General features: G+C 44.4%; 1 protein-coding gene across 1 annotated transcript; it reads right to left on the reverse strand.

The window, feature by feature from the left end:
* Nucleotides 1–48,475: 48,475 nt before the first annotated feature.
* Nucleotides 48,476–110,521, reverse strand: galnt5 (polypeptide N-acetylgalactosaminyltransferase 5). Its single transcript, XM_078228329.1, has 11 exons — nt 110,498–110,521; nt 109,012–110,465; nt 98,663–98,829; nt 88,560–88,679; nt 83,647–83,782; nt 69,667–69,786; nt 68,813–68,930; nt 57,278–57,613; nt 56,029–56,109; nt 52,397–52,555; nt 48,476–50,497 (listed from the first exon to the last, which is right to left on the reverse strand). Exons 2-11 carry the CDS (start codon nt 110,421–110,423, stop codon nt 50,357–50,359), a joined length of 2,790 nt encoding a protein of 929 aa, XP_078084455.1. The 5' UTR covers nt 110,424–110,465; nt 110,498–110,521; the 3' UTR covers nt 48,476–50,356.
* Between the last annotated feature and the right edge of the window lie 33,658 nt (nt 110,522–144,179).

A 144,179-nucleotide genomic window follows, 5' to 3' on the forward strand; every position in this document is an offset into this window, starting at 1 on the left:
AGCTTGGCTAATCATGCCTAGCACAGATTACACTGGAATTCCAAAATTGAGCCTCTTTTATCAGGACTTAGAACAGAAATTTCCAGTCCCCCACGCGATGGGTTTAACGGCAGATGACAATGCAGCAGGATCTGAAAAGTCTGTTTCCCACCGATGTAAAATGATGGAGGGACTGTGTACTATGGCGGGTGGCCATTTGCACCAGATGCAGCAAAAGGCCCACTGAAATCACCCCCCCCCCCCCCCGCCCCTCTCCCCACTCCTGGGCCGATTGTCCATGCCCCCAGCAGGATGTCACACCGGATATCAGGATATCAGAATATGTCTAGGCCAACGTGGTGTGTAGATGCTGGGGCTTACCTTAAAAAGGCTTGGGGCAGCTTGCAGAGTAAAAAGTTTAACAACACCAGGTTAAAGTTAACTTGGTGTTGTTAAACTTTTTACTGTGTTTACCCCAGTCCAACGCCGGCATCTCCACATCGCAGCTTGCAGAGACCATCTTAACGAATCCTGAATATTTCTAAACATCCAGGGTCTACATGGACTTCAGTAAGGCCTTTGACAAGGTCCCTCATGGCAGAAGGTGAAGTCACGTGGGATCAGAGGTGAGCTGGCAAGGTGGGTACAGAACTGGCTTGGTCATAGAAAGAAGTCTCACAACACCAGGTTAAAGTCCAACAGGTTTATTTGACAGCATAAGCCACTAGCTTTCGGAGCGCTGCCCCTTCATCAGGTGAGTGGGATTTCAGTTCACAAACAGGGCATATAAAGACACAAACTCAATTTACAAAATAATGTTTGGAATGCGAGTCTTTACAGGTAAAGACTTGCATTATTTTGTTAATTGAGTTTGAGCATTGAGTACAAGAGCTGGCAAATCATGTTGCAGCTATATAAAACCTTGATTAGGCCGCATTTGGAGTACTGCGTGCAGTTCAGGTCCCAACACTACCAGAAAGACGTGGAAGCTTTGGCGAAAGTGCAAAGAAGGTTCACCAGGATGCTGCCTGGTCCCGAAGGCATTGGCTATGAGAAGAAGTTGAATAAACTAGGATTGTTTTCATTGGAAAGACAGAGGCTGAGGGGAGACCCAATAGAGGACTACAAAATTATGAGAGGCTTAGACAGGGTGGATAGTCAGAGGCTTTTTCCCAGGGTGGAAGTCATGATTGGAACAAATCAACAAGGTTCTTTTCAGTGGAGGGGCCGTGAATGTCAGAAATTTTAGAGGTGGCTCGAGTTTGGTCCCAGGAGTCGTTGTATCAAAAACAGGACCTTTGTAAGCAGGGGCTGCTGTTCCAGAACCTTCTCAGGAGTTGGCTGCAGTCATAGGCTGTAAACCTCTATTATAGTTACATGTAAATAAATGTTGCAGTTGCCAATTACAAGGGGGCACAGGTTCAAGGTGAGCGGGGAAAGTTTAAGGGAGATGTGCGGGAAAAGATTTTCAAGCAGAGAGTGGTGGGTGCCTGGAACACGCTGCCAGAGGAGGTAGTGGAAGCAGGCACATTAGCAACATTTAAGAGGCATCTGGATGGGTACATGAATAGGGAGGGAATCGAGCGATACAGACCGAGTAAGGGCAGAAGGTTTTTTTAGCTTATTTAGGGCATGGGCTTGGAGGGCCAAAGGGCCTGTGCTGTACTTCTCTTTGTTCTTTGTTCTTTGTATACCCAGTTCTTCCAATCTCTTCAATTTCACGTCCAACTTTTCTCGCAAGGCATATAGTACTGGTCTTGCTCTAAACAAAAATGAGGGGTCGCCTCTGGATCTACATAGATCTTCACCTGGAGGTCCTTTACTTTGCTTAACTTATTGCAAAAAACATTCTCATACTTCTTCACTAACTCAGGCAGTCCCACCCGTACTTGGAAGATCTTCATCCAGTTTAACTTGATTACTTTGAGCCAATCACAGCACAAGAGATTTGGCCTGACACTATTATTACTGGGAACTGAGCAGACTTCTGCCAATAGCTTACAGGTACTGTGGTTGTACTCATTGTCCCGATGGCTTCTCCTGTGTACGTTGTTAGTTTTGCTGCAGTATCCCTCAATCTCAACGGTTAGACTCCTTCTTGTAGATTTTGAAATGCATGTTTTCCTATTACCAAGGCAGAGGCTCTCGTATCAACTTCCATCTTTTAGAGCCTACTGTTTACTAAACACATCACAGTGATGGGGGCTACCTTGCCTGCTTTCATGTTGAACAATAAGTTTTTAAAAAATTCATTTGTGGAACATGGGCATCGCTGGCTGGCCAGCATTTATTGCCCATTCCTAGTTGCCCTTGAGAAGGTGCTAGTGAGCTGCCTTCTTCAATCGCTGCAGTCCATGTTCTGTGGGTTGACCCACAATTCCCTTTGAGAGGGAATTCTAGGATTTTGACCCAGTGACAGCGAAGGAACGGCGATATATTTCCAAGTCAGGATGGTGAGTGGCTTGGAGGGGAACTTGCAGGTGATGGTGTTTCCATTTGTCTGCTGCCCTTGTCCTTGGAGATGGAAGTGGTCATAGGTTTGGAAAGTGCTGTCTAAGGATCTTTGGTGAATTGCTGCAGTGCATCTTGTAGTTAGTATACACTGCTGCTACTGAGTGTCGGTGGTGGAGGGATTGAATGTTTGTAGATGTGGTGCCAATCAAGCGGGCTGCTTTGTCCTGGATGGTGTCAAGCTTCTTGAGTGTTGCTGGAGCTGCACCCATCCAGGCAAATAGGGAATATTCCATCACACTCCTGACTTGTGCCTTGTAGATGGTGAATAGGCTTTGGGGTGTCAGGAGATGAGTTATCCGCCGCAGTATTCCTAGCCTCTGACCTGCTCTTGTAGCCACTGTGTTTATGTGGTGAGTCCAGTTGAGTTTCTGGTCAATGGTAACCCCAAGGATGCTGACAGTGTGGGATTCAGTGATGGTTACACCATTGAATGTCAAAGGGCAGTGGTTAGAATGTCTTTTATTGGTGATGGTCATTGCCTGGCATTTGTGTGGCATGAATGTTACTTGCCACTTGTCAGCCCAAGCCTGGATATTGTCCAGATCTTGTCGCATTTGGACATGGACTGCTTCAGCATCTGAGGAGTTGCGAATGGTGCTGAACGTTGTGCAATTATCGGCGATCAACACTTCTGACCTTATGACAGAGGGAAGGTCATTGACAAAGCAGCTGAAGATTGTTGGGCCTAGGACACTATCTGAGGGACTCCTGCAGAGATGTCCTGGAGCTGAGATGACTGACCCTCCACAACCACAACCGTCTTCCTATGTATCAAGAATGACTCCGACCAGCGGAGAGTTTGCCCCCGATACCATTGATTCCAGTTTCGCTAGGGCTCCTTGACGCCACACTCGGTCGAAAGCGGCCTTGATGTCAAGGGCTGTCACTCTTGCCTCACCTCTAGAATTCAGCTCTTTTGTCCATGTTTGAACCAAGACTCTAATGAGCTCAGGAGCTGAGTGACCCTGACGAAACCCAAACTGGGTGTCACTGAGCAGGTTATTGGTGAGCAGGTGCTGCTTGATAGCACTGTTGAAGACCCCTTCCATCACTTTACTGATGATCGAGAGTAGACTGATTGGGCGGTAATTGGCCGGGTTGGATTTGTCCTGCTTTTTGTGTTCAGGACATATCTTGGCAATTTTCCACATTATTGGGTAGATGCCAGTGTTGTAACTACTGGAAGAGCTTGGCTAGGGGAGCGGCAAATTCTGGAGCACAAGTCGTCAGTACTATTGCCGGAATGTCATCAGGGCCCATTGCCTTTGCAGTATCCAGTGTCTCCAATCGTTTCTTGATATCACATGGAGTGAATCGAATTGGCTGGAGACTGGCATCTGAGATGCTGGGGACAACTGGAGGAGACCGAGGTGGATCATCCACTCGGCACTTCTGGCTGAAGATTGCTGCGAATACCTCAGCCTTATCTTTTGCACTGATGTTCTGGGCTCCTCCATCATTGAGGATGGGGATGTTTGTGGAGCCTCCTCCTCCAGTGAGTTGTTTAATTGTCCACCACCATTCACGACTGGATGTGGAAGGACTGCAGAGCTTAGATCTGATTTGTTGGTTGTTGGATCGCTTAGCTCTGTCTATCACTTGCTGTTTTTGCCATTTGGCATGCAAGTAGTCCTGTTAGGTAGCTTCAACAGGTTGACACCTCATTTTTAGGTATGCCTGGTGCTGCTCCTGGCATGTCTTCCTGCACTCTCCATTAAAGCAGGGTTAACCCCCTGGTTTGATGGCAATGGTTAAGTGGGGGATATGCCGGGCCATGAGATTGCAGATTGTGCTGGAGCACAATTCCGCTGCTGTTGATGGCCCACAGCTCCTCATGGATGCCCAGTCTTGCGTTGCTAGATTGGTTCGAAGTCTGTCCCATTTAGTATGGTGATAGTGCCACACAACATGATGGAGGTTATTCTCAATGTGAAGGCGGGACTTCGTCTCCACAAGGACTGTGCGGTGGTCACTCTTACCAATACTATCATGGACAGATGCATCTGCAGCCGGCAGATTGGTGAGAATGAGGTCAAGTATGTTATTTCCTCTTGTTGGTTCCTTTACCACCTGCTGCAGACCCAGTCTAGCAGTTATATTCTTTAGGACCTGACCAGCTCAATCAGTGCTGCTGCCGAGCCACTCTTGATGGTGGACATTGAAATCCCTCACCCAGAGTACATTTTGCACCCTTGCCACCCTTAGTGCTTTCTCCTAGTGTTGTTCAACATGGAGGAATACTGATTCATCAGCCGAAGGAGGACAGTACGTGGTAACCAGTAAGAGGTTTCCTTGCCCATGTTTAACCTGAAGCCATGCTATTTCATGGGATCCAGAGTCAATGTTAAGGACTCCCAGGGCAACTCCCTCCTGACTGTATACCACTGTGCTGCCATCTCTGCTGGGTCTGTCCTGCTGGTGGAACAGGACATATCCAGGGATGGTAATGGTGGTGTCTGGGGTGTTATCTGTAAGGTATGATTCCGTGAGAATCGCTGTCAGGCTGTTGCTTGACTAGTCTGTGAGACAGCTCTCCCAATTTTGGCACTAGACTCCAGATGTTAGTAAGGAGGACTTTGCAGGGTCGACAAAGAGACATAGATAGGATGCAAAGCTGGGCTGAAAAATGGCAAATGGAGTTTAACCCTGATAAATGTGAGGTGATTCATTTTGGTAGGACTAATTTAAATGTGGATTACAGGGTCAAAGGTAGGGTTCTGAAGACTGTGGAGGAACAGAGAGATCTTGGGGTCCATATCCACAGATCTCTAAAGGTTGCCACTCAAGTGGATAGAGCTGTGAAGAAGGCCTATAGTGTGTTAGCTTTAATTAACAGGGGGTTGGAGTTTAAGAGCCGTGGGGTTATGCTGCAACTGTACAGGACCTTGGTGAGACCACATTTGGAATATTGTGTGCAGTTCTGGTCACCTCACTATAAGAAGGATGTGGAAGCGCTGGAAAGAGTGCAGAGGAGATTTACCAGGATGCTGCCTGGTTTGGAGGGTAGGTCTTATGAGGAAAGGTTGAGGGAGCTGGGGCTGTTCTCTCTGGAGCGGAGGAGGCTGAGGGGAGACTTAATAGAGGTTTATAAAATGATGAAGGGGATAGATAGAGTGAACGTTCAAAGACTATTTCCTCGGGTGGATGGAGCTATTACAAGGGGGCATAACTATAGGGTTCATGGTGGAAGATATAGGAAGGATATCAGAGGTAGGTTCTTTACGCAGAGAGTGGTTGGGGTGTGGAATGGACTGCCTGCAGTGATAGTGGAGTCAGACACTTTAGGAACATTTAAGCGGTTATTGGATAGGCACATGGAGCACACCAGGATGATAGGGAGTGGGATAGCTTGATCTTGGTTTCAGATAAAGCTCGGCACAACATCGTGGGCCGAAGGGCCTGTTCTGTGCTGTACTGTTCTATGTTCTATGTTCTGTGACAGGGCTGTTTGTTTTGCCGTTGTCTTTTCCGATGCCTAGGTCGATGCCAGTTGGTCCGTCCGGTTTCATTTCTTTGTTGTGACTTTGTAGCGATTGTTACAACTGAGTGGCTTGCTAGGCCATTTCAGAGGGCAGTTGCGAGTCAACCACATTGCTGTGGGTCTGGAGTCACATGTAGGTCAGACCAGGTAAGGATGGCAGAGTTCCTTCCCTAAAGGACATTAGTGAACCAGATGGGTTTTTCCGACAATCGACAATGGTTTCATGGTCATCAGTAGACTCTTAATTCCAGATATTTTTTATTGAATTCAAATTCCACCACCTGCTGTGGTGGGATTTGAACCCAGGTCCCCAGAACATTACCTGAGTTTCTGGATTAATAGTCGAGCATTAATACCACTGGGTCATTGCCTTTATGAACATATAAATCCCGGATTCTTCCATATTATGCACTTGCATGTATTACTAACTCTGTTATTGGGTTGACTTGACTTACTTTTACATTGTTGCCTTAAGTGAGCTTTGCCATGGCAGCAAAAACATTCAGCCTCTTTATGCCAGCAGGCTCCAGGGGATTGATTATCCCCACACTGGTAACACTGTACTTCAATCCTAGGCAATTGATTGGCTCTTTTAAATATCCTTGTTCTATTCGTGACTGCATTTGCTTCCCATTTTAAAATTACATCTTCATTTTTGGCACCACTGCTGACTCCAGCTTCCCGTTCCAACCGGTGATCCATGCCGTTTTGCAAAGCTTCTGTGTGACTTTCTCCAGCGTCATCTTAAAATTTATATCTGCCTCTGCTAAAAGCTTCCTTGGCCTTATTATTTACACAGACTAACCGGTCCTGCAGCAGATCTTGAAAGTGGTTCCAAAGTTGCAGTGTTTTGAGATCTGTCTTAACTTGATAATATAAGTTGCAATAGTTTCCCCAGGAGCAACTTTCAGCTGAGTTAAACTTAAATCGCTGCAATAATACTGATGGTTTTGGGTGTTAGTGCGTTTTCAGCAACTTACCTACCTCAGTGAATGACTTGGAGTGGGGTGTGCTTAGGGATTTGAGGCTGCATATGAAATTGTAGGCCTGCGTCCCACAAGTGATCAGAAGGATTTCCTTTCTCTTCCTCTCCTCCTTTATTCTGTTGGCCTGAAAATAGTAGCCCAAATGTTCAATGTCTTTGGTCACCTTCCTTTATGCATCAATGTGTTGCTGATGGTGAAATGCTGCACAGGTCCCCAGTTGCTTCCTGAAAGAATCCAGAGATAAAGAAATTGAGTGTTGCTGTCACTTTTAGAACCACTGGCAAGGAGAAGCCTCCAAACCCACGTGGTGTCAGGTCTTCTCAGAGCAAGTGGTATATGTGGTGGACCAGATCCCTGGACAATTGCAGCCTTGCCCCGCATTGTCTCTCACTCATTTGTAGAAAGGAGAGTCATGGACAATAGACCCTTGGCGTTGCCAGTCATCTCCGCAGTCTGGGGGTCTCTGCTCCTCAGCCTCCTGTTGATGCTCACACTCCCCCTGGCCTTGTCCCACATGTAGTGCTCCCAGTTGGAGCTGAGCGCACAGACACGTCTCCCCCCATCACCTCCTGCTTCGAATGAGGATTCATAGAAAAGCTCCTTGGACCACTGGATCCATTCTCATTTTTGCCTCCTCTCTGAAAAGAGATATTGAAGACCTGAATGGTTAAAGGGTGCCGAGTACAAAGGTGTGAATGAGAGAGCTATGGGAGAAGTGGGGCAGCTAAACTTTGGCATCTGAGATCACATTGTTCCTCATTCTCCCTTACCCCTGAGACTCCAGCACACACAAAGAGGTGAGCAACATTCCATTCCACAGGTCCTGTGGGGGCAAGAACTTGCGCATTATCTCACTGAGCCAATATGACTGCACTCCACTCATTGGCTTGGCATAACTTTGAGCATTCATTTGCTCATGGGAATGAATGGAACCTGTTTGGCCACTGACGAATAGCATTAATTGTCAACCCATGACTTCCCTTCACTGATGGGATGGTAGAATCGATGCAGCTGTTTCCCCTTCACTGTAGCCCTCTGTCCCCAGGATTGCATTCCTGAGTCCTACAATGTATCTTTTCCAAATTTGATTTGAGCCGACTGAGTTGTGGGGGTCCCTTTCAAAATTTAATATTAGAAATCTGTCTTGCTCTTGTTTCCTGGGCAATGGGCTGAACCCTGTGTAACTGACCTGGAGCCTGTCCACTGTAGCAGCAACAAATAAGTATGCGATGCAAGAAGGAGCCCCAAAAGCCAATTTTGTCATCCTCCCACACTTCATCATACCCCTCCGAGTTGGAACTGATCTTAATTTTGATTTTGTAAGAAGACATTTTACCTGAGTTTGGAGATGGCAGTTGAACATTGGCACACTCCCCCCACCCCCTTCCACCCCCCCCCCCCCCCACCCCGTCCCCCAGAGCCCTTCAACTGTGACGCACCCATGCTTACATGGACCTGTACCTACCTCATCTGGAGACTGTGTGCACCGTCACTTACAGGGCTTCCCACCTCCAAGAGACATTCACATGCACCACCTGTATTATGTGTTCCCTATCTACAGATGCAAACGTCCACTGTGACCATCAGCATATCCTATGCACAGCCCTTGATGCCCGGATACATTGACTGGAGGACAGCCCTGCTCACCAAGCTATTCATTTTTCCTTTGAAGCAAACAACTCTTCCCCCCCCACCGTCCCCTACAGCTGGGTACATGCCTCCAATGATTGTTCCTGCTGCCTGCCTGCTGCTCTTCTGCAACTGTCTCCTAGCTCTGACTACAGACTGAGGTCCACATAGCTCCTGGATTTTCTTTCCATCATCCCTGACTCCTTTCCATTTTGCAGCAGGATTATCTGCACTCTCTGACTCCAGTCTGCCAGTCTCTCAACTTAAACAGGAGCATGATGTAGTTCCCATTTTAAAAAAGAATAATGGACAACAGTGCCCTTCACAGAGCACTGCAGCTCTGACCTGTTTAGTGTTCATGTGAACCATCCCTAATGAGCCACACTAACACACATCTTGCCCATAATCTACAGTATGTTCACATCCACTTACAGTTATACGTGTGCTTGCCCTTAGACCCTCTTGTATGTTAGCATTTCATGCAGCCTTGTTGGTGCCCAGCTTCCTCTCTTTGACTTTCCTCTGCCTGCCATCGTGATCCCCTGTCCTTCCCCTACCTCCTCCTTGCAAACCTTCCTTCACATTGCCCCCTAGTGTTTGTTCTTCCCCCACCTCCCTCGTTGCACAGCTCTCCTTCCGCATTCCCCCCTTGTCTTCTCCAGTTTGACATGGAGGGTAGGAACTGGTCTTCCCCAGCAGAGTGGTGTACGGTGCATCAGGAGCAGCACAGCACCATGGCAGGCAGGCTTTGCATGTTGTACTCATCTGGAAGTCTCTGGTGAACTGATGTGCATGTTGTGCATGCGAGCCTTTAATAGTCGGGTTTAATGCTGACATGGTTTCTCTCTGGCGTGATCCAAGATTGGAAAGCCTGATGGGATTCTGGTGGACAGCTGCGCTAATAAACATTCATGAGATGCAGGTGAAAGCAAATGGCACTCACATCACCTGCCAGTGGTAAGACTGACCTGCTATTAACCTGCCATTGGGAGACGTTGCCATTGCAATGTGATTTAACACTGGCGGCTTTCTGACTTTTGGGCTCCCTCTAGTTTCTTCATTCCTGCCTACCACCAAACCCGCTGTGGGTGCGATGGGAGGATTCCACCCTTGTTCTGCTTGTTGTAACATCTTAAGGATGAGGCAGTGGACCAGCAAAGAAGGGGAAAAAAGGAAATAAATCCTGCACTCCGGATCCCACTATCTTGTGTAATGTCCGGTCTCACATGTCCACAGAGTTGGGGGTTTGAGAATCGCATGAAGATCCATGATAGAAATTTGGGATGCTGAGTAGGCGTCACCCATGGATTGAGGGATAGAGGCAAAGACAACAACAATTTCAATCGGGTTTTGACTAGGCACTGATGTCAGTACTGGAATGTCCATGTCAGGGTGGTGTGTAACTTGGAGGTAATGGTGCCAGAGTTCCCACGTAAAGTTTAAGGGGGCGATTCTCCCAGTTCACTGCGCTGCTTTTGTAGTGCAGTGGGCGGGGAGACTTTGGCGGATGCTATTTCATGGGCTTCCCGCTGGAAGCCCTGGCCTCCGCGTGTCTCCGGCAGCCGGAAATTATTTAAACCCTAATGTGAATGCCATTAGCGGGCCCAGGATTGAAGTCTCCAGGCCCACTAACCTCTCCCCCCCTGCCAGGAGTATTTCACTCCAGCAGGGTCTAGTATAACTCCCCACTTGTGGGGAGCTGGCGGCCTGACCCCACTGGAGTGAATGGGGGGGGGGGGGGGTGGGGCCATCGAGTGAGAGCCTTGAGCCACCCTCCCTGACCACAGTACCTTATTCAGTCCACCCAATCAGCACCTTTGGAGATGGCTCACCCTCTATTGAAACCAGATTGCCTGTACATTATTCACAATGAAATTTAACTAACAGGCCCATGACTGGCCCAAACTGATTCACCTGGACTCCCTTAACAAGCCAGAGCTGTATATAAGCTGCAATGATGGACACACAGGCAGTCACACCAGGAAAATGGCCCCGAAGAAAAGTGCTCCAAGATTTTCGGAGACGGAGTAGGCCCACCTGTTGGATGTAGTAGAGGAAAGGCACCAGCTACTGTACCCCACTCAGGGCCACCGCTCAAGGGGTCGCGCAGCAAGCGTCAAGTGGGAGGCAGTGGCATCTGCAGTGAATGCCAGGACTCTGACCCCTCGGTCTGGAGAGCAGTACCATAAGTGAGGACACATTACAGGAAACAACCGTGAAATTGGCTTGATGTGAAGTCTATAGACAAGATTTTTAACATATTATAGACAGTCACACATGCGTGTAAATGTAAATAACATTTACGTTACTGTTTATTGGAAAAATAATGTTTAGTTTGCACTAAAGAAAGCAAGGAAACAATGAGTTAAAAATTGGATTGTACTAAATTGGATCTTGCCTGGTCACACTGACCAGTTAATTAGATTGAGAACTATTTGGCATACTGCTGACTGCTTAGGGCTTTTGTCTGACCAGTTTGAAAAATGAAGCCTGTTTTGAAAAGCAACCTTGATTCTCGGAAGCAACCTCGTGGCCTTAGAATGATCATATTTTGTGAAAACACTGTCAAGTGTACATTCAACCAGCTGGAGATAGGAAAGATTCAACTACATAGGATTTACAGTACAGAAATAGGCCATTTAGTGTTCATGTTCATTACTAATTACACTAATTTACTATTAATTCACATTAACTTATTGATTATAGAAAAGATTTGTTTTTTTTTCCGTAAGTAGGATATTAATGTAATAGACACATTTTTTTGATTCATTCGTGGGCCATGAGCTTTGCTTGCTGGCCAGCATCTATTGCCCATCCGTTAGTTGCCCTTGGAAGGCAACTAACCATATTGGTGTGTCTGGAGTCACGTGTAGGCCAGACCAGGTAAGGACAGCAGATTTCCTTTCATGGAATCATAGAATCACTACAGTACAGAAGGAAGCCATTCGGCCCATCGAGTCTGTACTGACCACAATCCCTCCCAGGCCCTATTCCCATAACCCCACACATTTACCATGCTAATTACCCTGACACTAGGGGCAATTTAGCATGGCCAATCAACCTAACCCGCACATCTTTGGACTGTGGCAGGAAACCGGAGCACCCGGAGGAAACTCACGCAGAGACGGAGAGAAAGTGCAAACTCCACACAGACAGTGACCCAAGACCGGAATTGAACCTGGGTCCTGGCGCTGTGAGGCAGCAGTGCTAACCACTCTGCCACCATGCTGCCTAATTTTCCTAAAGGACATTAGTGAACCAGATGAGGTTTTCCAACAATCAACAATGGTTTCATGGTCATCAATAGATTCCAGATATTTTTTATTGAATTCAAATTCCACCATCAGCCATGGTTGGAATCTAACTCGTGTCCCCAGAACATTAGCTGAGTTTTTGGATTATTAACAGTCTAGCAATTATACCGTTGGGCCATTGCCTCACCATTGAGTGTTCTTCCTCTGAATGGAGTAGATTTGACAGCAGTTTTTATTCATGACTACAGTAAACCAGCCTTCAGGTGAGGTGCATCAGAAAATTTGCTTTCTGCATTGCATCCACTGTTAGTAAGGAAGCCTGAGGTTGTTGACTTACTGGTAAAAGTTGAAATACTGTGCACTGTGGTTTCAAGGCTATCATTCATAGTAGGTGGAGAAGCAGAAACTTCCACTGCAGAAACCTGACAAATATTATCCTCTTTTTCAAACAGAAACTGAGTGACATTCTGTTTTAAAGCTTCCACTGATGGAATTTCACTTAATTGCACTTCACTTATTTTGCAGATATGATACCAACATATCGGAAGCAAAATCTGTAAATATTTCAATGCTGTTTTCTGCGATTACTTTAAAATTAGTTATGTGGAAAGACTTAAAATATAAAACTACATACAATCATTCACTACAAAATTTGACAAAAAATTATGCGATCGTTCTTAAATTGGCAACAGGAATTTTACAGAGCTAAGATGAAAATTCGCATTGTGCTGTATTGTTATGCACTTTTATCCACTTGCACGTTTTTTATTATTCGTAAAAAAACACTTCAGTTGTTATTTTAATCAGTCATTGTATCACTTCAATGTACTAGGCAACAAGGGAGCAAGCACTTCTTTAAAGATTGGCACCAACTCATTTGCTAAAAAATCTATAACTAAAATGTAGTTTATTTATAGAACAGTTTACATTAAGATTCATGCTATCTTTCTGTAACTGCTAATCAACTGTGAACCTAAATCGTGATTGAATTAGAAAGTATATTAAACCAAATAAAGGTGGGAGTTTTATTTGTTTTTCCGTTTTAAAAAAACTAATTCGTTGGATGTGGATCATGCTGACAAGGCCACTATTCTGGTTATGCATCTTCCCCGCTGTCAACAGAATCCTTGCACAGATCATAGTTGTGAAAATTGCATTGCTTGCCTGGGCAGGGAGGCTGAGAGGTTAGCCCACGTGGCCAGAAGAAAATGGTGGCCCAGGTGATAAGCAGAGCTTGTCTGCAATGTTACCACTGGTACACTGCCTCTGTAGCCAAGGATACTCTCTTTGCCTGGAGACATATAGGCTGCCTGATTTTGACAACAATTCCCCTGAAAGTATATTGACTTTTGGAAATATTATTGGAACATTAATGGTGATAAGTACTTTTTTTCCAAATAGAATGTTCTCAACTGAAAAGACTTTTTAAAGATCCCTGCCGTGAAATAGATTATTTTTGGTTCACAGTAAAAAGGCATACCAAACAGTATTTGATAACATATTCTGAAATTTAACCTGCTTACATAAAGATCTTAAGAATGGTATAAAGATTATATTTGATGAGATAGCTAAAGAACAGTTGGTTTGCATATTACTTTAACAAATGTGGTCTATGGGATAGTGTGTTGACATGTTGCGAATTAAACAAAAGCAGGGTTGCAGCACAAATGTTCAACTGGCACAAACACTCCCATCAGTGGAATAGTGTAGGTTAGGTGGGCTTTATATTGGTTTCACAGGTCGGTGCAACATTGAGGGCCGAAGGGCCTGTACTGCGCTGTAATGTTCTATGTTCTATTAATGTTTTCTTGAGTTCATGGCAATTTCTTTAAGTGCACAGTCCCTTAACTTTTCGTTTGCAGCCATGCACACATTGTAATTAAAAGGGGCTAACTAGCACATGCTCTGCACATGGACTTCTGGGTTGCTGTGAGACAACACAGCTTAGCTGGAACATTGGTTGGTGCTTGCAATGCTTGGGTGGAAGTTAATTCAGTCTTGGGTCGCCTCTGTTGAAGAAGACCCACTATAATAAATATTTATCTTTCACTTAAGTGACCACCGTTGGGTTTTACTAGGATTAAAGACTCCCAGGAGCAGAAATCTGCCCAGCAAGAGCTGCCAGTCAATCTGAAACTGCGGATCTCAATTACAGGCAGTGCCACTGGGAGTGATGGCAGCTGCCGGCAATACAGCCACCAGATGCTCAGGATCAATGAGGAACCTGAGGCCATAAGTGTGAGAATGGGTTGGGGGTGGTGGGGTGGGGGGAGTGCATTCGGAGGCAACGCAATGGGATGGCTATTAATGGACCCCTCTTCCTGATACCAGGTCTTTTGATCAAGGAGTGATTGCCTTAAAATGAAGGACCCCCTGGAGCCTGCAAGCAGTGCTGCCAAGGGTTTATTTTTCAGGTGTCCCGTGTGGTGACTCTCCATTATTTCACTCCTGTTCTTATAAATCTGCATGAAAAATAAGGACATAGGAAAAAAGAAATAGAAACAGGAGTAGGCATTTCAACATTGTCACCCTACTTTGATGTGCATTGTATCACAACTGATCTCCTGCCTTGGTTTCATATTCTCCATTATCCCGTAATTCAAAAAGTCAATCTCTGATGTTCCATGTTGAATATGTTCCATGACTGAGCATCTCTCTGGGATAGATGATCGAAAGATGCATGACCCTCTGAGTAAAGAAATATTCCCACATCTGTGCGCAAGGCCCAACCGCCCCCCCCCACTCTGCAAGGCCCAATCCCCCCCACCCCCCACTCCGCAAGGCCCAATCCCCCCCACCCCCCACTCCGCAAGGTCCAATCCGATGTACATGCTCCCACAAGGCTCAAATCATACTCATGAAAGGCCTGACCCCCCCACCTACTATGCAAGGCCTGACCTGACCTCCCCCTCCACCCCCCTGAACACCCAAAATTCCCACTTACCTTGTACACTTCCCTTCTCCAAGTGGGACCAGACAGGATGGGAAAAAATTAAAGTAGTGGAGTGGCAATCTGACTTTGATCGTCACTTCCAGGAAGTTAATTATGTCTCAATGAGATCATTTCTCATTCTTCCACATTCCTGTGAATATAGTTCCAGTCTACTCAATCTCCCCCCACAGAACAAACACCTCATCCCAGGAATCAGCCTAATGAACCTTCTTGCACTCCCTCAGTGGTGAATGTCCCTTTAAGGATCAATCTACAGAGTAAGGGTCACATGACCTGGGAACCAATTGGGGAGCAGGGTGGGGAATCACCCTGGTAAGTGTGGGCTTCTGTACTCGGAGTCATCTCGGGAGCTAACTGCAGCCATGAGGTTGCCAAACCTCTGTACAGTTTTAATCTATAAATAAACAAGTTGTATGTCCCGAAACTGGTGCACAAGCATCTTTACATTTGGCGATGAAAAGAAAATCCTTGCACTGCAAGTATCCAGTTTACATTGAAGTTGAGAAAAGAAGAGTACTTCCCAAGATGCCCCTGTTTGGACAGATAGATCCATTTGATTCCTCTGCGAAAGACTGGAAACAATAAGTAGAGCATCTTGGATATTACTTCCAAGTGAATGAAATAGGGGAGGAGGCAAAGCATAAGGCAATTCTCCTGACTATGTGTGGAACCCAAACTTACAATCTGATTCGCAGTCCCAAGTAAACCTGACTCCAAATCATTCAGTGCACTCATGGAATTGGTGAAGTCACATTCCCAGCCCAAACCATCAATCATACTCCAGCAATTCAAGGGGGATACGTTATGGGACAGATTATTGTGCGGGGTGAATAATGGGGCAATTCAACGGAGATTACTTGTAGATGTTGATATAAATTTTAAATGAGCAATGAAGATAGCTCAGGCTATGGGAAGCATTGTAAAGGGTGCACAAGAGTACAGATCATGCAAAATGGCACCATTCATCAGTTAGGGCAGGAACATGCAGTCAAGCACTGATGCCAAAAATGCAGAAGTAGCTGTGAGACGGGACACGAGTTAAGCCACAAATAAGACAAGAAAATTTACAAGAGGTAATCAATTGGCAAATGTTGAAGTGTATGAAGGACCAATGCGGCGGTGACCACTCTCCTGAACAATGCAGGTATAAATAGGCTGAGTGTTTTTGTTGTCATAGGAGAGATCACTTAAGGCATTGGTGCAGAGCCGAGTCAAATCTACTGAGTAGCTGATTAAATAATGTGTCACCAGTATCCAATGTAGAAGAGCCGAGCACTAATGATTTAAATATTCACTCATTGTTTAATATAAAAGTGGGCCCTATTACAGTAATGTTCCGGGTAAATGGGAAACCTCTTCAGATGGAAGTTGATCTGGGGCATCAGCTACTATGATAGGTGAGCATACATATCGGTACTTGAGAGAAGGAGTACAACCATTGAATTTGAAGATTACTGCAACCAAGTTAACAACTTACACTGGAGAAGGGATAAAAATAACGAGCACTGCAATGGTACCTATAAGCTATGGGCAACAGTCTGTCCAACTCACACTGGTCATAGTGACAGGTGAAGGGCCAAGCCATCTAAGCTGCGATTGCCTTAAAGAAATCAAGTTAAATTGGACTGAGATTTTCCAATTGTGGAAAGAAGGACTGCGTGAACTGAAGAAATATGAGAGCATCTCCAAGGATGAATTAGGCAAAATAAAACGCCTGCAAATGAAGATCTACGTTTCCCAGAGATGACCACTCGATTCTGTAGGGCAAGACCAGTATCATGTGCTTTACGAGATAAAGTAAATACTGAATTAAATTGTTTGGAGGAACTGGCACATTCCAGCCAGTTTAGTTCTCAGCATGGGCAAGACCTATAGTTCCCATAATGAAACCGAACAAGACAACCGAACGTTTGTGATGAGCGTTTTTTAACCAAGTTTGTTGACATTATTGGTCCCATTTTATATTCTGTTAAATAAATACCAGTGTTGGTCTTGGGAGTCTCATCGTCTTCTGTCTGAAGAGATGGTGTTGTCACTCCAACGCAATGAGGCCAACACTGCGAGGGTGGTGTCCATAGTGTAGACCTTGGTGCATTGCATGTCCACTCCATGGTTCAGGGGCACGGTGTAGCTTCTGGATCTCACTCTAGCTGCAACTCTATCCCATGGAAGACCCCAGGGGCCCCTGGTACCCAAAGAGAGGTGGATCAGCTGGTGCATAACCTGGAGCCTTCCACCCAGGAGCCCCTAGGGATTCCAGCCCATTTGTCTTCCCTCTTCCTGTGACTGACAAACCTCCAGCCTCGCACACTGAGGAAGGTGACACTAAAGCATCCATGCTTCCCAAAAACAGGCCAGGGCCCTTCAGGTCCCGGCCCTCCAGAGGACAACCACCAAGGTCATCTCAGGCAACCGGCATGAAAGTCAGAAGGCCACCTCCACCTCAGTTGTGAATCCTGGGGATACATCTCGACATATTGGTAGGGTTAGGAAGGTTAAGAAATTATAGTCACAGCGTGGGCGTGGATGATGTTAGGCACAAAAAGATAGTGAGAACTGATGTAATCTATTAAATATCACTTTATGCACCATCCTAGTGCCTCCCCACTCTCATTTCAATGCTGCATGCACTCCCATCCTTCATGTCAAGGTTGGATGCCCACCAACGGTGCCTCCTCCATCTCCCTTCTCTGAGGATGCCAGCTGAATGGTTGAGCTTCCCTCACACTGTCACGATGCAGTGATACTGGTGTGATTCTGGTAACGAGGAGCCACCCCACCGCCCCCTAGTCCTGGGCATCCCCAAAGTGAGAAGCAGTCAGGGTGCCTGAACTCTGCGTCCCATTTGGGCCCTGCCCATCTCCCGAGGCCTTTCCTCTGTTTCCTCCTGGGGTTCCTTCTCAGCAGCCTTCTCAATGACTTCCTCATCTGAGGATATGTGGCAGTCTTCCATGGCCTCCTCTGCTAGTTCCTCACCCTGTTGCAGCACCAGTTTATGGAGGGTTTGGCATATATGATGATGCACGATACCCCCTGGACTATACTTCATGAAAAAGGATAGAGTTAAAGGGTTTTAATGCTGTTGATCTGGTGTTCCTGCATGTGAAGACAGGTTACAGTAGTTGTCTGGGTGTTTTTTTCAATGGAGCTTTGCTGGGGAGAACAAAGCAGAATCAATATCCTTAAGATCTCTCTCTTATCTCAGCTGCTCCAGTTTCCAAATACAGATGAGTTCTCCTGAAATGAGGATTTCATAGAGACATAGAAAATAGATGCAAGTGTAAACCATTCGGCCCTTCGAGCCTGCCTCACCTTTCAATATGACCATGGCTGATCATGCATTTTCAGTATCCAACTCCCACTTTCTCTCCATACCCCTTTATCCCTTTAGTCACGAGGGCCATGTCCAGCTCCCTCTTGAACTTTTCTAATGAATTGGCCCCAACAGCTTTCTGTGGTAGAGAATTCCACAGGTTCACAACTCTCTGAGTGAAGAAGTTCTTCCTCATCTCATAAGGCTTATTCTTAGACTGTGATCCCTAATTCTGGACTTCCCCAACATCAGGAACATTCTTCCAGCACCTTGCCTGTCCAGTCCCATCAGGATTTTATATGTTTCTATGAGATCCCCTCTCATTCTTCTAAATTCCAGTGAGTACAAGCCCAATCGATCCAAACTTTCTTCATATGTCAGTCCTGTCATTCGGGAATCAGTCTGGTGAGCCTGCATTGGACGCCCTCATGACATCAGCAAGGCAACTGAGGAGGTAAGAACTATTTGTTTATTGGAATTTTAATTGCTGAAGAAAAAAGCTACTGCTTAGAACTCGAACTTGAACTTGGTTTGGGAAGGAGAAGGTTGCCCAACCTGGATGCACTGAATTTCAGATGCGTCAGAGAGAGAGAGTAAGTTGGGCAACCTTCTCCTTCCCAAACCGAGTTCAAGTAACAAGTTCAAAACAGAAACTCCTCTCAGTCCGGTGGTTTCCAGCACCTCAACCTCTCTAAGCAGTGGCTTTTTTTTTTCAGCAATTAAAATTCAAATAAGCAAAATTGTTCTTATTTCTTCAGATGTTTTGCTGATGTCATGTGACTTCTTGAAAAAGGTAGCTTGCCCACAGACCAAAGTGAGCTTGTAACCTTTAAAAAGAAACAGATCAGTTTGCAGGAAAGTGTTCAAATTGTTCAATGTCCTTCCAATTTAAAAACGTTCTTGGAGATATGTATTCATAATACTATTGTGAGCCTGCATCCAGTTGTCTATGTTCTAGTTAATGCATTTGTCATATCTCAGTCTTTCTGGTGGTGTGTAGCCTCTGATTTCTAACAATCTATTTAACTGATGATCTTCTACAAATAATTGGAATAATAATATTAATTTGAACTCATTTTCAGGCTTGCTTTTGACTGAGCTGCAATCATAGACAGTGCCCACGTTTCATATTACAAGGGTGAATTGATGTATAAAATTATTGCCAACACATTTAATAACAGCCTGCTGCATTCCACTGATTGGGAAAATGTCACAAATGGTCATCAGGGGGAAGTAGACTTTACAAGGACATGACCTTAGCAATTGCTTCAATCTTGTTCACTGTGTGACTCATTCTAAAATGGTTAGATACACTTTTAATAGTATCTTCTTCAAAGGTTCATCTAAGTATCACTGCTTTGGAACAAATCAAACAAGAAATGTATTGAACCTCTCTCCTTGGAATGTTTGTACAATTAATTCAAGCAAATGTCAAATAAAAATTTAATTCAAATCCAGAATTGGTTTCCTTTGCACAAAGTCATTCCTAAACATATATATAGGAAAGTAATGGCTCCATTTGTAAAATCAAAGCTTTGGATATTATTGAGAGGGGGATTAAGAACCCTGAGTGGAAACAGTTTTGTGCCTGGGTTATGCCCTAATTAGCTAATATCAGCATACAAGTTCATAGGATCCCTATAGTGCAGAAGGAGGCCATTCATCCCTTCAAGCCTGTACTGACAACAATCCCAACCAGGCCCTATCCCCGTAATCCTACGCATTTACCCTGCTAGCCCCGACACTAATGGGAAATTTAGCATGGCCAGTCAACCTAACCTGCACATCTTTGGACTGTGAGAGGAAACCGGAGCACCCAGAAGAAACCCACGCAGACATGGGGAGAATGTGCAAACTCCATACAGATAGTCATCCTATATAGTTGTTTTATTTTATTTGTTCATGGGATGTGGGCGTCGCTGGCTGGGTCAGCATTTATTGCTTATCCCTGAGGGTATTTAAGAGTCAACCACATTGCAGTGGATCTAGAGTTACATGTAGTCCAGAACAGGTAAGGACGACAGATTTCCTTTTCCAATGGGTTTTTACGACAATGGTTTCACGGTCATCATTAGACTTTTAATTCCAGATTTTTATTGAATTCAAATTTCACCATCTGCCATGGTGGGATTCGAACCCAGGTCCCCTGAGCATTACCCTCTGGATTACTAGTCCAGCAACACGACCACTACACCACTGCCTCCCCTTAACTGAATAAGTTGCATGCTTACTTTTATTACCAAAGTTTTGGGACTTATATTCTGTCATGCTATCCTTTCTTTCAAAACTGCAAATTAGTTACAGGCCCCTGGGGCATCTGCCTGAAGAGGACAGGAAGCCCTAAAAGAAGCAAAGTGGGAGATTCCAAATAACCTCCTAGCACCAATGCAGAGTATCAGTGATTGTTTCTTGATTATAATAGGGTGTTTACTGAGTTTAGTGCTCAATAATCTTTCATCTCATTACGGATGAGTACACAAAAATGGCGATCATTGAATTTTTTTTGAATTGAATATAAAAATGAGGATGTTATGTTTCACTAATACAGGGCTTTGGTGAGACCACATCTTGAATACAGTGTGCAGTTTAGATCTCCTGATTTATGGAAGGATATAAATGCGTTGGAGATGGTTCAGAAGATGTTTAATCTATTGACACCTATAATGAGTGCGTTGTCTTATGAGGTGGAGATGCCGGCGTTGGACAGGGGTGAACACAGTAAGAAGTCTCACAACACCAGGTTAAAGTCCAACAGGTTTATTTGGTAGCAAATACCATAAGCTTTCGGAGCGCTGCTCCTTCGTCAGATGGAGTGGAAATGTGCTCTCAAACAGTGCACAGAGACACAAAATCAAGTTACAGAATACTGATTAGAATGCGATTCCCTACAGCCAGCCAGGTCTTAAAGATACAGACAATGTGGGTGGAGGGAGCATTAAACACAGGTTAAAGAGATGTGTATTGTCTCCAGACAGAACAGCTAGTGAGATTCTGCAAGCCCAGGAGGCAAGCTGTGGGGGTTACTGATAATGTGACATAAATCCAACATCCCGGTTTAGGCCGTCCTCATGTGTGCGGAACTTGGCTATCAGTTTCTGCTCAGCGACTCTGTGCTGTCGTGTGTCGTGAAGGCCGCCTTGGAGAACGCTTACCTGAAGATCCAAGGCTGAATGCCCGTGACTGCTGAAGTGCTCCCCCACAGGAAGAGAACAGTCTTGCCTGGTGATTGTCGAGCGGTGTTCATTCATCTGTTGTCGTAGCGTCTGCATGGTTTCCCCAATGTACCATGCCTCGGGACATCCTTTCCTGCAGCGTATCAGGTAGACAATGTTGGCCGAGTTGCAAGAGTTGCTACCGTGTACCTGGTAGATGGTGTTCTCACGTGAGATGATGGCATCCGTGTCGATGATCCGGCATGTCTTGCAGAGGTTGCTGTGGCAGGGTTGTGTGGTGTCGTGGTCACTGTTCTCCTGAAGGCTGGGTAGTTTGCTGCGGACAATGGTCTGTTTGAGGTTGCGTGGTTGTTTGAAGGCAAGAAGTGGGGGTGTGGGGATGGCCTTGGCGAGATGTTCGTCTTCATCAATGACATGTTGAAGGCTCCGGAGGAGATGCCGTAGCTTCTCCGCTCCGGGGAAGTACTGGACGACGAAGGGTACTCTGTCCACCGTGTCCCGTGTTTGTCTTCTGAGGAGGTCGGTGCGGTTTTTCGCTGTGGCGCATCGGACCTGTTGATCAATGAGTCGAGCGCCATATCCTGTTCTTATGAGGGCATCTTTCAGCGTCTGGAGGTGTCTGTTGCGAGCCTCCTCATCCGAGCAGATCCTGTGTATTCGGAGGGCTTGTGCATAGGGGATGGCTTCTTTAACGTGTTTAGGGTGGAAGCTGGAGAAGTGGAGCATCATGAGGTTATCCGTGGGCTTGCGGTACAGTGAGGTGCTGAGGTGACCGTCCTTAATGGAGATGCGTGTGTCCAAGAAAGCAACCGATTCTGGAGAGTAGTCCATGGTGGGTCTGATGGTGGGGTGGAACTTGTTGATGTCATCATATAGTTGTTTCAGTGATTGCTCACCATGACTCCAAAGGAAGAAAATATCATCGCTGTATCTAGTGTATAGCATCGGTTGAAGGTCCTGTGCGGTGAAGAAGTCTTGTTCGAACCTGTGCATGAAGATGTTGGCATATTGATGTGCGAAGTTGGTCCCCATGGCTGTTCCGTGTGTCTGGATGAAGAACTGGTTGTTGAAGGTGAAGACCTTGTGGTCCAGGATGAAGCGGATGAGTTGTAAAATTGCATCTGGAAACTGGCAGTTGACGGCATTGAGTACTGAGGCCGTTGCAGCAATGCCATCATCGTGGGGGATGCTGGTGTAGAGTGCCGAGACATCCATTGTGACGAGGAGTGCTCCTGGTTCAACTGCTCCATGTGCGCTGAGTTTCTGTAGGAAGTCCGTAGTGTCGCGACAAAAGCTGGGGGTTCTTTGTACAATGGGTTTCAAGATGCCCTCGACATTGCCGGAGAGGTTCTCGCACAGGGTTCCATTGCCTGAAACGATGGGACGGCCGGGTGTGTTTGCCTTGTGTATCTTTGGAAGACAAACACGGGACACGGTGGTCGTCCAGTACTTCCCCGGAGCGGAGAAGCTACGGCATCTCCTCCGGAGCCTTCAACATGTCATTGATGAAGACGAACATCTCACCAAGGCCATCCCCACACCCCCACTTCTTGCCTTCAAACAACCACGCAACCTCAAACAGACCATTGTCCGCAGCAAACTACCCAGCCTTCAGGAGAACAGTGACCACGACACCACACAACCCTGCCACAGCAACCTCTGCAAGACGTGCCGGATCATCGACACGGATGCCATCATCTCACGTGAGAACACCATCTACCAGGTACACGGTACCTACTCTTGCAACTCGGCCAACATTGTCTACCTGATATGCTGCAGGAAAAGATGTCCCGAGGCATGGTACATTGGGGAAACCATGCAGACGCTATGACAACGGATGAATGAACACCGCTCGACAATCACCAGGCAAGACTGTTCTCTTCCTGTGGGGGAGCACTTCAGCAGTCACGGGCATTCAGCTTTGGATCTTCAGGTAAGCGTCCTCCAAGGCGGCCTTCACGACACACGACAGTGCAGAGTCGCTGAGCAGAAACTGATAGCCAAGTTCCGCACACATGAGGACGGCCTAAACCGGGATGTTGGATTTATGTCACATTATCAGTAACCCCCACAGCTTGCCTCCTGGGCTTGCAGAATCTCACTCGCTGTTCTGTCTGGAGACAATACACATCTCTTTAAACTGTGTTTAATGCTCCCTCCACCCACATTGTCTGTATCTTTAAGACCTGGCTGGCTGTAGGGATTCGCATTCCAATCAGTATTCTGTAACTTGATTTTGTGTCTCTGTGCACTGTTTGAGAGCACATTTCCACTCCATCTGACGAAGGAGCAGCGCTCCGAAAGCTTATGGTATTTGCTACCAAATAAACCTGTTGGACTTTAACCTGGTGTTGTGAGACCTGTTACTGTTGTCTTATGAGGACAGGTTGGATAGACTGAGCTTGTTTCCACTGGAGTTTAGAAGAGTGAGGGGTGATAAGATCCTGAATATTTTGACAAGGTGGACATAGAAAGGATGTTTCCACTTGTGGGTGCGTCCAGAACTAACGTGCACTGTTTTAAGATTAGGCATTGCCCTTTTAGGACACCGATGCAAAGTTTTCTCTCTCAGAGGATTGTGCGACTTTGAAACTCTCTACCTCAGGAGGCAGTGGAAGTCACTGAATATTTTTAAGGTGGAGGTAGGTGGATTCTTGCTAGGCAAGGAAATCAAAGGTTAGTGGGGGTAGATGGGAATGTGAAACTCAAAGCTCAAAAAGATCAGCCATGATCTTATTGAATGGCAAAGCAGACTTGAAGGTCTGAATGACCTACTTCTGCTCCTAATTCGTATATTTGTATGTTCATTTCAATGTTCAGCTTGTATGTGACTCCCGGATGATTTTCATGCATGTCTGTGCAAGATACCCTGACGACTGCGCTGTTGCATTCATAATGTGCCAGTCACAACTCCCATAGGTCTTCATACCTTCAATCAGAGTCAAATAATTGCTTTTTGGAGACCAGGCTACCAACTAAGGATGTGGCCAATGACATCTTTGAGGAACCCGACCACTGGTGCAGAGGAAAGTTACAATCGAAGTCCCATGAGCACAGTACTACTAACAGAGTAAGCCACTGGGTTGTTGTGTTTCAGGTACTCGGACTGATCTGATCCAGTACGTACCAGCAAGGGTGTCCAGAATGGGGGTGGTCTGTTTTGTCTAGCACAGGATGGCATGGCATTGGGGGGGAGGGGTTATGAAGTTGACAACCACACTGTATCCTCAGAGTATGAGGAGCGAGAAGAGGAGCAGCAGGAAGACTTGCATGAGAGGCAGTCTGATGTTTCCATTGTCCCTACAGTCACTCACCTCGCTGTTAGAGAACTCTGTGACTGAAGCAAGGTTCAGATAACCAGAGTAATATGGCAAACCAATGCAGGACCCACTGCTCCTGGCCCAACAGAAATATTTCCCACAGTCAATAATCTCTGCATCTCATTTACACCCTTTGCTCATCCTTGACTCTGACTGGACAATGAAAACCTGAAATAAAGGTCATCCTTCATTAACATTTTCAAAAACATTAACACAATGATATAGTACCTGAATAATCCCTTTGTGGAATTAAAATTTCCATTGCCTATTATTTCTACGTGGTGCTCAAGGGTGCTGCCAAGTAGTACCAATCTTCTGGTACTGGTCCTCGCATTCCAAGGAGGTAGACTGGCTGTGGCTCTGCTCACAGCTTGTATTTCCACCAAGACCATCCTAGCTAAAACCTATACGAGGTGAGCCAGCTACACTGATCTCTGCAGATCCAGAGGGGTAAACCCCAAATAAAATATATGTTCTTCAAGGCCTCAATGGCAGAACAGGTGGATGAATGAGGCACATGTTCACATCAATAGCTGTGAAGGTGGATGAAGGTTGCAGTGGGATTTTACACCCTCCCATTGTCATGGCTTACCATTCCACTGGGTAAAGCTTGTCAACCCATCAGGATTGTGCGGTTGTTGACTGCACACTGATACGCTGCACACACATGTTACAAAAATGACATGCACAGTCTTAAAGAAATTTCTAAAAAATATCTTTTTGGGCCTCTTTTTGATCCCAGTACACTTCCTTACTGATGAGAGACAAGTTTGATTATTATTTTGTTGAGTTTCTGATTTTGGATCCCTGCTGTGGAGAAGCAATTGAATAGAGACAAAATGGCTTCCCATGGGGACTGAAAGGTGTGCAGGAAAGTTGTCAACTGCAGTCACACACCTCTTAGCAACTGGTTCAAGTATAACATTTGTGGAAAACTGCAAGAGGTGTATTCCTTGAGAAAATGAAAGAAAAAACAGAAGTTTAGATGATATTTTCTAAGATAATGGATTTAGAAAGAAGCTGAAGATATCTGATTTTTCTTTTGACTTTCCAAAATCATATGACATAACCAACAGCAAATGGAGCTAGGTTTTCTGGGACAGGCAGCTGGGTGATGCGCGATATAACACACGAGAGGCGTGATGTACTCGGGAAATAAAGGCTTTTATTGCCAACAATAACAGAGCTACCATATACAGTATACGATCCCAGACTAAAGGGTCACCAGGCAGAGCAGTGACCTTTATACCTCTCCCAGGAGGCGGAGCCGACTGGGGTGTACCATAACAACTATATTAACAGGTAGAACAGCCCAACCCTAACCCCAACAGTAACATATATACAGACTCATAGTACTGGCCAGACCATGGCTCAGACTACCTGGTGGGAACCAACAATGGTTCACCACACTGGGTAATGCTATTCTTCAAGTATACAGCACAGGAAATAGGATCTATGTACCCTGGCTTTCCTTGGTGAGAGGGGCAAGTGGTCTATGTATTTTTATAGTCAGCAAAGTAAAAAATGTGGAATGAAGTTTTCCAGATCTTCCTACTTCATTTTGCTCTTGGTTTGTCAGCTAGAATCCAGGAGAAGTGGGCTTTGGGATCTAAAACCAACTCCTCTCTAAACTGAGAACCTAAAGTCCCTTTTCTCAAATCAGGCAAATCAGGCCCAGCAGCCATTTGGCTGCTGCTTCTGGAACCTGCAAAAGTCATTGCTCCAGCTGGAGTAGCATCTACTCTTATCATTGCATGACTTTCTTTCTTGTACTTCATGCTACCTCACATGAGAATGTTACACAAAATAACTTGTAAAGTTTCTGTGACAGAAATGAATGAGTTTGTAAATTAGAAGTAACAAAGCTATTTTGAAATACTCCCTGGTGCAAGTCAGTGGCAGAAGATTAGTAAAAAAATAATAGTATTCTTAGTTGAACTGGTCTGACTAAAAGATTGTATGATGAATTGATAGCTCCCTTGTGGAGGAACATTGCAGTTGAATTGAGTTCCAATTCTTTAGTGGTGAGGCAAACAGCCAGTCTGAGTTTTTTCATGAAAAGGCTGATACACGACTGTGGCAAACTATTGGATAATTCTAAATAAAACCATTTGTTATTTGTAAAGAGCATTTGTATGTACTGAACCAAAGTGTGATGACTAACGTGCTTCGGGAAACATGTATTTACTTTTAGTGCGACGCCCCTCAAAGACTAAAATGGGCTAGGGAGTATTCTAGAAAAGGGTTCATTGGTTTTCAAATTACTGCATCATTTTGTTCCAAGAAAATACCATGTGACCTGGATTGCAATGGGGACAAACAGCTCAGAGGCAAAGGGTAAATAGAAAGCTAACTGCAGTGGGCTTGGGGTTTAATCTAAGTTTTCTGTTTGGTATTTCAGAATACACAGCTAATTCATATGAGAGAAAACAAGCAAGTTGCTCTTAGAATGGAACAGTTTCCTGATTGGCACTTTTCAAACAAATCCTGATTTTGAAGCAAAGTTCTGAAAATAGAGCAGAGACCGTGTGATGTACAGTTATAAAGGACAGAACATTCAAGACAGGAAGGACGAGGGATTGTGAATTGGACAATACTCATTGGTGCTGTTTCAGTGCTGCTTAAGCCTACCAAACCATTTTAAGGGGTTGCAGAAGGGGGTCGCCGGGGATTTGCACCATCAGGACTGTCATGACCCAAGTTAGTGGGTGATGTCTGCCTTGTCAGCGGTCACTGTGTCCCTGGACTGTAAATTGAATATGGCTGTTAGCGAATGAGACTCAGGGGCTGAAGTGATTGGATGCGAAGTAAAAGATCCAACAAAATTAAGGCTGAGTTGGAAAGACTGAGAGATGGCCTGTGGTACCCCATTTGTGTGGGAATTAATGCAATTGTTCATTACTATGCAATACATATTTTTGTTGTATCTATTACTTGAAGTGAAATTAAGCTTTTTATTTGAAATATCCTTCACCTGTTAATTAGTGTTTGAATTATGTTGATTTTAATTGATTGTTACAGTAAACAAATTAAAAAGTGAAATCTTGCCCATCAGTTTTCTTTCCTTTGGTTTCACAGAGATTCATTTCTTTTAAAAGTTATTGGTCTCCGCAGGATCATTTATGAAATTCGGAATACAATTATATGAGTCTTCAGAACATTCCAATGTACTTAATATGTAATTAGGGGAGGCGATGGCCTAGTGGTATTATCGTCAGACTATTAATCCAGAAACTCAGCTAATGTTCTGGGGACCTGGGTTCGAATGCTGCCATGGCAGATGGTGGAATTTTAACTCAATAAAACTGTCTGGAATTAAGAATCTACTGATGACCATTGTCAATTGTCGGAAAAACCCATCTGGTTCACTAATGCCCTTTATGGATGAAAATCTGCTGTCCTTACCTGGTCTGGCCTCTATGTGACTCCAGGGCCACAGCAATGTGGTTGACTCTCAAATGCCAACTAGCGATGGGCAATAAATGCTGGCCAGCCAGTGACGCCCATGTCCCACAAATGAACAAAAATAAAATTAACTTGTTATGCAGGGTAATATTGGAGGAAGGTCCTGCAAACAGCAAACAAACAACCAGTTGTGGTGGTCTGTAAGATAGTTTCAGAAAGAGGGTGTGTTGTTCTGCGACTTAGTATAATCCAATAATAAACCTAACCAATCTGTTGTGGTTTCTGAATCACATCTCTCAAGTACAGCCATATTCTGTGTTTTTATTTGACTTTGGATAGATTTGATCTTGTCACTTTTTTTTGGGGGTATCGCTGGCTGGGCATTTCTTGCCCATCCTTAATTGTCCTCCATTTCAGAGGGCATTCAAGAGTCTATCACATCACTGTGGATTTGGTGTCATGTGTAGGGCAGACCTGGAAGGATGGCAGATATCGTTCCCTATAGGCGCAAGTCGACAATGGTTTCATGATCATCATTTAAATCTTTTTTAAGTTTTTAATTCTAAATTTTTATTGAACTCAAAATCCACCATCTGCCATGGTGGGATTTGAACCCAGGTCTCCAGATCGTTGCCCCAAGTCTCGGGATTACTATTTCAGTGAAAATACCACTATGTCACTGCCTCCGTTGGTGGGTGCACCTGGATGATTTTGTTCAGTATCAAACTGAATCACACTTTGCATATCATCTCTACAGATGGATTTGGAAACCTGAGACATGACTGAGTTCTATTGCAAACCTATGAAAAAACACAGCTAAAAACCAATTGATGTAACCTTTGCAAACTTCCATCTATACTGCAGCTTGTCCTCCCCAGCCACACAACCTTCTGGGAGAAGCAACAAAAAGAAAATAAACTTCAAGCCAAATAGATTTATAGGGTACCTTAATGCACTGCAAACTTTACATAGAAGTTCTCAAGGTTGTTCCAGTTAACAGTGGTGTCTGACGGGGATGATTATTAGGATCTTGCTCTTCATTATCTTCACAATGTTCATTAATTTCTCAGATGTAGGCGTTGGGGAACTATCCATGTGTTTATGGATAATACAAAACCATACGAGACTTTGGATTGTAGAAGATCCTAAACTACTGCAAGCATGTGCTGAGGGAACAAAGGATGATTTCCTTCCCCCTAATTGGTTTGGGTTTTATGTGTTTCCCCTTTCCCAGGGCATTACACAACTCCAGGTCTGAGATAGTATCTATATTGAGATGTATAAGGCATCACCACTGTATGGGAAAAGCTAGACGCAACAGTTGTCTTTTCCTGTCTGCCATTTTTGTATCTCCATCTTGGTTTCAGTGCACATATTAATCACGTCAGATTCTGCTTCCTTTGCTTTTAATCTGTTTTTCTCCTCTCACACTTTTATTCCCTTTCATCGTTTTTTGAATTAGTCACCCTTCCTTGACAAAGAGGTAACCTACTTTATAATTGATCATTTGAAGGACAGGGAGAGTGGTGTCAACTAACCAATGTTTTGAACACTTCTTCAAAAGCAGAGGAATTCCATCATAAATTTAAAATTGCTATCAGAAAACTTTAAATCAATGCAGAAACGCTGGGATATTCATCCTTACCAACCTCCCCATCAAACAGGCCTGGTACATGTTTGGACTCGACCTGCATGTGACTCTAGAGGATCTGGCAGGGTCAGGGGCATGCAACACTAGCTGACACAAGGCTGCCACCATGTTTCTGAAAAATGCATTCTTAGAAAACTATTTTTAGGCTGCCTTAATAATAAGATTAGATTGAAGTAAACAGATGAATATTTTAGTTTAAAGTTGAGTTACACATACAGAGCCATCTAGAGGACTTTGAGAATAATTTCTGCAAGAGGAACGTTTGCTTATTGCACTTGTAACAAAGTATCACCACAAACGGAAGTACGTCCCTTTGATACACTTATGCGCTCAATAATAGCAGTTTTAGATGGTTAGAGGTCACAGTGATTAAACCAAGATGCTTTAAGTAACACATCATGTTATGTAAAGCTTGCAAATTTGCTCATTTAGATTTTCGAAAGTATAGCAGTTAACTTTTCCATTGTAAAGCTCCATTCACCTGAGATAAAATATCAGCTTTAATTACTTCAGATTGGGTCATAAAATAGCAAGTGGAAACTAAGGGGGGAGTTTTCCCATCATGCCGTAATGTGGGGAGGTCCTTCCACCTCAGGTGGGATTTTCCGGTTTTGCGATGAGCACGGCTAGAAAATCTGACCCTAAGAGTTATTGAAACAGCATGGAGAGGCCAGGACAGACATTAACTGAACAATATTGCTGATAAATGGAAAGCAGCAAATTGAGGAAAAACAACTCCTGAGAAGCCGCCAGTGTGCACGGTGAAGTTTTCCTAGTAGTCGCACTGTCAGAAGCAGCTCTGCTCTCTATGTTGGCTGACTACTAAAAAACTATCATTGCCAAAGTGTAATTTGCAACCGCAGAAATGGCTATTGGAACTCTCCAGCTCTTCTGGTTCAAAACTTTCATTTGGCTTAATGCATCCTGGCAACAACGGCGCTTGTCATGGTGAAAGGGGGGGTTGTTCAAACACTGAAAAGAAGTACAATTGATAAGGAAGAGGTTTTGGATAAGCTGTGTATACCTGAAGTTGATAAGGCACTAGGAGGCTCAATTGGCCTCCGTGACTCCGGCCATCACATCAGATCTCTGGTAGTGGAGACCAGTAGTGAGTCATGCCGGCATGACCTCCCTGCTGGAGAGTTGGGAACATTCTGGAAGGGGGGCCCGATTGCATGCCGAGCTCGCTAATGAGACTGAAATCCAGTCAATCTCGACCTAAACAGCCTTGCGCCCTTTCTGGGTGTGATCCGGTTTGTGCCAATTAATGGGGACCGGGATGATTTCAAGTAGTTTGGCACTGGGCACGGAACCTATTTTTAGGCCCGCATGCTATTTTCCAGGATTAGCGCGATCGGCGCCAGGCACGGCGAGGTGGAAAAATTGCCCCCTTTATCTTTTACAAATGATAGGAGGATTAGTAAATGGTTCATGAGTTACAATGGCCCTGGTAAAGCCTGTCTAGTACCCACACTTACAGGAGAAATCAATGTGATAACACATGATACACATAGCAGTAGATTTACTATGTGATGCTTCAAATGCCCAGGCAATCTCAGCCTCAGGGTGGGGAAGCTGCTGTTCAATGATTAATTTTAGTTTAATTAACACACAATCTATGTCAACACAATATGATTTTATATTGAATTCTGGGACACATGCTCATTACATGGCACGGTCTTAGCATCATAATTTAAAATTGACAAGGGAGAAAGAACATGTGGCCTTAAGGCAGTGATACAAGGCATCAAGATTGAACAATTACTGGGTACGCATTATCTACCTCCCTCACAGTTGAAATGATCAGCTCTGCTCTCTAAATTCAAAGTCTGTTTGTGCAAAGAGAAACAAGTATTAAAACATTCACCCTTGTGCATCAAATTAGTGCAATTTAACTTGTTCCGAATGAGTCACTTTATTTCACACTGCATTTTGGAAGTTTAGAATTAAGTTATGCAATTAGCTTTTGTAACCCTTTGTTTAAATTTTAATATCTGTTAGTTAAATAAGATGCCAGGACCGTGCCATGTAATGAGCATGTGTCCCAGAATTCAGTGTAAAATCATATTGTGTTGACATAGATTGTGTGTTAATTAAACTAAAATTAATCATTGAACAGCAGCTTCCCCACCCTGAGGCTGAGATTGCCTGGGTATTTGAAGCATAGTAAGAAGTCTCACAACACCAGGTTAAAGTCCAACAGGTTTATTTGGTAGCAAATACCATAAGCTTTCGGAGCAATGCTCCTTCGTCAGATGGAGTGGTCTCTGTTCTCAAACAGGGCACATTTGAAGCATCACATAGTAAATCTACTGCTATGTGTATCATGTGTTATCACATTGATTTCTCCTGTAAGTGTGGGTACTAGACTGTTACGTTTAGTAAACCAATCACTTTCAAAGAATGTTACTGTTCTAAAGGTAACTCATTCCAAGTCAGCAAACAAAGAAATAGCAGCAACCTTCGAACAGCCAGTCTGAGTCACTGATAGGGGTGTGATTTAACACCAATTAAATGAGGTTTTGAGACAATGCACACAAGTTATCAATCACGGGGACATGACAGCATATTTCTTGAACAAATGGGAAGGGAGGTATCAAAACGTTTTTCTATCTTAACAAGAAGTAACAAGTTTTAATGAGTGGAATGGTCTCACATGTAATTGACATCTTAGAAGCCAATCAGTGGGAATCCCTGAGTTTCAAAATAGGGGATAATGGGAAATGATGTCAGTAGGTGGCCATCACCCCAGGGAAACAAATTAGAAATCAATCTGGACCATTACAACTTGGTCACACACACCCAGTTAGCCAATTAGGAGTTAGTCTTGCTTCATTTAGGCCAATTAGAACACAATGACATCATTGCTGATATTGAAGTCTGTTTACAGTGTCTACTGTTCAGAGGGGAGATGATGCAGGGGAGAGGAACTTTCAGCTGCTAATTTGGCCCATTTGGGTAAAGTCAAAAGCTAACAGGGGAGCTGAAAGGGTTAAAAGCACTAAAGTCATTGAATGCAGCAGAGTTCCCCGGTGAATTGATTACAGCACCAAGTTCCCTGGGAAGCTGCTATGAATATGTTCTCACATTTACAGATGAACTGTTCAAACAAGCTGACTAAAGGATGGGGCAGGGTGGGGCAGTAAGGATTCTGATAGCCACAGGGTAATAGCCACAACAGCAGATGTCATATTTGAGTGATGTAGGCATGTTTCATTAGTGATCAATCATTACAATTAGACAAGCATATAGCAACTGTAACTGGTTAACTCTATTCATGAAGTAATCCGAACTATTAGTTGTCATTGGATATCAATACACTTTGGTAAATCAGCCCACAAGGCTGTGCTCCTGCTTCCAGCTTACAAGCAAAAACTGAAACGGGAGAATCTGTTAAAGGAAGTCATGCAATGTTGGTCTGAGGAATCGGATGATCTCCTATGGGACTGCTTCGAGTCAGCGGACTGGTCAGTATTTAAAAACTCTGCAGCCAGCCTGAACGAGTACGCCACTACAGTAACTGACTTCATTAGTAAGTGTGTAGAAGACTGTGTGCCAAAGAAGCAAATCCATGTATTTCCCAACTGGAAGTCATGGATGAACAGGGATATCCACTGCTTGCTGAAGTTCAGGTCTGAGGCGTTCAAGTCAGGCAACCCTGACCTATACAAGAAAGCCAGATATGATCTACAGAGATCCATCAAAGATGCCAAGAGACAGTACCAGACCAAGCTAAAGTCCTAGGCTAGCCACATGGACCCCCACTGACTATGGCAAGGACCACAAGATATAACAGGCTACAAGATGAAGGCATGTAAAATCACTGGCACCATTGCACCCCTCCCCGATGAGCTCAATGCATTCTACACCCGTTTTGAGCAAGAGGTCAGCGAGAGCAAGCCCTCCATCACAGATGGCTCAGCTGAATACGTATCTGAAGTTGCCATCACAGATGTTAGAGCAGCTTTCTCGAAAGTCAACCCATGGAAAGCAACTGATCCGGATGGGGTACCCAAATGGGCACTCAGATCCTGCGCAGATCAGCTGGCAGAGGTATTCACAGACATCTTTAACCTCTCTTTACACCAATCGGAGTTACCTATTTGCTTCAAGAAGATGACCATTATTCTGATACCAAGAAAAGCCAGGCAGTGTGCCATAATGACTATCATCCGGTGGCTCTGACATCCATTACTATGAAGTGTTTTAGTCATGGCACGAATCAATTCCAGCCTCCCAGATTGATTCCACTACAGTTTGCCGCCTATCGTTGTAACAGGTCCCCAGCAGACGCTATTTCCCTGGCCCTGCACTCAACCCTGGAACACGTGGATAACAAAGATACCTATGTCAGACTCCAATTTATTGATTGCAGCTCAGCCTTCAACACCATTATTCCTACAAAACTCATCTCCAATCTCCATGGCCTGGGGCTCGGCTCCTCCCTATGCGACTGGATCCTAGACTTCCTAACCCACAGACCGCAATCAATAAGGATAGGCAATAACACCACCTCCATAATCATCCTCAACACCGGTGCCCCACAAGGCTGTGTCCTCAGCCCCTTACTGTACTCCTTATACATCTATGACAATGTGGTCAAATTCCTCTCTAACTCTATTTTCAGGTTTGCTGATGACACCACCGTAGTGGGTCCGATCTCAAACAATGATGAGACGAAGTACAGGAAAGAGATAAAGAATCTGGTGAACTGGTGTGATGACAATAATCTCTCCCTCAATGTCAACAAAATGAAGGAGAGAGTCATCGACTTCAGGAAACGTAGTGGAGAACATGCCCCCGAATACATGAACTGGGATAAAGTGGGTCCTCTTCACCGCACAGGACCTTCAACCGATGCTATACACTAGATACATCGATGACATTTTCTTCCTTTGGACTCATGGCGGACAATCATTGAAACAACTATATGATGACATCAACAAGTTCCATCCCACCATCAGACTCACCATGGACTACTCTCCGGAATCGGTTGCATTCTTGGACACATGCATCTCCATCAAGGACGGTCACCTCAGCACTTCACTTTACCGCAAGCCCACGGATAACCTCACAATGCTCCACTTCCCCAGCTTCCACCCTAAACACGTTAAAGAAGCCATCCCCTACGGACAAGCCCTCCGTATACACAGGATCTGCTCAGATGAGGAGGATTGCAACAGACACCTACAGACGCTGGAAGATGCCCTCATAAGAACAGGATATGGCTTTCGACTCATCGATCAATAGTTCCGACGTGCCACAGCGAAAAATCGCACCGACTTCCTCAGAAGACAAACACGGGACACGGCGGACAGAGTACCCTTTGTCGTCCAGTACTTCCCCGGAGCGGAGAAACTACGACATCTTCTCCGGAGCCTTCAACATGTCATCAATGAAGACGAACATCTTGCCAAGGCCATCCCCACACCCCCACTTCTTGCCTTCAAACAACCGCACAACCTCAAACAGACCATTGTCCGCAGCAAACTACCCAGCTTTCAGGAGAACAGTGACCACGACATCACACAACCCTGCCACAGCAACCTCTGCAAGACGTGCCGGATCATCGACACGGATGCCATCATCTCACGTGAGAACACCATGCACCAGGTACACGGTACATACTCTTGCAACTCGGCCAACGTTGTCTACCTGATACGCTGCAGGAAAGGATGTCCCGAGGCATGGTACATTGGTGAGACCATGCAGACGCTACGACAACGAATGAATGAACACCGTTCAACAATCACCAGGCAGGAGTGTTCCCTTCCAATTGGGGAACACTTCAGCAGTCACGGGCATTCAGCCTCTGATCTTCGGGTAAGCGTTCTCCAAGGCAGCCTTCACGACACACCGGACAATGTGGAATCGCTGAGCAGAAACTGATAGCCAAGTTCCGCACATGGGGACGGCCTCAACCGGGATCCTGGGTTCATGTCACACTATCTGTAACCCCCACAACGTGCCTGGGCTTGCAAAATCTCACTAACTGTCCTGGCGGGAGACAATACACATCTCTTTAACCTGTGCTTAACCCTGTCTCCACTCACATTGTCTGTACCTTTAAGACTTGATTGCCTGTAAAGCCTCGCATTCCACCCATTATCTTGTAAATTGAGTTTGTGTCTTTATATGCCCTGTTTGTGAACACGAGTCCTCATTCACCTGAAGAAGGGGCTTGGGGCTCCGAAAGCTAGTGCTGCCAAATAAATCTGTTGGACTTTAACCTGGTGTTGTGAGACTTCTTACTGTGCTTACCCCAGTCCAACGCCGGCATCTCCACATCAGACCTTTGAACAGTCCTACCTCGTATTAAGTTGATCTTTCTCTATACCCTAGCTATGACTGTAACACTACATTCTGCACTGTCTCCTTTCCTTCTCTATGTACGGTATGCTTTGTCTGTATAGCGCGCAAGAAACAATACTTTTCACTATATACTAATACGTGACAATAATAAATCAAATCAAATCAAAATCAATAACTTCAGAACAAAAGTATACATAATAATTCTCTTATAGTGCAAATTCCTCCTACAGTCCAAAGTGAATGTCGTAATGAGAGTGACAAACAGAAAGTTTGCTGGTATCATAAATCCCACTGGTAGAGGAAAGTGATCCAGAGTTTCGATCAAGACTAATCAGTCAATGCCACAGTTCCAACTATTAAGTGGAGTTAGTAACCAAAGTTCAGGATTGACATAGTCAGAGGAAGATTAGAGTCAAGTTCATGAAATGGCAATGGTGGATTTTACTCAGACATAGAATCATAGAACCCCCACAGTACAGAAAGAGGCCATTCGGCCCATCAAGTCTGCACTGACCACAATCCCACCCAGGCCCTACCCCCACACCCCCACATATTTTACCCACGAATCCCAGGACACTAAGGGGCAATTTTTAGCATGGCCAATCAACCTAACCCACACATCTTTGGGCTGTGGGAGGAAACCGGAGCACCCAGAGGAAACCCACGCAGACACGAGGAGAATGTGCAAGCTCCACACAGACAGTGACCCAAGCCGGGAATCGAACCCAGGTCCCTGGAGCTGTGAAGCAGCAGTGCTAACCACTGTGCTACCGTGCCGCCCATAAAGAGGAAGATGTCAGATAGATTAATTGAAAGTGTTACAATCCTTGTTGAGACTGATAACTTTTAAAAAGAGATATGAATTTGTTAGTTACCAACATTAAGGAATTGCACAACAGGATATCACATGTTAAGAGTTTTACTATACCAAACAAACTAAAATCAACATTGACTAAACATTACTTAGGAAGTAACTAGTTACAAAAAAGGTATTCTGCATTAACCTATTACAACTGAAAGCCCCACGCCACTTTTATACATTACGCCACAATTACAACAGAAATGTAGGGTGAAATCTTGTTAAGGTGTCATGATCTCGAATGCCACCTGGAGAGCTGACAAGGGGTATTGCACTGCCTCTATTTGTGTTGGCTCACTGAACCATAAGCCAATCAGGCAGTGGTGAGGCTGAGGCTAATGGCAGGCCTTATCCTGGAATCAAGACCGCAGGGGTACAAGTCTCACCTACCGACTGGCTGGCATCAGAGTACCAAAATTGCACTGCCATAGATAAGTAATATTGGGAGGGGGAAAGAGGGAGAGGGGAGGGATCATGTGGTGGAGGTTGTGGAGAGAGGAGCATGGGGGAGCATGGGGTTCGGCAGAAGCTCAGTGGGTGTCTCTCAGCAATCTCCCCCTGGAGGTTACAAGCTGGCTGCATTGTTTTAGCTGCTGCGCATGTTACATGGTGACAGGCCACCGGGTTAATTTAAACATTAAATTAAATGATGTGTTTGAAATACTTGAAGTGCAGTTAAATACTGCATGTTAGAAAATGATACACAAAACATGCTGGAGGCGATTCTCCCAGCCCGCTGTGCTGTTCTAGCAGTGCAACAAGCTGGTAGACATCAGCGGAGGCCGTTTAGTGGGTTCCCCGCTGGGCTCCATAGCCACTGCCCATCTCCAGCTCCAGGTTTTCTCGAGTCATCAGCTCTGTGCTGGAAATCAGCGCGGAGCTGATTTAAATATTAAAATTTGAATTTAAATATCACTAGCATCTCCCCACCCACCAGGAGTGGTTCACTCCAGCGGGGTTACAACAGCTCCTCACAAAAGGGGATCTGGCGGCCGACCCCTCTGTAAAGAACAAAGGCCATGGAGGCTGCCCCCCCCCCCCCCCCCCAGGAGGCCAGTTGTAAAGGGGGGATCCCCGTCTGGCCATGTGGCCAGGCTGGCACTGCCCACCAGGCATGGGGCACTGCCAAGGCAGTGGGGTCAGAGGGGGGTGGGGCCTATAGGGACCAATCGGTGGGGGGGGGGGGGGGTTCCCGCTGCCACTCTGCATAGGGATTGGTGGCAGAGGGAGGTAAGGGGGTTGATCAAGGCTGGCCATCCAGGTTGGGGGTGTGGGGGGAGGGGGAGGGGCTGACCCGCAGACATCCGGGAGGCCAGCAATCAGAGGATGGGGGGAGGGAGGGGGGGGGGTCGGAAGTTCAGCGATGTGGGGTCGCAGGGTTGGCCAGCGATCGGGCCGTCCATCGATCGGGAGGCCGACAGTGCGGGGCTGCTGTGCAAGCGCCGATCTTGATGCTAACAGATCGGTGCATGCGCGATGGCCCACTCAGCGCTATGCTGCCGGGCTCTCCAGTGGGAATACATTTTCAACGTGAATCTCCCTGAGGCACTCTGCAGTGCTCAGAGTGTCGGAGATTCATTTTGAAAATCCGGCAAATAAAACCCAGTGAGGGTTACTCCAGCTTTTATATGAATTCAGCACTTAGAATTTTTTTGGGAGAATCGTCCCCAAGATGTATATAATTGCAAGCTGAAAGAATCACTTTCTTCTGAAAAGAATGAGCTGAAGTTACATTAACTCACATATTGCAGTATTTATTTCATGAATTTGTTTTTAAACACCATGTTGGTCTTAAGGAAAACAATTTTTACATGCAAATTGCTCTGGTAATATCAGTCATATGTGTATTAGTTGTGATTGCAGTAAATTAATCACGGCATGGGTGGCACGGTGGCACATAGCACTACTGTCTCACAGCGCCAGGGACCCGGGTTCAATTCCAGCCTCGGGTCACTGTCTGTGTGGAAATTGCATGTTCTCCCCGTAGCTGCATGGGTTTCCTCTGGGTGCTCTGGTTTCCTCCTACAGTCCAAAGGGTTAGGTTGATTGGCCATACTAAATTGACCCTAGTGTCAGAGAATTAGCAGGGTAAATATATGGGGTTATGGGAATAGGGCCTGGGTGCTAATGTGGTTGGTGCAGACTTGATGGGCAGAATGGCCTCCCTCTGTACTGTAGGGATTCTATACAACCCAACATGTTAGATTTCAGCTATTGCTGATGTTGGTTAGTCATAGTATAGTCTGGGAAATTATGTATATACACCACTGTATGTACCACTGTACATTTTAAAGAATAAGTATAAATATTTGTGGTATGGACCTGCCATTTTTAAAGGGCTCTCAAGTCACCCCAACTGTTGCATTATGAATATTTCATCAAGGTGCTCGATAACCCTTGGAATCGCACCTGTTTCACATAGGAGGACTGGTGCCGTTTTTCAGTTTACCATAAAACAGTGATGGATTGGATGTTGGTGGGAATAGGATAGAAAATACTGCCACCTAATTTTGATCTTGTTACCATTGCCAAAAAAGAGCAGTACGCAGACTAAAACCAGTTGGAATCACAGAAACCCTACCGTGCAGAAGAAGGCCATTCAGCCCATCGAGTCTGCACTGACAGCAATCTCACCCAGGCCCTATCCTCCAAGTCCCACATATTTACCCTGCCAATCCCTTTAACATATGCACTCCGGGACACTAATGGTCAATTTAGCATGGCCAGTCCACCTAACCTGCACATCTTTGGACTGTGGGAGGAAGCTGGAGCACCTGGAAGAAAACCACGCAGACATGGGGAGAATGTGCAAACTCCACACAGACAGTGATCTGAACCAGGAATTGAACTCAGGTCCCTGGAGCTATGAGGCAGCAGTGCTAACCACTGTGCCAACTTGCCGCCCAGTTCTGTTGATATATTTTTATAAAAGTTCATCTATTTGAAATTTATTTGAGCTCCACAAAATGCAACGTTCTTCAATCTGATGCCATATTTTCTTGCAAGTTATATGAAACAAAGATAGCTAGGATAACAATTTGTCAATATTGGTGAAAGCTCATTTGATTAGCATCATTCTTAAAAACAGACGGTGAAAAACTTCAACTTAATAAGGTGTATATGAGGTTTTAAGTCTAATTTGATCAAACATATTTCTACATTACAAATCGGTTTTAGTTCTCCATGGACTAGTGCTAATACCTCTAAATATCACTGGAATTACATCTCCTCTGGAGTAGCTAAGATGACTAGAATTTTACCAATGCCAGCATGACTGGGAATTTTAATCTGACTACATAAAATTGTTTTAGCCCAGCACTAGGATACAAGGTGGTTACTCATTAGGAATTAAAGATTTAGAACAATCACTTCATTTTACAGGGACCAAGAGACAAAGAGCCATTTATAGTTTTAGTGAAGGCTACTGTTTACCACTGGTGCAGTAAGGAAAATGAGCCACCAACAGGCAAGTACTCAACTCCTTACATTGTGTATTAATTAAACTGTAAAATGGGACTCTCTCCTCATTGTGCAATCTGATGAATAATTAGGCATGTGATTGATGATTGGTTGACTATATTCCCAATAAACTGAGAGCCATTCATTAGGTGGTTTTACCTATAAGTTTCTGCTTGCAGCTAGCTGGATACACAGCGTTTAAACAGCTTTTTATACTTTTCAGTCACTTTCTTTCTCTGATTTTGAATTTGGCTAACGCAGTCAGAAGGAGTGAGGTGACTTGTTTTCTAAGGATTTAAAATTGACTTGAACACCATTACTGAGCTGGGAGCAGAGAATGGCTGAAGAAAACTCTACCGCAGCGAGTTCAGTTGAAGCTGATGGAATTAGAACGAGTATACAATCAGAAGTGATTGATGTTATAGGAGGAACAGAAGATGCTGTTCAGTCAGCAGAAGAAAAATTCCCAACCGGTGAGTTAAACAAATTTCTTTCGTCTGAAACCATGACAACTACCGAGGGAGCTAAATCCACTACAGAAAATAGCAGCTCCATTGCAGAAGAGACGGTTACAAGCACTGGAGAAACCAATTCGCCCAGGGAAGGGAACATTTCAGCTGCAGATGCCATTTCAAATATTAAGGACACCAGCTCCTCGACAGAGAAAGCCACTGCATCTACTGAGGAAAATAGTTCACCTGCACAGGAAATCATTCCATGTACTGAGGAAACTAGTCTTCTTACAGAGACTGTTAATGGATCTGCTCAGGAAGCCAGTTCACCTGCACAGGAAACCATTCCATGTACTGAGGAAACTAGTCTTCTTACAGAGACAGTTAATGGATCTGCCCAGGAAGCCAGTTCACCTGAACAGGTGACCATTCCATGTGCTGAGGAAACTAGCCAACCTAGGGAGGAAAATATTCCAGTCACAGAGACCATTCAATATACTGAGGAAACTAGCTCCACTGCAGAGAAAGTCACTGTATCTGCTCAGGAAACCAGTTCACCTGAACAGGACATTGTTCCATGTACTGAGGAAACTAGCTCCCCGACAGAGACAGTTAATGTATCTGCTCAGGAAGCCAGTTCATCTGCACAGGGCACCATTCCATGTAGTGAGGAAACTGGTCCCCCTACGGAGACAGTCACTGTATCTGCTCAGGAAGCCAGTTCACCTGAACAGGACGCTGTCCCATCTATTGAAGAAACTAGCTCCCCTACAGAGACAGTCACTGTATCTGCTCAGGAAACCAGTTCACCTGAACAGGACGCTGTCCCATCTATTGAAGAAACTAGCCCCCCAACAGAGACAGTTAATGTATCTGCTCAGGAAGCCAGTTCATCTGCACAGAGCACCGTTCCATGTACTGAGGAAACCAGCTCCCCTACAGAGGCAGTTAATGCATCTACTCAGGAAACCAGTTCACCTGAACATGGCACCATTTCATCTACTGAGGAAACTAGCTCCCCTGCCGAGACAGTCACTGTATCTGCTCAGGAAACCAGCTCACCTGAACAGGACACTGTTCAACGTATTGAGGACACCATTTCATCCGCAGAACAGGTTATTTCGACTGCTCAGGAAATCAATTGCCCTACAGAGAAAAATACTCCATGTACTGATGAGGCCTGCTTACTTCCAGAGGTGGCAATGCAGGAAACCTCTGCAGATACAACCATGCCACTTGAAATGCAAACCAGTTTCCCCACTGAACAGACTGCCACACTTGCAGAGAATACAGCTGTATCAGCTGAGAAAATGAATCAGCCTACCGAGCCTATAGAAGATGCCATTCAGCCCACAACAGGAATTGTTATCCCTCCAGTAACAACCATTCAGGATGTAAATCCAGTATCTGAGGTAGTAACTTCACGTCAATTAATAGAACAAGAAAAGCTAGAAAACAGTCTCATGGAAATCTCTGCCGATGGTGCGAGAAGTGAAACAGGTAAAATATTACATCTCTCTTTTTCGGAACTATGGTTAATTGCTCATTTTTAAGCATTACCATATATCTTTCGATAGAAATACTTATCTACCTAAATGAAGTCCAGGGCACAGTAGTTGAACAATTAAAATGTATTAGTTCTTGCTCCCAGCAAACAGAAAAAGATGCGTCAAATTTCTTCTCATTTTTTTCAGTCTTAACTTTTAAGAGGGTTGTGTTGAAAATATGAAGGATGAAAATATTTTCAGATGATACAGACCTTCTCTGATAATGCAAAAGTATGGAAGGTCCTTTTAAAATGAAACAGAAATTCATCTTGGGCATTAGTATAGAATGGGGGGTATCACATCTATTGCCTGTTATACATTCTTCTCAATATTCAATTGCATTGACCAATTATAGGTTGGTGTTTGTAATAGATGATTGATGGGATATTACATGTTTTGTATGACTGCCCAAGATGAATTTTATCTCTAAATATATTTGTTATGTCTCTGTAATCCAGACCATTGGTTTACAACATCAAAAATTCAACACTGATAAGAGTCTTTGGCAGAATCAAAATATCAAGCGCTGGAAACACATTAATATTTAAATTTTAGTCCCTACAGGGGATGAGGTGATCCCTTTACCAACAGAAGAAGTCTATAAGGAGAATGGAGAAGCAGATACAAGTGTAAAAAATCGTAACGCTGATGATAATGGTGCTGATGCTGCTGCTGATGAGGAAATCTATTCAGAGGAGTTCCAACAGGGAAATGACTCTTCTGATTCTCCTTCAACTAGTTCCATTCTCAGTTCTCAACCAGAGTCACCAACTAATACTGATTCTGCTGAAGAGCAGCCAGGGGGTTCAAGGAGATCTGATATCACCAAGCACAGCTATTCCAGGTACAACACTGTCTCTTATCGTAAAATCAGAAAAGGAAACACTAAGCAGCGTATTGATGAATTTGAATCAATGTTACATATAAATTAAATACCACAAACAATATTAATGTAATTGTTTTCACTTCTGGAGCTAGAAAATAATTCAATATCTCATTCAAACGCAAATATTGCTCCTTGAATTCAAACTTGCAAAGTACATTGATTAGAGCTATTACCTAATAAATGAGAAAAGTAGCTTTCTTAGTATCTTCATCAAACACACACTATTTTGAAAGTGCCATAATCAGAGTAGAATGTATTGTCATTAATTAAACTTGGAAAGAAATGTACTTTAGTGAAGGGTTATGCCTCATGCTACTCGCTTCAAATCTAGCTAATAACTTTGTAGATTATCTCACTATTGTATATTAAAAGTGTCTATCAAGTAGCTCAGCAACAGCATGTTAATGAAAAAAGGCTTAATATATTCTCTGCTGAATAAATCAACTTTATTTACTGCAATATAAGCAGTGAATGGCACTTTAAGGGTCAATACGATTTGCAAGATTGCCACAAAGGAATGCATCACAATTGTTCCTTGTGCAAGTGGATAATCTGAATTAAAGCTTATTCATTTCATGTGACCATAGTTAATTAGGTCAAATGAATATTTTAGGTATGGCTCTCGCTGTTCTTAAAAGTTTATTTTCAAACAAATTACTATATTTTATGATTCTGTACTATTTTGCTGTGAACAAGATGCTTAATTAGCCATTAAAAATTGATAAGGTTGAAATAATGAATGTGACTTGAAATATTTAGTATTATTTCCTGTGATATTTACAAGTTGCTTTTCTGTTTTATTTTTGCTCATCCGATGCCTAGAAATAATAAACCCATACACCAACGATTTTGAACAATTTTCATTATTGTCTTTCACTTGCTTGTGATTTTCTGACATTCTGCTCCTAAATATAGCACACAATGAAGAACAGTTGATATTGTATTGCTTCCTTCGACAGTAGAACCGTTACAGAGAAAACAAGCTTCCTGTTGTATGGACATTCTGTTACTGAACATGTTACGCTTTTCTATCAAAATTTGGCTCTTTCAAATGCCCTTGTTATTCTGCAATTGTCAGTTTAACATCAGTACCTTCTTCAGAATAGTGTGAGCCAGCAGTATGGAGTGACAAGGCTGGCTCACACTATTCTGCATCACTTTACCGGTCAGGCAGCTACAGCTCTGTGAATGTGTGCTATGTTTCCACTCAGAATGCCACCCACTTGCTGGTTAAAACATGAGAAAAGATCTGATGGGGCAATATTAAATAAAGTTTAAAGGCACTTAGAATGTCCATCCTAACACCACTATTTTAGTTATAGAAGTTCCCTCTGTAAAGGCACAACGATACTAGTTTATCGTATTCAGACTTTTCACCAGATTTTAAGGCGCAACTATTTATACTGCAGTTTATGTGTCAATGTAACATGTAAACTGAGTTATATGTGGAGAAAATTTGCAGTGCAATAAGGTCTCCTTTTTCAGTATGGTAAATTAACATTACAATTTTAAATAATATACATTCATTGTAATAGTAAATCATTAATTCTTTCAGTTATTGTGCTTCCTTTTCTACAATATTTGTAAGCCCTTTATGTCATCCATTTATCAGATTATGAGTGAACCACATCAAGAAAGGCACAGCTTTCCATTATGCTGCTTCAGTGTGAAAGTGTTGGCTAAAAGAAAATATGAAACACAATGGGGGTGATCTGGCCAAAAGATTTCTAAGTACCGAATGAACATGAAAACAGGAAAGAATTGCACCCATTTTTCAGTGAGAGAAAAACTCAAATCGTGTCATTTAGAGAAAAAAAATTAGGAAAAGTGCGATTCGCACCAGAAGGGGGAGTGGATGGAATCTATTCTTGCTGGGAAGCCGGCTGATGACTACCATGGAGTCATCTCCCATGGCTGATCGCTGCCCCAGCGATCCCTGGTTGCAGACTGCACAGCTCCCCATGTGCAGCCTTCAGGCCCCGCCCCTTAGGCCCCACCCTTTTGCACAGTCCAGTGGGCATTGCCAGAATCCCAGGCTGGCACTGCTTAACGAGCAAAGCCTCCTGTCCCTGACCACCCTGGAGGGCTTCAATGGTTTCCGGTCCCATTGCTGGTGTACCTCACTGGCGAGGACCTCCACTGGTGAGGCTGTTAAGGCAAGTGAGCCCGGACAAGTCTGTCCTGGGTTCACTAATACTATTAAAATATAGATTTATATATTTAAATCAGCCTTGCGCCCTTCCCGGGAGTGAGGCTGATCATGCCAGCAATCCAGTGCTGACATTGCAAGAGGTGAGAAACTGGGCAGGAACCTGGTTGATTGCCTCTCAATAGAATCCCTGTAGTGCATAAAGAGACCATTTCTCCCATCGAATCTGCACCGATCACAATCCCTCCCAGGCCCTATCCCCATAACCTCACTTATTTACCCTGCTAACCCCCTGACACTAAGGAGCAATTTAGCCAATCAACCTAACTTGCACATCTTTGGACTGTGGGAGGAAACACACGCAGACACGGGGAGAATGTGCAAACTCCACACAGTCACGCAAACCAGGAATCGAACCCGAGCCCCTGGCACTGTGAGGCAGCAGTGCTAACCACCGTGCTGTCCTCTTGCGATCCTACCAATTGACGGGCGTGACGAGCCAGGAAGATCGCCCCCAACAATCCTTACAGTGAAGATAAATATCTGGAAATATTGTGAGTAATAATAAATTAGTGATTTGTTTTTCCTCTGCTTTCAACACTGCATGAGCACTATTTTGGTTAATTAAGTTCCTGCAAGATACATTTTCCTACTAGGAATGATGAAGGGTGTTTCTGTAGAATTTTTGTGCTGTGGATTTTATGAGTGGAGTGTGAATATCATACTGTAACTAATGGTTTAGAGTACCAAGCGTAAAAAAATTGCATTGGAAGAATTTATCTGTCAGTAACTTTTATCCCTTCAAGCATGTTCTTGAAAATTTATTGTTAAATTCTTTACTAACACAGGCGGCCTCAATGGCTTCCGGTCCCACCGACAAGGCCATCACGTCAGGTCCCTATTGCTGGGGACCATATGCGATCCTCGCCGTTGAGGACCTCCACCAGTGAGGCTGCTAAGGCAAGTGAGTCCAGAAGAATGTGTCTAGAACTACCAGAACTAGGGGGCATAGCCTCGCCAGAGCAGATATAGGGCTGAGTTGAGGAGGAACTTCTTCACCCAAAGAGTTCTGTATCTGGAATTCCCTGCCCAGTGAAGCAGTTGAGGCGACCTCATTGAATGGTTTTAAGGCAAAGATAGATAGATTTTTGAATAAAGGAATTAAGGGTTCTGGTGAGTGGGTAAGTAAGTGGAGCTGAGCCCACGAAAAGATCAGTCACGATCTTATTGAATGGCAGAGCAGGCTCGAGGGGCCAAATAGCTTGTGCTCCTACTTATGCTCTTCTGTCGCACTCACTCCACAGACAGACATCAGGAAACACATGTATATATTGCAGTCTTACTTGCTCCACACTCCAAACAACTGCCCTTTCAGGGCAGTTCCCGGGCAGATCACTCCACCTCCAGGGTCACCTGATCCGTTCCCTTAAAGGGGCTATGCCCCAACATACATAACATTTATAATAGCTATTTGCTTTTTTTAAAACTTGCATTCTGCCGTTGATATGGGACTGTCTTTTCATCAGATCATCCTAATTAAGTGACAGTGGTTTCAATATGGAGCATTAAATATGCTAGCGAAGCATTTCAAAAACAATTCCATGGAATATGATGTTGACGTATAGTACTTGCTTTGGATTGTGGCTTTACTTTGGTTAGGCCAGCACTGTCAATTATAAAAGGAGGAGGAATTTGGATTAAATTGTACAAAAGCAAAATACTGCGGATGCTGGAAGTCTGTAATAAAAACAGAAAATGCATGAAATACTCAGCAGGTCTGGTAGCATCTGTGGAGAGAGAAACAAAGCTAAAATTTCAGGTCTGTGACCTTTCATCTGACTGGAGATAATATTGACCGACACACCAGGAGAGCTCCCTACTCACTGAATAGTATTATGGGATATTTACCTGAAAAGGAATAATGCCTCATCCAAAAGTAGCACCTCAACATCATAGCATTTATTACATTGAATTTTCAGCATGGATTGCATTCATATCTGGAGTAGGAACTGGAGGGGAACTTTCGGACTCTGAAATAAGTATTAAGCAAAACTGACATGTCAGTGTAAATCGTTACAAATTGTTCACTGAGCTTCGAAAGCCCTATTTCAAATAAAGCATAGCCTGTTGCACATTGTTCTATTCATATCTGCTCCACAGTTCCATGTGTATAAATTGTAAAATAATTTAATTTAGCTACCAGTTCGAGGAACAACTCCTTATTTTCATTATATCTTACAAGTTTGCAATTTACGGAGAGGACTGAACACAATTAATATGCACATATGTCATACAATTCAATTAATATAGGCCAAAATCTTAATTTTAATTAACACTTCTTAAACTTACTCCTGTCAAGTAACCATTTTAGTATATTTCCTGGCAGTTAGGAGTACCATTATTAAAACCCAAATCTGTTATTATAAAATATTTAAATATAGCTTAGTCCAAAGTATGAACTTTTTATTTCCTGTTTCCATTCATCTCAACGGTACAGAGCTAAATATAGCAAAACTGCAAGTAGTTGATGGCAGTCAGATAAGTTTTTTTTGGGCTAATGCTCCAACACACAGTGCCATGGATTGCTAGAACATTTGTTCGTGGTCTCAAATCTGATATTGGCATTTCTCAATTTTGCTCATGTCAATAAGGGAAGATTCTAGATTGTTTTTTTACCTCTCAGCGGCATATCTGAGATTTGGAGCAAGGGCAATCCCCAGGTTGCGGACACCTCTCCAGAAGTTAACTCAGGAGGACTAATAGGAGCCAGAAGCAGGTTACCGGCACACTTCTTGAATGGAGGAACATTGCAATGTATTTATTTATTTTATGAAGGGAGATTTTTTAAAATGGCTAAAATGAATGACTTTGCAAAACCATTAGTGGCTTATTTAATGGCAAATGAATATTCTCTGCTAATTTTCATCAGCTTTTCAGATCAAATGACTAAAGACAAGAAACACCACACAGCTGTCTGCTAGCCTACCTAACACTCAAAAATTTCAATAAAAATGTGAGTCTGCAGCGAGCAGAAAATATTTCCTTACCAAAATATTAAATAAAGAATCACCATGAGTAAAGTATTTACAATTACTTGCCACTAAATGTTTTCCTAATTAAACAGCATTAAATAGCATTTTTTGTTTATTTTTTCTACATAGAAAGTAACACATTGTCTTTGTTATTGCCCGAATCATTTTATATCCACTACAGTGTTGACATTATGAAAACAGTTATTTATAACTCAAGCTGAAAAAAATGAATCACATTCCCATGTCTGCAGCTATTTTGACCTTCTTTCATTAACAAAATGACAGCAACAATTCTCATGCAGAATAAACACATGAATCATTACACTAGTCCAGGAAAGAAATTTATACAAAAATATTTTATTGTTTTAAAATATTTCTTACTGCTGGATTTTGCATGGTTTGTAGATCCTGTGTAACCATGGCTGTATTTGCATGTGAAATAGTGACCCCCTCTGGCAGATTAGGCACATAACCACACATTGTTACAATTTCAAGTCAGCAAAATTCCTATAATCTACATTTGAACTATCAATTGTGAATATCATCTGAAATGTTTGCTAAAGGTATCTACTATAGGATAAGAGGAAACACTTCTAGAACTTCTTTAGCACTTGCTAATGATGTACTTCTTCAGTTCTCTGGCCATGACCTCCACCACTGGCAGGGCAAGGTGGCAGGTCTTGACTGCATTCCAATTGGAATAGGGTTGGAGCCCCTGCTGTGGGTGCCAAGCTGATACACACTGGCCATCCAACCAACTGGCCACCAAGGAATCAAGATTGCTGTGGTAACACCCTCTTTCTATAGCTCCAGACTACATCATGCATGCAATGGTGATGGTAGGGGTCCAATTTTCATTCCATTACATGGCTGACCATGCATCTCCTGCTCTTGCCACCTGCCACTGGTGCATGTTGGAAGGATTTACAAATTGATACTCAGACTATTTGGCCACATCACACACGTTCTTGGTCATCAAGTCCTGAAGTGGAGCTTGAACCCAGAATTTCTGGCTCAGAGACAGGGACATCATCTGCCACAACACAAAAACTTCCAATTATATGTGCTAAACGTATTTTTAATTACTGTACTTTGTTCCTGATGTCTTACAACCTAAGCAAATTCAGCCTACTATTTCATCAATTGCTCTGCTGGTCTTTATTAAGTTTGTTCCTGCACAACAAATATGTTATGCTTCCCATCTCTGTTATCAGTCAGTTGCCTTTCTACTAGTTGCAAATTATTCCTGGTTGTGATTAACTCATTTACAAGTTTGAATTACAAGATGTACAAAGCTTACAGAATCACAGTTGATCAGCAAAGCTTTCTGGTGAAAACCTATTGTAAAACATTGTCCAAAGCACTTAAAATTAAAGCTTTTATAAGTTAAAGAAACAATTTTATCACAGAAAATAGCGTTAAAAATATCCTTTTATTTAGTTTCCAATGATTGGAAGTGTTATAATGAGTGAAATAAAACAAAAACCTGAAAGCCTAAAAGTAAAATTACCTTTAAAATTAATTTAACACCCCAATCTTGTCATTTGGATTTGAACAGTTAAAGCTCCTGTCTTTCTATGGATATGAAAGAATAGTTTAAAAACACTCAGAGGGAAAATGTCCAAATTACATTAATTCACAGAAGATTTACATTTGTTGTTGTTACAATAAATTATTTTCCACAGTTTTCTAAAAAAGATAGAAAAATACACCACATTAGCAGATGAACAAAATAAGTTTTGACTTTTCTGTAGGAGTAGAAAAATATTTGTTCATGCCTGAAGCCAAGTATTGCTTAACTCCCTGTGTTCCAGTTCTTTCAGGTTCCCACCTGGAAATATTTATTTCTAAAACTTATTTGCATGTTACTTAGGATGGCTCAATGTTCTTTGTTCAATGTTCACTGATCTGAGCGTCCATCCAATCAAATATTGTTTCAAACAATTACAGCGCTTTAAAAATACTTGTGACACTAGAACTAGCATCACCATTGTTATCTCCATCAATCTTCATAATAGTTGGTAAATTTCCATTTTTGGAGAGTGTTGGCTGGATCACAGGTGTTTAGGATCAATATTTTTCCTAATGGATTGCCTTCCAAACACAAAGGAAACTGAGAGATCTCCCAAAGAATATGATCTTTCTACAAAATAAAAATACGCAATAGTTAGCATGTCTCTAACAACTTGAAAGGGACATTCTATACCATATTTTAAACAAACAACTTTTGCACCTTTAAAAATCATAATCCTCTCCTCCTCAAGTTATGGCTCTTGGGGCTAAAGGGATGATCAGAATATTGAATTTGATGAGCAGTCATGATCAAAATGAATGCCAGAGCAGGTTTGAAGGGCCTACTCCTGCTTCTATTTTCTATGTTTCCATGTTATTTCTATGACATAGAGGAAAAAAACGATGAAGGCTATGGGGGCAAAGGAATTGATGTTCAGCAACCCTTAAACCTCTCTGAAAACTACAATGTTGGATAATTTGAAAACTACCATGTAGGACAATTAAAGGAGTCAGAGGGCCATACTGCTTGTTTTAGATTTTTGTAAAGGATCTTTCAGAATTCATAAAAAAGATGGCAACATTTTCCTAGACAAGTGGGTCAATCAATACAAACTAAGCTAGAAAACTAGCAGAATCTGATGCAACTCCAAAAAACTGATGCCTCATATCTCCATGCAAGAGGTTTTACCGAAAGTCAGCAGATAACAAGCTGTAGTCGTAGCCCACAGTTGATCATTTTTATTGTAGGGACAAAATCCAAATGTGCATAAAAGAACTTTGTAACTGTGATGAATTTAGAAGTTACTGAAGGACACACGTTCTGAAGGGGCTCTAAAAGCATGTTATCCTTGCCTCTCCTCCACATTGTTCTGCTGTTCCCCACCCTGCACTTTATAATGCAGACTCTGGAAGTTTGGAGCCTAAAGTAATTCTGACTTTCAAGTAGGATGGGTAGAATATACTGTAATGACTTCAGCCAGGCTAATGAGGTTGGCTTGCTAGAATATGAACTACCTGTTGAGTCCTAATTGATGGTTAAATCAGGGAGCCAAATGCTCCCTATTAAAGCAGGTGTGTCAGACTCCCAGCCTGCATTTAGCAGGGAGCAACTGGAGAGCTGGCTGTGTACAGATGTATGGTGTAAATAAAGTAACTTGGTGACGGGACTTTCACCTCAGTGGAGTTATTACATAGAGTCATAGAGGTTTACAGCATGGAAACAGGCCCTTTGGCCCAACTTGTCCATGCTGCCCTTTTTAAAAAATCCCTAAGATAATCCCAATTGCCCACATTTGGTCCATATCCCTCTATAGCCATCTTACCCATGTAACTGTCTAAATGCTTTTTAAAAGACAAAATTGTACCCGCCTCTACTACTACCTCTGGAAGCTTGTTCCAGACATTCACCACCCTCTGTGTGAAAGAATTGCCCCTCTGGACACTTTTGTATTCTCCCCTCTCACCTTAAACCTATGCCCTCTAGTTTTAGACTCCCCTACCTTTGGGAAAATATATTGACCATCTAGCTGATCTGTGCCTCTCATTATTTTATAGACCTCTATAAGATCACCCCTCAGCCTTCTACGCTCCAGAGAAAAAAGTTCCAGTCTATCTAGCCTCTCCTTATAACTCAAACCATCAAGTCTCGGTAGCATCCTAGTAAATCCTTTCTGCACTCTTTCTAGTTTAATAATATCCTTTCTATAATAGGGTGACCAGAACTGTACACAGTACAGTACATGTGCCCATTAATTAAAAAAGACTTTCAAAATAATTGAAACAAAAAAAATTGGGAATGGCTACAGTTAAAGGGGGAAGCTGGTGAAATAATGATAATTTTCATAGTCTGAAAATTATTTTTAATGTAACCAATAAGAATCCTTGTTCCAGTATGGAGAGTTCACACAATAAACGTGAATATATTATTTTACTTTGGTCAGGAATGAGGGGAGTTGTGGGGGGAGCGGGGGAAGTCAATTTTTACATGGAAGAGGTGGGAAAACCCACCTTTTGTTAAGTCAGTACTTACCAAAGTTGGTTCATCAATAAAGGACCGATGAAACCACCTTAGATTATTGTTTCTTTTGTCACAGGGTTTCATCCCGAGCCCCTGTTTCACATCCAATAAAGCTATGCACATGTCCATCTGTTTAATTAGCCTTAACCACGAATGGCTAAAATGTTGGTTCTGTGAAGAAAAATAAGCATTTAAAACTTTTCTGGCAAGAGGTACTTCAACCACCATTCCTGAATAATCTGAAGCATGATTAATCCTGGAGGCAACAAGACATTGTAAGTGGTACATTTTTTTTCAAATGTAAAAAAATGGTTCAACTTCAAATTATTTTGCATACTTTCTCATTGGAAAACATTCAAGGGGTATTTCTTTGTAGCTGCAAGACATAAGTTGGATGCAGTGAAATAGCACTCTCAATGAAAGAGCAACCACAAAACAAAAAGCCTACTCTTCCTTTTCCCAAAAGACAGATGCATTCATGCCATTGCAACCCCAAATACATGTAAAGAATGGCAGATACATTTTAATTCAGACCAATTAAATAGGAAACATTGACACGGTGACTAATAGGAGAGCTAAAAAAATTTTTTGTGGAATTAATAATTAGTTCAAGGGAAATACACAATCAATATGAAGCTACTGGTAACAAATTTAAGAATAAAATAATTTGGCTTTGGAATGCTGATATCATTTATTTCACTCGCATTCTTGTAGCGGAGTGGGCAAGACACATCTCGGCACTGAAAACTCAGAACAGTACCTATGATGCTGGGACTTGAGGTGGGGCAAGGTGAATAGGTTTGTGGAAGGCAGCTAACCTGGTGTGGAGATGGATGGATATTATGAAGTTTCACTTAAATCACTTTTGAGATAAGAGAATATTCATGCAAAGCCCGGAAAGCTAAATTGTATTGCAGAAGCCACTATGAGGAAGACTGGACATAAGTGGCCAAATGACCATTTCCCATTTCAAGCTTTATGTTCTTATGTTTGATCTTAACTTTGGCAATGTTTGTAATCAATGGAAAAGAAAACTGGACAGGATGCTGATCTGTGACCTTCCATTTTTTGCAATTGCCAAAAGCCCTCTTGTATCCTATTGCAATATGAAACGAAAAGCACCCCCGAAAAGAAATGTATTCTATAAACTGGAGCCTAACCTCTGGACTGAATGTGCTTTTTCCTCTAATCCACTGGTTCTCAAACTGGGGTCCACATGGTAAGGCTGAGAAGCCTCTGTGTTACCTGGTGCTGCCAGTCCTGGAGGCCCAACAGCGTCTGCTCCATGGTGTGCGAGCCCTCAGCAATGGCCATGTGAGTCTGGACCAAGCTCTGGAACCCCTCAGCAATTGCCCTCTGAAACTGGGCGAAGCTCTTGAAGCTTGCTGCCATGGCCCTCAGCGACTCGACCATGCCTTTGACCCTGCCACCCATGGCTACCATTTCCTGCCCCAATCTTTCCACCGCGGACCCCACCCTTGCAGTGTCAGCCTAGGTACCATGCAATGCTGACACCTCCTCATTCACCTGAAGGCTGTTGGGCCCTTCCAAACACTATCACAGTTGCTGGAATGTCTCCGACACTCCCTCCTGCAGTTCCTGCCTCTGATTGAGAGCTTGATGATTGATGGCTGGGGAACGTGGATGGGTGACGTAGCTCGGCACTGTGTCTCACCAGGCGGTGCCAGAGGGATTTGAGAATGGTGCTGTCTGGTGCTGGGTGGTCACGTGGTGACCGGGGATGGGTCGAGGTGGACATTTCAGGTGTGATGGAGGGGACTGATGGCAGGATGAGACAGGTGGACATTCACCCTTACAGCTTGAATGAGGTCATTCATCCTCTGGCACTGTGTGTCAGGCCTCGGGCACTGACTGCTGCAGCCACCGCATCCCAGGCTGCATTTGAGTCCCTGCTCTCGGGTCAACTTCCCTACACAGCGTCCAGCAGCCATCCGAGTTCTGCCTCGGTGAACTGTGGGGCTAGTCTGTGTGGTGCCATCTTTCTGGCGTGACTGGCTGTGAGTGCAGAGCGTTTAAATGCAGCTGCCCCTTGTTAACGGCACACAGCTTGGCCACCTTGGATAAGCCTGGAGACTCTATAACAGCGTTATTCAGGTGATGGCTCTTTCAGTGCATTAAGTGTCAGTGAATTGCAGTGTGGAGTGCACTGAAGAGACCGGCACTAGATCACTCCATTGTTCTTGCTGTAATGACACTTTGAAATTTTTTGGAAGAATTTCGCCCTATGTTTCAAGCTGTGATCTTTTGTCAAAACTATTCTGATGAAAGGTCACAACCTGAAAAGTTATCTGTTTCTCTCTCCACAGATGCTGTCAGACCTATCATGTATTTCCAACAGTATCAGTTTCTTTTCAGATATTCATTCTACATAGCAGTTTGCTTTTGGATGAAAGTAGAGGAGCCTAAATGAAAGACTGATTTCTCTAATGGTCTAACACAGAACAATGGAGTTAGTTACATGATGATGGAACTGATAAGCTATGTTGGTTGGCCAAGAACAAGAAAATCTATGCCTTGACTGTGTTAAATGAAGTATATGATTGCTTTCTATCATGAGGTAAAATGGTCCTTTTACAACTGTGATAAGCATGGAAAATAATAAAACAGAATATGGTAGATTATACTGAAACTGCATAATGGAGTTCAAGGAAACATTTCATTTGCAATATGACTTATTTTCCTTTCTTTCAATTTTGAAATAAAATCCTTAGATTAGAAACTCAGCTTCAACCTGGTTCAACTGTAGGCATTTTTATATAAATTCAACAGGTTTAGAACAAAGTCTAAAACAGGAATCTAAAATATTAATATGGTATCTAGCTGTATATCAAATGATAGTTAAAATTATACTCATTTAAACTTGAGGGAGTCTTGACTATATAAAAAAGCCTATAGACTCTAATGTTTTTTCAACTCTTAGTACTAAAGATTTATAGAAAATCACTACTAAAAGCTGCACCTTTCACCAATCAGAATGGGGATAATACAATAGATGAAATTGGAATTATTTTGAGGTACAGGAAAGATTGAACAGGCCATGTGCAGAACAATCAGGAAACCCGTCAGTTGTCACCAGTGAGAGACTAAAACTAATTTGCTCGTCGGGCATCATTTACATTTAGCAGCGTGAGCTGTCTGTGGTTTTCTGGCATTGATCAATTGCCAATAAGTAGAGTAGGAAAATTGGCAATCCATTTAGGGAGCCAAACCATTGAAGTGCTAGGCTGATTGGGATGGGGGCAGTGGAAAGTGAAGCATTATGTTCACCTAACCCCCAAAAATCCAGTATTTACATTACCACCAGCGTCCAGCGATCTCTTTGAGATGCTGGATTGATTATGTTCCACCTTTTTGCATGGAACTTGCACAGCTTGGGCACTGAAAGTTTACTCATCATCAAAATTATATTGGGATTCGATGTGTATCACAGGACCCCCAAACTGCATAATGTAATGAGGTTCTTGTCTGTCTCTGGAAGCCTCCATCCTTTACTTCAGGTTTTGGACTGAAATGAGAGCAGGTGCAAAAACAAAGGAAAATGACAAAAAGTTTTTCAATGCAATTTTGCTCTTGTTGAAAACCAGAGACCAAAGGTGGCTCCAATATAACAGTTACTGTCTTACCTTTTGATGAATATTACAAACTTCAAATGAAAATGTGCCATTTTCAACCGCAAGACATTTTCTTGTTCCAACATTAAAAAGCTAGAAATTGATAACAATCATTAATTTAATGCAGAAAAGGTTGCATATTAAATACTGTTTACCTGTGGGTAAAATATTAAACAATTAATATCCACCTACCTATATTAATTGCACTGAGAGCTACATTGAAATTGTCAATCTCCTGAAACAATAGTTGAAAGTGTGATAGTAACAGGAAAATGATGTAAATTCCTTTGTTAAATAGCGGACAGTAGAACCTAACACAAATATGTTAATACCTTTTAATACGATTATATAATATGATTTCACATGGATGAAGTTTCAAATAGTTGAAACTGATGCAGAGAATAAGATTGACAATAAAAAGATGAAAACAGCTCCTGCATTTCCTGAGCAGAAATCCATGATGTGGCAAATAGATATACTTCAAATAAACAGTAAAGTTTTAACACACTTTATATTAAATGGCAGTGTGCCATAACTAAATACATCTGAAACTATTTTCTTTTAACTGATTAGGCTTTTTCTGGTGGTATTAGAAGGCAACTGTGTATTAATTTGAAGATTGTTCTCTGTGTATGTTAATTAATAAATTTTCTTTGCAACCATGAATGGTTACTGAACTGGAGACCATTTAGTCCATCATGTCACACTGGCTCTCTGTATGAGCAACTCGCTTAGTCCCACTGCCGTTTTTTGCCTGGGACTCTGCAAATTTGCTCTCTTCAGGGGAACACCGTGGCGTAGAGGTAAAGTCACTGGACTAATAATCAAAAGATCTGGACTAATACTCTGGGGACTAGAGATCAAATCCCCCCAAAGTTCAAATCGTAAATCTGAAATATAAAGCTAGCTCAATAATGGTGACCATAACAACTATCTTCGATTGTTGCAAAACTCATCTGGTTCTCTAATGTATTTTAGGGAAGGAAATTCACCATCCTTACATGTGACTCCAGACCAGTGAGGCCCACATCCCATGAAAGAATGAGGAAAAAAAGATTATCCAAATCACTTTTGAAAGCCAGGATTAAATAAATCTGCCACCACCTCATGCTCAGGTGCATTCCAGACCCTAACTAACATGACTGATAACTTCAAGATTTTCTAAGATTATTTTTATAATTCATATGAAAGCTACCATTAAGTGCCCAGGCTCCTCTTACTAACATTTCCTCAAAAACAATGCTTCTCCAAAAGAACTTACCAAGCCATCAGTTCTCACTAAAGATGTCTGTAAATCAGGGTAGACATTTTCTAAATACCACTTAAAGCTCTTACAGTGGAGCTTTTTCCGGAGTTCCTTCTGCTTTTTTAAGTCCCCAATGTTAAATTCAATATTATTTGTGTTAAGAAGGTGGTGGTAACCATGCCCATAGAAAACATCAACATATTCATCCAGCCAAACTTCTGCCACACGGGCCAGATTCCGCTCCACAGTCTTAATTCTGTTCTTTGGAAATGTGTATGGATTGCCATCGCGAAAAATATGGCCCACTCTTGAACATGGGATAATCTCAATTTCTCCTCCGCACATCCAAACCTGTTCCATGAAAATAATGAAAATATTTGAGAACATAAGAAATAGCAGCAGGGATGGACTATACAGCCCCTTTTGCATGCTTCGTCATTCAATAGGATCATGGCTGACCTTATGCTTCAACTTCACTTGCTTGCCCACTCTTTGATTTCCTGAGCAACAAAACATACCTGAAATATACTCAATGATGAAACATCCACAATCCTCCGAGGTAAATCCAAAGAGTCAGAACACTTTCTCCAGGAAAATTTCTTCCTCATCTCAGTCCTAACTGATCGTGCACCCTCCCCACCCCTCATCCTGACATGAGTCCCTAGGTGGGATTTCCTGCTCCTCCCCACAGCGGGCATTATGTGGGCGGGAGCGAAAATATCATGTGCAGAAAAATTGGTTTTATGATGATGTAAAACCAATTTGCAATAGTGCCATACAGACTTCAATGGCAGGCTCCCTTTCCTGCCATTCAATGTCAGGAACATGTTTAGCATATTTTTGAATATCATTTTCTTACTAAAAGGGCACCTTGTAGAGGTCCTCCCCCACTATGCAATGATGCTGATGTCTTTCAAATGCTACATAAGCGTCGTGAACCAGGGGAACCATGGGCAGGTTCTGTTATATATTTAAGTGGTTGTATGATTGCTTTAAGAGCTGGTCACATGATTTGATGGTGATGTTATTGGGGTGTTTCACAGGCTTTAGTTTCATTTTTACTCTGTACAGGTAACAGCTCCTGCAATAAATCTGTTGTTGTTATTTAGAATCTATGTGTGCAAACAATGTCTTTTTCTTTAAATCCCACAATCCCTAACAATAGTTAGAACATTACAGGCACACTCTCGTCGGCCTGTGAATTTGGAGCTAATGGGGACATAGGGCGAGGGGATTTGGCGGAGATGGACACTGCTGGAGTCACCTAGGAGGATGACCTGCAGAGTTCACCTGCTGATCCTCCTCCCCATGGGTGGCTAAGGGCACCTGGCTGACTCGAGAAGCAGGGGAATGAGATTGAGCTGCTTATCACCCTCTCATGTAGTCATTGATGGATGCTACCAAGGGCGACGGAGGGAGAGCGTTGCTCCTGCACCAGTGCAGGACTGATGTCTTGGACCAAGGTCTCCATAACAACTACCAACCTGCTAGTGTCGATCTCAGTGCATTGTGATGCTGGCGCTATCATAACCATAGAGTCATACTGTACAGGAAAGTCCCTTCAGCCCATCAAGTCTGCACCAACAATAACTACCACTCAAGGTGTGCTAATTCCATTTTCCAGCATGTGTCCCATATCTTTGAATGTTGTGATATTTTAAGTGCTCATCCAAATATTTTTTAAAGGTTGTAAGGTTTCTGGCCTCCACTATCTTCCCAGGCAGTGCTTTCCAGATTCCTAACACCCTCAGTGATTTTTTTCCCCCAAATCCCTTCTGAATCTCTACCCCGTTACCCTAAAGCTATGTTCCCTCGTGACTGACTCCTCAACCAAGCAACAGCTGCTTCCAATTCACCCTGTCGATACCCCTCATCATCTTACACATCTTAATTATATCCCCCAATCACCTTGAACTGAATGTGGATGGACTTTATTGTTAGGAAAACAAAAGTGGTTCTAAGGGATTTATATTGATCTTGGTAAATATTAGAAGTCTCACAACACCAGGTTAAAGTCCAACAGGTTTATTTGGTAGCACGAGCTTTCGGAGCGCTGCCCCTTCATCAGGTGAAGGGCCTGATGAAGGGGCAGTGCTCACTTGATGAAGGGGCAGCACTCTGAAAGCTTGTGCTACCAAATAAACCTGTTGGACTTTAACCTGGTGTTGTGAAACTTCTTACTGTGTCGACCCCAGTCCAATGCTGGCATCTCCACATCATAAACATTAGAATATTAATGTAGTTCTAAGTGGGTTCAATTTCGTGTTTCTATGTAGGAAGAGTAAACCTATAGTCAGATAGGTTTGTACATGTTGGTATTTTGGTTTCAGTTCAAACTGAGCTTCCATTGTGCCCAAAGAAGTTACTACGTGAAAAGTAAAAGCATGAGATCATTGCTTGGCAACCAGGGGTCGTTTGAGGTAGGAAGGATTTTGAGTTGAGTCTTTAGCTGAGTTCATTTGCAGTTGAAGACAGGATGCCAGGGAATGAACATCTCTCAACTCTGCTAGAAGAAAGCCAGACAGGACAAAGGGGCTGCAAAGAGGCAGTCATCCCAAAGAACCAGATACAGTCCAGACAACCAGAGATTTGGGACAGAAAGAATATCTCTTTTATTTGTTCAAGTGATGTGAGCATTACTGCCTGGGTCAGGATTTATTGACTATCCCCGAGGGCATTTAAGAGTCACATTTAGGCTAGACCATGTAAGGATGCAGATTTCCTTCTCTAAAGGACATCAGTGAATGGATGGGTTTTACGACAATCGACAATGGTGACTTTTAATTCCAGATTTTTATTGAATTCAAATTTCACCATCTGCCGTGGTGGGATTTGAACCCAGGCCCCCAGAACATTACGCTGTGTCTCTGGATTACTAGTTCAATGATAATACCACTACGCCACTGCTTGAAGTTAAGTGAATCATGACAAAAAACTGAATCAGGAGTATTCAAGATAGAAGCAGATAAATTGTTCTCAATTGAAGAGACAGCTGCAATAAGCATTGGGGCGGCACGGTGGCACAGTGGTTAGCATTGCTGCCTCACAGCTCCAGGGACCTGGATTCAATTCCCGACTTGAGTCACTGTCTGTGCGGAGTTTGCACATTCTTCCTGTGTCTGTGTGGGTTTCCTCCGGGTGTTCCAGATGCCTCCTACAGTCCAAAGATGTGTGGGACAGGTTGATTGGCCATGCTAAATTGCCCTTAGTGTCCTGGGATGCGTAGGCTAGAGGGATTAGCGGAATATATATGTGGGATGACAGGGATAGAGCCTGGGTGGGCTCGAGGGGCCGAATAGCCTCCTTCTGCACTGTAGGGTTTCTATGATTCTTTCTATGAACCAGATTTAAAATGGGAAAGCAGACTTCAGAGGTAAATCAAAAGTTTGGTGCCACCTTAATACAGCCTGGGAATCGATAGTTAAAGCAATTGTGAAGATTTTGTGCAAAAGTCGAGACAAAGAAATCCTGAAGGGGGAGACATCAAATCTGGATCCTGGTTTTCCTTGTCAAAAGTGGAGCAGAAGCTTTGTTTCAATAAGTAGTTTGCAAAACTTGGATTAGATTTGTTTTCTACAAACAACTGAGAGAATGCATTCTTCAAAAGAAGATGTGTCATTTTGAAAGTGGAATTTCAAATCACAGAGTTCAGTGAAACAAGGCGGTTCATAATCCAAGAATCATCAGGAGGGATTTTGAGCAGAAACCAACACACATTAACCTAGTGTAAGCTTAACCTGTGTGTTTAAAGGGACTTTATGTTACTAAGATCATACGTAGCGAAGATATAGGCTGGAATTTTACCGCCCCGCCTGCCATAAAAATTGGAGCGGGCGAGGGGCGGAACATGGAAAGGTCTGTTGACCTCAGGTGGGATTTTACGGTTTCGGAATGAGCAAAGCCGTAAAATCCCGCCCTATGCCCCCACCCCACAGCATGTTTCTCGGCAGCAGGAAGTGTGTGGGGGGGGAGAAGCAGCTCACCGTTGGCAGTGGGACCTTCTGGTCCCGCCACTGTCAATGGCAGCTACATCTTTTAGAACCTCTGGATCACATCCAGGGGATTTGTTGGCTTTTACTTCCTCAGGTTTCTCCAATATTTTTTAACTGCTAGTAATAATTGCCTTAAGTTTCTTACCCATTTTAGCCCCTTGGTTATCTTCGATTTCTGGCACAATTTGTGTCTTCTACTGTGAAGACCGACCTAAATCATTTTTTCAGAGTCACTTACCTTTTCCTCATTCCCATGGTAATTTCTCCTGCCTCTCGGGATTATTTGAGCGACTCTCTGAATTTTTACATACTTATAAAAACTCTTAAAATCTGTTTTTATATTCCTGGCTAGTTTACTCTCATTTTCCATTTTTTCCCCTTTTAATCAACTTTTTGATCATGCTTTGCTTGCTTCTAAAATGCCTCCATCCTTAGGCTTACTATTATTCTTTGCAACATTATAAATCTCTTTTAATCTAACACCATGTTTAACTTCTGTAGTAAGACACAGATGGATCTTGCTTGCAGAACTTTTTTAATGAAATGTATCTTTGTTGAACATTTTGATTTATTTCCTTAAATCTTCATCACTGTTTATTTACTGCCAAAACTTTTAAGCTACTTGTCTATCAACCTTAGTCAGTGCTCCTCTTAGAACTATGTAATTAGTTTTAAGCTTAAGATTCTTGTTTGGTACTGGAGTATATTGCTTTCAAACTTATGAAATTCAACTGTATTATGATTTTGTTCACTAATTAAACCTACCCCTTTGTGCGATACTTAAATAGCTTTATCTCCAATTGATTCCTCAATGTATTGCTTGCAAGAGCATATTACAAACACATCTTCCAGACTACCCTTGCTAATTCGATCTGTCCGGTATACATGAACATTGTGTAGGCCAGTTAGCTCAGGTGATTTGGAATAATGCCAGAACGGTGGCTTCAATTCCCATTCTGGCACAAAGGGGATGATCAGGTGTCAGGGGGAAAGCTCAGTGGGTTGTGGATGTCCAGTGGCCACTGGATCTTAAGGGGTCTGGCACCTGTAGTCAGAAGGGGCCTTCTGATGGAGTACCCCTTCATTTACCACTCGAGATCTAGATATGTCCTTTATTGGGCTTTTTCCACGCCAGCTGGGCAGGTCACTTAAGGCCTCAGTTGGAGCATGGATGGGCTTCCTGTCCAGGGTCATGCCTGCTCCAGAATAAAATTGCTATGTGATCAGAGCAGGCGGGAACCCAGAGGGAATCCTGTGCCTTCAATTTCACATTTCTCCCTCCTAAAAAGCAGCAGGGGAGCATGAAACTCTGACCTTGGTTTCTCGATGGCAGGTTGAAATGCAGAGTTTCAGGCAGCAATGGGTTGGGCTCATGCCATCCAGTGGCAGCTTCCTATTTTCAATACATTTGTATCCCTCGAGTATGAATCTACCTAAAACTTCTTCAAATTAAATTAGCAGTGCATGGGAAAATCTTGGCATCAATTTTATAATTATTTAAAGTTGGCATGCACCAGTCGAGTTTGTCTATTTAATTGAGGTTAGTGGCGGTTTTTGTGGAGATCTGGAGGACAGAAGAGGGGAGCAGAGGACTGCCAGTTTGGATGGAAGGTTAGGAGGGGCAAAGGCCAATCAATCAAAGGTGGTAAGGTGGTGAGGGTTTGGAGGGCAGCAAGAGGTAATCCAGGCTGGGAGGGGCAGTGGTGCAGAGGGGCAGGCTGATCAGGACATAGAACCTTGCAACGAGCAAGGCCTGGCCATCTTAGATGTGGTGGGGTGGGGACGTCAAGAATTGGACAATGAAGAGCTTAAAACGCGGCTTCTGCATTGTCCAATTCCGTGTTCTTTTTGTCGATGTGAAGGCATCCACAATTACAGGGGGAGGTTGATGTCGTAGGAGTGCAGATCTAGTCAGAGGTAGGGACAATGGTAGGTCTAAGAAGGCGAGACAAAGGGTTGCAAGGACACATCAGCGATGATAGAGGTGTATCTAGAATCAGACGAGAAATGTTTATGCTGGTAGGATCAAGGAGAGATGGCATATCCATTGTCTGGTTCACAAGGTCAGGGGTGATAGTGGGAAGTTCCAGGGTGACAGGGGGAAGGTGCATTGTGTTATGAAGCGGATCCTCCCTCTGAGAACCAACACCTAACCACTCAAAGAGGAGTACCTCGCTTCATAATCTGTAAGAGTGAGTGTGAAGTGATACGATCTGCTCTTCAGCAACTTTTAGTGGTTAAGTCAAAATAACTCCCTGACACTCTCTAAAGTCAACAAGTAACAATTTCTTTATCTAACAGTGAACAAGTTAACTAAACCAGTGACAAACCAAATAAAATACTATTCTAATGGAATGCTATTCAGATAAATACAATTCCCACCTATTAACAAAAAGTAGAATTTTAGTCACTCTCTAAATTACAACTAGGTTTTGTCTCTTCCGGAATATTCTGGGCCTTCTCTGCTGATTCTTCTTTGGTACCTTCGCTATCGTGATGGTACCTTCTCTTAAGACATAAATGAAGCTAAGAGCTGTTACTCTGACAGTTGCTCTCTGCTTTTGTCCCACTGCCCTCTTCTTTTTATACCTGTGATGACATTTCAATATCCCCCACAATAGGATTGGTCCTAGGTTGCCAAAACCATTGGATTTCAATTTAATAGGTTTGTGGTATCTAAGTGCCTAATTCAAATTGATTGGTTGAATTCAAAACAATTCAAAAAGCCTGAAAGCTTGTTGCCTTGGTAACCCTGTTGCTTGGCTTTCTGATACAAATGTTTCATTTTTGGCACTCTATATGTACTTGCACTTTTAAAAAACTTTCTAAGCACAGAAAAAGCACCACCTTTTAAAGGGACCATGCAATGCTTTTTCCCTAGCATTTTACAATTTTACAAACACCAATCTACAATTACTCTACTCAACTTAGCAACAATAGTGATGTTCAGGGGTGAAGAGTGATGGGATCAAACTGGAAGGAGACAGGTTCTAAGTAGAGGGTGATTCTTGTTTTGTCACTGGCCATTGCTGCAAACTGACAGTAGAACTGGCAGGGAGTCAGGCTCAAGTGGAAGGCGGCCACAGAGCGAGGGGAAAGATTGTTGGATGTGACCCATGGGATGAGAAGACCTCATTGCTGAGCGACTTTATGGATTAAAGCCATGTACACAGAGCTGCATGGAGTTAACTTGGATTCATTATGGGTCTTATTACCCAATATTCTTGTAACTTTGGGAGCAGAAGGACAGGATGCAATAAAGGATGTCGTTCACCACCAATAGAGGCTGCTAAGCCAGGCATCTAAGGAAGGCATTGTAGAAGACAAATGTCATCGTGTCTCTCCATTTGAGGGAATAGTCGAGGTGTAATGCAAGAGACGGCCTAGACTGTCCTGGGAAACGATCACAGAGATATCTAGGATTCTGCAGCATGACCTGCAGCTACGTAGATTTGGCAGGAACCCCATGCTACTAGGCCTCAAGGTGACTGCTCAATTATTTTGCTTGCAGTGGCTTCTAGGACTCCATAGGCGATATGTATGGCATATCACAGGTTGTAAGTCACGGGTGTGTAAAGGTGCATCCATCCAATAAATTAATTCATTATTTACTCCATAAATGAAGACAGCCAGGTGGCAAAGTCATTGGGCTTTGGAGGCATTGCTCATTTTTTTGGAGTGCAGCATGGGGTGTACCCATGCATCTCTGCCCTTGTCCTTCTAGGTGATAGAGGTCACAGGTATGGTAGGTACTTTTGAAGAAGTCTTGCCGAGTTGTTGCCATGCATCTTGTAGATTGTACACACCGCTTCCACTATGTGTTGGTGGTGAAGTGAATGAATTTTTAAACTGGTGAATAGGATGCCAATCATGCTTTGTCCTTGATGGTGTCAAACATTGAGAGCTGTTTGAGCTGCACTCATTGAGACAATTAAGATTATTTCATCACACTCCTGGCTTGTGCCTTGTAGGTGTTGGATAGGTTTTGGGGAGTCAGGTGAGGTTTGTACACAGAATTCCAAGCCTCTGACTGATCCTGTAACCATGATGTGGAGATGCCGGTGTTGGATTGGGGTAAGCACAGTAAGAAGTCTCACAACACCAGGTTAAAGTCCAAATAAACCTGTTGGACTTTAACCTGGTGTTGTGAGACTTCTTACTGTTCTTGCAATCACATTATTTATATGATTGGTTCAATTGAGTTTCTGGTCAATAGTAACCCCCAGATGCTGATAGTGGAGAATTCAACAATGCTAATGCCACTGAATGTCAAGAGGACATGGTTAGATTTTCTGTTGCTAAAGATGGTCATTGCCTGGCTTTGTGTGGTGCAAATGTTACTTGCGAATTATCAGCCCAAGCCTGGATAATGTCTGGGATTTGTTGCATATGGATATGGGCTGCTTCAGTTTCTGAGGAGTCGTGAATGGCGCTGAACGTTGTGCAATCATCAATGAATAGCTCTACTTCTGTCACTGCTAAAACAGCTGAAGATGGTTTGGTCTAAGACATTCCCTGAGGAACTCCTACTGTGATGCCCTGGAACTGAGATGACTGATTCCCAACAACCACAATCATCTTCCGTTCTGCTAAGTATAATTCCAACCAATCAAGTGTTTCCCACCGGATTCCCACTGACTCCAGTTTTGCTCGGGTTCCTTGATGCTACACTTGGACAAATGGTGCCTTAATATCAAGGGCAGTCACTCTAACCTCACCTCTTGAGTTCAGCTCTTTTGTCAATATTTGGGCCAAGGCTGTATTGACGTCATGAGCTGAGTGGTTCAGTAGAGTAAACTTTCATTAGGCAGCAACAATGACAATGCTCACATAGGAAAAGTCCATGATGGGCTATCCATTCTAGGGTGAGCTAATAGTTGAACAACATTTACAGCTTTGACACTCACCTGACAAGGCAATGATGTCTCCTCTGAGGCACAGTGACTTCATTATTGATGACCTACCATTCAAATGGGTCTTTCTGCAGACCTGCCTTAAATTTGTGCCCGAGTTACCCAACCTGCGCCGGTCCTGCCTCTGAGCCCTCACTACTTTCAGATCCCCTGCCCTGACTCCTATTTTAGCCTGCTCCCACAGACCGAATATTTGAAGTTCACGCAGTCACTTTAGCGGTTGGATTCATGGCACTGGTAATTCTCCCATCTCTGTGAACTTGATCTGGAAGCAAATATCTGGGCCTTGAGGTGGGGTTTTCTGACCCTTCCCACTGTAAGAATCTTCCATTTTTGCCAAAGGCAATCCCGTGTAGGTGGATGGGCACTCAATGCAGAATGCCATAGATATCGGCGAGATCAGAAGATCCTGTCGGTGGCCAATGGCAAGCTGCCTCAGCTGCTGGAAAACATGCCACAGGGAGGTGGGGTTCGTTTGGTGGAAAATCCTACCCTTGGTCTTTCTCAAATATCACTATATAAGCTTTTTCTACTTACTTAGTCTGTCTATGTCCCTGAGTAACTTCCTCCCACCAATAAAGTAAATTACCGTGTTATCAGCAAACTTTGATATCCAACTCTCTATTACTTTACCTAAGTTATTATATGGTGAAAAACTGGGACAACAATACAGATTCCTGAACACCACCTGTCATTGCACGCCAATCAAAACATGACTCTCATTATCCCTATTTGTGTCCTTTCTCCCAATCAATTACCAACCCATGTCACAATGTTACCTATAATTCTACATAGTCTTATTTACAGCTAATATATAGTAACTGCATCATCCCATCAGCACAACAACTTAGTTTAGTGGCTTCCTGTTGCTTAAACTGCAGTACGGAGAAATTGATGATTCAACCCATTCTGCTTCTCAAATTGTTGTACATTTGGCTATTTCACTACACAATAATATAAATCAAATTATTATATAAAATATTTCATCCCAACCCTGCCTCTGACCACGCTATTTCCTCACTGTTACAATGGAGGAGTAGTCTAAAGTCTCTGGAGTCACAGCCTTCTGACTCAAAGATTTGAACCATTGAATCAAAACCAACACGGAGTGTGTATATTTTCAATTAGAAGATTCAGTGGACATTTATGAGTATGATTCAGGATAGGTTATTGTACCGTGATGCTACTGTACCTTTAAGAAATGTATTTTTTAAAATCATGTTCTCTGCAGTTTGTAAGCAGGCCTTTTGTTTTCATTATGGCATTGGCTGCCTGCTTAGAAGTCCTTTTATTGCCGCTTGAATGGTTTAAATAGGGTTTTGTTTATTGAAGTGTTGTGGGAAGATTGAGTGACAAGTCAAAGTCAGGTGGTTCCTCCACAGAGGAATCCAAGGATTCATTTTCAGTTTTAGTTCGAAGGTGTTTTACTTCAGGCTGGATGCAGTGTTCTGTCTCTCTCACTCCCTGGTATTATAGTTTCTGCTGGCTAGCTGGAAGCAGATCTTCTTGCCTTCCTGGAGTGAGAATTCTGTCTCGCAGGGGTTCGCTGGCTAAAGGCTAGAGGCCAGCAGTGGCATTTTCTCTTATCTCGAGGTCTGCTGGAAGTTACAAGGCTGGGAAGTCAGAATTCCAATTTTTCAAACAAAGGACTAAGTTCCAGCACCACGTGAGCAGTATTATTTTCTGTGTTAAACCTGTGGCAGGGGTATATTTATAAGGTGGTTTGTTTGGTTGGAACATTTCATATAGTTGTTAAGGTTTATACATTATAATGGTTGTTCTTTTTTCTTGTTTGTAATTGGTAAAAGTTATTGCTATATGTTAACTGTATTCCTAAATAAACTTTGTTTGATAAAAGCTCCCTAGTGGGCCATTTGAATCACACCTGAAGTGAAACATCTCATGCTTATCCTAGCAAACTTCAAATTGCAAAATATATGATCCAGGTAGACTTCATAATACACTTTGGAGTTTCTGACCTGGATTATAACAGTACTTATCTTTTCCCGAGCTGTTTCTTAGTACTATTTTAAATAATTAACATGATAAATGATCAACATTCATGAAATGGAACCTCACAATGGAATTTTAGCAATGTAACTTAGTAACAGCCACTGCACTTTCACGATCTACCAGGACAGAAGCATTTTTGAAAAGCTCCAATAAGTTGCTTAAAGCATAATCCTAAATTCACACTTCTGTGGGTTATCAAATCATGCTTTTCAGGTGCTCCTTCATTGGTTAAACTACTTGGGCCTTTTAATTGTTAACTGGGCCTTTTAATGAAGATGTCATTACAATTATCGATTATTTTTGGCCAGAATGAGATCATTTTAGTGGACAGACAATTATAATATTTTGGAACCTAACTGTCTAAAAGAAAATGCAGCTACTTAGAAAAAAAGCTATTGGGGATGACTCATGATGTTTTGAATCTCAAAATGCTTGAATGTTCTCAAAATTTAAATATATCCAAATTATGGTACTCTCAAGTGTGGAAATTACTGGTTAGTTCAACTCATTTCCTGTGGAATTTTCAGAAATCCTCAAATGTCAGTAAAGCACTTTTAACTCCAAATAAAATGATTTAAAGTTCAATAATACATGCATGTTTCTGACATCTGGTGAAAGGTCATTGATGGTACCTTAAAGGATAGCTCCATGTTTTCTCCACCCCAGACTTCCAAGCCTGCATCGTAAGTACCCAGTTCATAAAAATATTTCTTGTCAATTGAAAATAATCCTCCTGCCATTATTGGACACCTAAATGAAAAATAGTTAGAGTTGAAGTATATTTTATTGACTTCTTATTTTTGGACAATACAAAATTTATAGAATGCTGAGTTGACAAAGCAACCATAGCTTCACCCGTAGAATATACAAACAAACATGAAACCAGTATGAGTGCATGATTCCAACATTACTTGCTCTTTAGGAAAACGTTTGATCAAAATTTGACTAGCATAAATTAATCTGTCACAGAAAAACCATAAAATAAGAACAAAACACTGCAGATGCTGGAGATGTGAAATAAAAACAGCAAGTGCTAGAAAAAATTCAGCAGGCATGGCAGTATTGGTGAAGAGAGAAGCAAAGCAGAGATAGTGTTTTGACTCAAATATGACTTTTTTTGGAACCAGAAAAGCTTAATAAGAAACATTGCTGGAGTAGGGAACAGAAACAAGGAGCTGGTCAAAGAACAGAACAGGGAACAATGGGAGGCTGGCATAGGAAGAATAATCACAAAGTGCCAAGCTGTGACCTATATCCTAGCTCAGCAAAGCTAGACAACAACTCACATTAGATGGCTAGCAAATAGGGTTTACAGGATTCATCAAATTATAATGCACTATAATCATAAAGTAGATCTTCATTTTTTTCACTCTGGCTTTATCAATTAGCTCAAATATGGAATTTTGAAGGGGCAATTTCATAAATGCTTTATGGGGAATTGCAAGGACAGACTTGTTAACAATTATTATCTTTAATAAGTTGTTACCTTATTGGGTCCATTTCTTTTAGATTATATTTTTTAATCATTTCATCAGGTATTGCCTTCCATTCAAAATTCATGGGCCAGGTAAATACTCCTCGGAGAAAACCACTCACTCCTACATAGCTAAATTAGACATAAAAATTTAAAATAAGCATTAACAAGCAAACACAGTTGAATAAAGAAATTCCTAGAAATCAAAAGACCCTTAAGCGTAAAATAACAAACTGTCATAAATACAGAAAAACTATTTTAGAAATACAAATCAGACTTTCAGAAACATTGTGAGACTACCAATGATCCTAGCAGAACACAAAAGCAAGAGCAGAATAAATATGTGTGGCTTTCAGCAAGGATTTTGGTCTTACATGCTTACAAAAGATGCTTTAAATCATTCTATTCTACTGAAAAGGTCAGCACTTTTATGATGATGTGGTATGTGGAAGCACGGTGCATGTCCAAGAACCAAATTTCTTGACTAACAGCTGTTCTTAGTCATCCTAAAGTTGCACACAATGAGTTGTACTGGATTTGTGCCAGTGCATCTATAGTTGCTGATTTTGAGGCCAGTTCAGATCCCTCCTAAGGGAGTGCATTCCATGCACCATGCATTCGATATCTGGTGGCAGTGCTGGTTCAGATCACATCCTACATTTTATGCTCTCCTCTATACCAGAAAATTCTTTCATTTGTTTCTTCAAACATAACAGGTTCCTTTCATTCTCTTGGAAACCTCTATCCAAACAACTGAAATATTTGTTTTGAAGTAGGATGGCACTTCTCGGGGGGGGGGATTCACCCATCCCGCTGCACCGGGAGACTTGAGCGGTGGCCAATTTGCCAGATTCGCGCTGGCTGCCTGGGCCTCTGTGCGTCTCCCAGCTAAAGTTTTATGGTGCCAACAAATCCATGCTGAAAATCAGTGTAACGGACATTAGCATGTGTTTACAAACCTTAACATCTAATTAGCGACTATAATCTCTGTCCCCACTAGCGTCTCCCCCGACTCTGGTGTGACGTCACGCTGGCGGGGATTACAACTGTTGTATAAAAGTCGGGACCTGGCATTGCACTGTTGAACAGGAGTAAAACTCCCCTGGAGTGCAGTGGAGGTTGGAGGCAGGGCCTAGAAAATTTTTGCTTGTTGTGGGGAGGTCCCTGGAGAGCTGTCCCCATGCCCAGGGATGTTCCACGTAATCTCTGTGGGGTGGGGTGGGGTCCTTTCCTGACTGCTGGTCAGGCTGCTGTCTCCCTGCTGTGTTAACAATGCCAATGGCAGGCAATTTAATCAGGTGATGCATGGCACCACACCATCCACAAGTGGGGGGGTACTGGTCCCAGTGAGGGGGGGGGGGTCGTGCTGAGGTAGTTGCAAGCAATGACACGTATCTATCAATCTCTCACTCTCTAACCCCCACCATGCAGAATAGATCTTGGTCTCATTGATTTAGAGCTGGCCATCATGGTGGTGGCTGAGAAGAAGGAGGCGGCTCAGGAGGTGGAGGGCATGGGGAGGCCACTCCAGGAGCAGACAGCGGCAGGCCCTCAGGAAGAAGGGCAAGGGGATGCCGGTGATGCCCATGAGGTGGGAGAGCAGCCTCCCGAAAAGGTGGCCAGGAGAAGGAGGATGTGGAAGCTTAGGCAGTACCAGACCAGAACATCATTCGAAGGGCTGTCGGAGGTTATGTGCCGTTGCTAGCTCCGCCTATCTGAGGACACAGTCTGGCACCTGTGTGAAGTGCTCACACATCTGGCACCTCAGGGGAGGGGCAGCCACCTGCTGCCAGTAGAAGTTAAAGTGATGGTGGCACTTAATTTCTATGCAATAGGATCGTTTCAGGCACCCAGTCGAATCTCTCAGGCCTCAGTCCATGGATGTGTTCGCCAGGTGACAGATGCCTTGTTCCCCCAAAATACTTCCATTTTGATGTTGGACAGGATCAGCAGGGGCCCGGGCTGCAGGCTTCGCTGCCCCATGTGCAGGGGGCAGTGGATAGGACACACATCGCCCTGCGGTCCCCTGAGGTGAGGGGCAACCATTTATCAACAGAAAAGGGGTTCCGCTCCCTCACTGTACAAATCATATGTGACCATCGGATGAACATCATGCAGGTCTGTGCCCACCACCCAGCGAGTGTCCATGACAGCTATGTGCTGAAGTGGTCGGACATCTCTGGGCTCTTTGACGACGAGCCCAGGGTGCCAGGATGGCTTGTGGGGGACATGGGCTACCCGCTGAGGTCATTGCTGATGATGCCAGTGCAGAGGCCCGAGACCAAGGCGGAGACCTGTTGTAACGAGGTCCACGCTGCCACTCGGTCTGTAGTAGAGCATTGCACAAGCCTGCTGAAAATGCGATTCCATTGCCTGGACCGCTCTGGAGGTGCTCTCCAGTATGACTCTGTGCGGGCTTCACGCATTATAATCATCTGCTGCACCCTGCATGACATAGCGCAACAGCGAGGAGACCAGCTGGAGGAGGAGAAGAAGAAGGATCGGCACCAGGCAGAAGTGGACAACTTGCCATATGTAGAGCCAGGGGATGGATTCATCAAATCAGTGAGCTGATTTCAGCCTCTTCAGTGGGATTAGGCCCTGCCCCCAGATTTTTTGCGTGATTCATGCTACTGCCCTCTGCAGTGTACAGAGTGTGGGAGAATCATTTTGAAATTCCCGCTCAAAAAAAAACAGTGTGATTTACTCCAGTTTTCACACAAATTCAACACTTGGAATATTTCTGGGAGAATTGCCCCCATCCCCCCTTTGTTGCAACTCCAACTGTAAGGCTTCCAAATTAACACCATAGACTTGCTGTATGAATTATAGATAAGGCTATCACTAATTAAATCACTGACCATCCACATTCTCCTTCTACACCCCAACACTATCTCCTTCTGTATCAATCACTGAAAAAAATCCATCTCCAATTCCATTGCAATTGCATTTTCAATTTACAAACTATCCAGCCTTGGCACTCTTCACCCATTCACCACAACATTTCAGCTACTACTGATTGACACAACCGCATCCTCACCTCCACCTTTGATGTCCTTGTCCCCAACAAAACAATTACTCGCTTTCACCCTGGACATTCCCCAGTACAGTCTTTATCTCTGTTCCCTGAAGCCTAAGAGACAGAAACTTGAAAGAATCTGGCGTACAACTGGTATAATCATCCATCACTGGCTGCACTACTTAACACTATCGGATCCTGCATTCATCTGCTAAAACTACTCAGTATTCCAGGATCATCTTGGAATGCAAAATTAACTCCAGCCTTTTTTCTCTATTGCAAACTATCTTCCTAACCTCTCTCCCTTGTCCCCCCAGCCTCACTTGCAACAATCTGCAAAGAGCTCATGGGCTTCTTTATCACAAGATCAACACAATTTGATCAGCTGTTTGCTTGGCCATCCCTTGCACTAGTCCACCTGCCAAAACTTCCTTTAATACGCCCCACGCCTAGCCTTGAATTTTTATCTTCTTCCAGTGTCTTTCCTATCTCCCCTCATGCCCTCTTTAAGCTCATTTTGTCCTATGTTCTGCTCACATGATCCTATTCCCACTAAGTTGCTGATCACCAAACTTCCCCTTCTGGCCCTATGTTTGTCAATGTAGTAAATGGTTCTCTTTTCAGATGTTGTCCCTCTCTCTTTTAAATCTGCCCTCATTGCCCCCTCTCAAAAAAAACTCTTGACCCCACTGTCAGTGAAAACTATTATCCCATCTTCAACCCCACTTTCCTCTTCAAAACCTTGGAACGCAGTGTCATCTCTAAATCCGTGCCCATCTTTTCCAGAATTCCATAGTTGAATCCCTCCAATTAGATTTCTGCCTTTGCCAGAAGTAGTGTGACTTACTAAATTCATAATTGACATTCTATCTGACTGTCAGATAGGTCAGAAAGGTAAACTTTCCCTCTCCATCATTTGATCAGCCTCCAGTCTTTGACACAGTTAACCACACCAAACTCCTCCAATACCTGTCTATTATTGTTCAGTTGGGTGGGACTGCTCTCACTTGGTTCCATTTTTTTCTTGTTAATCTGAGCCAGAGAGTCACTTGCAATAGCTTCTCTTTCTGCTCCAGCAAATTACCCCTTGTGTCCACAGGGATCCTTACTTGGCCTCTTTCTATTTCTCATCTACATGCTGCCCCTCGGTGACATCATCCAAAGGCACTGTTGATCAGCTTTACCTCACTACCATCTCTCTTGACTCCTCTACATTAGCTAAATATCACACTGTTTATCCAACATGTAGTACTGGATGAGCAGGAATTCCATCAAATTAAATATTGGGAAGACTGAAGCCATTGTTTTTGGTCCCTCCATCAAACTCCCTTCCCTAGCTGCTGACTCCATCCCTCTCCCTGGCAATGGTCTGAGATTAGGCCAGTTTGTTTGCAACCTTGGTGTTACATTTGATCTGAAGATAAACTTCTGACTTCATATTCCTGCCATCACGAAGACTGCCTAGTTCTACATCTACATACACCACCCAACTATGTCCTTGTCTCAGCTCATGTGCTACTGAAATTCTTATTCATGACTTATTAACCTCTGGATTTGACTATTTAAATGCACTCCTTGCTGTTCTCCCACATTCTACCCTCCATAAACCAGAAGTTATCTTAAACTCTGCTGCCCACATCTCAGCTAGCACTAAGTCTAGATCCCTGATCAATGACCTATCTTGGCTCCAGGTCATTTAAAATTCTCATCCTTGTTTTCAAATTCCTTCTTGGCCTTGCCTCTATCTATCTCTGGAATCTCCTCTCACAACCCTATGAAATATCTGCAAACCTTTAACACTGGCCTCTTGTGTAGTCCCAATTTTAATTGCTCTGGCATTGATAGATGTATCTTTGGCTGCTTAGGTCCCAAGTTCTGGAATTCCCTCTGTATACCTCTCCACTTCACTTTCCTCCTTTAAAACTGTAGTAATTCAGCCAAATGCCAGTTTCCCATCACCCTTTACTGTGCACCAAAGAGAAGGGCCATGTCTGCAGCTCACAGCTAGACAGTCTACACCTCAAGACTTACAACGCCGGTCCGGGTTGAGTAGCAGGTTTAAAAGTCTCCGCTGACAGCGAGCCTCTGCTCACTTAATAAGGAAGCTCGTACTCCACGGAGCCCACGGAGAGATCTATTGACAATCCCCCGTGGTCTTTGTGGCCATCATAACATCCCTCTCCCCTTAGATCCGTATCTCTCTCAGCGCCCCCTTGTAACAAGGTCCTTTCTGTTGCTTAGCAGTCGGTCTGAGGTTTATCAAAGGCGGGGCTGGGTTAGGTGGTATAAACCGAACAGGGGACCTTCATTTGCAGAAGGAGTATTACAGGGTTACCGATGCGGGTTCTTCAGGTTTCGTTTCAGCCCAGAGGCCCACTTGTTCAGCCTCCATCTCCGAGTCCATACTTTCACTACTTGGAGGGACTGACGCAGTCAGCTTTGAGCTGAGGGCTAACACTGGTAGCGACCATCTTCATGGCTGGCAGTGACACCTGCTCGGGCATGGACTCGGAGATGGTCCTAGTGTTTCTTTACCCTGGACTTTAACCTTGTAAGATACTGATCCAGTTTTCTCCATAACGATCCCACCTTTTAACAGGACTGTGCGATGCTTTCCCCCCTAGCATTTTACAATTTTACCAACACCAAATTCTAACTTCCTATCTCCCAATCTACAATTATTCTACCCAACATCACAACACATGGAACCCATAAAGGATCCTGCAAGTTCCACATGTACGTGCGCCCATGGCCTGCCAGGTCACCCCCATAGGTGTAGGGAGGCTGAAGGAGTGAATTTTTGATTTTCCTGGCACAGGTCACATCGCTTCACCTAATCTATGTCAGAGTCAAGATTGGGCCACCAGAGTTAACTCCTAGCCTGCATTTTCACTTTTGATATGCCTGGATAGCCAATATGTAGTTCCATTAATATTGGATATCGTCCTGGGGGTGGAACAATTACTCTTGGGATCCCCAAGGAATGATCCCGTCCTCAACACGAAGTTCATCATTCTTAATAGGGTAGGGTTTCATTTCTTCGGAGGGCCATCTTTGGAATCCACCATGTAGGATCATGTACCTTATTTCAGATAAAGTTGGATCTTTTTGGGTCCAGGTCTTAATCTGCCTTGCCGACACTGGCAAAGTCTCCAAAAAGTTCAGAGTAATCACAACCTCCTCCAATGCTGGTAAAGGAGTCAGGTTTGAGGGCAACGGGAGGTGTGTCAGCATTGGATATCTGGTTTCCAGGGTGGTGTTCTCCAAGATACTCATAGGTCGCCAATAACAAGGCCCAAGCGGAGGTGATAGGGGAGACCCAATAAGGCTTTATGGTGGGTAACTAGAAAGTAAGGTGCACCATAGTTGTACTGATGGAATCTTTTCACATCCAATCCAACCGCCAACCCTTCGTTCTCAATCTGAGAAAACCTTCCCTCCATGCCCAACAGGGTTTTAGGGACATAGGCAATGGGTTCTTCTGTCTTTCCACGATGTGAAAACACTGCCCAAATCCTATATGGGGAAGTGTTACAAGTCAATGGAAGTTATTTTTCGGGTCAAAATCGGCCAGTAGGTTAGATGACAGTAGCCGACATTTAACTTTACAAAAAGCCTCTGCCTGCAGTGCTTCCCAGGACCCTCTCTAATATTTTTATAGCAGGGCATGCAGGGGGGCGGGGGGGGGGGGGGGGGGGGGGGGGGGGCGCGCGCGTGGGGACAGCATGGAAGCCAAGATTGGGCTAAATTTTCCATAAACGTTTACTAATCCCAGGAAGGGTTTCAATTCCAGGTGTTCCTTGGGGTTGGTGCTTCCTTGATGGCCTTTATCTTATCCTCTACTGGACCTACCCCATGCCATCTACTCAGTAGTCTAAATAGGTTACTTCAGCCGCTTGGAAATCGTATTTCTCTCTCTTCAAGCGAATTCCTGCTCTGGAAAATCTCTGCAAGAATTCTTCTAAGTTGGCCAGATGTTCCTTTTCCAAAGCCCCGATGGCCGAGATGTAATCTAAATATATTATGTTGGTCAGCCCATGAAGGATGTTCTCCATAATTCTTTGGAAAATGGGACACGCTGGTGAGACCCCAAAGGGCAAGTGAGTATACTTATAGAGTCCCTTATGTGTGTTGATTGTCACATATTTCCAGGACGACTCATTCAGTTTAGGCGTGGCTCATGTCCAACTTGGAGAATGTCTTGCCGTCTATTAACTTAGGGTTCAAATCTTTGATTTGGGGCATGGGGTACCTATCGAATTTGGAAACCCGATTGAGCGTTAGTTTATAGTCCCTACAAAGACGAACTGATTTGTTGGGCTCGAGAACAGGGACTACAGCTATGGCCCATTCTGCAAATTGCAACGGCATTATATCCAAGCTTTCGAGGTGCCCTAGTTCAGTTTGCACCTTCTCCAGCATGGAGTAAAGGGTCTGGTCTGGCTCTGAAATACCTAGGTGTAGCGTTGGGGTCAACCCAGATCTTAGCCTTGGCTCCTTTTATTTTCCCAAGCCCCCCTGAAAAATTCCAGGGTACCTAATAATAACTTTGTACAGTGCCCCCACACCAAGCCTGAAGATGTCCAACCAGTTCAGCCGAATCTGCTGGAGTCAATCTCTCCCCATCAGGGTTGGTCAGTGCCCCCATACAATGAGTGGGAGATGAGCTGATTGCTGCCTATAGGTTATTGGGGCCATTGTGGTGCCTTTTATTCGTAAAGGTCCTCCCGTATAGATGGCTAGTCTGGCCTTCATATTTTCCAAACTCAGGAGTTGGATGCCCAACTGGAGGTGCTTGTGGTTTGTTCTTCGATAATGGAAACTGCAGCTCCTGTGTCCACCTCCATCTTCAATGGATGGCCATTTACTAATAATTACACCATTATTGGGGCAACCTTCATTGTTACAGTACAATTCTGTTGTAATGTCCCCGTCTCTGGAAGAGGGAATACCTGCATGATAGGCTCAAATACTGGACTCGACTTTTTCACTAGGCAGCATGTGTTTTGCTTGTTTCTGAAATGTTGCCATGGCTGTGTCCTTTGACAGTGCAATGTGGTCAGAAGTGGGGATGTTCGTCGATGATTGCACAATGTTCAGCACCATTCGCGACCCCTCACTGAAGCAGCCCATGTTCAAATGCAACAAGATCTGGACAATATCCAGACTTGGGCTGATAGGTGGCAAGTAACATTTGCGCCACACAAATGCCAGGCAATGACCATCACCAATAAGAGACACTCTAACCACCATCCCGTGACATTCAATGGTGTAACCATCACTGAATCCCCCACTGTCAACATCCTTGGGGTTACCATTGACCAGAAACTCAACTGGACTCACCACATAAACACAGTGGCTACAAGAGCAGGTCAGAGGCTAGGAATGCTGCGGCGGATAACTCATCTCCTGACACCCCAAAGCCTATCCACCATCTACAAGGCACAAGTCAGGAGTGCGATGGAATACTCCCCACTTGCCTGGATGGGTGCAGCTCCAACAACACTCAAGAAGCTTGACACCATCCAGGACAAAGCAGTCCACTTGATTGGCACCACTTCCACAAACATGCAAACCCTCCACGACTGACACTCAGTAGCAGCAGTGTGTACTATCTACAAAATGCACTGCAGCAATTCACCAAGGATCTTTAGACAGCACCTTTCAAACCCACGACCACTTCCATCTAGAAGGACAAGGGCAGCAGATAAATGGGAACACCACCACCTGCAAGTTTCCCTCCAAACCACCCACCATCCTGACTTGGAAATATATCGCTATTCCTTTGCAGTCGCTGGGTCAAAATCCTGGAATTCCTTCCCTAAAGGCATTGTGGGTCAACCCACAGAACATGGACTGCAGCGATTCAAGAAGGCAACTCACCACCACCTTCTCAAGAGCAAATAGGGATGGGCAATAAATGCTGGCCAGCCAGCGATGTCCGTGTCCCATGAATGAATAAAAAATAATAACCCATCATCTAGCAAGTGCACCTTTCTGGAGTATGTTCTCTAAAACTTATAGGGTTGTCACTAACTGTCCTTTTCTTGACTGTCTGGTGGTGTCGTTAGGATTCCTATATTGAAGGGAGCTCTTTAACATCTGATTTACACGAGCCTTCTCCATGGAGGACTGATTACATGAGTTCCCTGGAGGATATTGCTATCTGATGCTCCCTGTAGTTCCTGGGTCATTTTTTCTGCATTCTCAAGTGATAAGGCTATTTCAATGACATTTTTAAATCTAAACTGGATTCTGCCAATAGCTTTTTTGGGTGGTTAAGTTATTGATGCTGCATACCAATCTGACTCAAAGAACAATACAGCACAGGAACAGGCCCTTTGGCCCTCTAAGCCCGTGCCGCTCCCTGGTCCAAACTAGACCATTCTTTTGTATCCCTCCATTCCCACTCCATTCATATGGCTGTCTAGATAAGTCTTAGACGTTCCCAGTGTGTCCGCCTCCACCACCTTGCCTGGCAGCGCATTCCAGGCCCCCACCACCCTCTGTGTAAAATATGTCCTTCTGATATCTGTGTTAAACCTCCCCCCCTTCACCTTGAACCTATGACCCCTCGTGAACGTCACCACCGACCTGGGGAAAAGCTTCCCACCGCTCACCCTATCTACGCCTTTCATAATTTTATACACCTCTATTAAGTCTCCCCATATCCTCCGTCTTTCCAGGGAGAACAACCCCAGTTTACCCAATCTCTCCTCATAACTAAGCCCCTCCATACCAGGCAACATCCTGGTAAACCTCCTCTGTACTCTCTCCAAAGCCTCCACGTCCTTCTGGTAGTGTGGCGACCTGAACTGGACGCAGTATTCCAAATGCGGCCGAACCAACGTTCTATACATCTGCAACATCAGACCCCAACTTTTATACTCTATGCCCCGTCCTATAAAGGCAAGCATGCCATATGCCTTCTTCACCACCTTCTCCACCTGTGACGTCACCTTCAAGGATCTGTGGACTGGCACACCCAGGTCCCTCTGCGTATCTACACCCTTTATGGTTCTGCCATTTATCGTATAGCTCCTCCCTACATTATTTATACCAAAATGCATCACTTCGCATTTATCAGGATTGAACTCCATCTGCCATTTCTTTGCCCAAATTTCCAGCCTATCTATATCCTTCTGTAGCTTCTGACAATGCTCCTCACTATCTGCAAGTCCTGCCAATTTTGTGTCGTCCGCAAACTTACTGATCGCCCCAGTTACACCTTCTTCCAGATCGTTTATATAAATCACAAACAGCAGAGGTCCCAATACAGAGCCCTGCGGAACACCACTAGTCACAGGCCTCCAGCCGGAAAAAGACCCTTCCACTACCACCCTCTGTCTTCTGTGACCAAGCCAGTTCTCCACCCATCTAGCCACCTCCCCCTTTATCCCATGAGATCCAACCTTTTTCACCAGCCTACCATGAGGGACTTTGTCAAACGCTTTACTAAAGTCCATATAGATGACATCCACGGCCCTTCCCTCGTCAACCATTAACTTGTCTTAACTTGTCTATATCCTTTTGCAACCTCTCTACATTTTCCTCACAGCTTACTTTCCCACTGAACTTTGTATAGTTACCAAACCTGGATATGTAACACTCTCTTCCCTCATCTAGGTCGTTAATACAGATCATAAATGGCTGAGGCCTATGCACTGATTCTTGTAGTACCCCACTAGTTAAGCCTGACCCATTTATCCTGTCTCTCTGGGCAGAATTTTACAAGATTTTTTCTAAGTGTCCAGCTGGTCTGAAAATGGGACAGTTCTAGATCCATTTTTTGGGCGAGTTTTCAGGCCCAATCTTATGCACTCTGTCTCTGAAATTTTGGACTAGTCAGTTTTTGGCCAGAGAGGCTGTGGGCTGGGCTCAACTTGCCAGACAGCCTGTAGAGGGAGGTATTGCGCATGTGCAGACCTCTGATGCTGCACATTTGCATTAACAGTGGCAGGGACCTGACAAAGAGAGAGCTGATGTGGAGATGCCGGCGTTGGACTGGGGTAAACACAGTAAGAAGTTTAACAACACCAGGTTAAAGTCCAACAGGTTTATTTGGTAGCAAAAGCCACACAAGCTTTCGGAGCTCTAAGCCCCTTCTTCAGGTGAGTGGGAATTCTGTTCACAAACAGAGCTTATGAAGACACAGACTCAATTTACATGAATAATGGTTGGAATGCGAATACTTACAGCTAATCAAGTCGTTCAGAAACAAAACAATGTGAGTGGAGAGAGCATCAAGACAGGCTAAAAAGATGTGTATTGTCTCCAGACAAGACCCAGAGTTTCACTGGCTGTCTTGTCTGGAGACAATACACATCTTTTTTGCCTGTCTTGATGCTCTCTCCACTCACATTGTTTTGTTTCTGAACGACTTGATTAGCTGTAAGTATTCGCATTCCAACCATTATTCATGTAAATTGAGTCTGTGTCTTTATAAGCTCTGTTTGTGAACAGAATTCCCACTCACCTGAAGGAGGGGCTTAGAGCTCCGAAAGCTTGTGTGGCTTTTGCTACCAAATAAACCTGTTGGACTTTAACCTGGTGTTGTTAAACTTCTTAAAGAGAGAGCTGTCAGGCACCTGCAACTACAGGCAGCTTCAAGCATCACCCCCCCGCGCAATCGCAGGGGCCCATGGCCCGAGAGGCAGCCCCTGCCGATCCCCCCACTGCCCAAACTGATTGCGGACCTCCTCCCTCCCCCACCAATCACGGACCCCCTCCTTCCCCCACCAATTGCGGACCCCTTCCCTCCCCTACCGATCTTGGCCCCGCCATCCTCTCCCACTGATCGCATGCAGAGTGGCAGCAGGCCCCTCCCCCACAGGCTCTGCCCCATTGGCCCCAATCACCCACAGCCCTCACATCCTGACACTGCCCCTCATAGGCCCTGCCCCCACTGGCCCCGTCCCTGGTTGACATTGCCCAGGTGCCCAGTGGGCATTGCCCAGGTGTCAGACTGCATTGCCAAGGTGCCAGGCTGGCACTGCCAATCTGGCACTGCGGAAGTGGCACCCCTGCCTTGTACTCTGCCTCCCCAGGGGAACTCAATGGCCTCCAGTTCCACCGGCAAGGCCAACATGACTGTTCCCTGTTCATAGGGAGCAGGTGTTATCCTCGATGGGGAGAACCTTTCCCGACGAGGCCATAAAGGCAAGCAAGCCCGGATGATTGCGCGCCGGGCTTGCTAAACACATTGAAATTAACATCTATATAAATTTCAATAAATTAACCAGCCTTGCGCCCATTTCCGGTGAGAGGCTGACTGTGCCGGAAATCCGGATGTCATAAAATCGCACCGGTCACGAAAACCATTCGTGCTAGCCGCTTTATATCCGATTTTATGGCATTTTCCCGCCGCAAAACAGGCGTAAAGCGGCGGTAAAATTCCACCCTCTGTCTTCTGTCAATTATGATGTGGAGATGCCGGCGTTGGACTGGGGTAAACACAGTAAGAAGTTTAACAACACCAGGTTAAAGTCCAACAGGTTTATTTGGTAGCAAAAGCCACACAAGCTTTCGAGGCTCTGAGCCCCTTCTTCAGGTGAGTGGGAATTCTGTTCACAAACAGAACTTATAAGACACAGACTCAATTTACATGAATAATGGTTGGAATGCGAATACTTACAACTAATCCAGTCTTTAAGAAACAAATGTTTCTTAAAGACTGGATTAGTTGTAAGTATTCGCATTCCAACCATTATTCATGTAAATTGAGTCTGTGTCTTATAAGTTCTGTTTGTGAACAGAATTCCCACTCACCTGAAGAAGGGGCTCAGAGCCTCGAAAGCTTGTGTGGCTTTTGCTACCAAATAAACCTGTTGGACTTTAACCTGGTGTTGTTAAACTTCTTATTCTGTCAATTAACCAATCTTCAATTCCATAAACCCTATTTTTTTGTAATACCACGTGCGGCACTTTGTCAAATACTGTTTGAAAATCGAAACACATTACATTTACTGGTTCCCATTATGCTACCCTGCTACCTTCTCTAAGCACTCTGTTACCATACCCATAATAGATTTTATCATTTTGCCCACTATTGAAATTGGGCTAACTGGTCTACTGTTCCTTGTTTTTTTCTCTCCCTCCCTTTTGCATAATGGCATTTTGATTGTTACCTTCCAATTCATTGGGGCTATTCTAGGATCTACGGAATTCTAAAAGGTCATAACTACTGAAACCAGTATCCACACTCATCTAATTCTGGCCACTTGTGCATCCCTAATTTTAATCCCTCCATTATTAGTAGTAATGTTTTCAGTTGCCTGGGTCCTAAACTCAGAAATTCCCTTCCTTGCCTACCACATCTCACTCTCCTCTTTCAAAATCTCTATAAAACCAACCTCTTTCCCTGGCTTATCACCTTCTCTGGCTCGGTGTTAAATTTTGTCAAGTGCCTTGGAATGTTTTACAATATTAAAGACAATTTATAATGGCAAATTGTTGCGAAAGATATTGTTTCTTATGTAATAATGTACATCTGTATTTTCCAGTTTTGGAAACAAATACTGGCAAGAAGTATATGGACCTTAGTTGAAACAAAAAGAACTCTTGTAAAATGATGAGCGTCATCGAAAATATAAACATACGCCCATTTCTACCAAACTGATACTATTTCACATCCCATCTGGCATCACAGCTATGATTAAACCATGCCCATTTTGATCAAATCAAGGTTGAAGAAAAGTTAGGAATGAGGTTCAGTCATACAAATACTTTGTTGTGCAAACTGAACGTAGAAAATTTATTTTGAACATTCCTGGTCAGCAGATGTAACTTCAGTAGCCCCATTTATGCATTTATCCAGGGTCTCAGCTGATATTCTGTCAAAGCTACAGTGGTCAATGTGAGGCCACCTGTGGAAATTCCCAGTGGAATAAGTAATAAAAGTTAGACATCCAAACCAAGCTAAAGTAACAGCGTAATGATCCAGATTTGTGCCAAACAGAATTACATAATTGTACCTCATATCCTCATCACTAATAACTTCAATCACAGGGCAAGCTACTTTTGTTCGTTTTAAATGGATCGTTTCCAAGAGTGGCTCCAGCCAGCCAACATTGCATTCAACATGGGAGTCCAAAAACGTTAGCACATCACCTAGAAATGAAAAGGAATGTATTAACTCCATTCTTGGTTAAATTACTTCAGCACTCACAATATTTTCAAGTCTTGCTAATGGATAAGTGATTCTGGAAAAATCAACTCAAAAACATTTTTTTCACGCAGTGCTGAGCACATCAGTCAGTGAACATGAGAGAAACTGGAGCTGTAAAAACATCAACCTTCAAACAGACAATGGCTGAGAAATTCTTCAGAATTTTCCTCAGTCTGCTGAAAATACAAAAAGGATCCATCAACAGCTCAAAAAATAATTGTAGTGTAATATTCAAAAAGCTTATCCACAATTTTAATATAGCTGTTAATTTTGCACAAACTGCCTGACATGCTGTATATTTCAAGCAGTTTTTGTTTCTACAATAAAGCTATATTATAATGAAATGAAACAAAACTATCAGTGTACGTTCTGCTACAATATTAGAAATATTCTATCTTTGATCATTTCAAAAATGTAGGGACGATTCTCCAAAAAAAATTCTAAATGCCGAATTCACGTAAAAACTGGAATAACTTTCACTGGCATTTGTAACGGGATTTTCAAAATGAATCTCCCACACTCTGAACACTGCAGAGTGCCCTAGCGCGATACACGTTGAAAATCTGTGGGCAGGGCCTATTCCTGCTGGAGAGGCTGGCAGCATACTGCCCATGCACTGATCTGTCAGCGCCAAGACTGGCGCATGCGTACTGGCCTCTTACTGCCGGCATCCCAAATGCTGGCCAGTCCTGTGACCCCGCATCGCTGACCACGCGATCTTCCCTACCTAGATCGCTGGCCTCCTGGATATCTACGGCCCAGCTCAGATGTCCCCCCACCCTCGGCAGTCTTGATTCCCCCCACCACCCCCTCCTCTCCCTGCATTCCTGATCCCCCACCACTCACCTCCCCCCCAGCGCAGCACACCACCCCCCCCCACCCAGATGGCCAGCCCTGATCACACCCTCCCCTCCCTTTGCCACTCATCCCAATGCAAAGTGGCAGCAGGACCCTCCACCCCCACCGATCCTCCCCAATAGGCCCTGCCCTCTTGGCACTGTCCGATGCCCGGTGGGCAAAGTGTCCCTTGGGCATTGCCACTTTTCACCTTGGGCAGTGATAGGGGCCAGGCCGGCAATGCTCAGGGGGCAAACCCCCTTACCCCCGACCTCCTGGGGGGCTTCCATGGTCTCTTCACTCCAGCGGGATCAGGCCGCCACTTCCCCGTTAGTGGGGAGCGGTTGTAAACCTTGCTGGAGTGAACCACTCCTGGCAGGGGGAGAGCCGCTTGCGGGTCCGGGACTGAAGTTTCCGGGCCCACTAATGGGAATTAAAATCAAAATTTTAATATTTAAATCAGCTCCATGCCGATTTCTGATGCAGAGCTGACGACTCCAGAAAACATGGGAGTTGGAGATGTGCGGAGGCTGTGGTACCCAACAGGGAGCCCGCTAAACGGTCTCTGCTGATGTCTCCCGGCCTGTTGTGCTGCGAGAGCAATGTAGCGGGCTGGGAGAATCGCCCCTGTATTTTTTTCTCTCATTTAGATATTCTCCCATTTCAATGTGGGAAATGTCCGCCTGGCCAGAATTATTAGACAACCTACACTCCTAAAACTACCTGGACCAGACTCAGTGGTTTAACTTCTTGATCTGATATAGTTACCAAGACTGGAGCGAATAAAGAAAGTTGTAAAGTCAGAGATATTCTGCATTTTTATTCAACCAAGGCACAAAAGAAGAAACATTTGTACATAATTCTTCAGGATATTAATGAATTGGATAAAATTCACAAAAGGACAAACAATACTGTGCCAATGACGGAAAACTGACTGATGGCCAAATAGCCTGTTAATTAGGTTGGAAAAAGTTGGTGCTTGAAATTTCAACCGCTGTTTGTTGGCATAAGCCTGAGGGATATCATTATGGCATTATTACTGCTTGACTGCTTTCATAACCTGCCATTATCACAGTAGGGGAACCGCAAGTTCACAGGTTAACTGACAGCTCCAAGAAGTTATTCAGGGATTAGTTGTCTTTGACGCAGACTATGAATACAAATGTTTGTTTTAAAATCAGGGTTCAAGTATTCGAAGGGATCTAAATGTATTAACAGACTTTTATCAATTAGAGTATAGATATTGATACAAAATCCTTTTGTTCAAAATCCCAGTGTGCTAAATTAATTTAGTGTACAGGATGTTCCATTGCTTGTTACATTTGTTCCTGCAGGACCCTCTTGGAGTTTATTGATAGACCACTAGATCAATTCATGGGTTAGTGAACAGTCAGTTTGATTGGTCAGCCAGCAAGTGCTCCAGGTAAAGGTCAAAGACAGGGGATAAAAACATGTCCCAGTTAAGAAAAAAGAAAGCAGCAAAGAAATAGGCTCCAAGTTAGAGAAGGGGCTGCAGGGAGCAGACTTTAAGTGAAGTGGGCATGAAAGAAGCCTAGAAGATCCATGAAGGCAGCCAAAGGTTGGTGACTCCATGCTGTGGAACATTGGGGCATATGTACCCCTTTGGAGCAGTAGTGTTCTGCTTGCCACGACCAAAAAGCGGAAACTGTGCTTGGGAGCTAGTATATGAATCCAGGAGATTCCAGGGAATTCAGGAGAACAAAATCTAGGAAGAAGAGATTGAAACCTGCAAGGTTAGCTAGTGTTGAAGTATTCTGAGTTGGAGCAACATTTGGAGAGAATTCCAAATAAGATCTTTGAAGGTGAAGATGAGAAAGACGGAATTTCAGTAACATTGGTTGACTCAGCATGACTAACAACTGGGTGGGTTGTTGAGAAATCCATGGTATCTATTTTGGTCATACCTGTCATTTAATGTGCAGTGTGACCTGTCACAGTTGGCTTGTTAATTCACAAGTACCTCATCCTTACCCTGAATGTTAGAATATAAGATAACTATTTGAAATTGTTTTATCTTTTTGATCTTGTACAGTTAAGTTGATTTTTGTTAATTTAAAACCCTTGGAATCTTGTGGCTTTCGTCACTTAGTGTCTTGGCTTTCAAACTTTGTCTGCTTAAACAAAATGTTATTTGTTAATAACCAGATCTCTCCAACAACTTGGGATATTGGCTAAGGATCATGATATTCAGAACTTTCATCTCAGCATGGCTCCTGAGGTTTGCCTATCATGGATACTGCCAGTAAATTGGTGTGGAGGAGGTAAGGGCATATGGTGGTGGTTTGGCATTCATGGATTGGCAGGAGTTGGCACCAAGTAGGAACAGGGACTATAATGGGCCATGGGGAAAAGTGGGGAGGGTCATAGTTGGCACGAGTTGACAGTAAGTTGGCATAGGAGCTATAAGGGACCCTGGAAGTGGATTGAGAGGCATAGGTTAGCATGAAGGGTATAAAGGTCAATGGGAGGGAACATAGATGGGACATGAAGTGTGGGTGGGGGGCTTGAGGAAGGGTGAGAACTAGAGGTCTGATCTAGCTATGTTACACTGTGATGAAATTTCAGAACACTGTGGTGGCCTTTTAAATAATGAGCCTCAGCACTTAGCAACTCTTGAAGCTGTCCCTGAACTGCTTCTGCATATGGCGGGCCTGATGCCAACATGCATCCAACCCCGAGGTGGGCACACCAAGCAGGAAATTTCTCAGCTCTAAATCCAGGCATAAGTCTCCCAAATCCCAGAAAGGTGTTATTGTTATCAACTAGTAAATAGTTGTGCTGGAACCGGTCCCTTTGTTTCTAAAATGAAAAGCAGTGGGAATTAGAGATAGCTGATTACCATTTCTACTTTGATACAAGGCAAGGGTACTTCCCATTGTCGTGAAAGGAGGAAAGAGATGGTCATTTTGAGATCTGATTACAAACCTCCCTATAAGCCCAGACATATCACAGACAGAAGGCACTTGCAGTCTTGATCTTGGAAGATTTGCAGCCAACTGAAAGAAGAGAGCAAAAGACAGATGCTGGCCAGATTGGCACCTTAAGCAGAAAATTGCTAATTCTACCATTCGCCTTGTGCAATGCGAATGGGGGCTCACGCTCAGTTTGAAAACCAAGTTTGTAAAAAGTGAAAACAAGGCTGGAGGATTCACCTAGCTAAAGCTCATTTTTAACATTTAAGAAAAACTTGGACAGGTACATGGATGAGAGGGGTGTGGAGGGATATGGTCCAGGTGCAGGTCAGTGGGACTAGGCAGAAAAATGGTTCGGCACAGCCAAGAAGGGCCAAAAGGCCTGTTTCTGTGCTGTAATGTTCTATGGTTCTATGGAGACACTCCAGGAAAATTTTGACAATGGATCATAGTATTTGGAAAGAAAAAGAATAGAAGGAAGACCTTTGAGAACTGTGAAACACTTTGGATTGGTTCCAGAAGTGAATATCTACTTAGGAAACCAAGTAACATAACAAAATTATGATCTTCAGTTGTCAGTAACAGAAGAAAAGAAATAGACTTTGATTAGGTGTTTAAAATATATGTTGACTACAAAAAGAAATTAGTGATTAATAAAGCATGTTTTGTCTTCAATCATTGATCAGTTCTTTCCAAATGTGAAATCTTGACATGGTATCCTTTCAGCCAATAACTGGAAGTTTGAATTACTCGTTAAACCACTATTTGTCTCTAACTAGAAGTTCGAGTTATTCTTTAAACCGTTATTGGTCTCTATAACGGTTATTGGTCTCTGTAACAAGTCCCCGACCAACTTATATTTGTAGAATGCAATTCACTTATTTATCTTCATGAAGCCCAAAACAAATTATAAAAATGAAGTAAATTAGAGAAAAGCATGGCACTATACCTGTAGCAATGGTTGCACCTACAAGTCTGGCTCGGATTAAACCATGACGTTCTTGTAGGTGAATAACATGAACTTTTGGGAACTGCGACATGTATTTATCTAAATTTTCTTTCAGATATTCTATATAACAAGGAGAAAAGTAGAATGTGCTGGTTAAATTGATTTCTATAAGAAATAATTAGGTACATTTTCATACTTGGACACTTCAAAGGACTTTCTTTCTTCAGAAGCAAATAAAACTTAAGTGACAAATGCATATTCTCAAGATATAAACCAGTAACCTAAGAAAATAAAAGTAATAAATTGCCACATCTCCTACATATCGATTGCCAAGACAAATGATAGAAATCTTTCATTATTATAATATTTCAAGTAAGTTATTATTGCTAAAAATATATTTTGTCGAGGATTTTCATCTTGTACTCATCAGAACAATAGCAAGAGTACCAATTCAATGGAAACAACTTTGTACTGTATGACAAGAGAATTTTGACCGGTTGGCAAGTTGACTCCAATTGATTAAGGCATTGCAATGGAGAATGCACCAGTTAATGGTGACTGACACTTAAGCCAAGCATTGTTAGATAATTTAAACCAGGTAGCTTAACTCTGATTTTTTAAGGTATTGTCCTGAGGAATGAAGCAGCATTTTTTTGTATATTCATTCATAGGATGTGAACATCACTGGCAGCATTTATTGCACATCCCTGATTGTCCTTCTGAAGGTTGTGAGCTGACTTCTTGAATCATGCAGTCCATATGGTGTAGGTAGCGTTAGGGAGTTCCAGGATTTTGACCCAGCAGCAGTGAAGGAAAGGCAATATATTTCCAAGTCAGGATGGTGAGTGGCTTGGACGACAATTCCCAGGTGGTGGGATAGAGGTTATGGGCTTGGAAGGTGATGACTTAGGAGCCTAGGTTGATTTCTGTATTGTACCTTGTACATGGTACACAGTGCTGCCACTGTGTGTCAGTGGTGGAGGGAGTGATTTTTTGTGGATGGGGTGCTAATCAAGCAGGCTATTTTGCCCTGAATGCTGTCAAGCTTCTGAAGTGTTGTTGGAACTGCACTCATCCAGGCAAATGCAGAATATTCCATCACACTCCTGACTTGTGTTTTGTAGAGGGTGGGGGAATATATAATAAGGGACAAAGCAATGGCCGAGCAATTGAATACATACTTTGGTTCTGTCTTCACAAAAGAGGACACAAATCAAATGCCAGAAATGTTGGAGAATGCAAGATTTAGAGAGAGGAAAGAACTGAGGGAGATCAGTATTAGTAGAGAAACGGTGCTGGGAAAATTGATGGGATTGAAGACGGATAAATCACCAGGGCCTGATAATCTACATCCCAGTTAAGGAAGTGGCTCTAGAAATAGTGGAAGCATTAATGGTCATCTTCCAGAATTCTATAGACTCTGGAACAATCCCTGCAGATTGGAGGATAGTGAATGTCACTCCAATATTGAAAAAGGGAGGTAGAGAGAAAACAGGGAATTATAGACCAGTAAGCTTAACATCAGAAGTGGTGAAAATTCTTGAATCCATTATCAAGGGATTTATAGCAGAGCATTTAGAAAGCAGTGGCAAGATCAGACAGTCAGCATGGATTTATGAAGAGGAAATCATGCTCGACATATCTGTTGGAATTCTTTGAAGAGGTAACTAGTAGAGTTGACATGGGGGAACCAGTCTTTGTGGTATATTTGGACTTTCAGAAAGTGTTTGAAAAAGTCCCACACAAGAGATTATCATGCAAGGTTAAAGCTCATGGGATTGGGGGGAGTGTACTGAGATGGATAGAAAACTGGTTGGCAGAGAGGAAATAAAGAGTAGGAATTAATGAGTGCTTTTCAAATTGGCAGGCGGTAACTTGTGGAGTGCTACAGGAATTGGTGCTGGGACCCCAGCTATTCACAATATATATTAATGATTTGGATGAGGGAACAAAATGTAACATCTCAAAGTTTGCAGATAATACCAAGTGGGAGGGTGAACTGTGATGAAGATGCAGAGATCCTTCAGAATGATCTGGAACGGTTGGGTGAGTGGGCTAATCAATGGCAGATGCAGTACAATTTGGATAACTGTGAGGTTATTCACTTTGGAAGCAAAAACAAGGCGGCAGATTACTACCTGAATGGCTGTGAATTGGGAGAGGGGAGTGTGCAGCGGGACCTGGTGTCCTCGTGCACCAGTCACTGAAGGTAAGCACGCAGATGCCGCAGGCGGCAGATGGCATTTTGGCCTTCATTGTTAGAGGTTTCGAGTACAGGAGCAGGGATGTGTTGTTGCGATTATACAGGGCCTTGGTGAGGCCACACCTAGAGTATTGTGTGCAGTTTTGGTCTCCTTTTCTGAGGAAGGATGTTCTTGCTCTCGAGGGAGTGCAGCGAAGGTTTACCAGGCTGATTTCAGGAATGGCAGGACTGATGTATGAGGAGAGATTGACTAGGTTAGGATTGCTTTCGCTGGAGTTCAGACGAATGAGGGGGATCTCAGAGACTTATAAAATTCTAACAGGGCTAGACAGAGTAGATGCAGGGAGGATATTCCCAATTGTGGGGGAGTCCAGAACCAGTCTGAGGATTCAGGGTGAATTTAGGATGGAGGTGAGGAGATATTTCTTCACCCAAAGCATTATTGGTCATCTTCCAGGATTCTACAGACTCTGGAACAATCCTGCAGGATTGTTCCAGAGTCTATAGAAGAGTGGTGAGCCTGTGGAATTCATTACCACAGGAGGTAGTTGATGCCAAAACATTGAATTTATTCAAGAGGCGACTGGATAAAGCACTTGGGGTGAATGGGATCAAACAATAGGGGGAAAAAGCAGGATTAGGCTATTGAGTTGGATGATCAGCCATGATCGTAATGAATGGCGGCGCAGGCTCAAAGGGCCAAATGGCCTCTTCCTGCTCCTATCTTCTATGTTTCTATGACAGGCTTTGGGGAATCAGGATATGAGTTACTCAATGTAAGATTCTTAGCCTCTTCCCTGCTCTTGTAGCCACAGTACTAATATGGCTAACCCAATTCGGTTTCTGCTCAACGATGGCCCCCAGGGTGTTGACAGTGGGGAATTCAGCGATGGTAATGCCATTGAGTGCCATAGTCATACAAAACAGAAACAAGCCCCTCGGGCCACCATGTCTATGCCAACCATCAAATACCAATCTATATGATCCCATTTATCTATATTTGGACAATAGCCTACTATGTCTTGGTGATTTGAGTGCTCATCCAGATGCTTCTTAAATGTTGTGAGAGTACCTGACTCTACCACCTTCTCAGGCAGCATGTTCTGTATTTTCACCACCCCTTGGTGAAAAAAAAACAGATCCCCTCTAAGCCACTTATTCCTCACCTCAAATCTATACCCTCTGGTCTTAGACACCTCTGCCATAAGGAAAATATTTTTACAATCCACCTTATCTATGCCTCTCATAATTTTTGTATACCTCTCTCAGATTCCCTCCTCAGCCTCCTCTGCTTTAGGGAAAACAAACCCAGCCTATCCAGCCTCTCCTCATAACTGAAACTTTCCATCCCAAGCAACATCCTGGTGAATCTCCTCTGCACCCTCTCCGGTGCAATCAAGTCCTTCCGATAGTGTGGCAACCAGAATTGCACACAATATTCCACCTGTAGCATAACTAATGTTTTATAAAGTTGCAACAAGAGCTCCCTGCTCCTATATTCTCTACATCGGCTAACAAAGGTAAGTTTTCTGTATGTGTTTTTCAACGCACTATCTACCTGTGTTGCCATCTTCAAGGATCTATGGACTTGTACACCAAGGTCCCCTTTGTTCCTCAGTATTTCATTGTTCATTGTTTATATCCTAACCTAATTAGAGCTCCCAAAATGCATCACTTTACACTTCACAGAATTACATTCCATCTGCCATTGCTCTGCCCAACTTACCAGCTGATCAAAGTCAGTCTGTAGCCTAAGACTACCCTCCTCGCTATCAACAGCACCACCAATTTTTGTGTCATCTAAAAAATTACTAATTATACCTTCTACATTCAGGCGTTAATGTATGTAACAAACAGCAAGGATCGCAGCGCCAATCTCTGCGGTATACTGCTGGTCATAGGCTTCCGATCACAAATGCAATCTTCCACCATTAACAAGCCAATGTTGGATCTAATTTGTCAACTTGTCTTGGACCATGGGCTCTAACCTTCTGGACCAGTCTTCCATGTGAAAGGCCTTACTGAAGTCCATGTAAACAACATTAACTGCGCTACCTTCATTAATATATTTCGTTACCTTTTCCAAAAACTAATTTAAATTAGTTAGATAGGATCTCCCACCAACAAATCCATACCGACTATTCCTGATCAATCCTTGCCTTTCCAAGTGTTGGTTAATTCTGTCCCTCAGAATCTTTTCCAATAATTTCCCTACCACTGATGTTAGACTAACTGGCCTGCAATTACCTGGCTTATCCCTACTGCCCTTCTTGAATAAAAGGTGCCACATTAGCTATCCTCCAGTTCACCTAGCACTTGAACTGTGGTGAGCGAAGATTGAAATATCTCCATCAGGGTACCTGCAATCTCCTTCCTTGCCTCCATTAGCAACTTGCGATACATATGGTCAGGCCCTGGGGATTTATGTATCTTTATGCCTGCGAAAACATCTAATACCTCCTCCTTATTAATCTTAAATGTGCTCTAGAACTTCACCGTCCCAGGTGAAATCTCCAGCTACAATGTCTTTCTCCTTAATGAATACAGATGAAAAATATTCATTTAAGACCTCGCCCACGTCCTCTGGCTCCATGTACAGATTGACCCTTTGTCACTAATGGGTCCCAATCTTTCCCTGGTCATCCTCTTAATATACTGATAAGATGCCTTAGGATTTTCCTTAATTTTATTTGCCAATGATACTTCATGGCCCTTCTTTGCCCTACTAATTTTTTTTTTTTAAACACCCCCCCCCCCCCCCACACTCTCGAGCTCCAATCTATCTTCAGAACTGAAGTTTCTTGTCTCTGCAATCATTCTTATAAACCTCTTTGCCCTCTCTCCAATGAGTTCACATCCTTTCTAAAGTGTGGCACCCAGAACTGTATACTTCAATTGAGGCCTAACTTGTGTTTTATACAAGTTCAGCATAATCACCTTGCTATTGTACTCTGTGTTACAATTAATAATGCCTGTGATATTAAATGCTTTATTAACTACTCTCTTCTCCTATTCTGCTACCTTTAATGACTTAGGTAGATATACACTCAGGTCCCTCTGCTCCAGCACACCCTTTAGAGTGTATCCCTTATTTTGTATTGTCTCCACGTTCTTCTTACCAAAATGAATGACCATACACTTCCCCGTATTGAACTTCACCTGCCACCTATCTGCCCATTCCACCAACTTGCCTTATGCCCTTTTGAGGTTCTACATTGAGGTGTCCACCTCACATTGTGAGGTTTTTTGTGGAGCAGGTCGCTAGCCTGTCGCCAAAGGCTAATAGTTTGAGGTGCGCCACTCTGCATCAAGCATAGCTGACTAGGAGTCTCTTCTGCTCTTACTGCCTACCAGTGGCACGTTGGAAGGATTTTACAGGTTGATTCATAACTTGTTGGATGCATTTGGCCATCAAGTCTTGGAGTGGGACTCGAACCTAAAGTTTCTGGCACAGAGGCAGGAACGCTACCAACAGTGCCACAAGACTTCCTCCATAACCGAATAAATAAGGAAAAATTGTTTCCAGTGGTAAAACGGTGAGTAACCCGAGAACACAGATTTAAAGGTGACTGTCCAAAGAACCAACGGCAACACAGGAAGCATTTTCTTCAGCGATTGGTTAAGGTCTGGGATGCATTGCCTGAGGGTATGGTGGAGGCAAGTGCATTGAAGCAACCAAAAGGCAATTAGACTGGACCTGAAAAGGAAGAATGTGCATTATTACGTGGTGAAGGCAGAACAACGGCATAAGTGAATTGTTCAGAGAGCTGGTGTAGACACAATGAACCAAGTGGCCTCCTTCTGTGCTAACAACTCTGATATTTTTAAAATCTGTGATCTGGATTGCACTACCTGAAAGCATGATGAAAGCAGACTGATAGCAACTTTCAGAAGGCAATTTGATAAATGCTTAAAGAGAAAACATTTGCAAGGCAATAGAGTGTGGAGGAGTAGGAACGTAGGATTTAGGAGTAGGATTATGCCATTCAGCCTTTCAAGCCTGCTCCACCATTCAATAAGATCATAGCTGATCTGGTTGTGGTCTGAACTCCATTTTGCCATCAGTCCCTCAAAACCCTCAATTCCCTTGCCTATCAAAAATCTGTCTAACTCAGCTTTAAATAAATTCAATGATCTAGATTCCATTGTTTTCTGGAGAAGAGAATTCTACAAATTAATAACCCTTTGAGAGAAAAAAATCCTCATCTCCATCTTAAATGGCAGATCTCTTATTCTTAAACTGTGTCCCCTGGTCCTTGTCTCTCCTACAAGTGAAAACATCCTCCTGGTATCTACTCTATCAAATTCCCTCAGGGTGTGTTGTATGTTTCAATAAGATCACTTGTCATTCTTCTAAACTTCAATGAGTATAGGCCCGACCTGTTCAACCTTTCTTCATAAAATAAGCCTGTCAACTCAGGAATGATTAGAGTGAATCTTCTCTGAGCTACTTGTTTGTCATATGGAAAATGACTTGGAAGAAAATGTAGCTGGTCTGATTAGCAAGTTTGCTGATGATACTAAGATTGCTGGAGTTGCGGATAGTGATGGAAGATTGTCAGAGAATACAGCAGGAAATAGATAAACTGGAAAATTGGGTGAAGAAATGGCAGATGGAATTTAATCTGGACAAATGCAAGATGATGCATTTTGGTAGATCCAATTCAGGTGGTAGCTATAAAATAAATGGCAGAACCATTAGGAGCATAGGCACACAGAGATCTGGGAGTAGTCCACAGATCCTTAAAAGTGGCAACACAGATGGAAAAGGTGGTGGAGAAAGCATATGGCATGCTTGCCTTTACTGGCCAGGGCATCGAGTATAAAAGTTGGCAAATTATGTTACAGTTATATAAAACGTTGGTTGGGCCACATTTGTGTTGAATTCTGGTCGCCACACTACCAGAAGGGTGTGGAGGCTTTGGAGAATACAGAAAAGGTTTGCCAGGACGCTGCTTGGTATGGAGGTATTAGCTATGAGGAGAGATTGAATAAACTGGGATTGTTCTCCTTGGAAAGACGGAGGCTGAGGGGGCGACCTGATAGAAGTTTATAAAATTATGAGGGGCATAGATAAGGTGAACAGTTGAAAGCTTTTTCCTAGGGCAGAAATGACAATTACAAGGGGGCACAAGTTCAAGGTAAAGGGGAAAAGGTTCAGTGCAGATGTGCGGGGGATTTTTTTTTTTACACAGAAGGTGGTGAGGGCCTGGAATGCACTGCCAAGTGAGGTGGTTGAAGCAGACACATTAGCGACATTTAAGACTTATCTGGATAGACACATGAACAGACGGGAAATAAAGGGATACAGGTGGTTGGCCTAGATAGGACAACGTGATTGGCACAGGCTTGGTGGGCTGAAGGGCCTGTTCCTGTGCTGTACTGTTCTTTGTTTTTTGTACTTCTAATGCAATTTTCAAATGAGGTCTAAACTGTACACAGTACTCCAGATGTGGTCTCACCAATGCCCTATACAGCAAAACTACCCTACTTTTATATTCCATTTCCCTTCCAATAAATGCCAACATTCTATTTCCCTTCCTAATTGCTTGCTACACCTGCGTAGTAATACTTTGTGATTCATGTTTCAGGGCATCCACGTCCAGAAGTGGGACTAGGTGGATAGCTCTATCAAAGAGCTGGCACAGGCATAAACGGCTGAGCAGCATCCTTTTGCACTGCTTTACAATTCTATTTTAAGCCCCTAAACCAATACTTGTAGAGTCCTGAATGGAATATGTTTGAAAGGATAGAATTATAAAACCTGAATAACATTAGAAAAACAAAACCAGTTTCACTGACTGTGGTTTGAATATTTATGAAAGCACTCAGTTATTTGCATTTGTCAGTCACTTACCCAGTATAGAGAGATTACCAGTCAAACATGAGCAGTTAACTCATTTTGGGGACAGGCACTGCAAACCACTAGCAACCTATAAGCATTGAACTGATACTTTACTCTGTTTATGCATTTTCAAATTACTAATTCACATTTTGTCTTACAGTACAGCATAGATAAAAAGCTCTCTGAGAAGGGTCATAGAAGTCCCTGATGATAGCTCCAAGTGATAAAGGCTAGACAGCCTACACAACTAAAGCAAAGAGCCAGAGTCTACAGGGAAGTTCACATCTTCAAATAAAGTTCAATATTGAATAGAATTCTATTTTATTCTTTCCCTCCCCCCCACTAGTATCTCGATATGTGCATTCACTAACATTTAAAGTGCTGTTCAGCCTTTATCTTTTCAGAGTGAAGTGAAAACTTTTATTTTCCCTGAAGGAGACTTTATTTTCTAAAACTATATTTTTCTGCTATCCCCATATGAACGAGGAAATAAAAAGCTTGCTTCACTGAATTTACTATTTTTAACAAAAAGTACAATCATAACTGGCCTTCCAGATTTTAAATTGGTTTTTCCAATACAAAATCATTCAGGGAAACATTGTTAATGAATCCATAATCTTTGTCAAAGGTAAGTTCAACTGGATCTGAATGATTTTGAAATGTTGCATCATATCAAACCACATTTGAGAAGCCAATATATATACACAACTAGTTCAAGATATTCCAAATGAAAGTATTTATTAGAGTTCACTTGTCCAGTAAATAAATGTATTGTGTGGTGAATTAATGAGACAAACAGTCCAAGAGCTCATCTCTGCTGTTGAGACACTGTCATTCAGCATCCCTAAGCTCGGGAGAGTAATAATTAGTTGGGTGTAATGCTTGTGATTTCTTTCTGTTGGATGTGAGTAATGGTAGCAATGCTCTATTGTCTAATAGCTCAATGAATGGGTCTTTATATAATGACCGAGGGGATGTGTCTGGTAATTGAAAAATATTTGCTTTGCACTTTTTTGTCAAAACTGATGCATTGGTCACTGAATCAGAACTATAAAAAATAAGATTTATGATTCTTCGTGTCTTACGTTGTCTCTTCATTTCCCAAAAAGTTAAATCCATATCATTTGGTTTGCTAGCTATGTAATAAGTTATGGTTTAAATACAGCTCTAAATGGAATTGCAACATTCATTACATATAATTATTCTTTTCTGGAGCAAAATCTGCAAATTAAAATGTTACTCCCACACAATCATAACCTGATTTCAAAGTTGCTTCCTTTTTACTTTTCCTTACATACAAACTGATTTTGTGAATTCAGTCAGATGAATCCTAACCATGAGCTTTTATCTCTTGTAAAGGAAGGCAAAATCTACTTAACTGCAAAACTCTCACATATGATCCTTCTGCATTTTTATTTTCTTTATCGTTCAAACAACATTTATAATATCTATAATAATATTGACAATGACTATAAAGATGCAAAGTAAATTATGATGAATCGGATGTTGATAACAAGCCTAATAAAACAATTAACTCAAACAGGTATAACTAAAGGCGTTTTCTGCAATGATTTTCCCCAGTCAGCCCTGGTAATTTCAAGGCAAGATTGGCGGAAAACCCAGAGAAAACCCAGACAACTGATCATACATACTCAAAACAATTCTTGGCAATAAAAATTTGGAAAGAATGGAATTTGCCAAGTTTATTTCTACTTATAATTCAGGCAGCCCAACTCATACAGAACATTGTGATTATTCTGTGGTTACATAAAAAATAGAAACAGTCCAGCTGGCTTTAGCTGCAGCAGCAAAATAAAAATTCATACAATTCTGAGACTGACAAAATATGATGATAATCATAAATAGATGTGCTTCTTTCAAGTTTAAGAACAACTGCTTCTTTGCATTTGACTCCTATTTAAAGGTAATGATTTACAGGAGTCCTTTCAGGAATATATGGTTCAGTCCTTTCTTACCTTTGGTGCTGAAGTCATCCACAAGGATAACCTCTTTAATAAGATGAGCAGGTGATCTGTTAAACAAGTCCTTTCTTACCTTTGGTGCTGAAGTCATCCACAAGGATAACCTCTTTAATAAGATGAGCAGGTGATCTGTTGAAGATGCTGTGAACAGACCTCAGAAGTGTAGACCACACTTCATCCACGAAGCACATGATGACGCTGGTTGTTGGAAGGTTGTTGTGAACTACCTGGTCGGAACACCTGGAACAAATATATCCCCAGCGATATAAAGTTTAAGCAGTGAAGTGTCATGGCATTTTGTAATGTTGTTTCAATGCAAATGTAAACCTATCGATTCTTGATTCCTCTTTACATTCATCAACCTCCTTCAAATGAGATAGAAAACGTGGTCCCAAAACTGACCATTGGAGAACACCACTGTCTACCATCCTCCAATTGAACAAAAATGACTCACGAGGGGTCACGGGCTCAAGGTGAGAGGGGCGAGGTATAACTCGGATATCAGAGGGACGTTTTTTTACACAGAGAGTGGTGGGGGCCTGGAATGCGCTGCCAAGTAGGGTGGTGGAGGCAGGCACGCTGACATCGTTTAAGACTTACCTGGATAGTCACATGAGCAGTCTGGGAATGGAGGGATACAAACAAATGGTCTAGTTGGACCAATGAGCGGCACAGGCTTGGAGGGCCGAAGAGCCTGTTTCCTGTGCTGTACTGTTTCCTGTCATTAAGCTAATTTTTTATCCAAGCTGACATTGACCCTCCTATTCTAAGAACTTCAATTTTGTTGACCAGCTTTTTATGTGATACCTCCCAACACTTGCTTGAAATCCACAAATACAACATTCATTGTATTCCCTTCAACAACCTTCTCTGTTACTCATCAAGAAAATCAATTCGATTCAACTCCAATCTCCCTTTTACAAATCAATGCTGGGACCCAAACTTCCCCGAGTCAGTATTGTCTTTTCTCCGATTGTTTCTAAAACTCAACCTACTACTGTTGTTAAACTGATCGGCCTATAGTTACTAGAAATGTTCTTACATCTTTTCTCCAATAAAGGTGTCACATCTGTTACTCTTTAATCCTCTGGCACCTTCCCTGTAACTATGGAAGATTGGAAGAATATTGCAAGCCTTTTGCTATCTCCAGTCCTACTTCCTTTAACAAACAGTGATGAAAGCCATCTGTACCAGGCAACTTATCCATTCATAAGTCTAACCAACGTTTCCACTATATCCTGCCTATCAATTTCTACCCCACTACACCCACCATCTCTGCTGCTGGATATTTAGTCAACCATCTCTACAACACTGATACAATGCATAGTGCATCCATCAAGTATACATCTCTTAGTCCTTAATAGGATCCTCCCTGCCACTATTTGCATGCCAGCAGAAGATTTTGGGGTTCCCTTTTATGTCATCTACTATTCTGTTCTCATACTCAGCCTTTGCCAATCTAATTTTCCTCTTCAGATCTCCTCTCAACGTACTGTATTCAGCCTGGTCCTTGGTTGAAGACTTCGTGCATCCTACACCCTTTTTTTGTTTCTGTCTCTTGTCATTCAAGGAACCTTGGCTTTGGTTCTCCAACCTTTGCCCTTGTTGGAACATACCTTAGCCTGTTCCTGAAACATCTTAAAAATCACTCAGTATTCCATAGGTTCTTCCTGTTTGGTCTTTGGCTCCATGTTATCCTGGCCATACCCTCTTTCATCCCATTCATTTTAGTCTTTTCTAATTTATGATCTTTGCTTTTCTCCATTCCCAGTCTAATTATGAAACAAGAAAAGAGAATACATTTATTCTTCAAGCAAGAACCAGGCCGAATACAATAAGAGATGCTCTTCAACACTCTCATTCCTTTATGCATCTTTTGCCTCTTTTTACCTCCATATGCCAGTGGCAAACCCCTGTCAATTTAATTTATACCCTCCCCAACTACACTAGGGAACCTTCTTATGAGGGCATTGGTTGAGGGGCAACCTGTCCCTTTGTATAGGTGCCTCCTGCCCCTGAAGTACCAATAGCCTTTTATCTTTTGGTTAATTGTCCCTCTGTTCGTTGTAGTCTGAAATTACATTGGTATTTAGGAGTTCTCTGTATAATTGAGTACATATTTCCCTATTACCAGAATGTAAATAAAATCTTCTCTGTTAAACAATTGCTAACAATCTATGCGCATGAAGTTTCTTAATTCAAAAAGGTTCTCCAGTGGCAATAGCCAGTTTTCGGCTGCATTTCAAGGAATAGGGACACGAGGCTGGTGGACAATAGCCAAAGAACAGATAATAATTAGCTCTCTAAAACAGCAAATGCATAAATTAAGGTTAAAAATTTACAGGTGGGACACTCATTGGAAAATTACCGTTGTACATATAAAGAGACACTTCATTTTTCCCTCATTTTGTTAATGTAGTCTATTTATTTACCCAAAAAGAGACACTATAAAGAGCCTTAAAGAATCTAGAAAGAGACATTCGCCTGGTGCAGAGAGGGGACCTCCTCGTTAACCTTGTTCTGGGTCAGGGACTATCATCTCTCTCATTTTTGTTTCATTTATTGACTATTGTTTTCTTGAAGGAGAAAAAAATAATAAAGAGACACTTAATTTTTTCCTCATTTTGTTAACTTGGTTTTTTTGTTTACCCAAAATACAAAAAAGAGACAGTTACCTGGTGTGGAGAGGGGCAAGGAGGGAGGAGGACCTCCTCAAAAGCCTGTTCCTGGGCCTGGCCATGGCACGGTACCTGGGGGATGTGGCCAGGTGACCAATGATCTCCAGGATTGTTACAGAAATATTGATTTTTTTTCCATGAGCATGGATAAAAGTTTGAAATGTGGAAGCCAAGTTTAAACTTAGGCAGACTCTGCAATTTGCCTACTGCAAAGTTTGAACAGTTTTCATGCAGCAGGCCTTGGACAATCAACTACCTATTGAAACCAGACAGGCCTGGAACTGCGTGGCCAGTGTTAATGGCCACATTGTTTCAGAATGAACCCTTGTTTTCATCTCCAGTGAACCTTCTTTGTTAAAAGAGTGCTATGCAGACTTGGTGGAACTCAGCTCAGTAGGAGGGCAGAGGCATAATGTGACAAGGACTGGACACAGACCATAGAATCTTGGAGAAGGTCATGAAGAGAAAAACCTGGAGTCCCAGCTCTCTCTCTCTCTGCCCTTTCTTCAACAGCATCTCCAGAGCCGAGCAGCACAGCATCCCCAGCTCCTTGTAGCTTGTGACAAGCATCATCAGATTGACCAGATCCAAAATACCACCCCGGTGAGACGAACCATAGATCAGAACCAGCCCTAGACGAGAGGGAATGCCCAAATCGATGACTGAAACATCAGCCAATGCTCAAAGACAGAGGAACTTATTGAACAGGTATTACCAGTCTTTTCAGACAAACAGTTCAAATATAGTGATAGGGTGTGGATAGGGTGCAGTGAATCCTCGGAAGCACGTGTTAGGAGTAGATAGCTAATGTAGATTTGAGACTTTTGACTTCGAGATTTCAGGCTTTTCTGAAGAGTCCTATGAAGAGATTGAATATTGTTTTTCCTTGATAAAGTGTTCAGTAAAGTTGTGTCCCCTTTGTCTATCTCACCATGTAAGCACGAGTTAAAAAAGGTTACTGCAAATTGGCCAAGGTTAGTCAGGGTTTAATTACCCACCATTCACTTTACAACAAGGAGGAATGTTCTAAATCCAGGGCTTGTGACTGACATGAAATGCTATAAAAGACACTATGGGATGATGGTGATGTAGTGGTAATGTCATTGAGCGAGTAACCTAAAGGCCGAGGCCAACACCCTGGTTTGAATCCCGACATAGCAGCTGGCGGAATTGGAATTCAACTAATATATATATATATATTATAATATATATATATATATAAGTTAACTGCTCTTTTAAGGGGCTGTTAATTTGTTTATTTGATCTCTTGACCCAAAGAGTGTAAAGAGACATTTTTAATTTATTCATTTGAATTTTGATTTAATTTATTGTCACATGCACAATAAAAAGTATTGTTTCTTGCACGCTATACAGGCAAAACATACCATTCATAAAATACATAGAGGAAAAAGAAAAGGATAGGGTGCAGAAATTAGTATTGCAGTTACAGGTATGCTGAAGAGAAAGATCAGCTTAATATATGTTAGGACCATTCAAAAGTCTGATGACAGTAGGGAAGAAGCTGTTCTTGAGTCTGTTGGTATGTTTGCAGACTTTTGTATCTTTTTCCTCACCCCCCTAATGTAGAGTTCACCCATTTCTTCGGTGGTGTTTGGACGGTGGGGGGCCAGATAGTTGGTGATCTGAACATCTAAAAACTTTAAGCTCTTGACCATCTCCACTTCAGCACCATTGATGTAGACAGGGACACGTTCTCCACTATTTTTCCTAAATTCGATGGCTAGCCCCTTCGTTTTAATGACATTGAGGGAAAGATTATTGTCGTCGTACCATTTCACCAAATTATCTGGCCGCGATTTTCCTGGCCTGCTGCACAGCTTGAGAAGCATAGGGGGCTGGGAAAAGTCAGCTGGTGGCCAAAAGCTGTGGCCAAATTCTTCTCCAACTCGATTTTCAAGTTTGCTGATGACACCACCGTAGTGGGTCGGACCGCAAACAGTGATGAGACAGAGTACAGGAATGAGACAGAGAATCTGATGAACTGATGCGACGACAATAATCTCTCCCTCAATGTCAACAAAGTGAAGGAGATTGTCAGGAAGCGTAGTGGAGAACATGCCCCTGTCTACATCAACCGGGATGAAGTAGAAATGGTTGAAAGCTTCAGGTTTTTAGGTGTCCAGATCACCAACAACCTGTTCTGGTCTCCCCATGCTGACACTATAATTAAGAAAGCCCACCAACGCCTCTACTTTCTCAGAAGGATAAGGAAATTTGGTATGTCAGCTCCGACTCTCACCAACTTTTACAGATGCACAGTGGCCCAATCCATTCTTTCTGGTTGTATCATAGCTTGGTATGGCTCCTGCTCTGCCCAAGACCGCAAGAAACTACAAAAGGTTGTGAATGTAGCCCAATCCATCACGCAAACCAGCCTCCCATCCATTGACTCTGTCTATGCTTCCTGCTGCCTCGGCAAAGCAGCCAGCATAATTACGGACCCCACGCACCCCAGACATTCTCTCTTCCACCTTCTTCCATCGGGTAAAAGATACAAAAGTCAGAGATCACATACCAACTGACTCAAGAACAGCTTCTTCCCTGCTGCCATCAGATTTTTGAATGGACCTACCTTGCATTAAGTTGATCTTTCTCTATACCCTAGCTATGACTATAACATTACATTCTGCACTCTCTCATTTCCTTCTCTATGAGCGGTATGCTTTGTCTGTATAGCATGCAAGAAACAATACCTTTCACTGTATACTAATACATGTGGCAATAATAAATCAAGTTTTAAAAAATGGGAATCGTGACTGGCCGGGCCATTTTTTTTAACGTAATCAGCCTTGTGCCGGAAAACAACGCAAGGCTGATTACGCTATGCAAATATTTATTTCCATCTATTTAATGAGCCTGAGATGCAATCATCCAGGCTTGCTAATGTTTTTGACTCCGCCAGTGGAGGTCCACATCAGCATGGATCACGTATGGTCCCCAGCACCAGGACCAGCTGTGATGGCCTCGCTGGAGAAACCAGAGGCCACTGAGGCCCCCTGGGGAGATTGGGCATGACCAGCCTGGCACTGTTCACCTGGCATCGGCTACTAAGCACCCTGGCACTGCCAGCCTGGCACACTGCCAGTACCCACTGGGCACCAAGCAGTGCCAAGGGGGCAGAGCTTAATGGGAGTGGGGCAAGACAGGGATGGAGCCAGACCAATGGTAGATGGGAAGTAGGAGGGGAAGGAATGGGTGAACTCTCCATTGGTGGGCGGGGAGGGGCATGGTTAGGGCTGGTGGTGGTGCCGGCGCTTGGAAACCGACCATAGTCTGGGGAGGGTTGGCTCGGGGTGCTGATGAGTCAGGTCAGTGATCGGGAGGTCGGCGGTGTCCAGGGAGGGGAGGCTCGTTGTTGTTTGAGATCCAATCCACTACAGTGGTGTCGTCAGCAAACTTGAAAATGGAATTGGGGCAGAATTTGACCACACAGTCATAAGTGTCATAAGGGGCTAAGGGACACAGCCTTGCGGGACACCAATAGAGGAGTTGTTATCTATCCTTATTGATTGCAGTCTGTGGGTTAGGTCGTCTAGGATCCAGTAGTAGTGGGAGGAGCCAAGCCCAAAGCCACAGAGTTTGGAGATGTGTTTTGTTGGGATAATGGTGTTGAAGGCTGAGCTGTAGTCAATTGTCATGAGTCAGACATAGGCGTCTTTGTCATCCAGGTGTTCCAGAGTTGCATATAGGGCCAAGGAGATGGTGTCTGCTGTGGACCTGTTGGAGCGACAGGCGAACTGTACTGGATCCAGGCAATCTGGGAGACTGGAGTTGATGCATGCCATAACTAACCTTCCAAAGCACTTCCTAATGATGGGTGTTATAGTCTCCAGGGGGTGGTCATTAAGACACGCTGCCAGGCTTTTCAGTGGTACAAGGATGATGGTTGTCTTCTTGAAGCAGGCAGGGACCTTAATCAGAGTAAGGAGAGGTTAAAAATGTCCAGGCACCTCGTCTAGGCTAGTCGCTCTCTGTGGGTTAACTTTCAAGAAGGCCGATCTAACATCTGCGATAGTGACCTCGAATATCGGTTCAACCAAGGCTTCCGGAGCAGATGATGTCTTCTCGCTGACCTCTTGCTCTAAACTAGCATAATTTGCATAGAGCTCATCGGGGATTGTTGCCAGCTTTACTACTCATCTTCACTTGTAGCCTGTTATGTAGTGTCATAATTGGTGGGTGTTTGTGTGACTAGCCTGGGACTCTAGCTTGGTCCGGTATAGCTTCTTGGCATCGTCAATGATTCTCTGTAGATCGTACCTGGATTTCTTGTATAGGTTTTAAGTTTAAGTTTATTTATCAGTATCACAAATAGGCTTACATTAACACTGCAATGAAGTTACTGTGAAAACCAGGGTCACCCGACTTAAATGCCTCAGACATGGACTTCAGTAAGCAGCGGATGTCCCTGCTCATCCATGGTTTCTGGTTGTGAAACACTCGGATTAGCTTCTTTGGCACACATCTTCTACGCACTTACTAATGAAGTCTGTACTGTAGTGGTATACTCATTTAGGTTGGTCGCTGAGTTCTTGAATATTGACCAGTCCACCGATTCGAAGCAATCCCGGAAGAGATCATCCTTTTCCTCAGACCAACATGGCATGACTTTCTTTATCGGATTCTGCAGCTTTTGCTTTTAAACTGGGAGCAGGAGGACAGCCTTCTGGTCTGATTTGCCAAAGTGTGTATGGGGGATAGAGCGGTAGACATATTTGATGTTTGTGTAACAGTGGTTAAGGATGTTTGGGCCTCTGGTGGGACAGGATATGTGTTGGTGATATCTCGGTAGGACACTCTTGAGCTTGGCCTGGTTGAAGCCACCAGCCACGACAAACAAGGCCTCGGAATGTTTCATCTCAAGGCTACTTGTGGTGATGTATATTTCATCCAGCGCAGTCTTCACATCAGCATGGGGTGGGATGCAAACTGTTGTCAGGATAACAGAGGTGAACTCCTGCAGCAGGTATTAGGGGAGGCATTTCAGAGTCATGTACTCTTAAGTATCCTTAAAAGGAGCAGAAACTCACTAGCGTTGCTACATCTGAGCACCAAGAGGTGTTGATTAGAAGATAGACTCCACCTTCCCTAGCCTTGCTTGAGGCCGCCATGTGGCTTTTGCTGCCAAATAAACCTGTTGGACTTTAACCTGGTGTTGTGAGACTTCTTACTGTGTTTACCCCAGTCCAACGCCGGCATCTCCACATCATGGTCAGAATCACTACAGTGCAGAAGGAGGCCATTCGGCTCATCATGTCTGCAGTGATTCTGATAGAACATCTTACCCAGGCCCTATCCTTTTGACTTCATCAGGATAGAAAATGTGTCCATTTTAAAGAAAATTCCGTGTTCCTACAAAAATGTGCCATCCTATTCTGGTTCAATTCGGGTCAGATTCATACAAGCAAAAGGCATTGTCTGCATTCTACCTGGAATGTAATTGTCATCATTATGTCTGTGGAACTTTGAGCTAATTCAGTGATCTATATTCCAGTCATGAAACGGACCATAACTGGGTCCCACCTGTTGAATAGAAACCATATACAATGCACACCCATGTTGCTGTTTTGATATAAATTAATGACATACCTTGGATCTAATCTGTTAAAGTTTGTACAAAAAAACTAGGAAGAGATACTAGTTTTGAGGTGCAAATCCATTAAAATAAAAACAGTCATGGTCCAGACAATATTCAAATGTGGGGAAATTCCTTTGCACTTCTAAGCAGGATATTGCAACCTATTTCTGACTTTACTATTGTTGGCTTGCTTATGGTTTATGGATCTAATTTACTTCCGCAATGATGTACGCATATGCCAAGAATGTAGATTCAATGTCAGGAACTTATGCTATAAAGTAAACCAAACTGGAGGATCTGAAATGATTATAAAGAGTGTACTATAAATTTAAATTATTGTTCTCAGTAAAATAATCGTTAGCATATATTACAGCAATTAAATTAGTTCCAGCATTTGAAAATACTTTTACAATTTGAATTCTTTACCACCACCTGTTCTAACAAACACTGTAAAAGAATCTATGCAAATCTCATAAAATGTATTTGGTTTGCAATACATCAATATAAATTTAGGATTATTTAAGAGTATGGAAAATGATAGTTACAGCAATGTAACTATCATTAAATGATAGTTACAGCAGAGGGTTTAAACTAATTTGGCAGAGGGGTGGGACCCAAAGCAGTAGGGAGATAGAAGAGAAGGTTGAGGACAGCACAGAAGTTATAGAGAGCACATTAAGTAGTAAAGGCAGTGTCAGTAATCCTAGTACCAGACAGATCAGGCAAAAGCAAGAGAGAGCAAGGGAAATCCAGATTAAACTGCATTTATTTCAATGCAAGAGGCCTGATGGGCAAGGCAGATGAACTCAGGACGTGGATGGGTACATGGGACTGGGATATTATAGCAATGACTGAAACATGGCTAAGGGAGGGACAGGACTGGCAGCTCAATGTTCCAGGGTACAGATGCTATAGGAAAGATAGAACAGGAGGTAAGAAAGGAGGGGGAGTTGCACTTTTGATTAGGGAAAACATCACGGCAGTACTGAGAGGGGATATATCCAAGGCTTCGGCCACTGAGTCTATATGGGTAGAACTGAGAAATAAGAAGGGGGAAATCACTTTGATACGGTCGTAATATAGGCCCCCAAATAGTCAGCAGAAAATTGAGGAGCAAGTATGTAAGTAGATTACAGATAGCTCCAAGAAAAATGGGGTGGTAATAGTAGGGGATTTTAACTTTCCCAACATTGACTGGGACAGCCTAGTATTAGAGGGTTGGATGGAGAGAAATTTGTTGAGTGTATTCAGGAGGAATTTCTCATTCAGTATGTGGATGGCCCGACTAGAGAGGGGGCAAAACTTGACCTCCTCTTGGGAAATAAGGAAGGGCAGGTGACTGAAGTGTTCGTGAGAGATCACTTTGGGACCAGTGACCATAATTCTATTAGTTTTAAGATAGCTATGGAGAATGATAGGTCTGGCCCAAAAGTTAAAATTCTAAATTGGGGCAAAGCCAATTTTGATGGTGTAAGGCAGGAACTTTCAAAAGTTAATTGGGGAGTCTGTGGGAAGGCAAAGGGACGTCCAGTAAATGGGAGGCTTTCAAAAGTGTGTTAACCAGGGTTCAGGGTAAGCACATTCCTCTTAGAGTGAAGGGCAAGGCTGGTAGAAGTAGGGAACCCTGGATGGCTCGGGATATTGAGGCCCTGGTCAAGAAGAAGAACGAGGCACATGACACGCACAGGCAGCTGGGATCAAGTGAATCCCTTGAAGAGTATAGGGGGTGTAGGAGTAGAGTTAAGAGAGAAATCAGGAGGGCAAAAAGGGGACACGAGATTGTTTTGGCAGATAAGGCAAAGGAGAACTCAAAGAGCTTCTACAAATACATCAAGGCCAAAAGAGTAACTAGGGAGAGAGTAGGGCCTCCCAAGGATCAACAAGGTCATCTATGTGCGCGGATCCACAAGAGATGGGTTAGATCCTAAATGAATATTTCTCATCAGTATTTACTGCTGTTATCCATGCTGTAAACAATCAGGTTCTAAAATATAAAGCAATGAGTAACCAAACTGATGCGTGCGATTTGGACCATGGGCTACACACGTACCAAAATATATTCTATAAATTGCCAGACAACTGAGATTATGTAATTAGAAAATTAAACACAAGCAAGCAACAGTACTTTACTAATGACAATCTCACCCTTCGGGTCTGGTATCCGGGATAGCTCTATCCAGTGGGATCATGTTACTGAGGTATACGTTGAAATGTCCCTCATTCCACTTGTCCTTTGCTAATTTTTCATGTTCTTTTGGCACAACTGCTCGCTGCCCAAACTGACCGATGGCTTTAGGATCACGAGGTGATATGGTCATGTCAATCGCCAAGACTTTGTGTACTCCTACAGTGGAATCTAAATGAATGACTGAATGATTTGAAATACCGCCCAATCTCTCCTGACCAATTGTTTCATTGATTTTTGGAGTCAATCTCATCCCAATATCTTTGGGAAAACTCTGTTGCTCGATGGCATGTGTCTGGTTTTTAAATTCTAAATTGTTCATCGCTGTTCTGTTCGTTCCAGGGACAATCTGTGTGGCGTTGGTTAAACCGCTTACAATTGTTTTTTCAGTTACAGATTGTTTTAATACATCTCCGGTGTCAGTGATATTATTGAGGGATTCGTTTTTCGTTCCATTCCAAACTTTGAGAGCGGGAGTTGTTTTCCCATGGGAGTGTTTGACTGTACCACTGACCACCGGAGCCGCAGGATGTGGCTGGGTGGTTTTGACAGATGAATTAACCTTGCTTCCTTCTTCCAGCGCGGCTTTTACAGAGTTCGCCGCCGCCGCTCTGTCTGGCAGGGAGACAGGGAGAGACTGGGAATCGGGAGCGGCCTTTCCCGGGCGCCGGCTCTCAGGCTTCCCCTCTGCCGCCCTCACGCTCTGCTGCCACTTTTCTCCGGGCAGCCCAGGCTGCGGCTCCGGTCCAGCGGGGGACACCGGCCGGCCCGTGATTTCCCCCCCGCCGCCGCCGAGGGACTGTGGGGCCGTGCCGGGAGCGGGCCGCCGAGCCTCGGGCACCTTCGCCGGTAGAAAGGCGGGGTGAGAAGCCGCGCCTGGCGGCCGGGAGGGCGCGGGAGCCCTGCTGCTGGTGGTGCTGCTGCTGCTGCCGCCCCGTGGCTCGGGCTGGGGAGCCGTTGGCCGCTTCCAGAACGTTCCAGCGGGGCTGCGACCGTTGGCCGGGGGGCGCGTGCCGGCCGCCGCGCGACGCTGCGCCAACTTTGCCGCCGCCGCCTCAGCCCGCTGCCTGTTGCCGCCGCCGCCATCGCCGCCACCCGCCTGCCAGCCGCCGGCAGCGGCCTCCCTGCCGCCCAAGGCGGCCAACTCTCCGGCTCTTTTCCTGATCATCTTGTGCAGCTCCTGCTCTTGCAGCACCTTCGCCCTGAGCCGCTCCAGCCGCGCCAGCTCCTCTCTGGAGACTCGACTGTTAATCTCGCTGAAGGAGAAGCGCAGCGCTGCCATGTCAAAGATCAGCCAGATGATCGAGGCGGCGAAAATGATCGCCAGGATCCTGCTGCTGCCTCGGAACAACCTCCTCACTCTGTTCATCATGCTGCTGCCTCGACCTTGCAGCGGCTGACCCCCCCCTCACTCCTCGCCCTTCCAGCGGGTGACCCCCCCCTCACTCCTCGCCCTTCCCCACGATGTGGTGGTGCCCCCCCTCTGTCTCCCTCCTTCTCTCTGCCTCTCTCACACTCCTTCCCTCTCTGCCTGCGTGGCATTTCAACAACTGGCTTCCCCAAGAGCGATCCAGCTGTGCAGCGCAGCATTGCACAATGTGCAAAAACACCCCGGAACACCTATCACCTTCAACCAGAATAAATATTAACAACCACTAAAATCTTAAACCGGATCTTCCAACTACATAACCATTGTTCCTCGTTACAAGGTGCATCACAGCAAGTCCACGTGTCCAACTTTAGATCCTTGTTGGGAGCGGCACCAACGATCTTGAATTGTTCATTATAATCCCAATTTTATGCGTGAATGGACTGACTGTATTCGTTCCCTCTAATAAATAGTTTTAAGCCTCGGTTGTATATATGGGCAACGAAATTTCGAAACATCAGACTAAAGCCGAGAAATAGCTCGAACATCGTGTTTTCTCCGGTTTGAGCTTTTGTGTAACTGCTGACTTTTCAAAGTTTCATCAAACGTTTTGTGGATTAAGAAGCAGAACATCCTGTTATGTGTTTTGAAATATGTCAACTAATGTAGCTGAATGGATGTGAGAACTAGTGAGTCCATTATTTCTTTTATCCTTAACCATTGGATTACTAAGGTTTAAATTCGTACAGTAAGTAGGGTTTAAAGTTTATTAGTGTGACAAGTAGGCTTATATTAACACTGCAATTGAGTTACTGTGAAAATCCCCTAGTTGCCACACTCCTGCACCTGTTCAGGTACACTGAAGGAGAATTTAGCATGGCCAGTGCATCTAACCAGCAAGGAAATCAAAGAACCTGGAGGAAACCCACGCAGACACAGGGAGAACGTGCAGATTCCGCACAGACAGTGACCCAAGATGGGAATTGAACCCAGGTCCCTGGCGCTGTGAGGCAGCAGTGCTAACCACTGTGCCAGTGAGGAGGCATTAATTTAATTCAAACTTAATTAAAATAACTAGTCACTAAAATTGTTTCTAAAATATGTTAGCTAATGTAGAGACATTAGCAGAAGGGAAGAACTAGTGAGTTGATTATTTTATTCTTAACCATTGGATTACTCAGGTTTAAATTCGTACAGTAAGTGGGGTGAAAGGAGGCATCAATTTCATTCAAAATTAATTCAAATAACTAATTACTTAATTAAGATACAATAAGGCTGGATGAGCAGGTGATTACTGCAGGATGTGGAGGCTCCTGGATGTTTAGTGAGATTCAGGGCAATCAGATCTGCAGTAAGGTGTCTGCAGTGTGAGGAGCTTTAGCACCGAGTCAATGAGCTGGAGGCCGATCTGTGGACAGGTTCGAGGTAGTTATAACCAGTACAGCCAAGAGTGGTGACTGCAGGGTGGATGAGCAATCTGACCATGCCATCATGGTAAAGGAAGCTATTCAAGTGGGGGGACCTAACTGGAATGTATGGTAGTTGGGGGCAGTATAGTAAAAGGGTTGGACATAGTTTGGTGCAGCTGAGAATAGAAGTCTTGTTTGCTGTGTTGCCTGCCCGACGCCAGGGTTCAGGATATCTGCTCTGAGCTGGAGAGGAACTAGCAGTAGGAGGGGGAAGGATCTAGTAGTCATCATCAACATAGGCAGGACTAGGAATGAGGTTCTGCTTAGAGTGTATTAACAGAGTAGAAACAGCTAACTGCTAAATTAAAAATCAGAATCTTTGAATTATTACCTGTACCACAAGCCCATTGTTGTAAGCTAAATATGATTAGAGAGTTAAATGGCTCAAAGATTGGTGTGTGGGAGAACTGTGTTTCGATTTCTGTAGTACTGGCATCTGTACTGGGGAAAGTGGGAGCTAACCATTGTCTTCACTTCAACCACACTGGCACCAGTGTTCTGTCAAGTGATATAACTAGAGCAGTAGAGAAGGCTTTAAACTAAACAGTGATGATGAGGAAAGATGCAATAAACCCTAAGAAAGAGAAGGTTAGAGGATAGCAGGAAGGGACAGCTTGTACAAACATAAGAGCCTGCCAGCAGCTAAGGCTCGAGATTGTGACAGCAACAAGATAGAATTAAAGACACTTTATTTGAATGCACACAACATTTGCAACAAATGGATGAATTGATGACACAAATCAAAGTAAACAGATATGACCTATTTGCTATAACAGAGACATGGCTGCAAAGTGACTAAGGTTGAAGACTGAAAGTTCCAAGGTATTCGAAGGTTAGGCAAAAAGGAAAAGAAGATGGTGTTGCACAGTGATGCGCGATTGATCCACACGGGAGACAAGGTCGTACCCGGGAATAAAGGCTTTTATTCACAACAAGAATAGAGCACACTGCTTAACAATACTATCCCAGACTAAGGGCTACTAGGAAGTAGCAGTGACCTTTATACCCCTGTAAGAAGGCGGGGCCAAACGGAGTGTACCACAGAACAATGGACCCCAACCCTAACAAGAATAACATATGTACAAGTACCCATAGTGGTAACCATCTATGGTTCACCACACACAGTTAAAGGATGGGATCAGTACATTAGTGACAGACAGTCTTGGATTGGAAGATCAAGATGTAGAATCAATTTGATGGAGCTAAGAAACAGCAAAAGGCAGCAAACTTTAGTAAAAGTTGTTTATAGGCCACCAAATAGTAGTGGTAATGTAAGACATGGTATAAATAATGAAATTAGAGTTTCCTGTAACAAGGGTGACAGGAATCATGGAGGGACTTCAATCTATATATGGACTGGGTAATGCTGAGGAGGATGAACTCTTGGAATGTATAAGCAAGGGTTATCTAGAACAGTATATTGAAGAACCAACTAGGGAATAGTCTATTTTAGATCTGGTATTGAGAAAGAACTAATTAATAATCACATTGTAAAGGAGCCTTCAGGAAAGAGTAACCCTAATATAATGGTATTTTACATTTAAATTCGAAAGTGACGTAGTTCAATACAAGAGTCTTAAATCTAAACAAAGGAAACACTGAAGGTATGAGCGGCAAGTTGGTGGCAGTAGATTGGGAAACCATATTAAAAGGTATGACAGTAGACAAGCAATGGCGAGCAATTAAGGAATTAATATATGGTTTGTGTGGTGGTTTTAAAAGATAGGCTGCTGGTCTCAAGGGTTTTACCAAATGAAGAGCTTTATTGAAAGGATATTAACACTGCAAGCTGCTAAGATAGACTGCCCGTTTGCCTGCACCCACCTGTTAGAGCGAGTTCAAATCTGCTATCTGATCAACTTAGACAAAAAAAACCTCAAAAATGGTTTCTCACCTGTAGGGGGAGGGGGCAGGGCTTGAATTGCTGAGATGTTGGGGACCACTACTGGAGGAGGCCGAGATGGGTCATCCACTTGGCACTTCTGGCTGAAGATTGTTGCAAATACTTCAGCCTTACCTTTTGCAATGATGTACTGGGCTCCTCCATCATTGAGGATGGGGATATTTGTGGAGCCTTCTCCTCCAGTGAGTTGTTTAATTGTCCAGCACCATTCACGACTGGATGTGGAACTGCAGAGCTTCGATCTGATCTGTTGGTTGTGGGATCGCTTAGCTCTATCACTTGCAGTTTATGCCATTTGGCATTCAAGTCGTCCTGTTTTGTAGCTTCACCAGGCTGATACCTCATTTTTAGGTGTGCCTGATGCTGCTCCCGGCATGCCCTCCTGCACTTTCCATTGAACCAGAGTTGATCCCCAGGCTTGATGGTAATGGTTGACTAGGGGATATGCCGGGCCATGAGGTTGCAGATTGTGCTGGAGTACAATTCCAGTGCCCACAGCGCCTCATGGGTGCCCAGTCTTGAGTTGCTAGATCAGTTCGAAGTCTGTCCCATTTAGCATGTGATAGTGCCACACAACATGATGGAGGTTATTCTCAATGTGAAGGCGGGACTTCGTCTCCACAAGGACTGTGTGGTGGTCACTCTTACCCATACTATCATGGACAGATGCATCTGCAGCTGGCAGATTGGTGAGAATGAGGTCAAGTATGTTATTTCCTCTTGTTGGTTCTTTCACCACTTGCTGCAGACCCAGTCTAGCAGTTATATCCTTTAGGGCCTGACCAGCTCGATCAGTAGTGCTGCTGCCGAGCCACTCTTGATGGTGGACATTGAAATCCCCCACCCAGAGTACATTTTGCACCCTTGCCACCCTTAGTGCTTCCTCCTAATGTTGTTCAACATGGAGGAATACTGATTCATCAGCCGAAGGAGGACGGTATGTGGTAACCAGTAAGAGGTTTCCTTGCCCATGTTTAACCTGAAGCCATGAGACTTCATGGGGTCTGGAGTCGATGTTAAGGACTCCCAGGGCAACACTCTCCCGACAGTATACCACTGTGCTGCCACCTCTGCTGGGTCTGCCGTGCCGGTGGGACAGGACATATCCAGGGATGGTAATGGTGGTGTCTGGGGTGTTATCTGTGAGGTACGATTCCATGAGAGTGACTATGTCAGGCTATTGCTTGACTAGTCTGTGAGACAGCTCTCCTAATTTTGGCACTAGCCCCCAGATGTTAGTAAGGAGGACTTTGCAGGGTCGACAGGGCTGTTTGTTTTGCCGTTGTCTTTTCCAGTGCCTTGATCAATGCCAGATGGTCCGTCCGGTTTCATTTCGTTGTTGAGACTTTGTAGTGATTGTTACAACTGAGTGGCTTGCTAGGCCATTTCAGAGGGCAGTTGAGAGTCAACCACATTGCTGTGGCTCTGGAATCACATTAGGCCAGACCAAGTAAGGATGGCAGATTTCCTTCCTTAAAGGACATTAGTTAGTATTGATGATGCAGGTATTTTTAAAAAATGAAGGGATAGCCTTTATCACTCGCGCCTCTGTCAGAAGGTGTTGGATCCAAGAACTACTCCAAAAATTTCAGCACATTGTCCAATTTGACACTTCATTGCAGAACTGAAGGAGATTTGCACTGTTGGAGGTGTAATCTTTCAGATTAAAGAATAAACTGAGACCCCACCTGCCCTCTTAAGTGGATGTAAAGAAACCTATGAAACTATCTGAAGGAGAACAAGGGTGTTTCCCCTTGGTCGATATTTATTCCTCAATCAGTATCACTAAAATATATTTTTGACCATTTCCATATTTCCATTCTTGAGACCTTAAGAACAGTGACTACACACCAAATGCGCTTAACTGGATGTAAGTCACTTTAGGATGTCCTGAGAGGTGTTATATAAATGCAACTATTTTTATTTAATTCACTGAGATGCCAGTATTTTGAAGAAATCATTACAATTGCTTCAGTGAAGCACTTGATATGATCTATATCATTGTGTTAATATATCAGGAAATCAGAACCTGTTTGGCAAACAGTTTTTCATCAAGGCATTTTCATTAACATATATATTGAAAGGAAAAATGGATAGTAGAAAAGGAATAGCAAATGCTGAAAAAAACACAGCTCAGCACATCTATTAAAACACTAAACATGCAATAAAATGCTTGAAGTTTGAATAAGCTATCTAATACAGAATTCTGGAGACTTCTGAGAAGTTCTTCCATTACATTTTCTCACCCTGCTGTGAGGCACCAGTAGCATCTTCCATTCTTCCTGTTCAGTTCATAAGCTTCTTTGACTGTGTCTTAATATCTTTCAAAAAGAAAATGTTAGAAGCCATTATTAAAGATGTCATAGCAGGGCACTTGATCAGGCAGATTCCACATGGTTTTGTGAAAGGGAAAGAATTTTTAACCAATTTATGGGAGTTTCTTTGAATGAGTCACGTGCTGGAGAAAAAGAGGAACCAGTGGATGTACTGTACTTAGGATTTCCAGAAGGCATTAGATAAGGTGCCATATCAAAGGTTATTGTGGATAATAGAAGTTCATGGTGTTGAGAGTAAGGTTTTGGCATGGATTGATTGGCCACCCCCCCAATACACCCCCCCAAACCCCCCTCCACCCCCTCTGCCCCCCCCACCCCCCTCCACCCCCCCACCCCCCCCTCCACCCCCCCATCCCCCCCTCCATCCCCATCCCCCCCACCCCCATCCCCCGCCATCCCCCCCACACCCCTCCATCCCCCCCTCCAACCCCCCTCCACCCCCTCCATCACCCCCTCCATCCCCCCCTCCATTCCCCACCAACCCCCCCACCCCCCCCAACCCACCCATCCCCCCCACCCCCCCCAACCCACCCATCCCCCCCACCCCCCCCCCCCCAACCCCCCCATCTCCCCCCCCCATCCCCATCCCCCTCCACACCCGGCACTGGACTTTCTTTATACTCAATGAAACAAAATTCAGCAAATTAAACAAAAATGAAGGGGATGACAGTCCTTGGTGGGGCAATGACTCGACTACTTTAAGTGTGACTCTCTTTATAGGTGCTCTTAGTTCTTAATCAAACAATTCCCATCGCTTGTCTATCGTTAACATAATTGACCAACAGACTCGCCTTTTCTTTAACTGAACGAAAAAGCTTTATAGCATGCATGAATAATTACAAGGGAGAAGCACAGAAATGGGTTTTCCATATTTCTTCCAGCTCATCATAACACAAGATGTTCATCTTCTCAGACCACAAATAATTTCTTGAAGAAAGCACTTTTCCTTGTAAAAGTTTGATAATTGATGACTTTTAATTTAAAATAATTTTTTCTCTCCATGTTTACTTTATACTAGCAAGGTCAATATTTAAACCTTCCTCAGTGCCAAACTGATGAACCTCTAGTTCTGAAAATACTTTGCAGCCGATCCATTTTTTGTTCGGAAGCAATCGTGCCAAGGCCATCTTTTGCTGTTCTTTGATAAGGATGTAAAGTAAAAAGTAAAGTTTATTTATTAGTCACAGGTAAGCTTACATTAGCATTGCAATGAAGTTACTGTGAAATTCCCCTAGTCGCCACACTCCGGTGCCTGTTCGGGTCAATGCACCTAACCAGCACGTCTTTCAGAATGTGGGAAGAAATCGGAGCACCCGGAGGAAACCCACGCAGACATGGGGAGAACGTGCAGACTCCACACAGACAGTGACCCGAGCTGGGATTCAAACCCGGGTCCTTGGCGCTGTGAGGCTGCAATGCTAACCACTGTGCCACCATGTCGCCCCATGTAACATATTTACTTCATTGTTTATAAATTCAGAGAACATTAATGAAAAATCATACCCTGACACTTCTACATTTGGTTTCAGCCTTTCTTCTCAATAGTAACTCCAATTGCAATCTTGCATCTAAAAAGAGAATTAGTCTTAGTTTCTAATCTTCACCTTTAAGTACCCAACCTCTGTTACTTTTTAAATGGATCCAAATCAGATAAAATACAAATAAGACAGAAAGCTTTTCCTTGTTAGTAAATTTGTTCACAATATACAGCATTATTGATCTCTGCCTCATTACAACTAATCCACTGTCTCAGTTGATTCTCTTAATTAACTAATCCATAAACAAACCAGTAAACAAATCAACAAGCTAGCAGCCCTCAAAGGGGCATTGTAACAAAAATAATCAAAACTTTAAAGGAAACTTATTTAAACTAATGTTTCAGACAGATATTATGCACATTTCAATGCCCACTGGTCATGGAAGGCCTTGAGCCTAACGGTGGACACTAATGGATGTAACCGCCTGACACTCTTTAAGGGCTCTTTTGAAACCAATAAACAAAGAACAAAGAACAGTACAGCACAGGAAACAGGCCCTTCGGCCCTCCAAGCCTGTGCCGCTCCTTGGTCCAACTAGACCAATCGTTTGTATCCCTCCATTCCCAGGCTGCTCATGTGACTATCCAGGTAAGTCTTAAACGATGTCAGCGTGCCTGCCTCCACCACCCTACTTGGCAGCGCATTCCAGGCCCCCACCATCCTCTGTGTAAAAAACATCCCTCTGATATCTGAGTTATACTTCGCCCCTCTCACCTTGAGCCCGTGACCCCTCGTGATCGTCATCTCCGACCTGGGAAAAAGCTTCCCACCGTTCACCCTATCTATCCCCTTCATAATCTTGTACACCTCTATTAGATCTCCCCTCATTCTCCGTCTTCCCAGGGAGATTAACTAATTAACTAATAATCAAGTTAACAATCCCTTCAAGGAGCACTGTGCAAAGGGACAACATTTTTAAGAAAACTTAACAAATGAAAAGAAAATGATATTTCCAGGGCTGATGATGCACTCTGGACCCTACGATGCCCACCAGTTACAGAAAGTCATTAGCATGCTGGTGGACACCACTTACTATACTCCTTATACTTATGATTGTGTGGCCAAATTCCACTCCACTCCAACTCCATTTTCAAGCTGATGACACCACAGTAGTGGGTCAGATTTCAAATAATGATGTGATGTAATACAGGAAAGAGATAAAGAATCTGGTGAAATGGTACGACAACAATAATCTCTCCCTCAATGTCAGTAAAATTAAGGAGATAGTCATCGACTTCAGGAAGCGTAGTGAAGGACATGCCCCTGTCTACATCAACGGTGATGAAATGGAAATGGTCGAGAGCTTCCAGTTTCTAGGTGTCCAGATCACCAACAACCTGTCCTGGTCCCTCCATGCGAATACTATAGTTAAGAAAGCCCACCAATACCTTCTCAAAGTCTTTTCGAAGGTCAACCCACAGAAAGCGACTGGCCCGGATGGGGTACCCGGACGAGCACTCAGATCCTGCGTGGGTCAGCTGGCGGGGGTATTCACAGACATCTTCAACCTCTCTTTACAACAATCTGAGGTCCCTATCTGCTTCAAGAAGACGACCATCATCCCGGTACCTAAGAAAAACCAAGCAGCATGCCTTAATGACTATCGGCTGGTGGTTCTGATATCCATCATTATGAAGTGCTTTGAAAGGCTAAGTCATGGCACGAATCAATTCCAGTCTCCTGGACTACCTGGATCCACTACAGTTTGCCTACCACTGCAACAGGTCCACAGCAGTTTCCAGGCACTCAACCCTGGAACATCTAGACAACAAGGACATCTATGTCAGACTCCTATTTATTGACTGTAGCTCAGCCTTTAACACTATTATTCCCACGAAACTCATCTCCAAAGTCCGTGGCCTGGGCCTCAGCATCTCCCTCTGCAATTGGATCCTGAACTTCCTAACTCACAGACCACACTCAGTGAGGATAGGCAACAACACCTCCTCCATGATCATCCTCAACACCGGTGCCCCACAGGGCTGTGTTCTCAGCCCCCTACTATACTCCTTGTACACCTATGACTGTGTGGCCAAATTCCCCTCTAATTCGATTTTCAAGTTTGCTGACAACACCACTGTAGTGGGTCTAATCTCAAACAATGATAAGACAGAGTACAGGAATGAGATAGAGTATCTGCTGAACTGGTGCGGCAACAATAATCTCTCCCTCAATGTCAACAAAATGAAAGAGATTGTCATTGACTTCAGGAAGCGTAAAGGAGAATATGCCCCTGTCTACATCAATGGGGACAAAGTAGAAAGGGTCGAGAGCTACAAGTTTTTAGGTGGCCAGATCACCAACAACTTGTCCTGGTCCCCCCATGCTGACACTATTGTTAAGAAAGCCCACCAACACCTCTACTTTCTCAGAAGACTAAGGAAATTCAACATGTCTGCTACGAATCTTACCAATTTTTACAGATGCACCATGGGAAGCATCCTTTCCGGATCTATCACAGCTTGGCATGGCTCCTGCTCTGCCCAAGACCGCAAGAAACTACAAAGGGTGGTGAATATAACCCAGTCCATCATGTAAACCAGCCTCCCATCCATTTACTCTGTCTACACTTCCTGCTGCCTCGGAAAAGCAACCAGCATAATCAAGGACCCCACACACCACGGACATACTTTCTTCTACCTTCCGGCAGGAAAAAGATACAAAATTCTGAGATCACATACCAATGACCCAAGAACAGCTTCTTACCTGCTGCCATCAGATTTTTGAATGGACCTACCATATATTAAGCTAATCTTTCTCTGCACCCTCGCTATGACTGTAACACTGAACCCTTTCCTTTCCTTCTCCTCTGTGTACTCTATGAATGGTATGTTTTGTCTGTGAAGTGTGGAAGAAACAATACTTTTTACTGTATCCCAATACAAGTGACAATAATAAATCAAATCAAATCACATGCTACCTCTCCAGGCACACCTGGAATTGGGGAAGACAGTCGGGTCTAATGGTCCCTCCACAGTCCACAGCCTGGACCTTTAATGGCCACTTGAGCCAAGCCCAGGAGCAAGCCCATGAGGAAGACATCTATTCTGGTTGCCCCCAATACCACCCGCCCCCCTCCCCTGCACTGTGTAGCCAAAGATTATGAGTGTGTGGCTGAAATGCAACCAAAATTTGAGGACTGGACCCTTCAACTAACCAAAGAGGGGTTGCAACCTCTGGCAATATATATATATATATACATGGAACATGGACTCCTCACGACAGCAGAAAATACAGGCGGCCCATGAACTAACTTGATTGCCAGTTACACAGGGACTGCTGCATGCAACACTCTTCACGCCAAAACCCCGATGGAAAAGGGGAGGAAAGAATATCCACTTGGGGTCACTGCCACCTCCATGTGGAAAGAATATCCACTTGGGGTCACTGCCACCTCCAAATGGCAGGATGGAATGCCCGGCATGTCCAGGCAGTTGACGAGGGCAAAGAAGTAAAGTGGACATATATTGTTTAGTAGTAAACCCAGGCCCTCCCAACACCCCATCCTCAATGTCCGACCCTTCCTGCCTCAGATCTGAACTGTCCTCCGCTTCAAGGCCTGACCCAACACAGCTCCTCCTGCCAAAGTCCTACCCACTCACCTTATACAGTCACCCTGTAAAAGATCTTTAAACTTACCTGGTTTACGGCAGCAGGTGCCATTGAAAAAGAGCATTGCTCACTTACCTTCAACTCTCCAGTCCACAATGCTAAGCACTGGGGGGGTGTTACACTGCCCAGATCTTGCCTGGTCTGAGTCAGGAAATTGGGCGAGAGAGGATAAACTGGATTTCAAGCTCAGAGCTTTGAGCAGACTGACAAGCTGACTCAATTGCCACTCCATTCGAAGTTAAGGCCCAGTGCCCCTTAAAGAAAAGATTAAGCAGGGTGATGAATAAAAAAATTAATGTTTCTCTCGCTACAGATGCTGTGCCTAATGTTTACAGCATTTTCTATTTTTTTCTCAGATCTCAAGCATCTGGAGTATTTTGATTTTGTTCTTGAATGTTGTTAAGTTACGAATGTCCTCTCACAGTGGCAAAAAGACAGATAATTTGTATCCCCATGTAGCCATTTAAATAAAGTTATTCTCATTGAATGGGCTTAAGAGCAAGACTTACTAAGGCTTGCTGAGTTCAACAATTAATTTCATTCACAAACCTGTGACTTGAGAACATGCTGTTTTTTTATATGGGGCAAGATCAGAATTGTTGATTTCTTCAGAGTTTTAAAATTAATTACTTTGAATAATCCAAGTGATAGATGAACCCAATAGTATGGCTCTTAGGAACACTGCAGCAACTATGAATAATTTCTGACGGCAAGCAGGATTTTCTTATAAGTAAGAAGGACTGAAAACCTTTGAGGAACTGCATGCACCAATATCACAATGCCAAGACCATTAAAGAACTAGTTGTACTTTACAACTTAATTGTTTCCTGGTCATGACCAAAACTTACCCTGTGGTGACTACACTATGGGTGAATTTTAATCTAGGAATTGGCACTGCTACTATCCCATGCATGTGTAAAATCCACCATCATAATATCAGCTCACAAACCTGTTTCAAAACACCAATCAATACTGAAGCCAGGTGGGTGCCAAAATCGGTAGCCTGCCATTTAAAAAAAAAGAATGAACAATTTCAGCTTGTTAACAAGGCTATTGGCCACAATTGTATGTTACCCATGCATAGTACAGTGGGTGCACGGGAAATATGGTCAGTGGACATTATGTTTTTACCGGGAAGTGTTGCAGAGACAAGTATACAAGCTGCAAGTGGGGCTTTGGCTGACTTCAACATAACAGGTCTGGGAGACCTTGCTAGTGCTGGTAATTTGGCTTTTCATTCATTTCAACATTGTATTAGGGCTTCTTCTGAGAAAAGGGGGGAAAACCAGGAGGTGCTGCATCCAACATTTTGCAGTACAGCATTTGTGTTGAACATTGCTGTTCCGCAACAGGAATCATCCATTCAGTGGGAGACTCCTCCTCCAGTTAGGAGGTGGTGGACAATGGCAGCTGGCCAGAGACAGGTGGGGCACTGTCGTCCAGCAAGGTCGGCAACCTACTGCAGAGGATGGGCTGGTGGGGAAGAGGCAGGCAGACGAAGGAGAAGGCAGTATCCTGTCAACAGAATCTACCAGGTAAGGATGCCATACTTACAGATGACAGAGTGCCAGTGATTCCGAAGACTTTGGCTCTTCAGGGAAACTGTCACTACAAGCTGATATGCTGGCTGCCAACATCGTATCCAATTGTGTAGGTGAGAACCCGATGTCGGTGGCCTTGAAGGTCACAGTGGCCCTGAATCTATTCACCACAGGACTGTTCAAGCCATCAGCTGGAGCCTGGGTGGGATCTCCCAACCAGCTGCAAAGTGACTGATATCCTTCCCAGGCATGCACACAAATTTATTAACAAAGAACAGTACAGCACAGGAATAGGCCCTTTGGCCCTCCAAACCTGCGCCGATTTATTTACTGATGACAACTCCAGTCAGGCTGAAAGAGCCGCAGTCTTTGTCAGTATTGTCCGTTTTCCAAAAGTGCAGGGTATAACAGATTACACGTGTGCGGCCATTAAAGTACCTTTCAGACAGTCAGGGGCATTCATAAACAGGAAAGGATATTATTTCCTTAACATGCAGCTGGTATGCAACCATAGACAACACATCATGCAGGTCTGTGCATGATTTCTGGGCAGCAGCCACAATGCTTACATACTGAGGCATTCTCCATAAACTGCAAGCTTTGGAAGGCTGGTTTCTGGGGGGACACAGGATAACGTCTGAGGAGGTGGCTGATGATATCAGTATGAAACCCACAGATGGAGTCCGAGAGCAGATCAATAAGTGCCATACATCTATCATGACCTTTGTTAAGCACAGCATTGGTGTGCTCACAATGTGATTCCATTGTCTGGACTGATCAGGTTTTGTTCTGCAATATGCAGCTGGAACAGTGTCAGCAATGGTTGCAGTATGTGACAAGCTGGCCCTGCAGAGAGGAGAAATGCTTTGCCTGAAAGGACAATTTCATGGTAAGAGCCCCATTCTCTGATGACAATTCTTGATGAAGAGGAGGAGAACCATGCCTGTGGATTCAAGGAGGACACATCCTCCCTTTTTACTGCACTAGCTGCAGTAAAGCAGGTAAGTTTAAAGGGCTCAGTGAAATTGACAGGCCAGGGAGAAGGTAAGTGGATAGGATTTGGTTGTCGGGGGTGTGGGGGGTGGGGGTTTGCGAGGGTCAGATGTCAGGGGAGGAGTTAGGGATACAAGAGGTTGGGGGTATGTGGGGTTTGATCTCAGGATGCACTGTGCTGGGGCCTGTTAGGGGTCTTTCATTCCAGGCCCCAAGTAACTCCAGCAATCAGAGGTGTCAGCCTTATAGCCAAGGGTGGATAACTATGTATTTATTTCTTGAATTTCCTGTAGGCCATCACTTTCTGATGCTATTTGGAAATTATGGCCCATCGCCAGCAGCTCTCTCAATGGAACACATGATGATGTTTTTACATTTTGTAATGGTGCCTTATGGTGCATCTGGGTTTGAAATGTGAACAGTATGATTGACACCTCAGGCTTTATGTAGTCATGTGACCATTCCAAATGTCTACCTTTAGAGGCAGACATCTTGAGATCAGTTCAATGAAAGCCTCTCACAGATACACACACGAATGAAGACTGCTGTCCTTATACTTTCAAAATGGTGTCAGAGAGTAGCAAGAATACAGATTTTTGAAACCTCCAAAAGGAGCAGAGAAGATATTAAGAACCCAGAAACACAGCAAGGTTCAAAATCTGCAAACAGTTGCTGAAAAGAACAAAGGATAAAACCTGCAAGACTCCAACTGACGAAAGAAAAGTACACACCAGCTGCAAGTGAAATTATTGACTTCAGAGAAAAGGACAAAAGAAAAGCACACACAGGCTGCAAGTCAGACTAATTCGGCCTCTCTGAATGAGTCTTCAGTCTTGTGCCACAATATGAATTTCGGGGGCTTAATTTTCAAATCACCGTGTTGAGCCATTTCACATAGATCTATGAATGATCATTATGCTGCATGACACAGCTCTGTCTATCAGACAGTTCTTATTTGCTGGAGACCGACATCGTAAGATCAGTTTAATAAAAGTTCTCACAGCAACACATACTAATGAGACTGCTGTCCTTATACTTGCAACGCAGTGGGTCCTAACTTACAAATAAACAGAGTAGATTTGAAATTTACATTTGGCGATAAGTGTTAAAATTGGTGTGTGCCTATTGCATTTGGAATCCCACAGGTGCCAAAGAACATTTACATTTTACAGAAGATTTGTGAGTAAATAGTCATTTAGAACTGATAGAAATAGCAGAGATACTCAATGAATACTTTACTTCAGTATTCACAGTGGAAAAGGATCTTGGTAGTTGCAGTGCAGACTTGCAGTGGACTGAGAACATTGAGCATGTGGACATTAGGAAAGAGGATGTGTTGGAGCTTTTGAAAAGCATCAAGTTAGATAAATCGCCGGGACCGGATGGGATGTACCCCAGGTTACTGTGGGAGGCGAGGGAAGAGATTGCTGAGCCTCTGGTGATGATCTTTGCGTCATCAATGGATTCGGGAGAGGTTCCGGAGGATTGGGGGATTGCGGATGTGGTTCCGTTATTCAAGAAAGGGAGAAGAGATAGCCCAGGAAATTATAGACTGGTGAGCCTAACCTCCGTGGTTGGTAAGTTGATGGAGAAGATCCCGAGAGGCAGGATTTATGAACATCTGGAGAGGAATAGTATGATCAGAAATAGCCAGCATGGCTTTGTCCAAGGCAGATCATGCCTTACGAGCCTAATTGAATTTTTTGAAGATGTAACTAGACACATAGACGAGGGAAGAGCGGTAGATGTAGTTTATATGGATTTCAGCAAGGCGTTTGATAAGGTGCCGCATGCAAGACTTATTGAGAAAATGAAGGGGCATGGGATACAAGGGGACATTGCTTTGTGGACTCAGAACTGGCTTGCCCAGAGAAGGCAAAGAGTGGTTGTAGATGGGTCTTTTTCAGCATGGAGGTCGGTCATCAGTGGAGTGCCCCAGGGATCTGTTTTGGGACCCTTGTTCTTTGTGATTTTTATAAATGACCTGGATGAGGAAGTGGAAGGATGGGTTGGCAAGTTTGCTGATGACACAAAGGTTGGTGGTGTTAAGGATAGTGTAGAGGGATGTCAGCAGTTGCAACGAGACATAGATAAGATGCAAGACTGGGCGGAGAAGTGGCAGATGGACTTCAACCCAGATAAGTGTGTGGTGGTTCATTTTGGCAGGTCGAATAGGATGAAAGAATATAATATTAAGGGTAAGACGCTTGGCAGTGTGGAAAATCAGAAGGATCTTGGGTTCCGGGTTCATAGGACGCTCAAAGCAGCGTCGCAGGTAGAGGCTGTGGTTAAGAAGGCGTATGGAATACTGGCCTTCATCAATAGAGGAATTGAGTTTAGAAATCGGGAGATAATGCTGCAGCTGTATAGGACCCTGGTCAGACCCCACCTGGAGTACTGTGCCCAGTTCTGGTCACCTCATTGCAGAAAGGATGTGGAAGCCATAGAAAGGGTGCAGAGGAGATTCACAAGGATGTTGCCTGGATTAGGTGGCATGCCTTATGAGGATAGGTTGAGAGAGCTAGGTCTTATCTCCTTGGAGAAGCGAAGGATGAGAGGTGACCTGATAGAGGTGGATAAGATGTTGCGAGGTATTGATAGAGTGCATTCTCAGAGGCTTTTACCCAGGGCTGAAATGGTTGCCACAAGAGGTCACAGGTTTAGGGTGCTGGGGAGTAGGTACAGAGGAGATGTTAGGGGTAAGTTTTTCACTCAGAGGGTGGTGGGTGCGTGGAATCGGTTGCCGGTAGTGGTGGTGGAGGCGGATTCGATAGGGTCTTTTAAAAGACTTTTGGATAAGTTCATGGAAGTTAGTAAGATAGAGGGTTATCGGTAAGCCTAGTAGGTAGAGACATGTTCGGCGCAACCTGTGGGCCGAAGGGCCTGTTTGTGCTGTAGCTTTTCTATGTTCTATGTTCTAATGTTTTATTTTAGCCAAATAGGAGGTAAAATAGGAACATGATAGGTTTTAAGTTTTGGGAACCTAAGTTTTCAAAGGGATATTTGAAGACAATGGACAACTATGGGTAAAGAGGTGTAAAGGATATTGATGACAATAGAGTTGTCAGCCATAGTTAGTTGCTATGGTTGGAGGTTCTGCTGAAAGTCACCATCTTTTTTGAGTTTGCTGAAAAGCTGTGAAAATTGGCAACTTTCCTTTGGAAAACCTACATCAGCATGGATTAGTTGTGGGAAGTCATGGATTGCATCTCTGTTTAAAATAAAGGTAATTTCTCGATTTGTGTAATATTTCCTGAAAATATGGTTATGAATTTAAAGGTGTTGTTGCCAAAAAGATAGTTTAGAGAGAAGCAGAATGGCGAGAGGTGGAGAAGCAAGTTAAGACAGTGGGGAGGGAAGAGCAACTTCAGAGAGAGAAACAGCACAGAGAGAGGCGAAGAAGTGAGTTAAAACAACAGAGGAAGAGAGAGCAGCTTCAGAGAGAGAGAGAAACAGTGCAGAGAGAGGCGGAGAAGAGAGTTACAAGAATGCTCATAAACTGTGACAATAAACAAAGAGCAACATCACAGGAAACCCATAAGTTCATTGGTTGCAATGAGGCAAGAAGAGCTGCAGCGAGATGTGAGGAGCAGTAGCGGGGTGAGAAGAGCAGCAGTGGGGTGAGAGGAGCAGGGGCAGTGGGGTGAGAGGAGCAGGAGCAGTGGGTGAGAGGAGCAGCAGCAGTGGGTGAGAGGAGGAGCACCGGGGGGAGGGGAGCAGCAGCGGGGGGAGAGGAGCAGCAGCGGGGGGAGAGGAGCAGCAGCGGGGGGAGAGGAGCAACAGTGGGGGGAGAGTGATGCACTATCAATCAAGCAAAGACTAGTTAGTACGCAAGAACAAATAGGCTTTTATTCGCAAAAGACTTGGAGCACACCCATGCTGATGAACTGGTCCGGCGACTGAGGCAGGGGGGTTGGGTGCTGTCACCTTTATACCTGGACCAGGGGGGGAGGAGTCTCAGGCAGGGCCGGCAGGGGCATGCCCAGGCATGTCACACACACACAGGCAATAAGCTTAACAGTGGTTTACCACATTCACCCCCTGCTTTTAAAAAAAAGTCCAGCGGGGGTGAGGTGGGTGGAACGATATTTACAGAATTACAATTCGACAAATTCAGTCTCTCTGGGGGCTTGATCTGCTGCTGCGACCGCCGTAGGTAAGATCAAAAATGATAAAATATTGAGGTGGAGAATCGAGCTTTCCACCTACAATTATGACATCTTATACCGGCCCGGGAAGCTCAATGAGCCCCCAGACGCCCAGTCCCGGAGAATATGTGCCAGCACACAAATAGACCAATTGCAGACTCTCCACAACGACCTCTGCCACCTGGGGGTCACCAGGTTTTTTCACTTCATTGAAGCCCGTAACCTGCCCTACTCCATTGAGGAAGTCAGGTCTATAATCAGACACTGCCAGGTCTGCGCAGAGTGCAAACCGCACTTCTATCAGCCAGACAGAGCACACCTCAGAAAGGCCACCCGCCCTTTCGAACGCCTAAGCGTCGACTTCAAAGGCCCCTTCCCCTCTTCTGACCGCAACATATACTTCCTCAACGTCATTGACGAATATTCACGTTTCCGTGTCGCTATTCCCTGCCCGGATATGACCTCGGCCACGGTCGTCAGGGCCCTGCACAGCCTCTTCACCCTGTTCGGTTTCCCTAGCTGTATCCATAGCGACCAGGGATCCTCCTTTATGAGTGATGAGCTGCGACAGTACCTGCTCTCCAAAGGCATAGCCTCGAGTAGGACCACCAGCTACAACCCCAGGGGGAACGGACAGGTAGAGAGGGAGGACGCGACAGTCTGGAAGGCCGTTTTACTCGCTCTGAGGTCTAAAGGTCTTCCAGTCACCCGCTGGCAAGAGGTCCTCCCTGATGCACTACACTCGATTAGATCACTCCTTTGCACAGCTACCAATGCTACCCCTCACGAAAGAATGTTTGTTTTCCCCAGGAAGTCCTCCTCGGGACCTCACTACCGTCGTGGCTGATGTCCCCAGGCCCTGTCCTGCTCCGGAAGCACGTGAAGACCCATAAGTCGGACCCCCTGGTTGAAAGGGTCCAGCTCCTCCACGCCAATCCCCAATACGCCTATGTGGCATATCACGACGGGCGGGAGGACACGGTCTCCATTCGCGACCTGGCACCCGTAGGTGCCCCAGGGACCACGACGACCCACAACCTCACACCCCCAACCCCCATATACAGCATGCCTGAGCCCCAGGAGCTGCCACCACGCACCCGACAACCGGAAGGGACTACAAACGACTCGTGCGACTACGGCCTGGCGCCTGAACCAACACCGCGGCCACTGGAACCGACACCACAACCGGCACTACGGCGGTCGCAGTGGCAGATCAAGCCCCCAGAGAGACTGAATTTGTCGAATTGTAATTCTGTAAATATCGTTCCACCCACCTCACCCCCGCCGGACTTTTTTTTAAAAGCAGGGGGTGAATGTGGTAAACCATATTATGCTTATTGCCTGTGTGTGTGTGACATGCCTGGGCATGCCCCTGCCGGCCCTGCCTGAGACTCCTCCCCCCCTGGTCCAGGTATAAAGGTGACAGCTCCCAACCCCCCTGCCTCAGTTGCCGGACCAGTTCATCAGCATGGGTGTGCTCCAAGTCTTTTGCGAATAAAAGCCTATTTGTTCTTGCGTACTAACTAGTCTTTGCTTGATTGATAGTGCATCACTCTCCCCCCACTGTTGCTCGTCTCCCCCCGCGGCTGCCCCTCGCCCCCCGCTGCTGCTCCTCTCTCCCGCTGCTGCTCCTCTCCCCGCACTGCTACTCGTTTCTCACAGCTGCTGCTCCTCTCCCCCCGCTGCTGCTCCTCTCCCCCCGCTGCTGCTCCTCTCCCCCCGCTGCTGCTCCTCTCCCCCCGCTGCTGCTCCTCTCCCCCCGCTGCTGCTCCTCTCCCCCCGCTGCTGCTCCTCTCCCCCCGCTGCTGCTCCTCTCCCCCGCTGCTGCTCCTCTCCCCCCGCCTCTGCTCCTCTCCCCCGCTGCGGCTCCTCTCCCCCCGCGGCTGCTCCTCTCCCGTCGCTGCTGCTCCTCTCTCCTGCTGCTGCTCCTCTCCCCCACTGCTGCTGCTCCTCTCCCCCCGCGGCTGCTCCTCTCCCGTCGCTGCTGCTCCTCTCTCCTGCTGCTGCTCCTCTCCCCCACTGCTGCTGCTCCTCTCTCCCGCTGCTGCTCCTCTCCCCGCACTGCTACTCGTTTCTCACGGCTGCTGCTCCTCTCCCCCCGCTGCCGCTCCTATCCCCCCGCGGCTGCTCCTCTTTCCCCCACTGGTGTAATCAGCAAGTTTGTGGATGACACGAAGATGGCTGGACTTGCGGATAGCGAAGATCATTGTCGGGCAATACAGCAGGATATAGATAGGCTGGAAAATTGGGCGGAGAGGTGGCAGATGGAGTTTAATCCGGATAAATGCGAAGTGATGCATTTTGGAAGAAATAATGTAGGGAGGAGTTATACAATAAATGGCAGAGTCATCAGGAGTATAGAAACACAGAGGGACCTAGGTGTGCAAGTCCACAAATCCTTGAAGGTGGCAACACAGGTGGAGAAGGTGGTGAAGAAGGCATATGGTATGCTTGCCTTTATAGGACGGGGTATAGAGTATAAAAGCTGGAGTCTGATGATGCAGCTGTATAGAACGCTGGTTAGGCCTGACAGAGAGTGTCAGGAAACAAAGGTGTTTAAGGGATATATATATATGTATATATATATATATATATATATATATATATTTATTAGTAGAGATTAGAAATATGGAATAGATTTAAGTGGGTTTAATTTAGCGTTTTTGTGTAAGAAAGGGTTAAGTTAGCTTCATGTTCAGCACCAGTGGGGGAAAGAGGAGCAGCTGCGGGGGGATAGGAGCGGCAGCGGGGGAGAGGAGCAGCAGCCGTGAGAAACGAGTAGCAGTGGGCGGAGAGGAGCAGCAGTGGGTGAGAGGAGCAGCAGCAGGAGAGAGGAGCAGCAGCGACGGGAGAGGAGCAGCCGCGGGGGGAGAGGAGCAGCAGCGGGGGAGAGGAGCAGCAGCGGGGGGAGAGGAGCAGCAGCGGGGGGAGAGGAGCAGCAGCGGGGGGAGAGGAGCAGCAGCGGGGGGAGGAGCAGCAGCGGGGGGAGAGGAGCAGCAGCGGGGGGAGAGGAGCAGCAGCGGGGGAGAGGAGCAGCAGCGGGGGGAGAGGAGCAGCAGCTGTGAGAAACGAGTAGCAGTGCGGGGAGAGGAGCAGCAGCGGGAGAGAGGAGCAGCAGCGGGGGGAGAGGGGCAGCCGCGGGGGGAGACGAGCAACAGTGAGGGGAGAGTGATGCACTATCAATCAAGCAAAGACTAGTTAGTACGCAAGAACAAATAGGCTTTTATTCGCAAAAGACTTGGAGCACACCCATGCTGATGAACTGGTCCGACGACTGAGGCAGGGGGGTTGGGAGCTGTCACCTTTATACCTGGACCAGGGGGGGAGGAGTCTCAGGCAGGGCCGGCAGGGGCATGCCCAGGCATGTCACACACACACAGGCAATAAGCATAATATGGTTTACCACATTCACCCCCTGCTTTTAAAAAAAGGTCCGGCGGGGGTGAGGGGGTGGAACGTTTGTAGTCCCTTCCGGTTGTCGGGTGCGTGGTGGCAGCTCCTGGGGCTCAGGCATGCTGTATATGGGGGTTGGAGGTGTGAGGTTGTGGGTCGTCGTGGTCCCTGGGGTACCTACAGGTCATGATGTGGAGATGCCGGCGTTGGACTGGGGTAAACACAGTAAGAAGTTTAACAACACCAGGTTAAAGTCCAACAGGTTTATTTGGTAGCAAAAGCCACACAAGCTTTCGAGGCTCTGAGCCCCTTCTTCAGGTGAGTGGGAATTCTGTTCACAAACAGAACTTATAAGACACAGACTCAATTTACATGAATAATGGTTGGAATGCGAATACTTACAACTAATCCAGTCTTTAAGAAACAAAACAATGGGAGTGGAGAGAGCATCAAGACAGGCTAAAAAGATGTGTATTGTCTCCAGACAAGACAGCCAGTGAAACTCTGCAGGTCCACGCAACTGTGGGAGTTACAAATAGTGTGACATAAATTCTGATTCTAGGATCGCATCACCTACAGGTGCCAGGTCGCGAATGGAGACCGTGTCCTCCCGCCCGTCGTGATACGCCACATAGGCGTATTGGGGATTGGCGTGGAGGAGCTGGACCCTTTCGACCAGGGGGTCCGACTTATGGGTCCTCACGTGCTTCCGGAGCAGGACAGGGCCTGGGGACATCAGCCACGACGGTAGTGAGGTCCCCGAGGAGGACTCCCTGGGGAAAACAAACATTCTTTCGTGAGAGGTAGCATTGGTAGCTGTGCAAAGGAGTGATCTAATCGAGTGTAGTGCATCAGGGAGGACCTCTTGCCCGCGGGTGACTGGAAGACCTTTAGACCTCAGAGCGAGTAAAACGGCCTCCCAGACTGTCGCGTCCTCCCTCTCTACCTGTCCGTTCCCCCTGGGGTTGTAGCTGGTGGTCCTACTCGAGGTACTGTCGCAGCTCATCACTCATAAAGGAGGATCCCTGGTCGCTATGGATACAGCTAGGGAAACCGAACAGGGTGAAGAGGCTGTGCAGGGCCCTGACGACCGTGGCCGAGGTCATATCCGGGCAGGGAATAGCGACGCGGAAACGTGAATATTCGTCAATGACGTTGAGGAAGTATATGTTGCGGTCAGAAGAGGGGAAGGGGCCTTTGAAGTCGACGCTTAGGCGTTCGAAAGGGCGGGTGGCCTTTATGAGGTGTGCTCTGTCTGGCTGATAGAAGTGCGGTTTGCACTCTGCGCAGACCTGGCAGTGTCTGATTATAGACCTGACTTCCTCAATGGAGCAGGGCAGATTACGGGCTTCAATGAAGTGAAAAAACCTGGTGACCCCCGGGTGGCAGAGGTCGTTGTGGAGAGTCTGCAATTGGTCTATTTGTATGCTGGCACATATTCCCCGGGACAGGGCGTCTGGGGGCTCATTGAGCTTCCCGGGCCGGTATAAGATGTCATAATTGTAGGTGGAAAGCTCGATTCTCCACCTCAATATTTTATCATTTTTGATCTTGCCCCGCTGTGTGTCGTTAAACATGAATGCAACTGACTGTTGGTCCGTGAGTAGGGTGAATCGTTTACCAGCTAAGTAGTGGCTCCAGTGCCGTACAGCTTCCACTATGGCTTGGGCCTCCTTCTCGACAGAGGAGTGTCGAATTTCAGGGCCTTGGAGGGTTCGTGAGAAGAAGGCCACCGGTCTGCCTGCCTGGTTAAGGGTGGCGGCCAGGGCGAAGTCAGACGCATCGCTCTCCACCTGGAACAGGATGGATTCATCTACAGCGTGCATCGTGGCCTTCGCGATGTCTGCTTTGATGCGGTCGAAGGCCAAGCGGGCCTCTGCCGTCAGGGGAAAAGAGGTGCATTTGATGAGCAGACGGGCTTTATCCGCATAATTGGGGACCCACTGGGCGTAATATGAGAAGAAGCCCAGGCATCTCCTCAGTGCTTTGAGACTGGTGGGGAGGGGGAGTTCCAGGAGGGGACGCATGCGGTCGGGATAGGGACCGATGACCCCGTTTTCCACAACACAACCAAGGATGGCGAGGCGGCGTGTGTGGAATACGGACTTCTCCTTATTATAGGTCAGAGTTAGGAGAGTGGCGGTGTGGAGGAATTTGTGGAGGTTGGCGTCGTGGTTCTGCTGATCATGGCTGCAGGTGGTGACGTTATCCAGGCACGGGAAGGTGGCCCGCAGCCCGTTCTGGTCTACCATTCGATCCATCTCACGGTGGAAAACCGAGACCCCGTTGGTGACGCCAAAGGGGACCCTAAGGAAGTGATAGAGGCGGCCATCCGCCTCGAAGGCAGTATATTGGCGGTCTTCCGGGCGGCTAGGGAGCTGGTGGTATGCAGATTTTAAGTCGATGGTGGAGAACACCCGATATTGCGCAATCTGATTAACCATGTCAGATATGCGGGGAAGGGGGTACGCGTCCAGCTGCGTGTAGCGGTTAATGGTCTGACTGTAGTCAATGACCATGCGATGTTTCTCCCCAGTCTTAACAACTACTACTTGGGCTCTCCAGGGGCTGGTACTGCCCTCGATGATCCCCTCCCCTAGGAGCCGTTGTACTTTGGACCTGATAAAAGCCCTGTCTCCAGCACTGTACCGTCTGCTCTTGGTGGCGATGGGCTTGCAGTCGGGGGTGAGATTTTCAAACAGTGAGGGAGGGGCGACTTTAAGGGTCGAGAGGCTGCAGGTGGTGCGCGGTGGGCGATCTAAGAACTGGTGATTGCAAACGGAGAGCGGGGGAAAAGGTCCATTATACTCCATGGTGACACTCTGAAGGTGACACTGGAAATCTAGCCCCACGAGTACGGCAGCGCAGAGTTGTGGCAGCACGAGGAGCCTGAAGTTTTTGTACACTGTGCCCCGTACAGTCAGGGTCGTCACGCAGTACCCGAGGACATCCACCGAGTGGGACTTTGAAGCCATGGAGATCATTTGCTTCACTGGCAGTACTGAAAGGGCGTAGCGACTCACTGTGTTAGGGCGAATAAAGCTCTCCGTACTCCCACAGTCAAATAAACGGGTTGTAGTGCGATCGTTTACCTCGATGTCCATCATGGACCTGGCGAGTTGGTGAGGCCTGGATTGGTCTAGCGTAACCGAAACCACCGTATGATTTTGCGGCGCGGCTGAAGGCGTCCAAGATGGCGGCCTGCATGGCTCACACGCGGCTGACGGCATCCAAGATGGCGGCCCGCATGGCTCACACGCGGCTGAAGGTGTCCAAGATGGCGGGTCGCACGCGGCGCTACTGGGCTTGGAGGTCGATTTCGCTTTGCATACCCTCGCGTAATGGCCCTTCTTTCCACACCTGGAGCAGATCGCATCCTTCGCTGGGCAGCGTTGTCGGGGGGTGCTTCCCCAGGCCGCAGAAGTAGCACTTCGGGCCTTCGGAGACTGCCGCAGCGGTCGGGTCATTGGTGGGACATGGCGTGGCGTAGGCCTGCGGCCCTCGAGAGTACAGAGGTGGCAGCGACTGCGGCGTGCACGATGCGCTCCCGTGGTCGGGGGTGTAGGCCTCGAGATTACGGAAGGCCACCTCTAACGAGTCGGCAAGTGCTACAGTCTTTTGTAGATCCAGCCTACCCTGTTCCAGCAGTCGTTGTCGGATATAGTTTGACCTGATACCCGTGTCATTGGCATCTCTGATTAAGTCCTTGTGTTTTGGGCGGCTGTTCCGGCCTTGCAGTTGCAGGCCCTGCCAAGTGCTCGCAACGCACGCAGGAATTGGTCGCCCGATTGTCTTGGCTGTTGTCTGCGAGTAGCCAGAAGATGTCTGGCGTAGATTACATTAGACTGTTTGTTGTACTGGCCTTTTATAAGCTCGATTGCATCCTTGTAAGTTTCAGCGTCTCTGAGCATCGCGAATACCTGATCACTTACCCGGGTGTGGAGCACGTGTAGCTTGTCGGTTTTGGTCCGGACGACAGAGGCGGAGGCGGTGAGGAAAGTTTCAAAACATCACAGCCAGTGATCGAAGCTGTTAGAGGCTCCTACGGCTTAATGATCCAATTCTAATCTATCGGGTTTTAATATCTGCTCCATCCCAAAACTTTTTGTGAATAAAATTGATCACTATCAATCAAGCAAAGACTAGTTAGTACGCAAGAACAAATAGGCTTTTATTCGCAAAAGACTTGGAGCACACCCATGCTGATGAACTGGTCTGGCGACTGAGGCAGAGGGGTTGGGAGCTGTCACCTTTATACCTGGACCGGGGGGGGAGGAGTCTCAGGCAGGGCCGGCAGGAGCATGCCCAGGCGTGTCACACTTAACACAGGCAATAAGCTTAACAGTGGTTTACCGCAGAGAGGAGCAGCAGCGGGGGGAGAGGAGCAGCAGCGGGGGGAGAGGAGCAGCAGCGGGGGGAGAGGAGCAGCAGCCGTGAGAAACGAGCAGCAGCCGTGAGAAACGAGCAGCAGTGGGGGAAGAGGAGCAGCCGCGGGGGGCGAGGAGTAGCCGCGGGGGGAGAGGAGCAGCAGCGGGGGGAGAGGAGCAGCAGCGGGGGGAGAGGAGCAGCAGCGGGGGGAGAGGAGCAGCAGCGGGGGGAGAGGAGCAGCAGCGGGGGGAGAGGAGCAGCAGCCGTGAGAAACGAGCAGCAGTGGGGGGAGAGGAGCAGCTGCGGGGGGCGAGGAGTAGCCACGGGGGGAGAGGAGCAGCAGCGGGGGGCGAGGAGTAGCCGCGGGGGGAGAGGATCAGCAGCGGGGGAGAGGATCAGTTGTGGGATGGGAGGAGCAGCGAGAACAGCAGCAGAGCAAGAGGAGTAGCGGCTCCTCCTGGTACCTTTGCATCATTTCTAAAACCTGCTTGTTCAGAACTCAAAATAGCTTGGTTCACTGGCGACTTCAGTTTATGATGCATTTTTAAAGGTGTTGAAGTATGATGTGTGCTCCTATGGACTACGGGCACATAAAGAATCATGAGGTAGTCTTGGTAACTTGAACACTGGGAGCTCTTTAATAGAGATGCACACTGTTCCCAGTCAGATCTCAGACTGCCCAACTGGGTCCCACATCGGGCAGAGCTAATTACCCAGGGGTCAGCCGACCCACACTCATAAAGGGTCAGTCCACCCCAAACCCCAACATACAATATTTACATATGTCACACTCAGCTTGAATCTTGCACTTCTCATGTTCCAGTTCAGTTCTGATGTGACCATTTTCCTGTAGAACAGCTTCATTTACTTTCTGCACATTTTGCTTCATTTGAATTACCTCAGACAGCTTCCCTTTTTTCCCAGCTCACTCTGCAATGCCATCTGCTGTTGGAGTTTGGGTACTGTGTCAGCATGTTCAAAAAGCTCAACTTTTAAGACATTTGGCTGCTTCCCAGCCGTTTCCTTTCTCTGCACTAACTTCACTGGCATGGGGTCAGTTAACCATTTTGTGGTTTACTTGAATGTTGTGTCCCTTGCTCTGGGGTCTTCTGTCTCCCCCTCTGAGGTTTTCTGTCATTCTCTCACTGGGAATTTTGCCCTCCCTTTGGGGTCTCTTGGTGCTTTATTGCTGACATACCAGACCTTTTTTTAAGGTCTGCGCTCTTCACAATTTGGAATTCAAAATACCTGTCAAAGCCTTTTAATATTTCACCAAGCATTGCTGAGTATTAATCTATCCACTGGCTGTGGAGTACTTCACTCGCAAATGAACAAACCTTGAATAAAATCTTAGCAACTTGATTTCTTTTGATGCCTTATTTAATCCTGTCAATCTCCTGAAAACTGAAAGTTCTCTTCTCTAAGACTCCCAATCTTCTGCCTGGTTTAGCCATTTTCTTACCCAAAATGCATTTGGCTCTTCTAACTTTCTACTCTTGGCCATTTTTCCCCCTTGTAGTTACTGCTTTAAACGTTGTTAGCCCGTTAAGGTTTTGTGTGCAATCAGCATTCTTCTCACTCAGGCTGTCTGTAGCCTGCCAGTTTCCCTTTCTGTGAAGTTTCCGTGCCTTTTCAGGTTTGACAGAATCCCTGTGATCATGATTTTCTTTTAAAACTTTTTTTCTTTTATTAAAAAAAACTGCAGCACTTTATCCCTTTGAATTCTGCAGATTTTCCTCTTTACAGATTTTCTTCTGCTCTGCCTGTCTTTTTCAGGAATGTCCTGCACTGTGGGAGATTTGGCAGCCTCCCTCAAAATTGTGGGTTGTTTCTTTTTATAAAAATCTTTAAAACTTCACTAACTCACTCCTCTGAGCTGCAAGACCAATTTCAATGTGATTCTTCTTCCTTAAACTTTACATGTTCTTCTTTTCAACTTATTTTTCAATTCAGAGCAGCACAGCCACCACGTTATGGTGGCACTGTTCTTGTTGGGCATTGTGATGGCGATTGCTTTCTTTAGGCTTGGCTGTGGCATAGGTTATGGTAAAACACCTGGCACCCCATAGTTAAATTTACCCTACATCTGTATAAGGCATTCCTGTCCCATGTTTGTCCACAATTTGCTTTCCTTGGCCAAGGTTTATGACCTTTTTCGTTGATGGTGTGGCCCTTACCAACTTCCTACCTTGATGGTAGCCCTTGTCCCTGACCTCCTCCCTCGATAGTAGCCCTCATTCTCGACCTCCTCCCTCACTGGTAGCCCTTGTTCCTGACCTCTCTCAATGTTGTGAGCCTGATTCCAGTTTGCCTGCCAATTGGTTTATAGCATGACTTCCACAAGCTCACAAATCTACTTTTCAGCTACTATGATGGACTTTAGTAGTCAGTGTTACTGTGTAGAGATTTCTGACTCCCAGTTTGCACTTAGCAAGATTCACAAACAGAAAGGACTTCCAGATTTGTAGACACTGCAAAGCCCCCACAAGTTTCAAAATGGTGTTTATGACACATGCATATACTTCTGATGTCAATTATGTTGGATTTCATATTGGTGAGGGGTTAATTGGGGTTAGAAGGAACCCTGCTGACTGGACTGCCTGGAGAAAGGAAATCAGGAAGGGTGTGGAAAAAGCAGAAGACAGAAGAAATTACGAGATGCCGGAAAAGAGAGCCGACCAAAATGCAAAAGCATAACATAGAAACATAGAAAAACTACAGCACAAACAGGCCTTTCGGCCTACAAGTTGTGCTGAACACATCCCTACCTTCTAGACCTACCTATAACCCTCCATCCTATTAAGCTCCATGTACTCATCCAGGAGTCTCTTTCAAGACCCTATTTAGTTCACCTCCACCACCACTGACGGCAGCCGATTCCACTCGCCCACCACCCTCTGTGTGAAAAACTTACACCTAACATCTCCCCTGTACCTACCCCCCAGCACCTTAAACCTGTGTCCTCTCGTAGCAGACATTTCCACCCTGGGAAAAAGCCTCTGAGAGTCCACCCGATCTATGCCTCTCAACATCTTATACACCTCTATTAGGTCTCCTCTCATCCTTCGTCTCTCCAAGGAGAAAAGACTGAGCTCCCTCAGCCTATCCTCAAAAGGCATGCCACTCAATCCAGGCAACATCCTTGTAAATCTCCTCTGCACCCTTTCAATCTTTTCCACATCCTTCCTATAGTGAGGCGACCAGAACTGAGCACAGTACTCCAAGTGGAGTCTGACGAGGGTCTTATATAGCTGCATCATTATCCCCAGACTCCTAAACTCAATCCCTCGATTGATAAAGGCCAGCACACCATACGCCTTCTTAACCACCTCCTCCACCTGCGGGGCCGATTTCAGAGTCCTATGGACCCGGACCCCAAGGTCCTTCTGATCCTTTACCGTACTAAGAGTCTTTCCCTTTATATTGTACTCCTTCATCCCATTTGTCCTACCAAAATGGACCACGACGCATTTATCTGGGTTGAAGTCCATCTGCCACTTCTCCGCCAAGTCTTGCATCCTATCTATGTCCCTCTGTAACTTCTGACATCCCTCCAGACTATCCACAACCCCACCAACCTTCGTGTCGTCGGCAAACTTACCAACCCATCCCTCCGCTTCCTCATCCAGGTCATTTATGAAAATGACAAACAGCAAGGGTCCCAGAACAGATCCCTGGGGCACACCACTGGTGACTGACCTCCATTTAGAAAAAGACCCATCTATACCCACTCTCTGCCTCCTTTGGGCAAGCCAGTTCTGGATCCACCGGGCAGCAGCCCCTTGGATCCCATGCCCTCTCACTTTTTATAGAAGCCTTGCATGGGGGCCTTATCGAACGCCTTGCTAAAATCCATATAAACCACATCTACCACCCTCCCTTCGTCAATGTGTTTAGTCACATTTTCGAAGAACTCCACCAGGCTCGTAAGGCACGATCTGCCCTTGACAAAGCCATGCTGAGTATTCTTGAGCATACTAAACCTCTCTAAATGCTCATATATCCTGTCCCTCAGGATCTTCTCCATCAGTTTACCAACCACTGAGGTTAGACTCACCGGTCGGTAATTACCTGGGCTATCCCTATTCCCCTTCTTGAAAATAGGAACCACATCCGCAATCCTCCAATCCTCCGGTACCTCTCCCGTCTCCATCAACGACACAAAGATCATCGCCAGAGGCTCTGCAATCTCCTCCCTCGCCTCCCACAGTAACCTGGGGTACATCCCATCCGGACCCGGCGACTTATCTATCTTGATGCCATTCAAAGATTCCAGCACAACCTCTTTCTTAAAGTCCACATACTCAATCCTTTCAGTCCACCACACGCCCGCAGTACATCCACCCAGGTCCTTCTCCTCTGTGAAAACTGAGGCAAAATACTCATTGAGCACCTCTGCCATTTCTACTGGTTTCGTACAGACTTTCCCGCCTTCACCTTTTATAGGCCCTATTCCGTCACGTCTCATCCTTTTACTCGTCACATATTTATAGAACGCCTTAGGGTTCTCCTTAATCCTACCTGCCAGGGCCTTCTCGTGACCCCTTCTGGCTCTCCTAATTTCTTTCTTTAGTCCCTTCCTACAAGCCGTATACTCTTCTAAATCCCTATCTTCGCCAAGCTCTCTGAGCCTTTTGTACGCTTTCCTTTTCTTCTCGACGAGGTCCCGCACAGCTTTCGTGCACCACGGTTCCTTTAACCGACCAACACCTCCCTGTCTGCTCGGAACGTTGTCCTGTAGAACTCTAGACAGACATTCCTTGAAAAACTGCCACCTCTCCAGTACATTTCCCCGAGAATACCTCTTTCCAATTTACTCCTCTAATTTGCTGTCTAATGTCTTCATATTTCCCCTTACTCCATATAAACACTTTCCTAGCTTGCCTGATCCTCTGTTTTTCCAATGCAAGCCTAAAGGAGATAGAGTTATGATCGCTATCCCCAAGATGCTCTCCCACTGAGAGATCTGACTCCTGTCCAGGTTCCTTGGTCAGTATCAGATCAAGTACAGCCTCTCCTCTTGTAGGCTTGTCCACATGCTGTGTCAGGAAACCCTCCTGAACACACCTAACAAAATCTTCCCCATCCAATCCCCTTACCCTAGGGATATTCCAATCTATGTTAACATAGCCTCAGGCCAATGCTATTCACCTGTGCTAGCTGCAGAAGGGACTGCCACTCACAATTGGCCTCAACAGCTGCCACAGATGATGTTCAATACAAATACATCCTTGGCGCAGTCCATTGTCTCCTGAGAAGAATAGATGTCTACCTAAGGGGCCTAGACACAGGAAAAACCTCCAGAACCCATGATTTATCTCCAGAGCTCTGGCCGAAGCTAGTTCTGCTCCTCTTCATTCTCGTCATCCTTATCTAAGCATGGCCAGCACTCATACCCATCATCTTGCTTCAATTCGCCTGCTCGCTGCATTGTCATGTTGTGCAAGGCATTGCACATGACCATTAAGTGAGAAACCATTGTCGATGTATACTGGAGGGCTCCTCTTGCGTGATCAAGTCATCTGAAATGCAGAAAACCAGCTCGAAGGTTGTCCTGATGAAGCCATGGTATTCATTGTAGAGTTCCTCTTCTGTTGACAGCTTCTGTGGTCACAGACAAGATGAACATTGAGGGAATAGAGCCTTTCCTATTCAAATACTCCCACAAGCTTAGACAGCATCTGAATGACCACGATGGTACAGTTTATCACCCCCTGCAACTAGGGATCCAGCCATTGAGACAAATGCTACAGCCCTAAACCTAACCCTGAATAATTTCATCTATGGAAATCTCTGTGTAGCCCTAATATACAGGGCATCTGTCATTTGCATGATGTAGTCATGTGTGACTGATTGAGAAACTCTACAAAGGTTCTCAGTTGATTCCTGGAAAGAACCAGTGGCAGAGAAATAAAGGGCAACAGTCATCTTCACTACCACAGGCACTAGGTAACCACACACACCACGGGGCCTGAGGCCCTAACCTAGAAGAGCACAGATATCTGTGACCACCTGCCATGGGAGGTACAACCTTCTAATACGCTGATGCCCTGAGAGACCTATGAAGCTGAGGCATTGACTATAATCACTCTTTTAAGGCAAGCACGTTATTCTCATTTGCAGAGCACTGTGGCTGCTGTCTATTTTGCTATTCATCCATTGTCCAGCTGACCATTGAATAAGTGGACCCCAGACTGTTTGCATGCATCATTTCTGTGCAGTAGTTAGCCAGATTTCCTCATTAAATAGTGACACCCAGTTCTAGATTCTCCAAAGAGGAAATATCCTTTACCCATCCACCCTGTCAAGACCCCTTATCTGTTTCAATCAAGTTTCCTTGTATTATTCTAACCTCTAGCGGACGCAAACCTAGCTTGTTCAACTTTTCCTCTAGCTAGCTTTTCCCATATTCTAATTTTTCTCTCCTTACCAATCTTTTAGTCATTCTTTGCTGTGTTTTATATTCTGTCTAATTTTCTGACCTGCAACCAATCTTTGCACAATTAAATGCTTTTTCTTTAAGTTTGATACTAACATTATTTTTTAGTTAACCACAGATGGTGGGTGCTCCCCTTGAAATTTTTCTTTCTCATTGGAATGTATCTATTTTGTATATTCTGAAATATCCTCTTAAATGTCTGCCGCTGCATTGCTATTAACCTATCCCCAACCTCATTTGCCAGTTCACTTTAGCTAGCTCTGCTTTCATGCCCTCATAATTGCCCTTACTTAAGTTTAAAATACCAGTCTTGAACCCATTCTTCTCTCCTTCAAACTGAATGTAAATTTCAATCATATTATGATCGCTGCTACCTAGGGGTGTCTTCATTATGAGGTCATGAAGTAATCCTATCTTGTTGTACAATACCATGGCTAGCATAACCTGCACTCTGATTAGCTCCGGAACATGTTCTTAGAAACTAACTTGAAATTGTTAATAAACTCTTCATCTTAGGCTACTGTTGCCCATCTAATTTTTCCAGTTTATATGTTGTTTAAAAACCCCCATCATTATTGATGCATCTTTATGACAATCTCCCATTATTTCTTTACATTGTGTTCTACCGTGTGGTTACTGTCAGGAGGCCTGAACACCACTCTCACAAGTGACTTTTTGCCTTCATAATTTCTCATCTCAAACAAAACTGCTTCTACATCCTGGTTTCATAGAAATCATAGAAACCCTACAGTACAGAAAGAGGCCATTCGGCCCATCAAGTATGCACCGACCACAATCCCATCCAGGCCCTACCCCCATATCCCGACATATTTTACCCGTTAATCTCGCTAATCTATGCATCCCAGGACACTAAGGGGCAATTTTAGCATGGCCAGTCAACCTAACCCACACATCTTTGGACTGTGGGAGGAACCCAGAGCACCCGGAGGAAACCCACGCAGACACGAGGAGAATGTGCAAGCTCCACACAGACAGTGACCCAAGCCGGGAATCGAACCCAGGTCCCTGGAGCTGTGAAGCAGCAATGCTAACCACTGTGCTACCGTGAATTTATATCATCCCTCCCTAATCTGGTAATATCATTGCATTAATTCAAACAAATGCTAGTTTCCCATCACCAATACCTTTTATTGTGCACCAAAAGGGTTGCACTTGTGGCTTAGTCACGTAGTTTTCATCTCAGAACCTACAACTCCAACCCTGGTAAAATAACAGGCTTAAAAATCCCTGCTGACTGCTTTCCATCACTCAATAAGGCAGCTCGTATTCCACAAAACCCACAAGGAGATTTATTGATAATCCCTTGTGGCCATCATAGCAATAATCATTAATTAACAGAATCACTCCTCCATCTTTTCCTTGCTTCTTGTCCTTCCTAAATGTCCTGTACCCTTCAATATTCAGGTTCCAATCCATGTCATCCTGGGCCATGTCTTGGTAATGGCTATCAGATTGTATTCATTTATTGTTACCAGTTCACCTGTTTTGTTTTGGATGCCACAAGCATTCAAGTACACAGCCTTTAGTTTTGTCCTTTTATTATTTTGTCACTTTAAGCTATGATTTACTCTTAGTTTTAATTCTCTATCCTGTCATGTTCTGGTGGCAATCTCACCATTCTGCCCTGCAGGCCCGATATCTTGTCTCTCGTGATCTTACCGGCACCGGATATCTGGCGCAATCAGCCTTGCACCCGTAAAGGGTGTGAGGCTGAATATATTATTTAAACATATTTAAATAGTGATTCAAGTAGAATTAGTGATGCAATTAGCCTTGGACGCAATCATCCGGGCCCACTTGTCTCTGTGGCCTTGCTGTGTAATCTTCTCTCCAACAGGGATCACGTATAGTCACGTTATGGCCTTGCCGGTAGAACCGGAGATCATTGAGGCCCCCCCCGGGAGGTCGGGGGCAAGGAAGTATTTGATTTGATTTATCATTGTCACATGTATTAGTATACAGTGAAAAGTATTATTTCTTGCGTGCTATACAGACAAA

Source organism: Mustelus asterias, chromosome 14 (genome assembly GCF_964213995.1).
Source record: "Mustelus asterias chromosome 14, sMusAst1.hap1.1, whole genome shotgun sequence".
NCBI lineage: Eukaryota > Metazoa > Chordata > Chondrichthyes > Carcharhiniformes > Triakidae > Mustelus > Mustelus asterias.

Bases quoted from the DNA above. Each gene is read 5' to 3' on its own strand.
- galnt5 (XM_078228329.1), bottom strand. From the start codon at position 110,423: ATGATGAACAGAGTGAGGAGGTTGTTCCGAGGCAGCAGCAGGATCCTG. The intron at 88,680-98,662 runs GTAAGAAAGGAC...CTTGTTATATAG, and splicing joins GGATGACTTCAGCACCAAAG to AATATCTGAAAGAAAATTTA. The intron at 56,110-57,277 runs GTAAGTTCTTTT...ATCAATTTCTAG, and splicing joins TAGTGAGAACTGATGGCTTG to CTTTTTAATGTTGGAACAAG.